The sequence below is a fragment of the Microcebus murinus genome, unplaced genomic scaffold (genome assembly GCF_040939455.1).
Source record: "Microcebus murinus isolate Inina unplaced genomic scaffold, M.murinus_Inina_mat1.0 scaf035_hap2_Mmur4.0, whole genome shotgun sequence".
NCBI classification, from domain to species: domain Eukaryota; kingdom Metazoa; phylum Chordata; class Mammalia; order Primates; family Cheirogaleidae; genus Microcebus; species Microcebus murinus.
The window spans coordinates 64,107-198,566 of NW_027438981.1; the positions used below are offsets into that span (position 1 = coordinate 64,107).

The 134,460-nt window shown below is 62.8% G+C and overlaps 35 non-coding genes across 35 annotated transcripts; all 35 read right to left on the reverse strand.

Moving 5' to 3' along the window:
- Positions 1 to 2,378: 2,378 nt before the first annotated feature.
- LOC142868604 (5S ribosomal RNA) lies at positions 2,379 to 2,497 on the reverse strand. Its single transcript, XR_012917550.1, has one exon. It is a non-coding gene; the product is annotated as a 5S ribosomal RNA (ribosomal RNA).
- A 3,733-nt stretch (positions 2,498 to 6,230) lies between these two features.
- Positions 6,231 to 6,349, reverse strand: LOC142868605 (5S ribosomal RNA). The gene has a single exon (XR_012917551.1). It is a non-coding gene; the product is annotated as a 5S ribosomal RNA (ribosomal RNA).
- A 3,732-nt stretch (positions 6,350 to 10,081) lies between these two features.
- Positions 10,082 to 10,200, reverse strand: LOC142868606 (5S ribosomal RNA). Its single transcript, XR_012917552.1, has one exon. It is a non-coding gene; the product is annotated as a 5S ribosomal RNA (ribosomal RNA).
- A 3,735-nt stretch (positions 10,201 to 13,935) lies between these two features.
- Positions 13,936 to 14,054, reverse strand: LOC142868607 (5S ribosomal RNA). Its single transcript, XR_012917553.1, has one exon. It is a non-coding gene; the product is annotated as a 5S ribosomal RNA (ribosomal RNA).
- Positions 14,055 to 17,786: 3,732 nt separating this feature from the next.
- LOC142868608 (5S ribosomal RNA) lies at positions 17,787 to 17,905 on the reverse strand. Its single transcript, XR_012917554.1, has one exon. It is a non-coding gene; the product is annotated as a 5S ribosomal RNA (ribosomal RNA).
- A 3,723-nt stretch (positions 17,906 to 21,628) lies between these two features.
- LOC142868609 (5S ribosomal RNA) lies at positions 21,629 to 21,747 on the reverse strand. Its single transcript, XR_012917555.1, has one exon. It is a non-coding gene; the product is annotated as a 5S ribosomal RNA (ribosomal RNA).
- Positions 21,748 to 25,478: 3,731 nt separating this feature from the next.
- LOC142868610 (5S ribosomal RNA) lies at positions 25,479 to 25,597 on the reverse strand. Its single transcript, XR_012917556.1, has one exon. It is a non-coding gene; the product is annotated as a 5S ribosomal RNA (ribosomal RNA).
- A 3,732-nt stretch (positions 25,598 to 29,329) lies between these two features.
- Positions 29,330 to 29,448, reverse strand: LOC142868611 (5S ribosomal RNA). The gene has a single exon (XR_012917557.1). It is a non-coding gene; the product is annotated as a 5S ribosomal RNA (ribosomal RNA).
- A 3,733-nt stretch (positions 29,449 to 33,181) lies between these two features.
- LOC142868613 (5S ribosomal RNA) lies at positions 33,182 to 33,300 on the reverse strand. The gene has a single exon (XR_012917559.1). It is a non-coding gene; the product is annotated as a 5S ribosomal RNA (ribosomal RNA).
- Positions 33,301 to 37,032: 3,732 nt separating this feature from the next.
- Positions 37,033 to 37,151, reverse strand: LOC142868614 (5S ribosomal RNA). Its single transcript, XR_012917560.1, has one exon. It is a non-coding gene; the product is annotated as a 5S ribosomal RNA (ribosomal RNA).
- Positions 37,152 to 40,885: 3,734 nt separating this feature from the next.
- Positions 40,886 to 41,004, reverse strand: LOC142868615 (5S ribosomal RNA). Its single transcript, XR_012917561.1, has one exon. It is a non-coding gene; the product is annotated as a 5S ribosomal RNA (ribosomal RNA).
- Positions 41,005 to 44,738: 3,734 nt separating this feature from the next.
- LOC142868616 (5S ribosomal RNA) lies at positions 44,739 to 44,857 on the reverse strand. The gene has a single exon (XR_012917562.1). It is a non-coding gene; the product is annotated as a 5S ribosomal RNA (ribosomal RNA).
- Positions 44,858 to 48,590: 3,733 nt separating this feature from the next.
- Positions 48,591 to 48,709, reverse strand: LOC142868617 (5S ribosomal RNA). Its single transcript, XR_012917563.1, has one exon. It is a non-coding gene; the product is annotated as a 5S ribosomal RNA (ribosomal RNA).
- Positions 48,710 to 52,443: 3,734 nt separating this feature from the next.
- LOC142868618 (5S ribosomal RNA) lies at positions 52,444 to 52,562 on the reverse strand. The gene has a single exon (XR_012917564.1). It is a non-coding gene; the product is annotated as a 5S ribosomal RNA (ribosomal RNA).
- A 3,733-nt stretch (positions 52,563 to 56,295) lies between these two features.
- Positions 56,296 to 56,414, reverse strand: LOC142868619 (5S ribosomal RNA). Its single transcript, XR_012917565.1, has one exon. It is a non-coding gene; the product is annotated as a 5S ribosomal RNA (ribosomal RNA).
- Positions 56,415 to 60,148: 3,734 nt separating this feature from the next.
- On the reverse strand, positions 60,149 to 60,267 carry LOC142868620 (5S ribosomal RNA). Its single transcript, XR_012917566.1, has one exon. It is a non-coding gene; the product is annotated as a 5S ribosomal RNA (ribosomal RNA).
- A 3,734-nt stretch (positions 60,268 to 64,001) lies between these two features.
- LOC142868621 (5S ribosomal RNA) lies at positions 64,002 to 64,120 on the reverse strand. Its single transcript, XR_012917567.1, has one exon. It is a non-coding gene; the product is annotated as a 5S ribosomal RNA (ribosomal RNA).
- Positions 64,121 to 67,854: 3,734 nt separating this feature from the next.
- LOC142868622 (5S ribosomal RNA) lies at positions 67,855 to 67,973 on the reverse strand. Its single transcript, XR_012917568.1, has one exon. It is a non-coding gene; the product is annotated as a 5S ribosomal RNA (ribosomal RNA).
- A 3,737-nt stretch (positions 67,974 to 71,710) lies between these two features.
- LOC142868624 (5S ribosomal RNA) lies at positions 71,711 to 71,829 on the reverse strand. Its single transcript, XR_012917570.1, has one exon. It is a non-coding gene; the product is annotated as a 5S ribosomal RNA (ribosomal RNA).
- A 3,721-nt stretch (positions 71,830 to 75,550) lies between these two features.
- Positions 75,551 to 75,669, reverse strand: LOC142868625 (5S ribosomal RNA). The gene has a single exon (XR_012917571.1). It is a non-coding gene; the product is annotated as a 5S ribosomal RNA (ribosomal RNA).
- A 3,739-nt stretch (positions 75,670 to 79,408) lies between these two features.
- On the reverse strand, positions 79,409 to 79,527 carry LOC142868626 (5S ribosomal RNA). The gene has a single exon (XR_012917572.1). It is a non-coding gene; the product is annotated as a 5S ribosomal RNA (ribosomal RNA).
- A 3,738-nt stretch (positions 79,528 to 83,265) lies between these two features.
- On the reverse strand, positions 83,266 to 83,384 carry LOC142868627 (5S ribosomal RNA). The gene has a single exon (XR_012917573.1). It is a non-coding gene; the product is annotated as a 5S ribosomal RNA (ribosomal RNA).
- A 3,739-nt stretch (positions 83,385 to 87,123) lies between these two features.
- Positions 87,124 to 87,242, reverse strand: LOC142868628 (5S ribosomal RNA). The gene has a single exon (XR_012917574.1). It is a non-coding gene; the product is annotated as a 5S ribosomal RNA (ribosomal RNA).
- Positions 87,243 to 90,982: 3,740 nt separating this feature from the next.
- On the reverse strand, positions 90,983 to 91,101 carry LOC142868629 (5S ribosomal RNA). Its single transcript, XR_012917575.1, has one exon. It is a non-coding gene; the product is annotated as a 5S ribosomal RNA (ribosomal RNA).
- A 3,735-nt stretch (positions 91,102 to 94,836) lies between these two features.
- On the reverse strand, positions 94,837 to 94,955 carry LOC142868630 (5S ribosomal RNA). The gene has a single exon (XR_012917576.1). It is a non-coding gene; the product is annotated as a 5S ribosomal RNA (ribosomal RNA).
- Positions 94,956 to 98,689: 3,734 nt separating this feature from the next.
- LOC142868631 (5S ribosomal RNA) lies at positions 98,690 to 98,808 on the reverse strand. Its single transcript, XR_012917577.1, has one exon. It is a non-coding gene; the product is annotated as a 5S ribosomal RNA (ribosomal RNA).
- A 3,739-nt stretch (positions 98,809 to 102,547) lies between these two features.
- LOC142868632 (5S ribosomal RNA) lies at positions 102,548 to 102,666 on the reverse strand. The gene has a single exon (XR_012917578.1). It is a non-coding gene; the product is annotated as a 5S ribosomal RNA (ribosomal RNA).
- A 3,732-nt stretch (positions 102,667 to 106,398) lies between these two features.
- LOC142868633 (5S ribosomal RNA) lies at positions 106,399 to 106,517 on the reverse strand. The gene has a single exon (XR_012917579.1). It is a non-coding gene; the product is annotated as a 5S ribosomal RNA (ribosomal RNA).
- Positions 106,518 to 110,249: 3,732 nt separating this feature from the next.
- On the reverse strand, positions 110,250 to 110,368 carry LOC142868635 (5S ribosomal RNA). The gene has a single exon (XR_012917581.1). It is a non-coding gene; the product is annotated as a 5S ribosomal RNA (ribosomal RNA).
- A 3,730-nt stretch (positions 110,369 to 114,098) lies between these two features.
- LOC142868636 (5S ribosomal RNA) lies at positions 114,099 to 114,217 on the reverse strand. Its single transcript, XR_012917582.1, has one exon. It is a non-coding gene; the product is annotated as a 5S ribosomal RNA (ribosomal RNA).
- Positions 114,218 to 117,947: 3,730 nt separating this feature from the next.
- LOC142868637 (5S ribosomal RNA) lies at positions 117,948 to 118,066 on the reverse strand. Its single transcript, XR_012917583.1, has one exon. It is a non-coding gene; the product is annotated as a 5S ribosomal RNA (ribosomal RNA).
- A 3,731-nt stretch (positions 118,067 to 121,797) lies between these two features.
- Positions 121,798 to 121,916, reverse strand: LOC142868638 (5S ribosomal RNA). Its single transcript, XR_012917584.1, has one exon. It is a non-coding gene; the product is annotated as a 5S ribosomal RNA (ribosomal RNA).
- Positions 121,917 to 125,648: 3,732 nt separating this feature from the next.
- On the reverse strand, positions 125,649 to 125,767 carry LOC142868639 (5S ribosomal RNA). Its single transcript, XR_012917585.1, has one exon. It is a non-coding gene; the product is annotated as a 5S ribosomal RNA (ribosomal RNA).
- Positions 125,768 to 129,502: 3,735 nt separating this feature from the next.
- LOC142868587 (5S ribosomal RNA) lies at positions 129,503 to 129,621 on the reverse strand. Its single transcript, XR_012917533.1, has one exon. It is a non-coding gene; the product is annotated as a 5S ribosomal RNA (ribosomal RNA).
- Positions 129,622 to 133,355: 3,734 nt separating this feature from the next.
- Positions 133,356 to 133,474, reverse strand: LOC142868588 (5S ribosomal RNA). Its single transcript, XR_012917534.1, has one exon. It is a non-coding gene; the product is annotated as a 5S ribosomal RNA (ribosomal RNA).
- Positions 133,475 to 134,460: the final 986 nt, after the last annotated feature.

Sequence of the window (134,460 nt, forward strand, 5' to 3'; positions counted from 1 at the left end):
AGAATCCTGGTCCCAAAGGAGCCTTCTGGGGGACCGGTGCTGAGAGAGGTTGTGGGCATGGCCCGCTGGGGCTCTGCCCGACCCAGGGCTGAGAGATGCCACCTCCCAGCTCTGGGTCCCTGCAGGAAGTGTTGGCAAGCACAGGGCCGGTCCTCCAAAGGCCCAGGTGCAGGGAGCCCAGGCCAAGCAGCCTGTGGAAGAGGCCACTTGCCGTGCCACCCCGGGAACAGGACTGCAGGCCCCGGCCCTTCCCACCTCCTCCTCCTCCTCCTCCTCCTCCTCCCCCCCGCCCCCCCCACAGGGCACAGGGCTCAGAGACACCTCAGACTCTTGCTACCCGAAGTGCAAAGGGCATCAGTTGCTCCTCCAACCCCCCCCGCCCAGCAGACCACGTTGTCCAGCCAGCCCCCGGGCCTCCCTGGGGTGCCCAGCACAAAAGTGAAGACACCCACCGGACCCTCAATCTCAGTTTTCAGATGTTTTTGCCACTCTAAGGACCCGCAGGCCAGCTGGGCCTTCGGGCAGGACAGAGAGCCCCGGAATCCGACGTGGAGAGCTGCGTGTACGTCCCCATCAGGAGGCGGTCCCCACCTCCGCGGCTCTCCCCTTGCGGGGAGGGGCAGCCCAGCCGGCAGCCAGCCGCAGGGCCTCAGGGAAGACACCAGGCTGGGCCCCCGCGGCACAGCGGGGGCACGTCCCCCGCACTCACGCGACTTAGGGACGGCTGCTGGAGACTGCTGCGGCCACCCTGCTGCCGGGTTTCTGGAGGGCTTCCTGGAAGCAGCGTCCACACCAAGCCCTTGGAAGGCCCAGGCGACGGAGGAGCCGGTCAGGCAGGGGCCGAGGACGGTGAGAGGCCGGGCGGGGAGGAGCCGGTCAGGCGGGGGCCCAGGACAGTGACGGGCCTGGCCGGGGAGGAGTGCGTCAGGCAGGGGCAGTGGAGACGGGCTGGGTAAGGGTTAGGGTGACAGTTAGGGCACAATTCACAATCGCAAAGACGTGGAAGCGACCCGAGTGCCCATCCATCCAGGAGTGCATGAATAAAATGTGGCGCGTGGACACCACGGAGTGCCATTCGGCTGTGAGGAGCAGCGGTGAGAGGGCGCCTCTCGTGTTCTCCTGGCCAGAGCTGGAACCCGTTCCAGTAGGCCAGGTATCCCAAGAATGGACACACGAGCACCACGTGAGCGCGCTCACCAGCAAATTGGTACGAACGGATGGACGCCTAAGTGGACAGAGAGGAATCACCTTCATCGGGTGGGTGTCGGGCGTGTGGGGGGAGGGGAGGGGCATACACATCCATTAGGCATGGGGTGGGTGCGCACCGACTGGGGGATGGGCGCACTTGAAGCTCTGACCCGAGGGGGGAGGCTTGGAGAGGGCAAGGCACCCGACCTTAACATTGGTACCCCCACAATACGCTGGAACAACATGAGAGGTATATGAATAAGAACACAGGGGGGGGCGGGCGCGGTGGCTCACGCCTGTAATCCTAGCTCTCTGGGAGGCCGAGGCGGGCGGATTGCTCCAGGTCAGGAGTTCGAAACCAGCCTGAGCAAGAGCGAGACCCCGTCTCTACTAAAAATAGAAAGAAATTAATTGGCCAACTAATATATATAGAAAAACACAGCCGGGCGTGGTGGTGCATGCCTGTAGTCCCAACTACTCGGGAGGCTGAGGCAGCAGGATTGCTTGAGCCCGGAGATTGAGGTTGCTGTGAGCTAGGCTGACGCCATGGCACTCACTCTAGCCTGGGCAGCAAAACGAGACTCTGTCTCAAAAAAAAAAAAAAAAAGAACACAGGGGGGAGGGGGGCACGGGCAACACATGTCACCTGAATACTTGTACTCCCATCATCTGCTTGAAGAGAGAGAGAAAAGAAAATGCAATCATAGAGGTAAGAGACACTTTTTAAAAATAATGAATCCGAAGAGAAAAGTAAAAGGAGGCCTGTGGAGCAGGTCTGGGTGTGACTCCGGATCCCCCAACATCAGGTGCCACCACCAAAGATTCCTGCGTGTAGCCCATAGAACCCCAAAAGCAACGGGACGAGTTCTGGTCACATACTCCCTCCAAATGACATCCTGGCCTTCTTCTGGAACTCCCTCCCCTCTCAGACTCTCAAGGTTTCCTCCAGCGTGTCGGTTCCCACAGAGCAGACCTTTGGTCTGAGACCTGACAGTCCAGATGCCACGCATGCTGCCGCGTGGCGGCGGTGTCGCGGCTTGGGACAAGAGGAGGCCCCACGGTGCGGGCTGGGGCGCCAGGCACCGCGGGCGGGCGCTGAGGGTGGGGGTGACCCCCACCCCGGGCCGCCGCCGCGCTCCCAGAAAGGGGACACAACAAGAGGCAAAAAAAAAAAAAAAAAAAAAAGCAGCAGCCTGTGGCACCCGGTATTCCCAGGCGGTCTCCCATCCAAGTACTAACCAGGCCCGACCCTGCTTAGCTTCCGAGACCAGACGAGATCGGGGGCGTTCAGGGTGGTGTGGCCCTAGACGGCGGCGGAGGGCGCCCCTGCCCCGCTCAAGAAGCCGAGCCTCTCTGGGCTTCCCCGCCGCCGCCTCCCGCCCCAGGCCCCGCGCCGGGCCGGGCCGGTTGAGTTCTCCGGCCGGGTCCCGCGGGCTCCCAGGGACGGGGTGATGGGCGGGGCGGGGCGGGGGGCTGTCTCTGTATACACACACACACACACTCACACTCACTCACACTCACACAAGATGCGCCTCCACGGCTGGACTCGCCAAGGTGGAGCCCTCCCAGCCCCCCTCGTCTCCTCGCCCGGCCTCCTTCACCTACCCGCTGCCCACCCCCAGCGCGTCGCTGCCTGCCGCTGACTGCGCACGCGCGGGACGCTCGCCCTTTGACCCCAGCCAGGGGCCGCCCTCCCCCACAACCCCTTTCAGCTGCGCCCCCCCCCTCGCCCTGTGGGTGGGCTGCCGCCTATTCCCCCGGGCCAGGGCTGGGGCACAGCCAGTGTATGGGGCGTCTCTCTCTGGGGATGTGTCCCATGGGTGGGGTGGGGTGGCGTGGTTTGGGGGGCGCTGAAGAAATCAGTCCCCTCCATCTCCTACCTCTGGAAAACGCCCAAGCCCGTGGAGAACTGCCGGCACCGCTTCGTGGGGGCCGGGACCCTCCTCCGTGTCCTCCTGTGGCCCAGTCCAAGGGGCCTGGGCCTGGCCGGGGCTGCATTGGACCCCGACCACCCTGGCGTGTGGACTCGCTAAAAATCGGCCATTAGATATTGGATTCCAGCTTCCTGGAGGTCATTTCACTAATGAGTGCACCGGAAAGAGTTTCCTAATCCATCTGTGAGGGTGGCAACTGAAAGAGAATTTGAAAGCTGACAGAATAGGCGAGGGAAGGCATAGGAGATTTCCACACCCAGCAAGGAAGACTTTCCCGAAATGGAAGAAAGAAACGAGCAAACAGAGACACCGGTAGCCCGCCCGGAAAAGAGTCTGCCCCTTAGAGAAAGCACCCTGACCAGGTTCACCCGTGGGTGGGTGGCGAGCTAGCGGCGTTCAGAAGAGCGAGGCCCGCAGTCTGTGCGGAAGACACCTGCGCTCGGGTGTGTGTGGCGGCGCGATTCACAAGCAGCTCCAGACGTTAAACCAAGGAGAAGCCAGGGAGTTCCCAACGCCCCAGGTGTCCTCAGCCCACGACTGGCTGCTGTGGGAATGCGAAGCCCGGCTCCTTGTCTCAGAGCGGGGTTCCCAGGAGGATCAGGCTGAAGCTGGGACTCGGCCTCAAAGTGTCCCCTCGCATGGCCACCCCCTTCCCCTTCCTGCTCCTCTACTCCTGGTGCCCCTCCATCCAGGGGCCAGACCTTAAAGAGTCACCGCAAGAGAATCCTGGTCCCAAAGGAGCCTTCTGGGGGACCGGTGCTGAGAGAGGTTGTGGGCATGGCCCGCTGGGGCTCTGCCCGACCCAGGGCTGAGAGATGCCACCTCCCAGCTCTGGGTCCCTGCAGGAAGTGTTGGCAAGCACAGGGCCGGTCCTCCAAAGGCCCAGGTGCAGGGAGCCCAGGCCAAGCAGCCTGTGGAAGAGGCCACTTGCCGTGCCACCCCGGGAACAGGACTGCAGGCCCCGGCCCTTCCCACCTCCTCCTCCTCCTCCTCCTCCTCCTCCTCCCCCCCGCCCCCCCCCACAGGGCACAGGGCTCAGAGACTCTTGCTCAGACTCTTGCTACCCGAAGTGCAAAGGGCATCAGTTGCTCCTCCAACCCCCCCGCCCAGCAGACCACGTTGTCCAGCCAGCCCCCGGGCCTCCCTGGGGTGCCCAGCACAAAAGTGCAGACACCCACCGGACCCTCAATCTCAGTTTTCGGATGTTTTTGCCACTCTAAGGACCCGCAGGCCAGCTGGGCCTTCGGGCAGGACAGAGAGCCCCGGAATCCGACGTGGAGAGCTGCGTGTACGTCCCCATCAGGAGGCGGTCCCCACCTCCGCGGCTCTCCCCTTGCGGGGAGGGGCAGCCCAGCCGGCAGCCAGCCGCAGGGCCTCAGGGAAGACACCAGGCTGGGCCCCCGCGGCACAGCGGGGGCACGTCCCCCGCACTCACGCGACTTAGGGACGGCTGCTGGAGACTGCTGCGGCCACCCTGCTGCCGGGTTTCTGGAGGGCTTCCTGGAAGCAGCGTCCACACCAAGCCCTTGGAAGGCCCAGGCGACGGAGGAGCCGGTCAGGCAGGGGCCGAGGACGGTGAGAGGCCGGGCGGGGAGGAGCCGGTCAGGCGGGGGCCCAGGACAGTGACGGGCCTGGCCGGGGAGGAGTGCGTCAGGCAGGGGCAGTGGAGACGGGCTGGGTAAGGGTTAGGGTGACAGTTAGGGCACAATTCACAATCGCAAAGACGTGGAAGCGACCCGAGTGCCCATCCATCCAGGAGTGCATGAATAAAATGTGGCGCGTGGACACCACGGAGTGCCATTCGGCTGTGAGGAGCAGCGGTGAGAGGGCGCCTCTCGTGTTCTCCTGGCCAGAGCTGGAACCCGTTCCAGTAGGCCAGGTATCCCAAGAATGGACACACGAGCACCACGTGAGCGCGCTCACCAGCAAATTGGTACGAACGGATGGACGCCTAAGTGGACAGAGAGGAATCACCTTCATCGGGTGGGTGTCGGGCGTGTGGGGGGAGGGGAGGGGCATACACATCCATTAGGCATGGGGTGGGTGCGCACCGACTGGGGGATGGGCGCACTTGAAGCTCTGACCCGAGGGGGGAGGCTTGGAGAGGGCAAGGCACCCGACCTTAACATTGGTACCCCCACAATACGCTGGAACAACATGAGAGGTATATCAATAAGAACACAGGGGGGGGGCGGGCGCGGTGGCTCACGCCTGTAATCCTAGCTCTCTGGGAGGCCGAGGCGGGCGGATTGCTCCAGGTCAGGAGTTCGAAACCAGCCTGAGCAAGAGCGAGACCCCGTCTCTACTAAAAATAGAAAGAAATTAATTGGCCAACTAATATATATAGAAAAACACAGCCGGGCGTGGTGGTGCATGCCTGTAGTCCCAACTACTCGGGAGGCTGAGGCAGCAGGATTGCTTGAGCCCGGAGATTGAGGTTGCTGTGAGCTAGGCTGACGCCATGGCACTCACTCTAGCCTGGGCAGCAAAACGAGACTCTGTCTCAAAAAAAAAAAAAAAAAAGAACACAGGGGGGAGGGGGGCACGGGCAACACATGTCACCTGAATACTTGTACTCCCATCATCTGCTTGAAGAGAGAGAGAAAAGAAAATGCAATCATAGAGGTAAGAGACACTTTTTAAAAATAATGAATCCGAAGAGAAAAGTAAAAGGAGGCCTGTGGAGCAGGTCTGGGTGTGACTCCGGATCCCCCAACATCAGGTGCCACCACCAAAGATTCCTGCGTGTAGCCCATAGAACCCCAAAAGCAACGGGACGAGTTCTGGTCACATACTCCCTCCAAATGACATCCTGGCCTTCTTCTGGAACTCCCTCCCCTCTCAGACTCTCAAGGTTTCCTCCAGCGTGTCGGTTCCCACAGAGCAGACCTTTGGTCTGAGACCTGACAGTCCAGATGCCACGCATGCTGCCGCGTGGCGGCGGTGTCGCGGCTTGGGACAAGAGGAGGCCCCACGGTGCGGGCTGGGGCGCCAGGCACCGCGGGCGGGCGCTGAGGGTGGGGGTGACCCCCACCCCGGGCCGCCGCCGCGCTCCCAGAAAGGGGACACAACAAGAGGCAAAAAAAAAAAAAAAAAAAAAAAAGCAGCAGCCTGTGGCACCCGGTATTCCCAGGCGGTCTCCCATCCAAGTACTAACCAGGCCCGACCCTGCTTAGCTTCCGAGACCAGACGAGATCGGGGGCGTTCAGGGTGGTGTGGCCCTAGACGGCGGCGGAGGGCGCCCCTGCCCCGCTCAAGAAGCCGAGCCTCTCTGGGCTTCCCCGCCGCCGCCTCCCGCCCCAGGCCCCGCGCCGGGCCGGGCCGGTTGAGTTCTCCGGCCGGGTCCCGCGGGCTCCCAGGGACGGGGTGATGGGCGGGGCGGGGCGGGGGGCTGTCTCTGTATACACACACACACACACTCACACTCACTCACACTCACACAAGATGCGCCTCCACGGCTGGACTCGCCAAGGTGGAGCCCTCCCAGCCCCCCTCGTCTCCTCGCCCGGCCTCCTTCACCTACCCGCTGCCCACCCCCAGCGCGTCGCTGCCTGCCGCTGACTGCGCACGCGCGGGACGCTCGCCCTTTGACCCCAGCCAGGGGCCGCCCTCCCCCACAACCCCTTTCAGCTGCGCCCCCCCCCTCGCCCTGTGGGTGGGCTGCCGCCTATTCCCCCGGGCCAGGGCTGGGGCACAGCCAGTGTATGGGGCGTCTCTCTCTGGGGATGTGTCCCATGGGTGGGGTGGGGTGGCGTGGTTTGGGGGGCGCTGAAGAAATCAGTCCCCTCCATCTCCTACCTCTGGAAAACGCCCAAGCCCGTGGAGAACTGCCGGCACCGCTTCGTGGGGGCCGGGACCCTCCTCCGTGTCCTCCTGTGGCCCAGTCCAAGGGGCCTGGGCCTGGCCGGGGCTGCATTGGACCCCGACCACCCTGGCGTGTGGACTCGCTAAAAATCGGCCATTAGATATTGGATTCCAGCTTCCTGGAGGTCATTTCACTAATGAGTGCACCGGAAAGAGTTTCCTAATCCATCTGTGAGGGTGGCAACTGAAAGAGAATTTGAAAGCTGACAGAATAGGCGAGGGAAGGCATAGGAGATTTCCACACCCAGCAAGGAAGACTTTCCCGAAATGGAAGAAAGAAACGAGCAAACAGAGACACCGGTAGCCCGCCCGGAAAAGAGTCTGCCCCTTAGAGAAAGCACCCTGACCAGGTTCACCCGTGGGTGGGTGGCGAGCTAGCGGCGTTCAGAAGAGCGAGGCCCGCAGTCTGTGCGGAAGACACCTGCGCTCGGGTGTGTGTGGCGGCGCGATTCACAAGCAGCTCTAGACGTTAAACCAAGGAGAAGCCAGGGAGTTCCCAACGCCCCAGGTGTCCTCAGCCCACGACTGGCTGCTGTGGGAATGCGAAGCCCGGCTCCTTGTCTCAGAGCGGGGTTCCCAGGAGGATCAGGCTGAAGCTGGGACTCGGCCTCAAAGTGTCCCCTCGCATGGCCACCCCCTTCCCCTTCCTGCTCCTCTACTCCTGGTGCCCCTCCATCCAGGGGCCAGACCTTAAAGAGTCACCGCAAGAGAATCCTGGTCCCAAAGGAGCCTTCTGGGGGACCGGTGCTGAGAGAGGTTGTGGGCATGGCCCGCTGGGGCTCTGCCCGACCCAGGGCTGAGAGATGCCACCTCCCAGCTCTGGGTCCCTGCAGGAAGTGTTGGCAAGCACAGGGCCGGTCCTCCAAAGGCCCAGGTGCAGGGAGCCCAGGCCAAGCAGCCTGTGGAAGAGGCCACTTGCCGTGCCACCCCGGGAACAGGACTGCAGGCCCCGGCCCTTCCCACCTCCTCCTCCTCCTCCTCCTCCTCCTCCTCCCCCCCGCCCCCCCCCACAGGGCACAGGGCTCAGAGACTCTTGCTCAGACTCTTGCTACCCGAAGTGCAAAGGGCATCAGTTGCTCCTCCAACCCCCCCGCCCAGCAGACCACGTTGTCCAGCCAGCCCCCGGGCCTCCCTGGGGTGCCCAGCACAAAAGTGCAGACACCCACCGGACCCTCAATCTCAGTTTTCGGATGTTTTTGCCACTCTAAGGACCCGCAGGCCAGCTGGGCCTTCGGGCAGGACAGAGAGCCCCGGAATCCGACGTGGAGAGCTGCGTGTACGTCCCCATCAGGAGGCGGTCCCCACCTCCGCGGCTCTCCCCTTGCGGGGAGGGGCAGCCCAGCCGGCAGCCAGCCGCAGGGCCTCAGGGAAGACACCAGGCTGGGCCCCCGCGGCACAGCGGGGGCACGTCCCCCGCACTCACGCGACTTAGGGACGGCTGCTGGAGACTGCTGCGGCCACCCTGCTGCCGGGTTTCTGGAGGGCTTCCTGGAAGCAGCGTCCACACCAAGCCCTTGGAAGGCCCAGGCGACGGAGGAGCCGGTCAGGCAGGGGCCGAGGACGGTGAGAGGCCGGGCGGGGAGGAGCCGGTCAGGCGGGGGCCCAGGACAGTGACGGGCCTGGCCGGGGAGGAGTGCGTCAGGCAGGGGCAGTGGAGACGGGCTGGGTAAGGGTTAGGGTGACAGTTAGGGCACAATTCACAATCGCAAAGACGTGGAAGCGACCCGAGTGCCCATCCATCCAGGAGTGCATGAATAAAATGTGGCGCGTGGACACCACGGAGTGCCATTCGGCTGTGAGGAGCAGCGGTGAGAGGGCGCCTCTCGTGTTCTCCTGGCCAGAGCTGGAACCCGTTCCAGTAGGCCAGGTATCCCAAGAATGGACACACGAGCACCACGTGAGCGCGCTCACCAGCAAATTGGTACGAACGGATGGACGCCTAAGTGGACAGAGAGGAATCACCTTCATCGGGTGGGTGTCGGGCGTGTGGGGGGAGGGGAGGGGCATACACATCCATTAGGCATGGGGTGGGTGCGCACCGACTGGGGGATGGGCGCACTTGAAGCTCTGACCCGAGGGGGGAGGCTTGGAGAGGGCAAGGCACCCGACCTTAACATTGGTACCCCCACAATACGCTGGAACAACATGAGAGGTATATCAATAAGAACACAGGGGGGGGCGGGCGCGGTGGCTCACGCCTGTAATCCTAGCTCTCTGGGAGGCCGAGGCGGGCGGATTGCTCCAGGTCAGGAGTTCGAAACCAGCCTGAGCAAGAGCGAGACCCCGTCTCTACTAAAAATAGAAAGAAATTAATTGGCCAACTAATATATATAGAAAAACACAGCCGGGCGTGGTGGTGCATGCCTGTAGTCCCAACTACTCGGGAGGCTGAGGCAGCAGGATTGCTTGAGCCCGGAGATTGAGGTTGCTGTGAGCTAGGCTGACGCCATGGCACTCACTCTAGCCTGGGCAGCAAAACGAGACTCTGTCTCAAAAAAAAAAAAAAAAAAGAACACAGGGGGGAGGGGGGCACGGGCAACACATGTCACCTGAATACTTGTACTCCCATCATCTGCTTGAAGAGAGAGAGAAAAGAAAATGCAATCATAGAGGTAAGAGACACTTTTTAAAAATAATGAATCCGAAGAGAAAAGTAAAAGGAGGCCTGTGGAGCAGGTCTGGGTGTGACTCCGGATCCCCCAACATCAGGTGCCACCACCAAAGATTCCTGCGTGTAGCCCATAGAACCCCAAAAGCAACGGGACGAGTTCTGGTCACATACTCCCTCCAAATGACATCCTGGCCTTCTTCTGGAACTCCCTCCCCTCTCAGACTCTCAAGGTTTCCTCCAGCGTGTCGGTTCCCACAGAGCAGACCTTTGGTCTGAGACCTGACAGTCCAGATGCCACGCATGCTGCCGCGTGGCGGCGGTGTCGCGGCTTGGGACAAGAGGAGGCCCCACGGTGCGGGCTGGGGCGCCAGGCACCGCGGGCGGGCGCTGAGGGTGGGGGTGACCCCCACCCCGGGCCGCCGCCGCGCTCCCAGAAAGGGGACACAACAAGAGGCAAAAAAAAAAAAAAAAAAAAAAAAGCAGCAGCCTGTGGCACCCGGTATTCCCAGGCGGTCTCCCATCCAAGTACTAACCAGGCCCGACCCTGCTTAGCTTCCGAGACCAGACGAGATCGGGGGCGTTCAGGGTGGTGTGGCCCTAGACGGCGGCGGAGGGCGCCCCTGCCCCGCTCAAGAAGCCGAGCCTCTCTGGGCTTCCCCGCCGCCGCCTCCCGCCCCAGGCCCCGCGCCGGGCCGGGCCGGTTGAGTTCTCCGGCCGGGTCCCGCGGGCTCCCAGGGACGGGGTGATGGGCGGGGCGGGGCGGGGGGCTGTCTCTGTATACACACACACACACACTCACACTCACTCACACTCACACAAGATGCGCCTCCACGGCTGGACTCGCCAAGGTGGAGCCCTCCCAGCCCCCCTCGTCTCCTCGCCCGGCCTCCTTCACCTACCCGCTGCCCACCCCCAGCGCGTCGCTGCCTGCCGCTGACTGCGCACGCGCGGGACGCTCGCCCTTTGACCCCAGCCAGGGGCCGCCCTCCCCCACAACCCCTTTCAGCTGCGCCCCCCCCCCTCGCCCTGTGGGTGGGCTGCCGCCTATTCCCCCGGGCCAGGGCTGGGGCACAGCCAGTGTATGGGGCGTCTCTCTCTGGGGATGTGTCCCATGGGTGGGGTGGGGTGGCGTGGTTTGGGGGGCGCTGAAGAAATCAGTCCCCTCCATCTCCTACCTCTGGAAAACGCCCAAGCCCGTGGAGAACTGCCGGCACCGCTTCGTGGGGGCCGGGACCCTCCTCCGTGTCCTCCTGTGGCCCAGTCCAAGGGGCCTGGGCCTGGCCGGGGCTGCATTGGACCCCGACCACCCTGGCGTGTGGACTCGCTAAAAATCGGCCATTAGATATTGGATTCCAGCTTCCTGGAGGTCATTTCACTAATGAGTGCACCGGAAAGAGTTTCCTAATCCATCTGTGAGGGTGGCAACTGAAAGAGAATTTGAAAGCTGACAGAATAGGCGAGGGAAGGCATAGGAGATTTCCACACCCAGCAAGGAAGACTTTCCCGAAATGGAAGAAAGAAACGAGCAAACAGAGACACCGGTAGCCCGCCCGGAAAAGAGTCTGCCCCTTAGAGAAAGCACCCTGACCAGGTTCACCCGTGGGTGGGTGGCGAGCTAGCGGCGTTCAGAAGAGCGAGGCCCGCAGTCTGTGCGGAAGACACCTGCGCTCGGGTGTGTGTGGCGGCGCGATTCACAAGCAGCTCTAGACGTTAAACCAAGGAGAAGCCAGGGAGTTCCCAACGCCCCAGGTGTCCTCAGCCCACGACTGGCTGCTGTGGGAATGCGAAGCCCGGCTCCTTGTCTCAGAGCGGGGTTCCCAGGAGGATCAGGCTGAAGCTGGGACTCGGCCTCAAAGTGTCCCCTCGCATGGCCACCCCCTTCCCCTTCCTGCTCCTCTACTCCTGGTGCCCCTCCATCCAGGGGCCAGACCTTAAAGAGTCACCGCAAGAGAATCCTGGTCCCAAAGGAGCCTTCTGGGGGACCGGTGCTGAGAGAGGTTGTGGGCATGGCCCGCTGGGGCTCTGCCCGACCCAGGGCTGAGAGATGCCACCTCCCAGCTCTGGGTCCCTGCAGGAAGTGTTGGCAAGCACAGGGCCGGTCCTCCAAAGGCCCAGGTGCAGGGAGCCCAGGCCAAGCAGCCTGTGGAAGAGGCCACTTGCCGTGCCACCCCGGGAACAGGACTGCAGGCCCCGGCCCTTCCCACCTCCTCCTCCTCCTCCTCCTCCTCCTCCTCCCCCCCGCCCCCCCCCACAGGGCACAGGGCTCAGAGACTCTTGCTCAGACTCTTGCTACCCGAAGTGCAAAGGGCATCAGTTGCTCCTCCAACCCCCCCGCCCAGCAGACCACGTTGTCCAGCCAGCCCCCGGGCCTCCCTGGGGTGCCCAGCACAAAAGTGCAGACACCCACCGGACCCTCAATCTCAGTTTTCGGATGTTTTTGCCACTCTAAGGACCCGCAGGCCAGCTGGGCCTTCGGGCAGGACAGAGAGCCCCGGAATCCGACGTGGAGAGCTGCGTGTACGTCCCCATCAGGAGGCGGTCCCCACCTCCGCGGCTCTCCCCTTGCGGGGAGGGGCAGCCCAGCCGGCAGCCAGCCGCAGGGCCTCAGGGAAGACACCAGGCTGGGCCCCCGCGGCACAGCGGGGGCACGTCCCCCGCACTCACGCGACTTAGGGACGGCTGCTGGAGACTGCTGCGGCCACCCTGCTGCCGGGTTTCTGGAGGGCTTCCTGGAAGCAGCGTCCACACCAAGCCCTTGGAAGGCCCAGGCGACGGAGGAGCCGGTCAGGCAGGGGCCGAGGACGGTGAGAGGCCGGGCGGGGAGGAGCCGGTCAGGCGGGGGCCCAGGACAGTGACGGGCCTGGCCGGGGAGGAGTGCGTCAGGCAGGGGCAGTGGAGACGGGCTGGGTAAGGGTTAGGGTGACAGTTAGGGCACAATTCACAATCGCAAAGACGTGGAAGCGACCCGAGTGCCCATCCATCCAGGAGTGCATGAATAAAATGTGGCGCGTGGACACCACGGAGTGCCATTCGGCTGTGAGGAGCAGCGGTGAGAGGGCGCCTCTCGTGTTCTCCTGGCCAGAGCTGGAACCCGTTCCAGTAGGCCAGGTATCCCAAGAATGGACACACGAGCACCACGTGAGCGCGCTCACCAGCAAATTGGTACGAACGGATGGACGCCTAAGTGGACAGAGAGGAATCACCTTCATCGGGTGGGTGTCGGGCGTGTGGGGGGAGGGGAGGGGCATACACATCCATTAGGCATGGGGTGGGTGCGCACCGACTGGGGGATGGGCGCACTTGAAGCTCTGACCCGAGGGGGGAGGCTTGGAGAGGGCAAGGCACCCGACCTTAACATTGGTACCCCCACAATACGCTGGAACAACATGAGAGGTATATCAATAAGAACACAGGGGGGGGGCGGGCGCGGTGGCTCACGCCTGTAATCCTAGCTCTCTGGGAGGCCGAGGCGGGCGGATTGCTCCAGGTCAGGAGTTCGAAACCAGCCTGAGCAAGAGCGAGACCCCGTCTCTACTAAAAATAGAAAGAAATTAATTGGCCAACTAATATATATAGAAAAACACAGCCGGGCGTGGTGGTGCATGCCTGTAGTCCCAACTACTCGGGAGGCTGAGGCAGCAGGATTGCTTGAGCCCGGAGATTGAGGTTGCTGTGAGCTAGGCTGACGCCATGGCACTCACTCTAGCCTGGGCAGCAAAACGAGACTCTGTCTCAAAAAAAAAAAAAAAAAAGAACACAGGGGGGAGGGGGGCACGGGCAACACATGTCACCTGAATACTTGTACTCCCATCATCTGCTTGAAGAGAGAGAGAAAAGAAAATGCAATCATAGAGGTAAGAGACACTTTTTAAAAATAATGAATCCGAAGAGAAAAGTAAAAGGAGGCCTGTGGAGCAGGTCTGGGTGTGACTCCGGATCCCCCAACATCAGGTGCCACCACCAAAGATTCCTGCGTGTAGCCCATAGAACCCCAAAAGCAACGGGACGAGTTCTGGTCACATACTCCCTCCAAATGACATCCTGGCCTTCTTCTGGAACTCCCTCCCCTCTCAGACTCTCAAGGTTTCCTCCAGCGTGTCGGTTCCCACAGAGCAGACCTTTGGTCTGAGACCTGACAGTCCAGATGCCACGCATGCTGCCGCGTGGCGGCGGTGTCGCGGCTTGGGACAAGAGGAGGCCCCACGGTGCGGGCTGGGGCGCCAGGCACCGCGGGCGGGCGCTGAGGGTGGGGGTGACCCCCACCCCGGGCCGCCGCCGCGCTCCCAGAAAGGGGACACAACAAGAGGCAAAAAAAAAAAAAAAAAAAAAAAAAGCAGCAGCCTGTGGCACCCGGTATTCCCAGGCGGTCTCCCATCCAAGTACTAACCAGGCCCGACCCTGCTTAGCTTCCGAGACCAGACGAGATCGGGGGCGTTCAGGGTGGTGTGGCCCTAGACGGCGGCGGAGGGCGCCCCTGCCCCGCTCGAGAAGCCGAGCCTCTCTGGGCTTCCCCGCCGCCGCCTCCCGCCCCAGGCCCCGCGCCGGGCCGGGCCGGTTGAGTTCTCCGGCCGGGTCCCGCGGGCTCCCAGGGACGGGGTGATGGGCGGGGCGGGGCGGGGGGCTGTCTCTGTATACACACACACACACACTCACACTCACTCACACTCACACAAGATGCGCCTCCACGGCTGGACTCGCCAAGGTGGAGCCCTCCCAGCCCCCCTCGTCTCCTCGCCCGGCCTCCTTCACCTACCCGCTGCCCACCCCCAGCGCGTCGCTGCCTGCCGCTGACTGCGCACGCGCGGGACGCTCGCCCTTTGACCCCAGCCAGGGGCCGCCCTCCCCCACAACCCCTTTCAGCTGCGCCCCCCCCCCTCGCCCTGTGGGTGGGCTGCCGCCTATTCCCCCGGGCCAGGGCTGGGGCACAGCCAGTGTATGGGGCGTCTCTCTCTGGGGATGTGTCCCATGGGTGGGGTGGGGTGGCGTGGTTTGGGGGGCGCTGAAGAAATCAGTCCCCTCCATCTCCTACCTCTGGAAAACGCCCAAGCCCGTGGAGAACTGCCGGCACCGCTTCGTGGGGGCCGGGACCCTCCTCCGTGTCCTCCTGTGGCCCAGTCCAAGGGGCCTGGGCCTGGCCGGGGCTGCATTGGACCCCGACCACCCTGGCGTGTGGACTCGCTAAAAATCGGCCATTAGATATTGGATTCCAGCTTCCTGGAGGTCATTTCACTAATGAGTGCACCGGAAAGAGTTTCCTAATCCATCTGTGAGGGTGGCAACTGAAAGAGAATTTGAAAGCTGACAGAATAGGCGAGGGAAGGCATAGGAGATTTCCACACCCAGCAAGGAAGACTTTCCCGAAATGGAAGAAAGAAACGAGCAAACAGAGACACCGGTAGCCCGCCCGGAAAAGAGTCTGCCCCTTAGAGAAAGCACCCTGACCAGGTTCACCCGTGGGTGGGTGGCGAGCTAGCGGCGTTCAGAAGAGCGAGGCCCGCAGTCTGTGCGGAAGACACCTGCGCTCGGGTGTGTGTGGCGGCGCGATTCACAAGCAGCTCTAGACGTTAAACCAAGGAGAAGCCAGGGAGTTCCCAACGCCCCAGGTGTCCTCAGCCCACGACTGGCTGCTGTGGGAATGCGAAGCCCGGCTCCTTGTCTCAGAGCGGGGTTCCCAGGAGGATCAGGCTGAAGCTGGGACTCGGCCTCAAAGTGTCCCCTCGCATGGCCACCCCCTTCCCCTTCCTGCTCCTCTACTCCTGGTGCCCCTCCATCCAGGGGCCAGACCTTAAAGAGTCACCGCAAGAGAATCCTGGTCCCAAAGGAGCCTTCTGGGGGACCGGTGCTGAGAGAGGTTGTGGGCATGGCCCGCTGGGGCTCTGCCCGACCCAGGGCTGAGAGATGCCACCTCCCAGCTCTGGGTCCCTGCAGGAAGTGTTGGCAAGCACAGGGCCGGTCCTCCAAAGGCCCAGGTGCAGGGAGCCCAGGCCAAGCAGCCTGTGGAAGAGGCCACTTGCCGTGCCACCCCGGGAACAGGACTGCAGGCCCCGGCCCTTCCCACCTCCTCCTCCTCCTCCTCCTCCTCCTCCTCCCCCCCGCCCCCCCCCACAGGGCACAGGGCTCAGAGACTCTTGCTCAGACTCTTGCTACCCGAAGTGCAAAGGGCATCAGTTGCTCCTCCAACCCCCCCGCCCAGCAGACCACGTTGTCCAGCCAGCCCCCGGGCCTCCCTGGGGTGCCCAGCACAAAAGTGCAGACACCCACCGGACCCTCAATCTCAGTTTTCGGATGTTTTTGCCACTCTAAGGACCCGCAGGCCAGCTGGGCCTTCGGGCAGGACAGAGAGCCCCGGAATCCGACGTGGAGAGCTGCGTGTACGTCCCCATCAGGAGGCGGTCCCCACCTCCGCGGCTCTCCCCTTGCGGGGAGGGGCAGCCCAGCCGGCAGCCAGCCGCAGGGCCTCAGGGAAGACACCAGGCTGGGCCCCCGCGGCACAGCGGGGGCACGTCCCCCGCACTCACGCGACTTAGGGACGGCTGCTGGAGACTGCTGCGGCCACCCTGCTGCCGGGTTTCTGGAGGGCTTCCTGGAAGCAGCGTCCACACCAAGCCCTTGGAAGGCCCAGGCGACGGAGGAGCCGGTCAGGCAGGGGCCGAGGACGGTGAGAGGCCGGGCGGGGAGGAGCCGGTCAGGCGGGGGCCCAGGACAGTGACGGGCCTGGCCGGGGAGGAGTGCGTCAGGCAGGGGCAGTGGAGACGGGCTGGGTAAGGGTTAGGGTGACAGTTAGGGCACAATTCACAATCGCAAAGACGTGGAAGCGACCCGAGTGCCCATCCATCCAGGAGTGCATGAATAAAATGTGGCGCGTGGACACCACGGAGTGCCATTCGGCTGTGAGGAGCAGCGGTGAGAGGGCGCCTCTCGTGTTCTCCTGGCCAGAGCTGGAACCCGTTCCAGTAGGCCAGGTATCCCAAGAATGGACACACGAGCACCACGTGAGCGCGCTCACCAGCAAATTGGTACGAACGGATGGACGCCTAAGTGGACAGAGAGGAATCACCTTCATCGGGTGGGTGTCGGGCGTGTGGGGGGAGGGGAGGGGCATACACATCCATTAGGCATGGGGTGGGTGCGCACCGACTGGGGGATGGGCGCACTTGAAGCTCTGACCCGAGGGGGGAGGCTTGGAGAGGGCAAGGCACCCGACCTTAACATTGGTACCCCCACAATACGCTGGAACAACATGAGAGGTATATGAATAAGAACACAGGGGGGGCCGGGCGCGGTGGCTCACGCCTGTAATCCTAGCTCTCTGGGAGGCCGAGGCGGGCGGATTGCTCCAGGTCAGGAGTTCGAAACCAGCCTGAGCAAGAGCGAGACCCCGTCTCTACTAAAAATAGAAAGAAATTAATTGGCCAACTAATATATATAGAAAAACACAGCCGGGCGTGGTGGTGCATGCCTGTAGTCCCAACTACTCGGGAGGCTGAGGCAGCAGGATTGCTTGAGCCCGGAGATTGAGGTTGCTGTGAGCTAGGCTGACGCCATGGCACTCACTCTAGCCTGGGCAGCAAAACGAGACTCTGTCTCAAAAAAAAAAAAAAAAAAGAACACAGGGGGGAGGGGGGCACGGGCAACACATGTCACCTGAATACTTGTACTCCCATCATCTGCTTGAAGAGAGAGAGAAAAGAAAATGCAATCATAGAGGTAAGAGACACTTTTTAAAAATAATGAATCCGAAGAGAAAAGTAAAAGGAGGCCTGTGGAGCAGGTCTGGGTGTGACTCCGGATCCCCCAACATCAGGTGCCACCACCAAAGATTCCTGCGTGTAGCCCATAGAACCCCAAAAGCAACGGGACGAGTTCTGGTCACATACTCCCTCCAAATGACATCCTGGCCTTCTTCTGGAACTCCCTCCCCTCTCAGACTCTCAAGGTTTCCTCCAGCGTGTCGGTTCCCACAGAGCAGACCTTTGGTCTGAGACCTGACAGTCCAGATGCCACGCATGCTGCCGCGTGGCGGCGGTGTCGCGGCTTGGGACAAGAGGAGGCCCCACGGTGCGGGCTGGGGCGCCAGGCACCGCGGGCGGGCGCTGAGGGTGGGGGTGACCCCCACCCCGGGCCGCCGCCGCGCTCCCAGAAAGGGGACACAACAAGAGGCAAAAAAAAAAAAAAAAAAAAAAAGCAGCAGCCTGTGGCACCCGGTATTCCCAGGCGGTCTCCCATCCAAGTACTAACCAGGCCCGACCCTGCTTAGCTTCCGAGACCAGACGAGATCGGGGGCGTTCAGGGTGGTGTGGCCCTAGACGGCGGCGGAGGGCGCCCCTGCCCCGCTCAAGAAGCCGAGCCTCTCTGGGCTTCCCCGCCGCCGCCTCCCGCCCCAGGCCCCGCGCCGGGCCGGGCCGGTTGAGTTCTCCGGCCGGGTCCCGCGGGCTCCCAGGGACGGGGTGATGGGCGGGGCGGGGCGGGGGGCTGTCTCTGTATACACACACACACACACTCACACTCACTCACACTCACACAAGATGCGCCTCCACGGCTGGACTCGCCAAGGTGGAGCCCTCCCAGCCCCCCTCGTCTCCTCGCCCGGCCTCCTTCACCTACCCGCTGCCCACCCCCAGCGCGTCGCTGCCTGCCGCTGACTGCGCACGCGCGGGACGCTCGCCCTTTGACCCCAGCCAGGGGCCGCCCTCCCCCACAACCCCTTTCAGCTGCGCCCCCCCCCCTCGCCCTGTGGGTGGGCTGCCGCCTATTCCCCCGGGCCAGGGCTGGGGCACAGCCAGTGTATGGGGCGTCTCTCTCTGGGGATGTGTCCCATGGGTGGGGTGGGGTGGCGTGGTTTGGGGGGCGCTGAAGAAATCAGTCCCCTCCATCTCCTACCTCTGGAAAACGCCCAAGCCCGTGGAGAACTGCCGGCACCGCTTCGTGGGGGCCGGGACCCTCCTCCGTGTCCTCCTGTGGCCCAGTCCAAGGGGCCTGGGCCTGGCCGGGGCTGCATTGGACCCCGACCACCCTGGCGTGTGGACTCGCTAAAAATCGGCCATTAGATATTGGATTCCAGCTTCCTGGAGGTCATTTCACTAATGAGTGCACCGGAAAGAGTTTCCTAATCCATCTGTGAGGGTGGCAACTGAAAGAGAATTTGAAAGCTGACAGAATAGGCGAGGGAAGGCATAGGAGATTTCCACACCCAGCAAGGAAGACTTTCCCGAAATGGAAGAAAGAAACGAGCAAACAGAGACACCGGTAGCCCGCCCGGAAAAGAGTCTGCCCCTTAGAGAAAGCACCCTGACCAGGTTCACCCGTGGGTGGGTGGCGAGCTAGCGGCATTCAGAAGAGCGAGGCCCGCAGTCTGTGCGGAAGACACCTGCGCTCGGGTGTGTGTGGCGGCGCGATTCACAAGCAGCTCCAGATGTTAAACCAAGGAGAAGCCAGGGAGTTCCCAACGCCCCAGGTGTCCTCAGCCCACGACTGGCTGCTGTGGGAATGCGAAGCCCGGCTCCTTGTCTCAGAGCGGGGTTCCCAGGAGGATCAGGCTGAAGCTGGGACTCGGCCTCAAAGTGTCCCCTCGCATGGCCACCCCCTTCCCCTTCCTGCTCCTCTACTCCTGGTGCCCCTCCATCCAGGGGCCAGACCTTAAAGAGTCACCGCAAGAGAATCCTGGTCCCAAAGGAGCCTTCTGGGGGACCGGTGCTGAGAGAGGTTGTGGGCATGGCCCGCTGGGGCTCTGCCCGACCCAGGGCTGAGAGATGCCACCTCCCAGCTCTGGGTCCCTGCAGGAAGTGTTGGCAAGCACAGGGCCGGTCCTCCAAAGGCCCAGGTGCAGGGAGCCCAGGCCAAGCAGCCTGTGGAAGAGGCCACTTGCCGTGCCACCCCGGGAACAGGACTGCAGGCCCCGGCCCTTCCCACCTCCTCCTCCTCCTCCTCCTCCTCCTCCCCCCCGCCCCCCCCACAGGGCACAGGGCTCAGAGACACCTCAGACTCTTGCTACCCGAAGTGCAAAGGGCATCAGTTGCTCCTCCAACCCCCCCGCCCAGCAGACCACGTTGTCCAGCCAGCCCCCGGGCCTCCCTGGGGTGCCCAGCACAAAAGTGAAGACACCCACCGGACCCTCAATCTCAGTTTTCGGATGTTTTTGCCACTCTAAGGACCCGCAGGCCAGCTGGGCCTTCGGGCAGGACAGAGAGCCCCGGAATCCGACGTGGAGAGCTGCGTGTACGTCCCCATCAGGAGGCGGTCCCCACCTCCGCGGCTCTCCCCTTGCGGGGAGGGGCAGCCCAGCCGGCAGCCAGCCGCAGGGCCTCAGGGAAGACACCAGGCTGGGCCCCCGCGGCACAGCGGGGGCACGTCCCCCGCACTCACGCGACTTAGGGACGGCTGCTGGAGACTGCTGCGGCCACCCTGCTGCCGGGTTTCTGGAGGGCTTCCTGGAAGCAGCGTCCACACCAAGCCCTTGGAAGGCCCAGGCGACGGAGGAGCCGGTCAGGCAGGGGCCGAGGACGGTGAGAGGCCGGGCGGGGAGGAGCCGGTCAGGCGGGGGCCCAGGACAGTGACGGGCCTGGCCGGGGAGGAGTGCGTCAGGCAGGGGCAGTGGAGACGGGCTGGGTAAGGGTTAGGGTGACAGTTAGGGCACAATTCACAATCGCAAAGACGTGGAAGCGACCCGAGTGCCCATCCATCCAGGAGTGCATGAATAAAATGTGGCGCGTGGACACCACGGAGTGCCATTCGGCTGTGAGGAGCAGCGGTGAGAGGGCGCCTCTCGTGTTCTCCTGGCCAGAGCTGGAACCCGTTCCAGTAGGCCAGGTATCCCAAGAATGGACACACGAGCACCACGTGAGCGCGCTCACCAGCAAATTGGTACGAACGGATGGACGCCTAAGTGGACAGAGAGGAATCACCTTCATCGGGTGGGTGTCGGGCGTGTGGGGGGAGGGGAGGGGCATACACATCCATTAGGCATGGGGTGGGTGCGCACCGACTGGGGGATGGGCGCACTTGAAGCTCTGACCCGAGGGGGGAGGCTTGGAGAGGGCAAGGCACCCGACCTTAACATTGGTACCCCCACAATACGCTGGAACAACATGAGAGGTATATGAATAAGAACACAGGGGGGGCCGGGCGCGGTGGCTCACGCCTGTAATCCTAGCTCTCTGGGAGGCTGAGGCGGGCGGATTGCTCCAGGTCAGGAGTTCGAAACCAGCCTGAGCAAGAGCGAGACCCCGTCTCTACTAAAAATAGAAAGAAATTAATTGGCCAACTAATATATATAGAAAAACACAGCCGGGCGTGGTGGTGCATGCCTGTAGTCCCAACTACTCGGGAGGCTGAGGCAGCAGGATTGCTTGAGCCCGGAGATTGAGGTTGCTGTGAGCTAGGCTGACGCCATGGCACTCACTCTAGCCTGGGCAGCAAAACGAGACTCTGTCTCAAAAAAAAAAAAAAAAAGAACACAGGGGGGAGGGGGGCACGGGCAACACATGTCACCTGAATACTTGTACTCCCATCATCTGCTTGAAGAGAGAGAGAAAAGAAAATGCAATCATAGAGGTAAGAGACACTTTTTAAAAATAATGAATCCGAAGAGAAAAGTAAAAGGAGGCCTGTGGAGCAGGTCTGGGTGTGACTCCGGATCCCCCAACATCAGGTGCCACCACCAAAGATTCCTGCGTGTAGCCCATAGAACCCCAAAAGCAACGGGACGAGTTCTGGTCACATACTCCCTCCAAATGACATCCTGGCCTTCTTCTGGAACTCCCTCCCCTCTCAGACTCTCAAGGTTTCCTCCAGCGTGTCGGTTCCCACAGAGCAGACCTTTGGTCTGAGACCTGACAGTCCAGATGCCACGCATGCTGCCGCGTGGCGGCGGTGTCGCGGCTTGGGACAAGAGGAGGCCCCACGGTGCGGGCTGGGGCGCCAGGCACCGCGGGCGGGCGCTGAGGGTGGGGGTGACCCCCACCCCGGGCCGCCGCCGCGCTCCCAGAAAGGGGACACAACAAGAGGCAAAAAAAAAAAAAAAAAAAAAAGCAGCAGCCTGTGGCACCCGGTATTCCCAGGCGGTCTCCCATCCAAGTACTAACCAGGCCCGACCCTGCTTAGCTTCCGAGACCAGACGAGATCGGGGGCGTTCAGGGTGGTGTGGCCCTAGACGGCGGCGGAGGGCGCCCCTGCCCCGCTCAAGAAGCCGAGCCTCTCTGGGCTTCCCCGCCGCCGCCTCCCGCCCCAGGCCCCGCGCCGGGCCGGGCCGGTTGAGTTCTCCGGCCGGGTCCCGCGGGCTCCCAGGGACGGGGTGATGGGCGGGGCGGGGCGGGGGGCTGTCTCTGTATACACACACACACACACTCACACTCACTCACACTCACACAAGATGCGCCTCCACGGCTGGACTCGCCAAGGTGGAGCCCTCCCAGCCCCCCTCGTCTCCTCGCCCGGCCTCCTTCACCTACCCGCTGCCCACCCCCAGCGCGTCGCTGCCTGCCGCTGACTGCGCACGCGCGGGACGCTCGCCCTTTGACCCCAGCCAGGGGCCGCCCTCCCCCACAACCCCTTTCAGCTGCGCCCCCCCCCTCGCCCTGTGGGTGGGCTGCCGCCTATTCCCCCGGGCCAGGGCTGGGGCACAGCCAGTGTATGGGGCGTCTCTCTCTGGGGATGTGTCCCATGGGTGGGGTGGGGTGGCGTGGTTTGGGGGGCGCTGAAGAAATCAGTCCCCTCCATCTCCTACCTCTGGAAAACGCCCAAGCCCGTGGAGAACTGCCGGCACCGCTTCGTGGGGGCCGGGACCCTCCTCCGTGTCCTCCTGTGGCCCAGTCCAAGGGGCCTGGGCCTGGCCGGGGCTGCATTGGACCCCGACCACCCTGGCGTGTGGACTCGCTAAAAATCGGCCATTAGATATTGGATTCCAGCTTCCTGGAGGTCATTTCACTAATGAGTGCACCGGAAAGAGTTTCCTAATCCATCTGTGAGGGTGGCAACTGAAAGAGAATTTGAAAGCTGACAGAATAGGCGAGGGAAGGCATAGGAGATTTCCACACCCAGCAAGGAAGACTTTCCCGAAATGGAAGAAAGAAACGAGCAAACAGAGACACCGGTAGCCCGCCCGGAAAAGAGTCTGCCCCTTAGAGAAAGCACCCTGACCAGGTTCACCCGTGGGTGGGTGGCGAGCTAGCGGCGTTCAGAAGAGCGAGGCCCGCAGTCTGTGCGGAAGACACCTGCGCTCGGGTGTGTGTGGCGGCGCGATTCACAAGCAGCTCCAGACGTTAAACCAAGGAGAAGCCAGGGAGTTCCCAACGCCCCAGGTGTCCTCAGCCCACGACTGGCTGCTGTGGGAATGCGAAGCCCGGCTCCTTGTCTCAGAGCGGGGTTCCCAGGAGGATCAGGCTGAAGCTGGGACTCGGCCTCAAAGTGTCCCCTCGCATGGCCACCCCCTTCCCCTTCCTGCTCCTCTACTCCTGGTGCCCCTCCATCCAGGGGCCAGACCTTAAAGAGTCACCGCAAGAGAATCCTGGTCCCAAAGGAGCCTTCTGGGGGACCGGTGCTGAGAGAGGTTGTGGGCATGGCCCGCTGGGGCTCTGCCCGACCCAGGGCTGAGAGATGCCACCTCCCAGCTCTGGGTCCCTGCAGGAAGTGTTGGCAAGCACAGGGCCGGTCCTCCAAAGGCCCAGGTGCAGGGAGCCCAGGCCAAGCAGCCTGTGGAAGAGGCCACTTGCCGTGCCACCCCGGGAACAGGACTGCAGGCCCCGGCCCTTCCCACCTCCTCCTCCTCCTCCTCCTCCTCCTCCTCCCCCCCGCCCCCCCCCACAGGGCACAGGGCTCAGAGACTCTTGCTCAGACTCTTGCTACCCGAAGTGCAAAGGGCATCAGTTGCTCCTCCAACCCCCCCGCCCAGCAGACCACGTTGTCCAGCCAGCCCCCGGGCCTCCCTGGGGTGCCCAGCACAAAAGTGCAGACACCCACCGGACCCTCAATCTCAGTTTTCGGATGTTTTTGCCACTCTAAGGACCCGCAGGCCAGCTGGGCCTTCGGGCAGGACAGAGAGCCCCGGAATCCGACGTGGAGAGCTGCGTGTACGTCCCCATCAGGAGGCGGTCCCCACCTCCGCGGCTCTCCCCTTGCGGGGAGGGGCAGCCCAGCCGGCAGCCAGCCGCAGGGCCTCAGGGAAGACACCAGGCTGGGCCCCCGCGGCACAGCGGGGGCACGTCCCCCGCACTCACGCGACTTAGGGACGGCTGCTGGAGACTGCTGCGGCCACCCTGCTGCCGGGTTTCTGGAGGGCTTCCTGGAAGCAGCGTCCACACCAAGCCCTTGGAAGGCCCAGGCGACGGAGGAGCCGGTCAGGCAGGGGCCGAGGACGGTGAGAGGCCGGGCGGGGAGGAGCCGGTCAGGCGGGGGCCCAGGACAGTGACGGGCCTGGCCGGGGAGGAGTGCGTCAGGCAGGGGCAGTGGAGACGGGCTGGGTAAGGGTTAGGGTGACAGTTAGGGCACAATTCACAATCGCAAAGACGTGGAAGCGACCCGAGTGCCCATCCATCCAGGAGTGCATGAATAAAATGTGGCGCGTGGACACCACGGAGTGCCATTCGGCTGTGAGGAGCAGCGGTGAGAGGGCGCCTCTCGTGTTCTCCTGGCCAGAGCTGGAACCCGTTCCAGTAGGCCAGGTATCCCAAGAATGGACACACGAGCACCACGTGAGCGCGCTCACCAGCAAATTGGTACGAACGGATGGACGCCTAAGTGGACAGAGAGGAATCACCTTCATCGGGTGGGTGTCGGGCGTGTGGGGGGAGGGGAGGGGCATACACATCCATTAGGCATGGGGTGGGTGCGCACCGACTGGGGGATGGGCGCACTTGAAGCTCTGACCCGAGGGGGGAGGCTTGGAGAGGGCAAGGCACCCGACCTTAACATTGGTACCCCCACAATACGCTGGAACAACATGAGAGGTATATGAATAAGAACACAGGGGGGGGCGGGCGCGGTGGCTCACGCCTGTAATCCTAGCTCTCTGGGAGGCCGAGGCGGGCGGATTGCTCCAGGTCAGGAGTTCGAAACCAGCCTGAGCAAGAGCGAGACCCCGTCTCTACTAAAAATAGAAAGAAATTAATTGGCCAACTAATATATATAGAAAAACACAGCCGGGCGTGGTGGTGCATGCCTGTAGTCCCAACTACTCGGGAGGCTGAGGCAGCAGGATTGCTTGAGCCCGGAGATTGAGGTTGCTGTGAGCTAGGCTGACGCCATGGCACTCACTCTAGCCTGGGCAGCAAAACGAGACTCTGTCTCAAAAAAAAAAAAAAAAAAGAACACAGGGGGGAGGGGGGCACGGGCAACACATGTCACCTGAATACTTGTACTCCCATCATCTGCTTGAAGAGAGAGAGAAAAGAAAATGCAATCATAGAGGTAAGAGACACTTTTTAAAAATAATGAATCCGAAGAGAAAAGTAAAAGGAGGCCTGTGGAGCAGGTCTGGGTGTGACTCCGGATCCCCCAACATCAGGTGCCACCACCAAAGATTCCTGCGTGTAGCCCATAGAACCCCAAAAGCAACGGGACGAGTTCTGGTCACATACTCCCTCCAAATGACATCCTGGCCTTCTTCTGGAACTCCCTCCCCTCTCAGACTCTCAAGGTTTCCTCCAGCGTGTCGGTTCCCACAGAGCAGACCTTTGGTCTGAGACCTGACAGTCCAGATGCCACGCATGCTGCCGCGTGGCGGCGGTGTCGCGGCTTGGGACAAGAGGAGGCCCCACGGTGCGGGCTGGGGCGCCAGGCACCGCGGGCGGGCGCTGAGGGTGGGGGTGACCCCCACCCCGGGCCGCCGCCGCGCTCCCAGAAAGGGGACACAACAAGAGGCAAAAAAAAAAAAAAAAAAAAAAAGCAGCAGCCTGTGGCACCCGGTATTCCCAGGCGGTCTCCCATCCAAGTACTAACCAGGCCCGACCCTGCTTAGCTTCCGAGACCAGACGAGATCGGGGGCGTTCAGGGTGGTGTGGCCCTAGACGGCGGCGGAGGGCGCCCCTGCCCCGCTCAAGAAGCCGAGCCTCTCTGGGCTTCCCCGCCGCCGCCTCCCGCCCCAGGCCCCGCGCCGGGCCGGGCCGGTTGAGTTCTCCGGCCGGGTCCCGCGGGCTCCCAGGGACGGGGTGATGGGCGGGGCGGGGCGGGGGGCTGTCTCTGTATACACACACACACACACTCACACTCACTCACACTCACACAAGATGCGCCTCCACGGCTGGACTCGCCAAGGTGGAGCCCTCCCAGCCCCCCTCGTCTCCTCGCCCGGCCTCCTTCACCTACCCGCTGCCCACCCCCAGCGCGTCGCTGCCTGCCGCTGACTGCGCACGCGCGGGACGCTCGCCCTTTGACCCCAGCCAGGGGCCGCCCTCCCCCACAACCCCTTTCAGCTGCGCCCCCCCCCCTCGCCCTGTGGGTGGGCTGCCGCCTATTCCCCCGGGCCAGGGCTGGGGCACAGCCAGTGTATGGGGCGTCTCTCTCTGGGGATGTGTCCCATGGGTGGGGTGGGGTGGCGTGGTTTGGGGGGCGCTGAAGAAATCAGTCCCCTCCATCTCCTACCTCTGGAAAACGCCCAAGCCCGTGGAGAACTGCCGGCACCGCTTCGTGGGGGCCGGGACCCTCCTCCGTGTCCTCCTGTGGCCCAGTCCAAGGGGCCTGGGCCTGGCCGGGGCTGCATTGGACCCCGACCACCCTGGCGTGTGGACTCGCTAAAAATCGGCCATTAGATATTGGATTCCAGCTTCCTGGAGGTCATTTCACTAATGAGTGCACCGGAAAGAGTTTCCTAATCCATCTGTGAGGGTGGCAACTGAAAGAGAATTTGAAAGCTGACAGAATAGGCGAGGGAAGGCATAGGAGATTTCCACACCCAGCAAGGAAGACTTTCCCGAAATGGAAGAAAGAAACGAGCAAACAGAGACACCGGTAGCCCGCCCGGAAAAGAGTCTGCCCCTTAGAGAAAGCACCCTGACCAGGTTCACCCGTGGGTGGGTGGCGAGCTAGCGGCGTTCAGAAGAGCGAGGCCCGCAGTCTGTGCGGAAGACACCTGCGCTCGGGTGTGTGTGGCGGCGCGATTCACAAGCAGCTCCAGACGTTAAACCAAGGAGAAGCCAGGGAGTTCCCAACGCCCCAGGTGTCCTCAGCCCACGACTGGCTGCTGTGGGAATGCGAAGCCCGGCTCCTTGTCTCAGAGCGGGGTTCCCAGGAGGATCAGGCTGAAGCTGGGACTCGGCCTCAAAGTGTCCCCTCGCATGGCCACCCCCTTCCCCTTCCTGCTCCTCTACTCCTGGTGCCCCTCCATCCAGGGGCCAGACCTTAAAGAGTCACCGCAAGAGAATCCTGGTCCCAAAGGAGCCTTCTGGGGGACCGGTGCTGAGAGAGGTTGTGGGCATGGCCCGCTGGGGCTCTGCCCGACCCAGGGCTGAGAGATGCCACCTCCCAGCTCTGGGTCCCTGCAGGAAGTGTTGGCAAGCACAGGGCCGGTCCTCCAAAGGCCCAGGTGCAGGGAGCCCAGGCCAAGCAGCCTGTGGAAGAGGCCACTTGCCGTGCCACCCCGGGAACAGGACTGCAGGCCCCGGCCCTTCCCACCTCCTCCTCCTCCTCCTCCTCCTCCTCCTCCCCCCCGCCCCCCCCCACAGGGCACAGGGCTCAGAGACTCTTGCTCAGACTCTTGCTACCCGAAGTGCAAAGGGCATCAGTTGCTCCTCCAACCCCCCCGCCCAGCAGACCACGTTGTCCAGCCAGCCCCCGGGCCTCCCTGGGGTGCCCAGCACAAAAGTGCAGACACCCACCGGACCCTCAATCTCAGTTTTCGGATGTTTTTGCCACTCTAAGGACCCGCAGGCCAGCTGGGCCTTCGGGCAGGACAGAGAGCCCCGGAATCCGACGTGGAGAGCTGCGTGTACGTCCCCATCAGGAGGCGGTCCCCACCTCCGCGGCTCTCCCCTTGCGGGGAGGGGCAGCCCAGCCGGCAGCCAGCCGCAGGGCCTCAGGGAAGACACCAGGCTGGGCCCCCGCGGCACAGCGGGGGCACGTCCCCCGCACTCACGCGACTTAGGGACGGCTGCTGGAGACTGCTGCGGCCACCCTGCTGCCGGGTTTCTGGAGGGCTTCCTGGAAGCAGCGTCCACACCAAGCCCTTGGAAGGCCCAGGCGACGGAGGAGCCGGTCAGGCAGGGGCCGAGGACGGTGAGAGGCCGGGCGGGGAGGAGCCGGTCAGGCGGGGGCCCAGGACAGTGACGGGCCTGGCCGGGGAGGAGTGCGTCAGGCAGGGGCAGTGGAGACGGGCTGGGTAAGGGTTAGGGTGACAGTTAGGGCACAATTCACAATCGCAAAGACGTGGAAGCGACCCGAGTGCCCATCCATCCAGGAGTGCATGAATAAAATGTGGCGCGTGGACACCACGGAGTGCCATTCGGCTGTGAGGAGCAGCGGTGAGAGGGCGCCTCTCGTGTTCTCCTGGCCAGAGCTGGAACCCGTTCCAGTAGGCCAGGTATCCCAAGAATGGACACACGAGCACCACGTGAGCGCGCTCACCAGCAAATTGGTACGAACGGATGGACGCCTAAGTGGACAGAGAGGAATCACCTTCATCGGGTGGGTGTCGGGCGTGTGGGGGGAGGGGAGGGGCATACACATCCATTAGGCATGGGGTGGGTGCGCACCGACTGGGGGATGGGCGCACTTGAAGCTCTGACCCGAGGGGGGAGGCTTGGAGAGGGCAAGGCACCCGACCTTAACATTGGTACCCCCACAATACGCTGGAACAACATGAGAGGTATATGAATAAGAACACAGGGGGGGGCGGGCGCGGTGGCTCACGCCTGTAATCCTAGCTCTCTGGGAGGCCGAGGCGGGCGGATTGCTCCAGGTCAGGAGTTCGAAACCAGCCTGAGCAAGAGCGAGACCCCGTCTCTACTAAAAATAGAAAGAAATTAATTGGCCAACTAATATATATAGAAAAACACAGCCGGGCGTGGTGGTGCATGCCTGTAGTCCCAACTACTCGGGAGGCTGAGGCAGCAGGATTGCTTGAGCCCGGAGATTGAGGTTGCTGTGAGCTAGGCTGACGCCATGGCACTCACTCTAGCCTGGGCAGCAAAACGAGACTCTGTCTCAAAAAAAAAAAAAAAAAAGAACACAGGGGGGAGGGGGGCACGGGCAACACATGTCACCTGAATACTTGTACTCCCATCATCTGCTTGAAGAGAGAGAGAAAAGAAAATGCAATCATAGAGGTAAGAGACACTTTTTAAAAATAATGAATCCGAAGAGAAAAGTAAAAGGAGGCCTGTGGAGCAGGTCTGGGTGTGACTCCGGATCCCCCAACATCAGGTGCCACCACCAAAGATTCCTGCGTGTAGCCCATAGAACCCCAAAAGCAACGGGACGAGTTCTGGTCACATACTCCCTCCAAATGACATCCTGGCCTTCTTCTGGAACTCCCTCCCCTCTCAGACTCTCAAGGTTTCCTCCAGCGTGTCGGTTCCCACAGAGCAGACCTTTGGTCTGAGACCTGACAGTCCAGATGCCACGCATGCTGCCGCGTGGCGGCGGTGTCGCGGCTTGGGACAAGAGGAGGCCCCACGGTGCGGGCTGGGGCGCCAGGCACCGCGGGCGGGCGCTGAGGGTGGGGGTGACCCCCACCCCGGGCCGCCGCCGCGCTCCCAGAAAGGGGACACAACAAGAGGCAAAAAAAAAAAAAAAAAAAAAAAGCAGCAGCCTGTGGCACCCGGTATTCCCAGGCGGTCTCCCATCCAAGTACTAACCAGGCCCGACCCTGCTTAGCTTCCGAGACCAGACGAGATCGGGGGCGTTCAGGGTGGTGTGGCCCTAGACGGCGGCGGAGGGCGCCCCTGCCCCGCTCAAGAAGCCGAGCCTCTCTGGGCTTCCCCGCCGCCGCCTCCCGCCCCAGGCCCCGCGCCGGGCCGGGCCGGTTGAGTTCTCCGGCCGGGTCCCGCGGGCTCCCAGGGACGGGGTGATGGGCGGGGCGGGGCGGGGGGCTGTCTCTGTATACACACACACACACACTCACACTCACTCACACTCACACAAGATGCGCCTCCACGGCTGGACTCGCCAAGGTGGAGCCCTCCCAGCCCCCCTCGTCTCCTCGCCCGGCCTCCTTCACCTACCCGCTGCCCACCCCCAGCGCGTCGCTGCCTGCCGCTGACTGCGCACGCGCGGGACGCTCGCCCTTTGACCCCAGCCAGGGGCCGCCCTCCCCCACAACCCCTTTCAGCTGCGCCCCCCCCCCTCGCCCTGTGGGTGGGCTGCCGCCTATTCCCCCGGGCCAGGGCTGGGGCACAGCCAGTGTATGGGGCGTCTCTCTCTGGGGATGTGTCCCATGGGTGGGGTGGGGTGGCGTGGTTTGGGGGGCGCTGAAGAAATCAGTCCCCTCCATCTCCTACCTCTGGAAAACGCCCAAGCCCGTGGAGAACTGCCGGCACCGCTTCGTGGGGGCCGGGACCCTCCTCCGTGTCCTCCTGTGGCCCAGTCCAAGGGGCCTGGGCCTGGCCGGGGCTGCATTGGACCCCGACCACCCTGGCGTGTGGACTCGCTAAAAATCGGCCATTAGATATTGGATTCCAGCTTCCTGGAGGTCATTTCACTAATGAGTGCACCGGAAAGAGTTTCCTAATCCATCTGTGAGGGTGGCAACTGAAAGAGAATTTGAAAGCTGACAGAATAGGCGAGGGAAGGCATAGGAGATTTCCACACCCAGCAAGGAAGACTTTCCCGAAATGGAAGAAAGAAACGAGCAAACAGAGACACCGGTAGCCCGCCCGGAAAAGAGTCTGCCCCTTAGAGAAAGCACCCTGACCAGGTTCACCCGTGGGTGGGTGGCGAGCTAGCGGCGTTCAGAAGAGCGAGGCCCGCAGTCTGTGCGGAAGACACCTGCGCTCGGGTGTGTGTGGCGGCGCGATTCACAAGCAGCTCCAGACGTTAAACCAAGGAGAAGCCAGGGAGTTCCCAACGCCCCAGGTGTCCTCAGCCCACGACTGGCTGCTGTGGGAATGCGAAGCCCGGCTCCTTGTCTCAGAGCGGGGTTCCCAGGAGGATCAGGCTGAAGCTGGGACTCGGCCTCAAAGTGTCCCCTCGCATGGCCACCCCCTTCCCCTTCCTGCTCCTCTACTCCTGGTGCCCCTCCATCCAGGGGCCAGACCTTAAAGAGTCACCGCAAGAGAATCCTGGTCCCAAAGGAGCCTTCTGGGGGACCGGTGCTGAGAGAGGTTGTGGGCATGGCCCGCTGGGGCTCTGCCCGACCCAGGGCTGAGAGATGCCACCTCCCAGCTCTGGGTCCCTGCAGGAAGTGTTGGCAAGCACAGGGCCGGTCCTCCAAAGGCCCAGGTGCAGGGAGCCCAGGCCAAGCAGCCTGTGGAAGAGGCCACTTGCCGTGCCACCCCGGGAACAGGACTGCAGGCCCCGGCCCTTCCCACCTCCTCCTCCTCCTCCTCCTCCTCCTCCTCCCCCCCGCCCCCCCCCACAGGGCACAGGGCTCAGAGACTCTTGCTCAGACTCTTGCTACCCGAAGTGCAAAGGGCATCAGTTGCTCCTCCAACCCCCCCGCCCAGCAGACCACGTTGTCCAGCCAGCCCCCGGGCCTCCCTGGGGTGCCCAGCACAAAAGTGCAGACACCCACCGGACCCTCAATCTCAGTTTTCGGATGTTTTTGCCACTCTAAGGACCCGCAGGCCAGCTGGGCCTTCGGGCAGGACAGAGAGCCCCGGAATCCGACGTGGAGAGCTGCGTGTACGTCCCCATCAGGAGGCGGTCCCCACCTCCGCGGCTCTCCCCTTGCGGGGAGGGGCAGCCCAGCCGGCAGCCAGCCGCAGGGCCTCAGGGAAGACACCAGGCTGGGCCCCCGCGGCACAGCGGGGGCACGTCCCCCGCACTCACGCGACTTAGGGACGGCTGCTGGAGACTGCTGCGGCCACCCTGCTGCCGGGTTTCTGGAGGGCTTCCTGGAAGCAGCGTCCACACCAAGCCCTTGGAAGGCCCAGGCGACGGAGGAGCCGGTCAGGCAGGGGCCGAGGACGGTGAGAGGCCGGGCGGGGAGGAGCCGGTCAGGCGGGGGCCCAGGACAGTGACGGGCCTGGCCGGGGAGGAGTGCGTCAGGCAGGGGCAGTGGAGACGGGCTGGGTAAGGGTTAGGGTGACAGTTAGGGCACAATTCACAATCGCAAAGACGTGGAAGCGACCCGAGTGCCCATCCATCCAGGAGTGCATGAATAAAATGTGGCGCGTGGACACCACGGAGTGCCATTCGGCTGTGAGGAGCAGCGGTGAGAGGGCGCCTCTCGTGTTCTCCTGGCCAGAGCTGGAACCCGTTCCAGTAGGCCAGGTATCCCAAGAATGGACACACGAGCACCACGTGAGCGCGCTCACCAGCAAATTGGTACGAACGGATGGACGCCTAAGTGGACAGAGAGGAATCACCTTCATCGGGTGGGTGTCGGGCGTGTGGGGGGAGGGGAGGGGCATACACATCCATTAGGCATGGGGTGGGTGCGCACCGACTGGGGGATGGGCGCACTTGAAGCTCTGACCCGAGGGGGGAGGCTTGGAGAGGGCAAGGCACCCGACCTTAACATTGGTACCCCCACAATACGCTGGAACAACATGAGAGGTATATCAATAAGAACACAGGGGGGGGCGGGCGCGGTGGCTCACGCCTGTAATCCTAGCTCTCTGGGAGGCCGAGGCGGGCGGATTGCTCCAGGTCAGGAGTTCGAAACCAGCCTGAGCAAGAGCGAGACCCCGTCTCTACTAAAAATAGAAAGAAATTAATTGGCCAACTAATATATATAGAAAAACACAGCCGGGCGTGGTGGTGCATGCCTGTAGTCCCAACTACTCGGGAGGCTGAGGCAGCAGGATTGCTTGAGCCCGGAGATTGAGGTTGCTGTGAGCTAGGCTGACGCCATGGCACTCACTCTAGCCTGGGCAGCAAAACGAGACTCTGTCTCAAAAAAAAAAAAAAAAAAAGAACACAGGGGGGAGGGGGGCACGGGCAACACATGTCACCTGAATACTTGTACTCCCATCATCTGCTTGAAGAGAGAGAGAAAAGAAAATGCAATCATAGAGGTAAGAGACACTTTTTAAAAATAATGAATCCGAAGAGAAAAGTAAAAGGAGGCCTGTGGAGCAGGTCTGGGTGTGACTCCGGATCCCCCAACATCAGGTGCCACCACCAAAGATTCCTGCGTGTAGCCCATAGAACCCCAAAAGCAACGGGACGAGTTCTGGTCACATACTCCCTCCAAATGACATCCTGGCCTTCTTCTGGAACTCCCTCCCCTCTCAGACTCTCAAGGTTTCCTCCAGCGTGTCGGTTCCCACAGAGCAGACCTTTGGTCTGAGACCTGACAGTCCAGATGCCACGCATGCTGCCGCGTGGCGGCGGTGTCGCGGCTTGGGACAAGAGGAGGCCCCACGGTGCGGGCTGGGGCGCCAGGCACCGCGGGCGGGCGCTGAGGGTGGGGGTGACCCCCACCCCGGGCCGCCGCCGCGCTCCCAGAAAGGGGACACAACAAGAGGCAAAAAAAAAAAAAAAAAAAAAAAGCAGCAGCCTGTGGCACCCGGTATTCCCAGGCGGTCTCCCATCCAAGTACTAACCAGGCCCGACCCTGCTTAGCTTCCGAGACCAGACGAGATCGGGGGCGTTCAGGGTGGTGTGGCCCTAGACGGCGGCGGAGGGCGCCCCTGCCCCGCTCAAGAAGCCGAGCCTCTCTGGGCTTCCCCGCCGCCGCCTCCCGCCCCAGGCCCCGCGCCGGGCCGGGCCGGTTGAGTTCTCCGGCCGGGTCCCGCGGGCTCCCAGGGACGGGGTGATGGGCGGGGCGGGGCGGGGGGCTGTCTCTGTATACACACACACACACACTCACACTCACTCACACTCACACAAGATGCGCCTCCACGGCTGGACTCGCCAAGGTGGAGCCCTCCCAGCCCCCCTCGTCTCCTCGCCCGGCCTCCTTCACCTACCCGCTGCCCACCCCCAGCGCGTCGCTGCCTGCCGCTGACTGCGCACGCGCGGGACGCTCGCCCTTTGACCCCAGCCAGGGGCCGCCCTCCCCCACAACCCCTTTCAGCTGCGCCCCCCCCCCTCGCCCTGTGGGTGGGCTGCCGCCTATTCCCCCGGGCCAGGGCTGGGGCACAGCCAGTGTATGGGGCGTCTCTCTCTGGGGATGTGTCCCATGGGTGGGGTGGGGTGGCGTGGTTTGGGGGGCGCTGAAGAAATCAGTCCCCTCCATCTCCTACCTCTGGAAAACGCCCAAGCCCGTGGAGAACTGCCGGCACCGCTTCGTGGGGGCCGGGACCCTCCTCCGTGTCCTCCTGTGGCCCAGTCCAAGGGGCCTGGGCCTGGCCGGGGCTGCATTGGACCCCGACCACCCTGGCGTGTGGACTCGCTAAAAATCGGCCATTAGATATTGGATTCCAGCTTCCTGGAGGTCATTTCACTAATGAGTGCACCGGAAAGAGTTTCCTAATCCATCTGTGAGGGTGGCAACTGAAAGAGAATTTGAAAGCTGACAGAATAGGCGAGGGAAGGCATAGGAGATTTCCACACCCAGCAAGGAAGACTTTCCCGAAATGGAAGAAAGAAACGAGCAAACAGAGACACCGGTAGCCCGCCCGGAAAAGAGTCTGCCCCTTAGAGAAAGCACCCTGACCAGGTTCACCCGTGGGTGGGTGGCGAGCTAGCGGCGTTCAGAAGAGCGAGGCCCGCAGTCTGTGCGGAAGACACCTGCGCTCGGGTGTGTGTGGCGGCGCGATTCACAAGCAGCTCCAGACGTTAAACCAAGGAGAAGCCAGGGAGTTCCCAACGCCCCAGGTGTCCTCAGCCCACGACTGGCTGCTGTGGGAATGCGAAGCCCGGCTCCTTGTCTCAGAGCGGGGTTCCCAGGAGGATCAGGCTGAAGCTGGGACTCGGCCTCAAAGTGTCCCCTCGCATGGCCACCCCCTTCCCCTTCCTGCTCCTCTACTCCTGGTGCCCCTCCATCCAGGGGCCAGACCTTAAAGAGTCACCGCAAGAGAATCCTGGTCCCAAAGGAGCCTTCTGGGGGACCGGTGCTGAGAGAGGTTGTGGGCATGGCCCGCTGGGGCTCTGCCCGACCCAGGGCTGAGAGATGCCACCTCCCAGCTCTGGGTCCCTGCAGGAAGTGTTGGCAAGCACAGGGCCGGTCCTCCAAAGGCCCAGGTGCAGGGAGCCCAGGCCAAGCAGCCTGTGGAAGAGGCCACTTGCCGTGCCACCCCGGGAACAGGACTGCAGGCCCCGGCCCTTCCCACCTCCTCCTCCTCCTCCTCCTCCTCCTCCTCCCCCCCGCCCCCCCCCACAGGGCACAGGGCTCAGAGACTCTTGCTCAGACTCTTGCTACCCGAAGTGCAAAGGGCATCAGTTGCTCCTCCAACCCCCCCGCCCAGCAGACCACGTTGTCCAGCCAGCCCCCGGGCCTCCCTGGGGTGCCCAGCACAAAAGTGCAGACACCCACCGGACCCTCAATCTCAGTTTTCGGATGTTTTTGCCACTCTAAGGACCCGCAGGCCAGCTGGGCCTTCGGGCAGGACAGAGAGCCCCGGAATCCGACGTGGAGAGCTGCGTGTACGTCCCCATCAGGAGGCGGTCCCCACCTCCGCGGCTCTCCCCTTGCGGGGAGGGGCAGCCCAGCCGGCAGCCAGCCGCAGGGCCTCAGGGAAGACACCAGGCTGGGCCCCCGCGGCACAGCGGGGGCACGTCCCCCGCACTCACGCGACTTAGGGACGGCTGCTGGAGACTGCTGCGGCCACCCTGCTGCCGGGTTTCTGGAGGGCTTCCTGGAAGCAGCGTCCACACCAAGCCCTTGGAAGGCCCAGGCGACGGAGGAGCCGGTCAGGCAGGGGCCGAGGACGGTGAGAGGCCGGGCGGGGAGGAGCCGGTCAGGCGGGGGCCCAGGACAGTGACGGGCCTGGCCGGGGAGGAGTGCGTCAGGCAGGGGCAGTGGAGACGGGCTGGGTAAGGGTTAGGGTGACAGTTAGGGCACAATTCACAATCGCAAAGACGTGGAAGCGACCCGAGTGCCCATCCATCCAGGAGTGCATGAATAAAATGTGGCGCGTGGACACCACGGAGTGCCATTCGGCTGTGAGGAGCAGCGGTGAGAGGGCGCCTCTCGTGTTCTCCTGGCCAGAGCTGGAACCCGTTCCAGTAGGCCAGGTATCCCAAGAATGGACACACGAGCACCACGTGAGCGCGCTCACCAGCAAATTGGTACGAACGGATGGACGCCTAAGTGGACAGAGAGGAATCACCTTCATCGGGTGGGTGTCGGGCGTGTGGGGGGAGGGGAGGGGCATACACATCCATTAGGCATGGGGTGGGTGCGCACCGACTGGGGGATGGGCGCACTTGAAGCTCTGACCCGAGGGGGGAGGCTTGGAGAGGGCAAGGCACCCGACCTTAACATTGGTACCCCCACAATACGCTGGAACAACATGAGAGGTATATCAATAAGAACACAGGGGGGGGCGGGCGCGGTGGCTCACGCCTGTAATCCTAGCTCTCTGGGAGGCCGAGGCGGGCGGATTGCTCCAGGTCAGGAGTTCGAAACCAGCCTGAGCAAGAGCGAGACCCCGTCTCTACTAAAAATAGAAAGAAATTAATTGGCCAACTAATATATATAGAAAAACACAGCCGGGCGTGGTGGTGCATGCCTGTAGTCCCAACTACTCGGGAGGCTGAGGCAGCAGGATTGCTTGAGCCCGGAGATTGAGGTTGCTGTGAGCTAGGCTGACGCCATGGCACTCACTCTAGCCTGGGCAGCAAAACGAGACTCTGTCTCAAAAAAAAAAAAAAAAAAGAACACAGGGGGGAGGGGGGCACGGGCAACACATGTCACCTGAATACTTGTACTCCCATCATCTGCTTGAAGAGAGAGAGAAAAGAAAATGCAATCATAGAGGTAAGAGACACTTTTTAAAAATAATGAATCCGAAGAGAAAAGTAAAAGGAGGCCTGTGGAGCAGGTCTGGGTGTGACTCCGGATCCCCCAACATCAGGTGCCACCACCAAAGATTCCTGCGTGTAGCCCATAGAACCCCAAAAGCAACGGGACGAGTTCTGGTCACATACTCCCTCCAAATGACATCCTGGCCTTCTTCTGGAACTCCCTCCCCTCTCAGACTCTCAAGGTTTCCTCCAGCGTGTCGGTTCCCACAGAGCAGACCTTTGGTCTGAGACCTGACAGTCCAGATGCCACGCATGCTGCCGCGTGGCGGCGGTGTCGCGGCTTGGGACAAGAGGAGGCCCCACGGTGCGGGCTGGGGCGCCAGGCACCGCGGGCGGGCGCTGAGGGTGGGGGTGACCCCCACCCCGGGCCGCCGCCGCGCTCCCAGAAAGGGGACACAACAAGAGGCAAAAAAAAAAAAAAAAAAAAAAAGCAGCAGCCTGTGGCACCCGGTATTCCCAGGCGGTCTCCCATCCAAGTACTAACCAGGCCCGACCCTGCTTAGCTTCCGAGACCAGACGAGATCGGGGGCGTTCAGGGTGGTGTGGCCCTAGACGGCGGCGGAGGGCGCCCCTGCCCCGCTCAAGAAGCCGAGCCTCTCTGGGCTTCCCCGCCGCCGCCTCCCGCCCCAGGCCCCGCGCCGGGCCGGGCCGGTTGAGTTCTCCGGCCGGGTCCCGCGGGCTCCCAGGGACGGGGTGATGGGCGGGGCGGGGCGGGGGGCTGTCTCTGTATACACACACACACACACTCACACTCACTCACACTCACACAAGATGCGCCTCCACGGCTGGACTCGCCAAGGTGGAGCCCTCCCAGCCCCCCTCGTCTCCTCGCCCGGCCTCCTTCACCTACCCGCTGCCCACCCCCAGCGCGTCGCTGCCTGCCGCTGACTGCGCACGCGCGGGACGCTCGCCCTTTGACCCCAGCCAGGGGCCGCCCTCCCCCACAACCCCTTTCAGCTGCGCCCCCCCCCCTCGCCCTGTGGGTGGGCTGCCGCCTATTCCCCCGGGCCAGGGCTGGGGCACAGCCAGTGTATGGGGCGTCTCTCTCTGGGGATGTGTCCCATGGGTGGGGTGGGGTGGCGTGGTTTGGGGGGCGCTGAAGAAATCAGTCCCCTCCATCTCCTACCTCTGGAAAACGCCCAAGCCCGTGGAGAACTGCCGGCACCGCTTCGTGGGGGCCGGGACCCTCCTCCGTGTCCTCCTGTGGCCCAGTCCAAGGGGCCTGGGCCTGGCCGGGGCTGCATTGGACCCCGACCACCCTGGCGTGTGGACTCGCTAAAAATCGGCCATTAGATATTGGATTCCAGCTTCCTGGAGGTCATTTCACTAATGAGTGCACCGGAAAGAGTTTCCTAATCCATCTGTGAGGGTGGCAACTGAAAGAGAATTTGAAAGCTGACAGAATAGGCGAGGGAAGGCATAGGAGATTTCCACACCCAGCAAGGAAGACTTTCCCGAAATGGAAGAAAGAAACGAGCAAACAGAGACACCGGTAGCCCGCCCGGAAAAGAGTCTGCCCCTTAGAGAAAGCACCCTGACCAGGTTCACCCGTGGGTGGGTGGCGAGCTAGCGGCGTTCAGAAGAGCGAGGCCCGCAGTCTGTGCGGAAGACACCTGCGCTCGGGTGTGTGTGGCGGCGCGATTCACAAGCAGCTCTAGACGTTAAACCAAGGAGAAGCCAGGGAGTTCCCAACGCCCCAGGTGTCCTCAGCCCACGACTGGCTGCTGTGGGAATGCGAAGCCCGGCTCCTTGTCTCAGAGCGGGGTTCCCAGGAGGATCAGGCTGAAGCTGGGACTCGGCCTCAAAGTGTCCCCTCGCATGGCCACCCCCTTCCCCTTCCTGCTCCTCTACTCCTGGTGCCCCTCCATCCAGGGGCCAGACCTTAAAGAGTCACCGCAAGAGAATCCTGGTCCCAAAGGAGCCTTCTGGGGGACCGGTGCTGAGAGAGGTTGTGGGCATGGCCCGCTGGGGCTCTGCCCGACCCAGGGCTGAGAGATGCCACCTCCCAGCTCTGGGTCCCTGCAGGAAGTGTTGGCAAGCACAGGGCCGGTCCTCCAAAGGCCCAGGTGCAGGGAGCCCAGGCCAAGCAGCCTGTGGAAGAGGCCACTTGCCGTGCCACCCCGGGAACAGGACTGCAGGCCCCGGCCCTTCCCACCTCCTCCTCCTCCTCCTCCTCCTCCTCCTCCCCCCCGCCCCCCCCCACAGGGCACAGGGCTCAGAGACTCTTGCTCAGACTCTTGCTACCCGAAGTGCAAAGGGCATCAGTTGCTCCTCCAACCCCCCCGCCCAGCAGACCACGTTGTCCAGCCAGCCCCCGGGCCTCCCTGGGGTGCCCAGCACAAAAGTGCAGACACCCACCGGACCCTCAATCTCAGTTTTCGGATGTTTTTGCCACTCTAAGGACCCGCAGGCCAGCTGGGCCTTCGGGCAGGACAGAGAGCCCCGGAATCCGACGTGGAGAGCTGCGTGTACGTCCCCATCAGGAGGCGGTCCCCACCTCCGCGGCTCTCCCCTTGCGGGGAGGGGCAGCCCAGCCGGCAGCCAGCCGCAGGGCCTCAGGGAAGACACCAGGCTGGGCCCCCGCGGCACAGCGGGGGCACGTCCCCCGCACTCACTCGACTTAGGGACGGCTGCTGGAGACTGCTGCGGCCACCCTGCTGCCGGGTTTCTGGAGGGCTTCCTGGAAGCAGCGTCCACACCAAGCCCTTGGAAGGCCCAGGCGACGGAGGAGCCGGTCAGGCAGGGGCCGAGGACGGTGAGAGGCCGGGCGGGGAGGAGCCGGTCAGGCGGGGGCCCAGGACAGTGACGGGCCTGGCCGGGGAGGAGTGCGTCAGGCAGGGGCAGTGGAGACGGGCTGGGTAAGGGTTAGGGTGACAGTTAGGGCACAATTCACAATCGCAAAGACGTGGAAGCGACCCGAGTGCCCATCCATCCAGGAGTGCATGAATAAAATGTGGCGCGTGGACACCACGGAGTGCCATTCGGCTGTGAGGAGCAGCGGTGAGAGGGCGCCTCTCGTGTTCTCCTGGCCAGAGCTGGAACCCGTTCCAGTAGGCCAGGTATCCCAAGAATGGACACACGAGCACCACGTGAGCGCGCTCACCAGCAAATTGGTACGAACGGATGGACGCCTAAGTGGACAGAGAGGAATCACCTTCATCGGGTGGGTGTCGGGCGTGTGGGGGGAGGGGAGGGGCATACACATCCATTAGGCATGGGGTGGGTGCGCACCGACTGGGGGATGGGCGCACTTGAAGCTCTGACCCGAGGGGGGAGGCTTGGAGAGGGCAAGGCACCCGACCTTAACATTGGTACCCCCACAATACGCTGGAACAACATGAGAGGTATATCAATAAGAACACAGGGGGGGGGCGGGCGCGGTGGCTCACGCCTGTAATCCTAGCTCTCTGGGAGGCCGAGGCGGGCGGATTGCTCCAGGTCAGGAGTTCGAAACCAGCCTGAGCAAGAGCGAGACCCCGTCTCTACTAAAAATAGAAAGAAATTAATTGGCCAACTAATATATATAGAAAAACACAGCCGGGCGTGGTGGTGCATGCCTGTAGTCCCAACTACTCGGGAGGCTGAGGCAGCAGGATTGCTTGAGCCCGGAGATTGAGGTTGCTGTGAGCTAGGCTGACGCCATGGCACTCACTCTAGCCTGGGCAGCAAAACGAGACTCTGTCTCAAAAAAAAAAAAAAAAAAGAACACAGGGGGGAGGGGGGCACGGGCAACACATGTCACCTGAATACTTGTACTCCCATCATCTGCTTGAAGAGAGAGAGAAAAGAAAATGCAATCCTAGAGGTAAGAGACACTTTTTAAAAATAATGAATCCGAAGAGAAAAGTAAAAGGAGGCCTGTGGAGCAGGTCTGGGTGTGACTCCGGATCCCCCAACATCAGGTGCCACCACCAAAGATTCCTGCGTGTAGCCCATAGAACCCCAAAAGCAACGGGACGAGTTCTGGTCACATACTCCCTCCAAATGACATCCTGGCCTTCTTCTGGAACTCCCTCCCCTCTCAGACTCTCAAGGTTTCCTCCAGCGTGTCGGTTCCCACAGAGCAGACCTTTGGTCTGAGACCTGACAGTCCAGATGCCACGCATGCTGCCGCGTGGCGGCGGTGTCGCGGCTTGGGACAAGAGGAGGCCCCACGGTGCGGGCTGGGGCGCCAGGCACCGCGGGCGGGCGCTGAGGGTGGGGGTGACCCCCACCCCGGGCCGCCGCCGCGCTCCCAGAAAGGGGACACAACAAGAGGCAAAAAAAAAAAAAAAAAAAAAAAAGCAGCAGCCTGTGGCACCCGGTATTCCCAGGCGGTCTCCCATCCAAGTACTAACCAGGCCCGACCCTGCTTAGCTTCCGAGACCAGACGAGATCGGGGGCGTTCAGGGTGGTGTGGCCCTAGACGGCGGCGGAGGGCGCCCCTGCCCCGCTCAAGAAGCCGAGCCTCTCTGGGCTTCCCCGCCGCCGCCTCCCGCCCCAGGCCCCGCGCCGGGCCGGGCCGGTTGAGTTCTCCGGCCGGGTCCCGCGGGCTCCCAGGGACGGGGTGATGGGCGGGGCGGGGCGGGGGGCTGTCTCTGTATACACACACACACACACTCACACTCACTCACACTCACACAAGATGCGCCTCCACGGCTGGACTCGCCAAGGTGGAGCCCTCCCAGCCCCCCTCGTCTCCTCGCCCGGCCTCCTTCACCTACCCGCTGCCCACCCCCAGCGCGTCGCTGCCTGCCGCTGACTGCGCACGCGCGGGACGCTCGCCCTTTGACCCCAGCCAGGGGCCGCCCTCCCCCACAACCCCTTTCAGCTGCGCCCCCCCCCCTCGCCCTGTGGGTGGGCTGCCGCCTATTCCCCCGGGCCAGGGCTGGGGCACAGCCAGTGTATGGGGCGTCTCTCTCTGGGGATGTGTCCCATGGGTGGGGTGGGGTGGCGTGGTTTGGGGGGCGCTGAAGAAATCAGTCCCCTCCATCTCCTACCTCTGGAAAACGCCCAAGCCCGTGGAGAACTGCCGGCACCGCTTCGTGGGGGCCGGGACCCTCCTCCGTGTCCTCCTGTGGCCCAGTCCAAGGGGCCTGGGCCTGGCCGGGGCTGCATTGGACCCCGACCACCCTGGCGTGTGGACTCGCTAAAAATCGGCCATTAGATATTGGATTCCAGCTTCCTGGAGGTCATTTCACTAATGAGTGCACCGGAAAGAGTTTCCTAATCCATCTGTGAGGGTGGCAACTGAAAGAGAATTTGAAAGCTGACAGAATAGGCGAGGGAAGGCATAGGAGATTTCCACACCCAGCAAGGAAGACTTTCCCGAAATGGAAGAAAGAAACGAGCAAACAGAGACACCGGTAGCCCGCCCGGAAAAGAGTCTGCCCCTTAGAGAAAGCACCCTGACCAGGTTCACCCGTGGGTGGGTGGCGAGCTAGCGGCGTTCAGAAGAGCGAGGCCCGCAGTCTGTGCGGAAGACACCTGCGCTCGGGTGTGTGTGGCGGCGCGATTCACAAGCAGCTCTAGACGTTAAACCAAGGAGAAGCCAGGGAGTTCCCAACGCCCCAGGTGTCCTCAGCCCACGACTGGCTGCTGTGGGAATGCGAAGCCCGGCTCCTTGTCTCAGAGCGGGGTTCCCAGGAGGATCAGGCTGAAGCTGGGACTCGGCCTCAAAGTGTCCCCTCGCATGGCCACCCCCTTCCCCTTCCTGCTCCTCTACTCCTGGTGCCCCTCCATCCAGGGGCCAGACCTTAAAGAGTCACCGCAAGAGAATCCTGGTCCCAAAGGAGCCTTCTGGGGGACCGGTGCTGAGAGAGGTTGTGGGCATGGCCCGCTGGGGCTCTGCCCGACCCAGGGCTGAGAGATGCCACCTCCCAGCTCTGGGTCCCTGCAGGAAGTGTTGGCAAGCACAGGGCCGGTCCTCCAAAGGCCCAGGTGCAGGGAGCCCAGGCCAAGCAGCCTGTGGAAGAGGCCACTTGCCGTGCCACCCCGGGAACAGGACTGCAGGCCCCGGCCCTTCCCACCTCCTCCTCCTCCTCCTCCTCCTCCTCCTCCCCCCCGCCCCCCCCCACAGGGCACAGGGCTCAGAGACTCTTGCTCAGACTCTTGCTACCCGAAGTGCAAAGGGCATCAGTTGCTCCTCCAACCCCCCCGCCCAGCAGACCACGTTGTCCAGCCAGCCCCCGGGCCTCCCTGGGGTGCCCAGCACAAAAGTGCAGACACCCACCGGACCCTCAATCTCAGTTTTCGGATGTTTTTGCCACTCTAAGGACCCGCAGGCCAGCTGGGCCTTCGGGCAGGACAGAGAGCCCCGGAATCCGACGTGGAGAGCTGCGTGTACGTCCCCATCAGGAGGCGGTCCCCACCTCCGCGGCTCTCCCCTTGCGGGGAGGGGCAGCCCAGCCGGCAGCCAGCCGCAGGGCCTCAGGGAAGACACCAGGCTGGGCCCCCGCGGCACAGCGGGGGCACGTCCCCCGCACTCACGCGACTTAGGGACGGCTGCTGGAGACTGCTGCGGCCACCCTGCTGCCGGGTTTCTGGAGGGCTTCCTGGAAGCAGCGTCCACACCAAGCCCTTGGAAGGCCCAGGCGACGGAGGAGCCGGTCAGGCAGGGGCCGAGGACGGTGAGAGGCCGGGCGGGGAGGAGCCGGTCAGGCGGGGGCCCAGGACAGTGACGGGCCTGGCCGGGGAGGAGTGCGTCAGGCAGGGGCAGTGGAGACGGGCTGGGTAAGGGTTAGGGTGACAGTTAGGGCACAATTCACAATCGCAAAGACGTGGAAGCGACCCGAGTGCCCATCCATCCAGGAGTGCATGAATAAAATGTGGCGCGTGGACACCACGGAGTGCCATTCGGCTGTGAGGAGCAGCGGTGAGAGGGCGCCTCTCGTGTTCTCCTGGCCAGAGCTGGAACCCGTTCCAGTAGGCCAGGTATCCCAAGAATGGACACACGAGCACCACGTGAGCGCGCTCACCAGCAAATTGGTACGAACGGATGGACGCCTAAGTGGACAGAGAGGAATCACCTTCATCGGGTGGGTGTCGGGCGTGTGGGGGGAGGGGAGGGGCATACACATCCATTAGGCATGGGGTGGGTGCGCACCGACTGGGGGATGGGCGCACTTGAAGCTCTGACCCGAGGGGGGAGGCTTGGAGAGGGCAAGGCACCCGACCTTAACATTGGTACCCCCACAATACGCTGGAACAACATGAGAGGTATATCAATAAGAACACAGGGGGGGGGCGGGCGCGGTGGCTCACGCCTGTAATCCTAGCTCTCTGGGAGGCCGAGGCGGGCGGATTGCTCCAGGTCAGGAGTTCGAAACCAGCCTGAGCAAGAGCGAGACCCCGTCTCTACTAAAAATAGAAAGAAATTAATTGGCCAACTAATATATATAGAAAAACACAGCCGGGCGTGGTGGTGCATGCCTGTAGTCCCAACTACTCGGGAGGCTGAGGCAGCAGGATTGCTTGAGCCCGGAGATTGAGGTTGCTGTGAGCTAGGCTGACGCCATGGCACTCACTCTAGCCTGGGCAGCAAAACGAGACTCTGTCTCAAAAAAAAAAAAAAAAAAGAACACAGGGGGGAGGGGGGCACGGGCAACACATGTCACCTGAATACTTGTACTCCCATCATCTGCTTGAAGAGAGAGAGAAAAGAAAATGCAATCCTAGAGGTAAGAGACACTTTTTAAAAATAATGAATCCGAAGAGAAAAGTAAAAGGAGGCCTGTGGAGCAGGTCTGGGTGTGACTCCGGATCCCCCAACATCAGGTGCCACCACCAAAGATTCCTGCGTGTAGCCCATAGAACCCCAAAAGCAACGGGACGAGTTCTGGTCACATACTCCCTCCAAATGACATCCTGGCCTTCTTCTGGAACTCCCTCCCCTCTCAGACTCTCAAGGTTTCCTCCAGCGTGTCGGTTCCCACAGAGCAGACCTTTGGTCTGAGACCTGACAGTCCAGATGCCACGCATGCTGCCGCGTGGCGGCGGTGTCGCGGCTTGGGACAAGAGGAGGCCCCACGGTGCGGGCTGGGGCGCCAGGCACCGCGGGCGGGCGCTGAGGGTGGGGGTGACCCCCACCCCGGGCCGCCGCCGCGCTCCCAGAAAGGGGACACAACAAGAGGCAAAAAAAAAAAAAAAAAAAAAAAAGCAGCAGCCTGTGGCACCCGGTATTCCCAGGCGGTCTCCCATCCAAGTACTAACCAGGCCCGACCCTGCTTAGCTTCCGAGACCAGACGAGATCGGGGGCGTTCAGGGTGGTGTGGCCCTAGACGGCGGCGGAGGGCGCCCCTGCCCCGCTCAAGAAGCCGAGCCTCTCTGGGCTTCCCCGCCGCCGCCTCCCGCCCCAGGCCCCGCGCCGGGCCGGGCCGGTTGAGTTCTCCGGCCGGGTCCCGCGGGCTCCCAGGGACGGGGTGATGGGCGGGGCGGGGCGGGGGGCTGTCTCTGTATACACACACACACACACTCACACTCACTCACACTCACACAAGATGCGCCTCCACGGCTGGACTCGCCAAGGTGGAGCCCTCCCAGCCCCCCTCGTCTCCTCGCCCGGCCTCCTTCACCTACCCGCTGCCCACCCCCAGCGCGTCGCTGCCTGCCGCTGACTGCGCACGCGCGGGACGCTCGCCCTTTGACCCCAGCCAGGGGCCGCCCTCCCCCACAACCCCTTTCAGCTGCGCCCCCCCCCCTCGCCCTGTGGGTGGGCTGCCGCCTATTCCCCCGGGCCAGGGCTGGGGCACAGCCAGTGTATGGGGCGTCTCTCTCTGGGGATGTGTCCCATGGGTGGGGTGGGGTGGCGTGGTTTGGGGGGCGCTGAAGAAATCAGTCCCCTCCATCTCCTACCTCTGGAAAACGCCCAAGCCCGTGGAGAACTGCCGGCACCGCTTCGTGGGGGCCGGGACCCTCCTCCGTGTCCTCCTGTGGCCCAGTCCAAGGGGCCTGGGCCTGGCCGGGGCTGCATTGGACCCCGACCACCCTGGCGTGTGGACTCGCTAAAAATCGGCCATTAGATATTGGATTCCAGCTTCCTGGAGGTCATTTCACTAATGAGTGCACCGGAAAGAGTTTCCTAATCCATCTGTGAGGGTGGCAACTGAAAGAGAATTTGAAAGCTGACAGAATAGGCGAGGGAAGGCATAGGAGATTTCCACACCCAGCAAGGAAGACTTTCCCGAAATGGAAGAAAGAAACGAGCAAACAGAGACACCGGTAGCCCGCCCGGAAAAGAGTCTGCCCCTTAGAGAAAGCACCCTGACCAGGTTCACCCGTGGGTGGGTGGCGAGCTAGCGGCGTTCAGAAGAGCGAGGCCCGCAGTCTGTGCGGAAGACACCTGCGCTCGGGTGTGTGTGGCGGCGCGATTCACAAGCAGCTCTAGACGTTAAACCAAGGAGAAGCCAGGGAGTTCCCAACGCCCCAGGTGTCCTCAGCCCACGACTGGCTGCTGTGGGAATGCGAAGCCCGGCTCCTTGTCTCAGAGCGGGGTTCCCAGGAGGATCAGGCTGAAGCTGGGACTCGGCCTCAAAGTGTCCCCTCGCATGGCCACCCCCTTCCCCTTCCTGCTCCTCTACTCCTGGTGCCCCTCCATCCAGGGGCCAGACCTTAAAGAGTCACCGCAAGAGAATCCTGGTCCCAAAGGAGCCTTCTGGGGGACCGGTGCTGAGAGAGGTTGTGGGCATGGCCCGCTGGGGCTCTGCCCGACCCAGGGCTGAGAGATGCCACCTCCCAGCTCTGGGTCCCTGCAGGAAGTGTTGGCAAGCACAGGGCCGGTCCTCCAAAGGCCCAGGTGCAGGGAGCCCAGGCCAAGCAGCCTGTGGAAGAGGCCACTTGCCGTGCCACCCCGGGAACAGGACTGCAGGCCCCGGCCCTTCCCACCTCCTCCTCCTCCTCCTCCTCCTCCTCCTCCCCCCCGCCCCCCCCCACAGGGCACAGGGCTCAGAGACTCTTGCTCAGACTCTTGCTACCCGAAGTGCAAAGGGCATCAGTTGCTCCTCCAACCCCCCCGCCCAGCAGACCACGTTGTCCAGCCAGCCCCCGGGCCTCCCTGGGGTGCCCAGCACAAAAGTGCAGACACCCACCGGACCCTCAATCTCAGTTTTCGGATGTTTTTGCCACTCTAAGGACCCGCAGGCCAGCTGGGCCTTCGGGCAGGACAGAGAGCCCCGGAATCCGACGTGGAGAGCTGCGTGTACGTCCCCATCAGGAGGCGGTCCCCACCTCCGCGGCTCTCCCCTTGCGGGGAGGGGCAGCCCAGCCGGCAGCCAGCCGCAGGGCCTCAGGGAAGACACCAGGCTGGGCCCCCGCGGCACAGCGGGGGCACGTCCCCCGCACTCACGCGACTTAGGGACGGCTGCTGGAGACTGCTGCGGCCACCCTGCTGCCGGGTTTCTGGAGGGCTTCCTGGAAGCAGCGTCCACACCAAGCCCTTGGAAGGCCCAGGCGACGGAGGAGCCGGTCAGGCAGGGGCCGAGGACGGTGAGAGGCCGGGCGGGGAGGAGCCGGTCAGGCGGGGGCCCAGGACAGTGACGGGCCTGGCCGGGGAGGAGTGCGTCAGGCAGGGGCAGTGGAGACGGGCTGGGTAAGGGTTAGGGTGACAGTTAGGGCACAATTCACAATCGCAAAGACGTGGAAGCGACCCGAGTGCCCATCCATCCAGGAGTGCATGAATAAAATGTGGCGCGTGGACACCACGGAGTGCCATTCGGCTGTGAGGAGCAGCGGTGAGAGGGCGCCTCTCGTGTTCTCCTGGCCAGAGCTGGAACCCGTTCCAGTAGGCCAGGTATCCCAAGAATGGACACACGAGCACCACGTGAGCGCGCTCACCAGCAAATTGGTACGAACGGATGGACGCCTAAGTGGACAGAGAGGAATCACCTTCATCGGGTGGGTGTCGGGCGTGTGGGGGGAGGGGAGGGGCATACACATCCATTAGGCATGGGGTGGGTGCGCACCGACTGGGGGATGGGCGCACTTGAAGCTCTGACCCGAGGGGGGAGGCTTGGAGAGGGCAAGGCACCCGACCTTAACATTGGTACCCCCACAATACGCTGGAACAACATGAGAGGTATATGAATAAGAACACAGGGGGGGGCGGGCGCGGTGGCTCACGCCTGTAATCCTAGCTCTCTGGGAGGCCGAGGCGGGCGGATTGCTCCAGGTCAGGAGTTCGAAACCAGCCTGAGCAAGAGCGAGACCCCGTCTCTACTAAAAATAGAAAGAAATTAATTGGCCAACTAATATATATAGAAAAACACAGCCGGGCGTGGTGGTGCATGCCTGTAGTCCCAACTACTCGGGAGGCTGAGGCAGCAGGATTGCTTGAGCCCGGAGATTGAGGTTGCTGTGAGCTAGGCTGACGCCATGGCACTCACTCTAGCCTGGGCAGCAAAACGAGACTCTGTCTCAAAAAAAAAAAAAAAAAAGAACACAGGGGGGAGGGGGGCACGGGCAACACATGTCACCTGAATACTTGTACTCCCATCATCTGCTTGAAGAGAGAGAGAAAAGAAAATGCAATCATAGAGGTAAGAGACACTTTTTAAAAATAATGAATCCGAAGAGAAAAGTAAAAGGAGGCCTGTGGAGCAGGTCTGGGTGTGACTCCGGATCCCCCAACATCAGGTGCCACCACCAAAGATTCCTGCGTGTAGCCCATAGAACCCCAAAAGCAACGGGACGAGTTCTGGTCACATACTCCCTCCAAATGACATCCTGGCCTTCTTCTGGAACTCCCTCCCCTCTCAGACTCTCAAGGTTTCCTCCAGCGTGTCGGTTCCCACAGAGCAGACCTTTGGTCTGAGACCTGACAGTCCAGATGCCACGCATGCTGCCGCGTGGCGGCGGTGTCGCGGCTTGGGACAAGAGGAGGCCCCACGGTGCGGGCTGGGGCGCCAGGCACCGCGGGCGGGCGCTGAGGGTGGGGGTGACCCCCACCCCGGGCCGCCGCCGCGCTCCCAGAAAGGGGACACAACAAGAGGCAAAAAAAAAAAAAAAAAAAAAAAAGCAGCAGCCTGTGGCACCCGGTATTCCCAGGCGGTCTCCCATCCAAGTACTAACCAGGCCCGACCCTGCTTAGCTTCCGAGACCAGACGAGATCGGGGGCGTTCAGGGTGGTGTGGCCCTAGACGGCGGCGGAGGGCGCCCCTGCCCCGCTCAAGAAGCCGAGCCTCTCTGGGCTTCCCCGCCGCCGCCTCCCGCCCCAGGCCCCGCGCCGGGCCGGGCCGGTTGAGTTCTCCGGCCGGGTCCCGCGGGCTCCCAGGGACGGGGTGATGGGCGGGGCGGGGCGGGGGGCTGTCTCTGTATACACACACACACACACTCACACTCACTCACACTCACACAAGATGCGCCTCCACGGCTGGACTCGCCAAGGTGGAGCCCTCCCAGCCCCCCTCGTCTCCTCGCCCGGCCTCCTTCACCTACCCGCTGCCCACCCCCAGCGCGTCGCTGCCTGCCGCTGACTGCGCACGCGCGGGACGCTCGCCCTTTGACCCCAGCCAGGGGCCGCCCTCCCCCACAACCCCTTTCAGCTGCGCCCCCCCCCCTCGCCCTGTGGGTGGGCTGCCGCCTATTCCCCCGGGCCAGGGCTGGGGCACAGCCAGTGTATGGGGCGTCTCTCTCTGGGGATGTGTCCCATGGGTGGGGTGGGGTGGCGTGGTTTGGGGGGCGCTGAAGAAATCAGTCCCCTCCATCTCCTACCTCTGGAAAACGCCCAAGCCCGTGGAGAACTGCCGGCACCGCTTCGTGGGGGCCGGGACCCTCCTCCGTGTCCTCCTGTGGCCCAGTCCAAGGGGCCTGGGCCTGGCCGGGGCTGCATTGGACCCCGACCACCCTGGCGTGTGGACTCGCTAAAAATCGGCCATTAGATATTGGATTCCAGCTTCCTGGAGGTCATTTCACTAATGAGTGCACCGGAAAGAGTTTCCTAATCCATCTGTGAGGGTGGCAACTGAAAGAGAATTTGAAAGCTGACAGAATAGGCGAGGGAAGGCATAGGAGATTTCCACACCCAGCAAGGAAGACTTTCCCGAAATGGAAGAAAGAAACGAGCAAACAGAGACACCGGTAGCCCGCCCGGAAAAGAGTCTGCCCCTTAGAGAAAGCACCCTGACCAGGTTCACCCGTGGGTGGGTGGCGAGCTAGCGGCGTTCAGAAGAGCGAGGCCCGCAGTCTGTGCGGAAGACACCTGCGCTCGGGTGTGTGTGGCGGCGCGATTCACAAGCAGCTCTAGACGTTAAACCAAGGAGAAGCCAGGGAGTTCCCAACGCCCCAGGTGTCCTCAGCCCACGACTGGCTGCTGTGGGAATGCGAAGCCCGGCTCCTTGTCTCAGAGCGGGGTTCCCAGGAGGATCAGGCTGAAGCTGGGACTCGGCCTCAAAGTGTCCCCTCGCATGGCCACCCCCTTCCCCTTCCTGCTCCTCTACTCCTGGTGCCCCTCCATCCAGGGGCCAGACCTTAAAGAGTCACCGCAAGAGAATCCTGGTCCCAAAGGAGCCTTCTGGGGGACCGGTGCTGAGAGAGGTTGTGGGCATGGCCCGCTGGGGCTCTGCCCGACCCAGGGCTGAGAGATGCCACCTCCCAGCTCTGGGTCCCTGCAGGAAGTGTTGGCAAGCACAGGGCCGGTCCTCCAAAGGCCCAGGTGCAGGGAGCCCAGGCCAAGCAGCCTGTGGAAGAGGCCACTTGCCGTGCCACCCCGGGAACAGGACTGCAGGCCCCGGCCCTTCCCACCTCCTCCTCCTCCTCCTCCTCCTCCTCCTCCCCCCCGCCCCCCCCCACAGGGCACAGGGCTCAGAGACTCTTGCTCAGACTCTTGCTACCCGAAGTGCAAAGGGCATCAGTTGCTCCTCCAACCCCCCCGCCCAGCAGACCACGTTGTCCAGCCAGCCCCCGGGCCTCCCTGGGGTGCCCAGCACAAAAGTGCAGACACCCACCGGACCCTCAATCTCAGTTTTCGGATGTTTTTGCCACTCTAAGGACCCGCAGGCCAGCTGGGCCTTCGGGCAGGACAGAGAGCCCCGGAATCCGACGTGGAGAGCTGCGTGTACGTCCCCATCAGGAGGCGGTCCCCACCTCCGCGGCTCTCCCCTTGCGGGGAGGGGCAGCCCAGCCGGCAGCCAGCCGCAGGGCCTCAGGGAAGACACCAGGCTGGGCCCCCGCGGCACAGCGGGGGCACGTCCCCCGCACTCACGCGACTTAGGGACGGCTGCTGGAGACTGCTGCGGCCACCCTGCTGCCGGGTTTCTGGAGGGCTTCCTGGAAGCAGCGTCCACACCAAGCCCTTGGAAGGCCCAGGCGACGGAGGAGCCGGTCAGGCAGGGGCCGAGGACGGTGAGAGGCCGGGCGGGGAGGAGCCGGTCAGGCGGGGGCCCAGGACAGTGACGGGCCTGGCCGGGGAGGAGTGCGTCAGGCAGGGGCAGTGGAGACGGGCTGGGTAAGGGTTAGGGTGACAGTTAGGGCACAATTCACAATCGCAAAGACGTGGAAGCGACCCGAGTGCCCATCCATCCAGGAGTGCATGAATAAAATGTGGCGCGTGGACACCACGGAGTGCCATTCGGCTGTGAGGAGCAGCGGTGAGAGGGCGCCTCTCGTGTTCTCCTGGCCAGAGCTGGAACCCGTTCCAGTAGGCCAGGTATCCCAAGAATGGACACACGAGCACCACGTGAGCGCGCTCACCAGCAAATTGGTACGAACGGATGGACGCCTAAGTGGACAGAGAGGAATCACCTTCATCGGGTGGGTGTCGGGCGTGTGGGGGGAGGGGAGGGGCATACACATCCATTAGGCATGGGGTGGGTGCGCACCGACTGGGGGATGGGCGCACTTGAAGCTCTGACCCGAGGGGGGAGGCTTGGAGAGGGCAAGGCACCCGACCTTAACATTGGTACCCCCACAATACGCTGGAACAACATGAGAGGTATATCAATAAGAACACAGGGGGGGGGCGGGCGCGGTGGCTCACGCCTGTAATCCTAGCTCTCTGGGAGGCCGAGGCGGGCGGATTGCTCCAGGTCAGGAGTTCGAAACCAGCCTGAGCAAGAGCGAGACCCCGTCTCTACTAAAAATAGAAAGAAATTAATTGGCCAACTAATATATATAGAAAAACACAGCCGGGCGTGGTGGTGCATGCCTGTAGTCCCAACTACTCGGGAGGCTGAGGCAGCAGGATTGCTTGAGCCCGGAGATTGAGGTTGCTGTGAGCTAGGCTGACGCCATGGCACTCACTCTAGCCTGGGCAGCAAAACGAGACTCTGTCTCAAAAAAAAAAAAAAAAAAGAACACAGGGGGGAGGGGGGCACGGGCAACACATGTCACCTGAATACTTGTACTCCCATCATCTGCTTGAAGAGAGAGAGAAAAGAAAATGCAATCCTAGAGGTAAGAGACACTTTTTAAAAATAATGAATCCGAAGAGAAAAGTAAAAGGAGGCCTGTGGAGCAGGTCTGGGTGTGACTCCGGATCCCCCAACATCAGGTGCCACCACCAAAGATTCCTGCGTGTAGCCCATAGAACCCCAAAAGCAACGGGACGAGTTCTGGTCACATACTCCCTCCAAATGACATCCTGGCCTTCTTCTGGAACTCCCTCCCCTCTCAGACTCTCAAGGTTTCCTCCAGCGTGTCGGTTCCCACAGAGCAGACCTTTGGTCTGAGACCTGACAGTCCAGATGCCACGCATGCTGCCGCGTGGCGGCGGTGTCGCGGCTTGGGACAAGAGGAGGCCCCACGGTGCGGGCTGGGGCGCCAGGCACCGCGGGCGGGCGCTGAGGGTGGGGGTGACCCCCACCCCGGGCCGCCGCCGCGCTCCCAGAAAGGGGACACAACAAGAGGCAAAAAAAAAAAAAAAAAAAAAAAAGCAGCAGCCTGTGGCACCCGGTATTCCCAGGCGGTCTCCCATCCAAGTACTAACCAGGCCCGACCCTGCTTAGCTTCCGAGACCAGACGAGATCGGGGGCGTTCAGGGTGGTGTGGCCCTAGACGGCGGCGGAGGGCGCCCCTGCCCCGCTCAAGAAGCCGAGCCTCTCTGGGCTTCCCCGCCGCCGCCTCCCGCCCCAGGCCCCGCGCCGGGCCGGGCCGGTTGAGTTCTCCGGCCGGGTCCCGCGGGCTCCCAGGGACGGGGTGATGGGCGGGGCGGGGCGGGGGGCTGTCTCTGTATACACACACACACACACTCACACTCACTCACACTCACACAAGATGCGCCTCCACGGCTGGACTCGCCAAGGTGGAGCCCTCCCAGCCCCCCTCGTCTCCTCGCCCGGCCTCCTTCACCTACCCGCTGCCCACCCCCAGCGCGTCGCTGCCTGCCGCTGACTGCGCACGCGCGGGACGCTCGCCCTTTGACCCCAGCCAGGGGCCGCCCTCCCCCACAACCCCTTTCAGCTGCGCCCCCCCCCCTCGCCCTGTGGGTGGGCTGCCGCCTATTCCCCCGGGCCAGGGCTGGGGCACAGCCAGTGTATGGGGCGTCTCTCTCTGGGGATGTGTCCCATGGGTGGGGTGGGGTGGCGTGGTTTGGGGGGCGCTGAAGAAATCAGTCCCCTCCATCTCCTACCTCTGGAAAACGCCCAAGCCCGTGGAGAACTGCCGGCACCGCTTCGTGGGGGCCGGGACCCTCCTCCGTGTCCTCCTGTGGCCCAGTCCAAGGGGCCTGGGCCTGGCCGGGGCTGCATTGGACCCCGACCACCCTGGCGTGTGGACTCGCTAAAAATCGGCCATTAGATATTGGATTCCAGCTTCCTGGAGGTCATTTCACTAATGAGTGCACCGGAAAGAGTTTCCTAATCCATCTGTGAGGGTGGCAACTGAAAGAGAATTTGAAAGCTGACAGAATAGGCGAGGGAAGGCATAGGAGATTTCCACACCCAGCAAGGAAGACTTTCCCGAAATGGAAGAAAGAAACGAGCAAACAGAGACACCGGTAGCCCGCCCGGAAAAGAGTCTGCCCCTTAGAGAAAGCACCCTGACCAGGTTCACCCGTGGGTGGGTGGCGAGCTAGCGGCGTTCAGAAGAGCGAGGCCCGCAGTCTGTGCGGAAGACACCTGCGCTCGGGTGTGTGTGGCGGCGCGATTCACAAGCAGCTCTAGACGTTAAACCAAGGAGAAGCCAGGGAGTTCCCAACGCCCCAGGTGTCCTCAGCCCACGACTGGCTGCTGTGGGAATGCGAAGCCCGGCTCCTTGTCTCAGAGCGGGGTTCCCAGGAGGATCAGGCTGAAGCTGGGACTCGGCCTCAAAGTGTCCCCTCGCATGGCCACCCCCTTCCCCTTCCTGCTCCTCTACTCCTGGTGCCCCTCCATCCAGGGGCCAGACCTTAAAGAGTCACCGCAAGAGAATCCTGGTCCCAAAGGAGCCTTCTGGGGGACCGGTGCTGAGAGAGGTTGTGGGCATGGCCCGCTGGGGCTCTGCCCGACCCAGGGCTGAGAGATGCCACCTCCCAGCTCTGGGTCCCTGCAGGAAGTGTTGGCAAGCACAGGGCCGGTCCTCCAAAGGCCCAGGTGCAGGGAGCCCAGGCCAAGCAGCCTGTGGAAGAGGCCACTTGCCGTGCCACCCCGGGAACAGGACTGCAGGCCCCGGCCCTTCCCACCTCCTCCTCCTCCTCCTCCTCCTCCTCCTCCCCCCCGCCCCCCCCCACAGGGCACAGGGCTCAGAGACTCTTGCTCAGACTCTTGCTACCCGAAGTGCAAAGGGCATCAGTTGCTCCTCCAACCCCCCCGCCCAGCAGACCACGTTGTCCAGCCAGCCCCCGGGCCTCCCTGGGGTGCCCAGCACAAAAGTGCAGACACCCACCGGACCCTCAATCTCAGTTTTCGGATGTTTTTGCCACTCTAAGGACCCGCAGGCCAGCTGGGCCTTCGGGCAGGACAGAGAGCCCCGGAATCCGACGTGGAGAGCTGCGTGTACGTCCCCATCAGGAGGCGGTCCCCACCTCCGCGGCTCTCCCCTTGCGGGGAGGGGCAGCCCAGCCGGCAGCCAGCCGCAGGGCCTCAGGGAAGACACCAGGCTGGGCCCCCGCGGCACAGCGGGGGCACGTCCCCCGCACTCACGCGACTTAGGGACGGCTGCTGGAGACTGCTGCGGCCACCCTGCTGCCGGGTTTCTGGAGGGCTTCCTGGAAGCAGCGTCCACACCAAGCCCTTGGAAGGCCCAGGCGACGGAGGAGCCGGTCAGGCAGGGGCCGAGGACGGTGAGAGGCCGGGCGGGGAGGAGCCGGTCAGGCGGGGGCCCAGGACAGTGACGGGCCTGGCCGGGGAGGAGTGCGTCAGGCAGGGGCAGTGGAGACGGGCTGGGTAAGGGTTAGGGTGACAGTTAGGGCACAATTCACAATCGCAAAGACGTGGAAGCGACCCGAGTGCCCATCCATCCAGGAGTGCATGAATAAAATGTGGCGCGTGGACACCACGGAGTGCCATTCGGCTGTGAGGAGCAGCGGTGAGAGGGCGCCTCTCGTGTTCTCCTGGCCAGAGCTGGAACCCGTTCCAGTAGGCCAGGTATCCCAAGAATGGACACACGAGCACCACGTGAGCGCGCTCACCAGCAAATTGGTACGAACGGATGGACGCCTAAGTGGACAGAGAGGAATCACCTTCATCGGGTGGGTGTCGGGCGTGTGGGGGGAGGGGAGGGGCATACACATCCATTAGGCATGGGGTGGGTGCGCACCGACTGGGGGATGGGCGCACTTGAAGCTCTGACCCGAGGGGGGAGGCTTGGAGAGGGCAAGGCACCCGACCTTAACATTGGTACCCCCACAATACGCTGGAACAACATGAGAGGTATATGAATAAGAACACAGGGGGGGGCGGGCGCGGTGGCTCACGCCTGTAATCCTAGCTCTCTGGGAGGCCGAGGCGGGCGGATTGCTCCAGGTCAGGAGTTCGAAACCAGCCTGAGCAAGAGCGAGACCCCGTCTCTACTAAAAATAGAAAGAAATTAATTGGCCAACTAATATATATAGAAAAACACAGCCGGGCGTGGTGGTGCATGCCTGTAGTCCCAACTACTCGGGAGGCTGAGGCAGCAGGATTGCTTGAGCCCGGAGATTGAGGTTGCTGTGAGCTAGGCTGACGCCATGGCACTCACTCTAGCCTGGGCAGCAAAACGAGACTCTGTCTCAAAAAAAAAAAAAAAAAAGAACACAGGGGGGAGGGGGGCACGGGCAACACATGTCACCTGAATACTTGTACTCCCATCATCTGCTTGAAGAGAGAGAGAAAAGAAAATGCAATCCTAGAGGTAAGAGACACTTTTTAAAAATAATGAATCCGAAGAGAAAAGTAAAAGGAGGCCTGTGGAGCAGGTCTGGGTGTGACTCCGGATCCCCCAACATCAGGTGCCACCACCAAAGATTCCTGCGTGTAGCCCATAGAACCCCAAAAGCAACGGGACGAGTTCTGGTCACATACTCCCTCCAAATGACATCCTGGCCTTCTTCTGGAACTCCCTCCCCTCTCAGACTCTCAAGGTTTCCTCCAGCGTGTCGGTTCCCACAGAGCAGACCTTTGGTCTGAGACCTGACAGTCCAGATGCCACGCATGCTGCCGCGTGGCGGCGGTGTCGCGGCTTGGGACAAGAGGAGGCCCCACGGTGCGGGCTGGGGCGCCAGGCACCGCGGGCGGGCGCTGAGGGTGGGGGTGACCCCCACCCCGGGCCGCCGCCGCGCTCCCAGAAAGGGGACACAACAAGAGGCAAAAAAAAAAAAAAAAAAAAAAAAGCAGCAGCCTGTGGCACCCGGTATTCCCAGGCGGTCTCCCATCCAAGTACTAACCAGGCCCGACCCTGCTTAGCTTCCGAGACCAGACGAGATCGGGGGCGTTCAGGGTGGTGTGGCCCTAGACGGCGGCGGAGGGCGCCCCTGCCCCGCTCAAGAAGCCGAGCCTCTCTGGGCTTCCCCGCCGCCGCCTCCCGCCCCAGGCCCCGCGCCGGGCCGGGCCGGTTGAGTTCTCCGGCCGGGTCCCGCGGGCTCCCAGGGACGGGGTGATGGGCGGGGCGGGGCGGGGGGCTGTCTCTGTATACACACACACACACACTCACACTCACTCACACTCACACAAGATGCGCCTCCACGGCTGGACTCGCCAAGGTGGAGCCCTCCCAGCCCCCCTCGTCTCCTCGCCCGGCCTCCTTCACCTACCCGCTGCCCACCCCCAGCGCGTCGCTGCCTGCCGCTGACTGCGCACGCGCGGGACGCTCGCCCTTTGACCCCAGCCAGGGGCCGCCCTCCCCCACAACCCCTTTCAGCTGCGCCCCCCCCCCTCGCCCTGTGGGTGGGCTGCCGCCTATTCCCCCGGGCCAGGGCTGGGGCACAGCCAGTGTATGGGGCGTCTCTCTCTGGGGATGTGTCCCATGGGTGGGGTGGGGTGGCGTGGTTTGGGGGGCGCTGAAGAAATCAGTCCCCTCCATCTCCTACCTCTGGAAAACGCCCAAGCCCGTGGAGAACTGCCGGCACCGCTTCGTGGGGGCCGGGACCCTCCTCCGTGTCCTCCTGTGGCCCAGTCCAAGGGGCCTGGGCCTGGCCGGGGCTGCATTGGACCCCGACCACCCTGGCGTGTGGACTCGCTAAAAATCGGCCATTAGATATTGGATTCCAGCTTCCTGGAGGTCATTTCACTAATGAGTGCACCGGAAAGAGTTTCCTAATCCATCTGTGAGGGTGGCAACTGAAAGAGAATTTGAAAGCTGACAGAATAGGCGAGGGAAGGCATAGGAGATTTCCACACCCAGCAAGGAAGACTTTCCCGAAATGGAAGAAAGAAACGAGCAAACAGAGACACCGGTAGCCCGCCCGGAAAAGAGTCTGCCCCTTAGAGAAAGCACCCTGACCAGGTTCACCCGTGGGTGGGTGGCGAGCTAGCGGCGTTCAGAAGAGCGAGGCCCGCAGTCTGTGCGGAAGACACCTGCGCTCGGGTGTGTGTGGCGGCGCGATTCACAAGCAGCTCTAGACGTTAAACCAAGGAGAAGCCAGGGAGTTCCCAACGCCCCAGGTGTCCTCAGCCCACGACTGGCTGCTGTGGGAATGCGAAGCCCGGCTCCTTGTCTCAGAGCGGGGTTCCCAGGAGGATCAGGCTGAAGCTGGGACTCGGCCTCAAAGTGTCCCCTCGCATGGCCACCCCCTTCCCCTTCCTGCTCCTCTACTCCTGGTGCCCCTCCATCCAGGGGCCAGACCTTAAAGAGTCACCGCAAGAGAATCCTGGTCCCAAAGGAGCCTTCTGGGGGACCGGTGCTGAGAGAGGTTGTGGGCATGGCCCGCTGGGGCTCTGCCCGACCCAGGGCTGAGAGATGCCACCTCCCAGCTCTGGGTCCCTGCAGGAAGTGTTGGCAAGCACAGGGCCGGTCCTCCAAAGGCCCAGGTGCAGGGAGCCCAGGCCAAGCAGCCTGTGGAAGAGGCCACTTGCCGTGCCACCCCGGGAACAGGACTGCAGGCCCCGGCCCTTCCCACCTCCTCCTCCTCCTCCTCCTCCTCCTCCTCCCCCCCGCCCCCCCCCACAGGGCACAGGGCTCAGAGACTCTTGCTCAGACTCTTGCTACCCGAAGTGCAAAGGGCATCAGTTGCTCCTCCAACCCCCCCGCCCAGCAGACCACGTTGTCCAGCCAGCCCCCGGGCCTCCCTGGGGTGCCCAGCACAAAAGTGCAGACACCCACCGGACCCTCAATCTCAGTTTTCGGATGTTTTTGCCACTCTAAGGACCCGCAGGCCAGCTGGGCCTTCGGGCAGGACAGAGAGCCCCGGAATCCGACGTGGAGAGCTGCGTGTACGTCCCCATCAGGAGGCGGTCCCCACCTCCGCGGCTCTCCCCTTGCGGGGAGGGGCAGCCCAGCCGGCAGCCAGCCGCAGGGCCTCAGGGAAGACACCAGGCTGGGCCCCCGCGGCACAGCGGGGGCACGTCCCCCGCACTCACGCGACTTAGGGACGGCTGCTGGAGACTGCTGCGGCCACCCTGCTGCCGGGTTTCTGGAGGGCTTCCTGGAAGCAGCGTCCACACCAAGCCCTTGGAAGGCCCAGGCGACGGAGGAGCCGGTCAGGCAGGGGCCGAGGACGGTGAGAGGCCGGGCGGGGAGGAGCCGGTCAGGCGGGGGCCCAGGACAGTGACGGGCCTGGCCGGGGAGGAGTGCGTCAGGCAGGGGCAGTGGAGACGGGCTGGGTAAGGGTTAGGGTGACAGTTAGGGCACAATTCACAATCGCAAAGACGTGGAAGCGACCCGAGTGCCCATCCATCCAGGAGTGCATGAATAAAATGTGGCGCGTGGACACCACGGAGTGCCATTCGGCTGTGAGGAGCAGCGGTGAGAGGGCGCCTCTCGTGTTCTCCTGGCCAGAGCTGGAACCCGTTCCAGTAGGCCAGGTATCCCAAGAATGGACACACGAGCACCACGTGAGCGCGCTCACCAGCAAATTGGTACGAACGGATGGACGCCTAAGTGGACAGAGAGGAATCACCTTCATCGGGTGGGTGTCGGGCGTGTGGGGGGAGGGGAGGGGCATACACATCCATTAGGCATGGGGTGGGTGCGCACCGACTGGGGGATGGGCGCACTTGAAGCTCTGACCCGAGGGGGGAGGCTTGGAGAGGGCAAGGCACCCGACCTTAACATTGGTACCCCCACAATACGCTGGAACAACATGAGAGGTATATCAATAAGAACACAGGGGGGGGGCGGGCGCGGTGGCTCACGCCTGTAATCCTAGCTCTCTGGGAGGCCGAGGCGGGCGGATTGCTCCAGGTCAGGAGTTCGAAACCAGCCTGAGCAAGAGCGAGACCCCGTCTCTACTAAAAATAGAAAGAAATTAATTGGCCAACTAATATATATAGAAAAACACAGCCGGGCGTGGTGGTGCATGCCTGTAGTCCCAACTACTCGGGAGGCTGAGGCAGCAGGATTGCTTGAGCCCGGAGATTGAGGTTGCTGTGAGCTAGGCTGACGCCATGGCACTCACTCTAGCCTGGGCAGCAAAACGAGACTCTGTCTCAAAAAAAAAAAAAAAAAAGAACACAGGGGGGAGGGGGGCACGGGCAACACATGTCACCTGAATACTTGTACTCCCATCATCTGCTTGAAGAGAGAGAGAAAAGAAAATGCAATCCTAGAGGTAAGAGACACTTTTTAAAAATAATGAATCCGAAGAGAAAAGTAAAAGGAGGCCTGTGGAGCAGGTCTGGGTGTGACTCCGGATCCCCCAACATCAGGTGCCACCACCAAAGATTCCTGCGTGTAGCCCATAGAACCCCAAAAGCAACGGGACGAGTTCTGGTCACATACTCCCTCCAAATGACATCCTGGCCTTCTTCTGGAACTCCCTCCCCTCTCAGACTCTCAAGGTTTCCTCCAGCGTGTCGGTTCCCACAGAGCAGACCTTTGGTCTGAGACCTGACAGTCCAGATGCCACGCATGCTGCCGCGTGGCGGCGGTGTCGCGGCTTGGGACAAGAGGAGGCCCCACGGTGCGGGCTGGGGCGCCAGGCACCGCGGGCGGGCGCTGAGGGTGGGGGTGACCCCCACCCCGGGCCGCCGCCGCGCTCCCAGAAAGGGGACACAACAAGAGGCAAAAAAAAAAAAAAAAAAAAAAAAGCAGCAGCCTGTGGCACCCGGTATTCCCAGGCGGTCTCCCATCCAAGTACTAACCAGGCCCGACCCTGCTTAGCTTCCGAGACCAGACGAGATCGGGGGCGTTCAGGGTGGTGTGGCCCTAGACGGCGGCGGAGGGCGCCCCTGCCCCGCTCGAGAAGCCGAGCCTCTCTGGGCTTCCCCGCCGCCGCCTCCCGCCCCAGGCCCCGCGCCGGGCCGGGCCGGTTGAGTTCTCCGGCCGGGTCCCGCGGGCTCCCAGGGACGGGGTGATGGGCGGGGCGGGGCGGGGGGCTGTCTCTGTATACACACACACACACACTCACACTCACTCACACTCACACAAGATGCGCCTCCACGGCTGGACTCGCCAAGGTGGAGCCCTCCCAGCCCCCCTCGTCTCCTCGCCCGGCCTCCTTCACCTACCCGCTGCCCACCCCCAGCGCGTCGCTGCCTGCCGCTGACTGCGCACGCGCGGGACGCTCGCCCTTTGACCCCAGCCAGGGGCCGCCCTCCCCCACAACCCCTTTCAGCTGCGCCCCCCCCCCTCGCCCTGTGGGTGGGCTGCCGCCTATTCCCCCGGGCCAGGGCTGGGGCACAGCCAGTGTATGGGGCGTCTCTCTCTGGGGATGTGTCCCATGGGTGGGGTGGGGTGGCGTGGTTTGGGGGGCGCTGAAGAAATCAGTCCCCTCCATCTCCTACCTCTGGAAAACGCCCAAGCCCGTGGAGAACTGCCGGCACCGCTTCGTGGGGGCCGGGACCCTCCTCCGTGTCCTCCTGTGGCCCAGTCCAAGGGGCCTGGGCCTGGCCGGGGCTGCATTGGACCCCGACCACCCTGGCGTGTGGACTCGCTAAAAATCGGCCATTAGATATTGGATTCCAGCTTCCTGGAGGTCATTTCACTAATGAGTGCACCGGAAAGAGTTTCCTAATCCATCTGTGAGGGTGGCAACTGAAAGAGAATTTGAAAGCTGACAGAATAGGCGAGGGAAGGCATAGGAGATTTCCACACCCAGCAAGGAAGACTTTCCCGAAATGGAAGAAAGAAACGAGCAAACAGAGACACCGGTAGCCCGCCCGGAAAAGAGTCTGCCCCTTAGAGAAAGCACCCTGACCAGGTTCACCCGTGGGTGGGTGGCGAGCTAGCGGCGTTCAGAAGAGCGAGGCCCGCAGTCTGTGCGGAAGACACCTGCGCTCGGGTGTGTGTGGCGGCGCGATTCACAAGCAGCTCTAGACGTTAAACCAAGGAGAAGCCAGGGAGTTCCCAACGCCCCAGGTGTCCTCAGCCCACGACTGGCTGCTGTGGGAATGCGAAGCCCGGCTCCTTGTCTCAGAGCGGGGTTCCCAGGAGGATCAGGCTGAAGCTGGGACTCGGCCTCAAAGTGTCCCCTCGCATGGCCACCCCCTTCCCCTTCCTGCTCCTCTACTCCTGGTGCCCCTCCATCCAGGGGCCAGACCTTAAAGAGTCACCGCAAGAGAATCCTGGTCCCAAAGGAGCCTTCTGGGGGACCGGTGCTGAGAGAGGTTGTGGGCATGGCCCGCTGGGGCTCTGCCCGACCCAGGGCTGAGAGATGCCACCTCCCAGCTCTGGGTCCCTGCAGGAAGTGTTGGCAAGCACAGGGCCGGTCCTCCAAAGGCCCAGGTGCAGGGAGCCCAGGCCAAGCAGCCTGTGGAAGAGGCCACTTGCCGTGCCACCCCGGGAACAGGACTGCAGGCCCCGGCCCTTCCCACCTCCTCCTCCTCCTCCTCCTCCTCCTCCTCCCCCCCGCCCCCCCCCACAGGGCACAGGGCTCAGAGACTCTTGCTCAGACTCTTGCTACCCGAAGTGCAAAGGGCATCAGTTGCTCCTCCAACCCCCCCGCCCAGCAGACCACGTTGTCCAGCCAGCCCCCGGGCCTCCCTGGGGTGCCCAGCACAAAAGTGCAGACACCCACCGGACCCTCAATCTCAGTTTTCGGATGTTTTTGCCACTCTAAGGACCCGCAGGCCAGCTGGGCCTTCGGGCAGGACAGAGAGCCCCGGAATCCGACGTGGAGAGCTGCGTGTACGTCCCCATCAGGAGGCGGTCCCCACCTCCGCGGCTCTCCCCTTGCGGGGAGGGGCAGCCCAGCCGGCAGCCAGCCGCAGGGCCTCAGGGAAGACACCAGGCTGGGCCCCCGCGGCACAGCGGGGGCACGTCCCCCGCACTCACGCGACTTAGGGACGGCTGCTGGAGACTGCTGCGGCCACCCTGCTGCCGGGTTTCTGGAGGGCTTCCTGGAAGCAGCGTCCACACCAAGCCCTTGGAAGGCCCAGGCGACGGAGGAGCCGGTCAGGCAGGGGCCGAGGACGGTGAGAGGCCGGGCGGGGAGGAGCCGGTCAGGCGGGGGCCCAGGACAGTGACGGGCCTGGCCGGGGAGGAGTGCGTCAGGCAGGGGCAGTGGAGACGGGCTGGGTAAGGGTTAGGGTGACAGTTAGGGCACAATTCACAATCGCAAAGACGTGGAAGCGACCCGAGTGCCCATCCATCCAGGAGTGCATGAATAAAATGTGGCGCGTGGACACCACGGAGTGCCATTCGGCTGTGAGGAGCAGCGGTGAGAGGGCGCCTCTCGTGTTCTCCTGGCCAGAGCTGGAACCCGTTCCAGTAGGCCAGGTATCCCAAGAATGGACACACGAGCACCACGTGAGCGCGCTCACCAGCAAATTGGTACGAACGGATGGACGCCTAAGTGGACAGAGAGGAATCACCTTCATCGGGTGGGTGTCGGGCGTGTGGGGGGAGGGGAGGGGCATACACATCCATTAGGCATGGGGTGGGTGCGCACCGACTGGGGGATGGGCGCACTTGAAGCTCTGACCCGAGGGGGGAGGCTTGGAGAGGGCAAGGCACCCGACCTTAACATTGGTACCCCCACAATACGCTGGAACAACATGAGAGGTATATGAATAAGAACACAGGGGGGGGCGGGCGCGGTGGCTCATGCCTGTAATCCTAGCTCTCTGGGAGGCCGAGGCGGGCGGATTGCTCCAGGTCAGGAGTTCGAAACCAGCCTGAGCAAGAGCGAGACCCCGTCTCTACTAAAAATAGAAAGAAATTAATTGGCCAACTAATATATATAGAAAAACACAGCCGGGCGTGGTGGTGCATGCCTGTAGTCCCAACTACTCGGGAGGCTGAGGCAGCAGGATTGCTTGAGCCCGGAGATTGAGGTTGCTGTGAGCTAGGCTGACGCCATGGCACTCACTCTAGCCTGGGCAGCAAAACGAGACTCTGTCTCAAAAAAAAAAAAAAAAAAAGAACACAGGGGGGAGGGGGGCACGGGCAACACATGTCACCTGAATACTTGTACTCCCATCATCTGCTTGAAGAGAGAGAGAAAAGAAAATGCAATCCTAGAGGTAAGAGACACTTTTTAAAAATAATGAATCCGAAGAGAAAAGTAAAAGGAGGCCTGTGGAGCAGGTCTGGGTGTGACTCCGGATCCCCCAACATCAGGTGCCACCACCAAAGATTCCTGCGTGTAGCCCATAGAACCCCAAAAGCAACGGGACGAGTTCTGGTCACATACTCCCTCCAAATGACATCCTGGCCTTCTTCTGGAACTCCCTCCCCTCTCAGACTCTCAAGGTTTCCTCCAGCGTGTCGGTTCCCACAGAGCAGACCTTTGGTCTGAGACCTGACAGTCCAGATGCCACGCATGCTGCCGCGTGGCGGCGGTGTCGCGGCTTGGGACAAGAGGAGGCCCCACGGTGCGGGCTGGGGCGCCAGGCACCGCGGGCGGGCGCTGAGGGTGGGGGTGACCCCCACCCCGGGCCGCCGCCGCGCTCCCAGAAAGGGGACACAACAAGAGGCAAAAAAAAAAAAAAAAAAAAAAAAGCAGCAGCCTGTGGCACCCGGTATTCCCAGGCGGTCTCCCATCCAAGTACTAACCAGGCCCGACCCTGCTTAGCTTCCGAGACCAGACGAGATCGGGGGCGTTCAGGGTGGTGTGGCCCTAGACGGCGGCGGAGGGCGCCCCTGCCCCGCTCGAGAAGCCGAGCCTCTCTGGGCTTCCCCGCCGCCGCCTCCCGCCCCAGGCCCCGCGCCGGGCCGGGCCGGTTGAGTTCTCCGGCCGGGTCCCGCGGGCTCCCAGGGACGGGGTGATGGGCGGGGCGGGGCGGGGGGCTGTCTCTGTATACACACACACACACACTCACACTCACTCACACTCACACAAGATGCGCCTCCACGGCTGGACTCGCCAAGGTGGAGCCCTCCCAGCCCCCCTCGTCTCCTCGCCCGGCCTCCTTCACCTACCCGCTGCCCACCCCCAGCGCGTCGCTGCCTGCCGCTGACTGCGCACGCGCGGGACGCTCGCCCTTTGACCCCAGCCAGGGGCCGCCCTCCCCCACAACCCCTTTCAGCTGCGCCCCCCCCCCTCGCCCTGTGGGTGGGCTGCCGCCTATTCCCCCGGGCCAGGGCTGGGGCACAGCCAGTGTATGGGGCGTCTCTCTCTGGGGATGTGTCCCATGGGTGGGGTGGGGTGGCGTGGTTTGGGGGGCGCTGAAGAAATCAGTCCCCTCCATCTCCTACCTCTGGAAAATGCCCAAGCCCGTGGAGAACTGCCGGCACCGCTTCGTGGGGGCCGGGACCCTCCTCCGTGTCCTCCTGTGGCCCAGTCCAAGGGGCCTGGGCCTGGCCGGGGCTGCATTGGACCCCGACCACCCTGGCGTGTGGACTCGCTAAAAATCGGCCATTAGATATTGGATTCCAGCTTCCTGGAGGTCATTTCACTAATGAGTGCACCGGAAAGAGTTTCCTAATCCATCTGTGAGGGTGGCAACTGAAAGAGAATTTGAAAGCTGACAGAATAGGCGAGGGAAGGCATAGGAGATTTCCACACCCAGCAAGGAAGACTTTCCCGAAATGGAAGAAAGAAACGAGCAAACAGAGACACCGGTAGCCCGCCCGGAAAAGAGTCTGCCCCTTAGAGAAAGCACCCTGACCAGGTTCACCCGTGGGTGGGTGGCGAGCTAGCGGCGTTCAGAAGAGCGAGGCCCGCAGTCTGTGCGGAAGACACCTGCGCTCGGGTGTGTGTGGCGGCGCGATTCACAAGCAGCTCTAGACGTTAAACCAAGGAGAAGCCAGGGAGTTCCCAACGCCCCAGGTGTCCTCAGCCCACGACTGGCTGCTGTGGGAATGCGAAGCCCGGCTCCTTGTCTCAGAGCGGGGTTCCCAGGAGGATCAGGCTGAAGCTGGGACTCGGCCTCAAAGTGTCCCCTCGCATGGCCACCCCCTTCCCCTTCCTGCTCCTCTACTCCTGGTGCCCCTCCATCCAGGGGCCAGACCTTAAAGAGTCACCGCAAGAGAATCCTGGTCCCAAAGGAGCCTTCTGGGGGACCGGTGCTGAGAGAGGTTGTGGGCATGGCCCGCTGGGGCTCTGCCCGACCCAGGGCTGAGAGATGCCACCTCCCAGCTCTGGGTCCCTGCAGGAAGTGTTGGCAAGCACAGGGCCGGTCCTCCAAAGGCCCAGGTGCAGGGAGCCCAGGCCAAGCAGCCTGTGGAAGAGGCCACTTGCCGTGCCACCCCGGGAACAGGACTGCAGGCCCCGGCCCTTCCCACCTCCTCCTCCTCCTCCTCCTCCTCCTCCTCCCCCCCGCCCCCCCCCACAGGGCACAGGGCTCAGAGACTCTTGCTCAGACTCTTGCTACCCGAAGTGCAAAGGGCATCAGTTGCTCCTCCAACCCCCCCGCCCAGCAGACCACGTTGTCCAGCCAGCCCCCGGGCCTCCCTGGGGTGCCCAGCACAAAAGTGCAGACACCCACCGGACCCTCAATCTCAGTTTTCGGATGTTTTTGCCACTCTAAGGACCCGCAGGCCAGCTGGGCCTTCGGGCAGGACAGAGAGCCCCGGAATCCGACGTGGAGAGCTGCGTGTACGTCCCCATCAGGAGGCGGTCCCCACCTCCGCGGCTCTCCCCTTGCGGGGAGGGGCAGCCCAGCCGGCAGCCAGCCGCAGGGCCTCAGGGAAGACACCAGGCTGGGCCCCCGCGGCACAGCGGGGGCACGTCCCCCGCACTCACGCGACTTAGGGACGGCTGCTGGAGACTGCTGCGGCCACCCTGCTGCCGGGTTTCTGGAGGGCTTCCTGGAAGCAGCGTCCACACCAAGCCCTTGGAAGGCCCAGGCGACGGAGGAGCCGGTCAGGCAGGGGCCGAGGACGGTGAGAGGCCGGGCGGGGAGGAGCCGGTCAGGCGGGGGCCCAGGACAGTGACGGGCCTGGCCGGGGAGGAGTGCGTCAGGCAGGGGCAGTGGAGACGGGCTGGGTAAGGGTTAGGGTGACAGTTAGGGCACAATTCACAATCGCAAAGACGTGGAAGCGACCCGAGTGCCCATCCATCCAGGAGTGCATGAATAAAATGTGGCGCGTGGACACCACGGAGTGCCATTCGGCTGTGAGGAGCAGCGGTGAGAGGGCGCCTCTCGTGTTCTCCTGGCCAGAGCTGGAACCCGTTCCAGTAGGCCAGGTATCCCAAGAATGGACACACGAGCACCACGTGAGCGCGCTCACCAGCAAATTGGTACGAACGGATGGACGCCTAAGTGGACAGAGAGGAATCACCTTCATCGGGTGGGTGTCGGGCGTGTGGGGGGAGGGGAGGGGCATACACATCCATTAGGCATGGGGTGGGTGCGCACCGACTGGGGGATGGGCGCACTTGAAGCTCTGACCCGAGGGGGGAGGCTTGGAGAGGGCAAGGCACCCGACCTTAACATTGGTACCCCCACAATACGCTGGAACAACATGAGAGGTATATGAATAAGAACACAGGGGGGGGGCGGGCGCGGTGGCTCACGCCTGTAATCCTAGCTCTCTGGGAGGCCGAGGCGGGCGGATTGCTCCAGGTCAGGAGTTCGAAACCAGCCTGAGCAAGAGCGAGACCCCGTCTCTACTAAAAATAGAAAGAAATTAATTGGCCAACTAATATATATAGAAAAACACAGCCGGGCGTGGTGGTGCATGCCTGTAGTCCCAACTACTCGGGAGGCTGAGGCAGCAGGATTGCTTGAGCCCGGAGATTGAGGTTGCTGTGAGCTAGGCTGACGCCATGGCACTCACTCTAGCCTGGGCAGCAAAACGAGACTCTGTCTCAAAAAAAAAAAAAAAAAAGAACACAGGGGGGAGGGGGGCACGGGCAACACATGTCACCTGAATACTTGTACTCCCATCATCTGCTTGAAGAGAGAGAGAAAAGAAAATGCAATCATAGAGGTAAGAGACACTTTTTAAAAATAATGAATCCGAAGAGAAAAGTAAAAGGAGGCCTGTGGAGCAGGTCTGGGTGTGACTCCGGATCCCCCAACATCAGGTGCCACCACCAAAGATTCCTGCGTGTAGCCCATAGAACCCCAAAAGCAACGGGACGAGTTCTGGTCACATACTCCCTCCAAATGACATCCTGGCCTTCTTCTGGAACTCCCTCCCCTCTCAGACTCTCAAGGTTTCCTCCAGCGTGTCGGTTCCCACAGAGCAGACCTTTGGTCTGAGACCTGACAGTCCAGATGCCACGCATGCTGCCGCGTGGCGGCGGTGTCGCGGCTTGGGACAAGAGGAGGCCCCACGGTGCGGGCTGGGGCGCCAGGCACCGCGGGCGGGCGCTGAGGGTGGGGGTGACCCCCACCCCGGGCCGCCGCCGCGCTCCCAGAAAGGGGACACAACAAGAGGCAAAAAAAAAAAAAAAAAAAAAAAAGCAGCAGCCTGTGGCACCCGGTATTCCCAGGCGGTCTCCCATCCAAGTACTAACCAGGCCCGACCCTGCTTAGCTTCCGAGACCAGACGAGATCGGGGGCGTTCAGGGTGGTGTGGCCCTAGACGGCGGCGGAGGGCGCCCCTGCCCCGCTCAAGAAGCCGAGCCTCTCTGGGCTTCCCCGCCGCCGCCTCCCGCCCCAGGCCCCGCGCCGGGCCGGGCCGGTTGAGTTCTCCGGCCGGGTCCCGCGGGCTCCCAGGGACGGGGTGATGGGCGGGGCGGGGCGGGGGGCTGTCTCTGTATACACACACACACACACTCACACTCACTCACACTCACACAAGATGCGCCTCCACGGCTGGACTCGCCAAGGTGGAGCCCTCCCAGCCCCCCTCGTCTCCTCGCCCGGCCTCCTTCACCTACCCGCTGCCCACCCCCAGCGCGTCGCTGCCTGCCGCTGACTGCGCACGCGCGGGACGCTCGCCCTTTGACCCCAGCCAGGGGCCGCCCTCCCCCACAACCCCTTTCAGCTGCGCCCCCCCCCCTCGCCCTGTGGGTGGGCTGCCGCCTATTCCCCCGGGCCAGGGCTGGGGCACAGCCAGTGTATGGGGCGTCTCTCTCTGGGGATGTGTCCCATGGGTGGGGTGGGGTGGGGTGGCGTGGTTTGGGGGGCGCTGAAGAAATCAGTCCCCTCCATCTCCTACCTCTGGAAAACGCCCAAGCCCGTGGAGAACTGCCGGCACCGCTTCGTGGGGGCCGGGACCCTCCTCCGTGTCCTCCTGTGGCCCAGTCCAAGGGGCCTGGGCCTGGCCGGGGCTGCATTGGACCCCGACCACCCTGGCGTGTGGACTCGCTAAAAATCGGCCATTAGATATTGGATTCCAGCTTCCTGGAGGTCATTTCACTAATGAGTGCACCGGAAAGAGTTTCCTAATCCATCTGTGAGGGTGGCAACTGAAAGAGAATTTGAAAGCTGACAGAATAGGCGAGGGAAGGCATAGGAGATTTCCACACCCAGCAAGGAAGACTTTCCCGAAATGGAAGAAAGAAACGAGCAAACAGAGACACCGGTAGCCCGCCCGGAAAAGAGTCTGCCCCTTAGAGAAAGCACCCTGACCAGGTTCACCCGTGGGTGGGTGGCGAGCTAGCGGCGTTCAGAAGAGCGAGGCCCGCAGTCTGTGCGGAAGACACCTGCGCTCGGGTGTGTGTGGCGGCGCGATTCACAAGCAGCTCTAGACGTTAAACCAAGGAGAAGCCAGGGAGTTCCCAACGCCCCAGGTGTCCTCAGCCCACGACTGGCTGCTGTGGGAATGCGAAGCCCGGCTCCTTGTCTCAGAGCGGGGTTCCCAGGAGGATCAGGCTGAAGCTGGGACTCGGCCTCAAAGTGTCCCCTCGCATGGCCACCCCCTTCCCCTTCCTGCTCCTCTACTCCTGGTGCCCCTCCATCCAGGGGCCAGACCTTAAAGAGTCACCGCAAGAGAATCCTGGTCCCAAAGGAGCCTTCTGGGGGACCGGTGCTGAGAGAGGTTGTGGGCATGGCCCGCTGGGGCTCTGCCCGACCCAGGGCTGAGAGATGCCACCTCCCAGCTCTGGGTCCCTGCAGGAAGTGTTGGCAAGCACAGGGCCGGTCCTCCAAAGGCCCAGGTGCAGGGAGCCCAGGCCAAGCAGCCTGTGGAAGAGGCCACTTGCCGTGCCACCCCGGGAACAGGACTGCAGGCCCCGGCCCTTCCCACCTCCTCCTCCTCCTCCTCCTCCTCCTCCTCCCCCCCGCCCCCCCCCACAGGGCACAGGGCTCAGAGACTCTTGCTCAGACTCTTGCTACCCGAAGTGCAAAGGGCATCAGTTGCTCCTCCAACCCCCCCGCCCAGCAGACCACGTTGTCCAGCCAGCCCCCGGGCCTCCCTGGGGTGCCCAGCACAAAAGTGCAGACACCCACCGGACCCTCAATCTCAGTTTTCGGATGTTTTTGCCACTCTAAGGACCCGCAGGCCAGCTGGGCCTTCGGGCAGGACAGAGAGCCCCGGAATCCGACGTGGAGAGCTGCGTGTACGTCCCCATCAGGAGGCGGTCCCCACCTCCGCGGCTCTCCCCTTGCGGGGAGGGGCAGCCCAGCCGGCAGCCAGCCGCAGGGCCTCAGGGAAGACACCAGGCTGGGCCCCCGCGGCACAGCGGGGGCACGTCCCCCGCACTCACGCGACTTAGGGACGGCTGCTGGAGACTGCTGCGGCCACCCTGCTGCCGGGTTTCTGGAGGGCTTCCTGGAAGCAGCGTCCACACCAAGCCCTTGGAAGGCCCAGGCGACGGAGGAGCCGGTCAGGCAGGGGCCGAGGACGGTGAGAGGCCGGGCGGGGAGGAGCCGGTCAGGCGGGGGCCCAGGACAGTGACGGGCCTGGCCGGGGAGGAGTGCGTCAGGCAGGGGCAGTGGAGACGGGCTGGGTAAGGGTTAGGGTGACAGTTAGGGCACAATTCACAATCGCAAAGACGTGGAAGCGACCCGAGTGCCCATCCATCCAGGAGTGCATGAATAAAATGTGGCGCGTGGACACCACGGAGTGCCATTCGGCTGTGAGGAGCAGCGGTGAGAGGGCGCCTCTCGTGTTCTCCTGGCCAGAGCTGGAACCCGTTCCAGTAGGCCAGGTATCCCAAGAATGGACACACGAGCACCACGTGAGCGCGCTCACCAGCAAATTGGTACGAACGGATGGACGCCTAAGTGGACAGAGAGGAATCACCTTCATCGGGTGGGTGTCGGGCGTGTGGGGGGAGGGGAGGGGCATACACATCCATTAGGCATGGGGTGGGTGCGCACCGACTGGGGGATGGGCGCACTTGAAGCTCTGACCCGAGGGGGGAGGCTTGGAGAGGGCAAGGCACCCGACCTTAACATTGGTACCCCCACAATACGCTGGAACAACATGAGAGGTATATGAATAAGAACACAGGGGGGGCCGGGCGCGGTGGCTCACGCCTGTAATCCTAGCTCTCTGGGAGGCCGAGGCGGGCGGATTGCTCCAGGTCAGGAGTTCGAAACCAGCCTGAGCAAGAGCGAGACCCCGTCTCTACTAAAAATAGAAAGAAATTAATTGGCCAACTAATATATATAGAAAAACACAGCCGGGCGTGGTGGTGCATGCCTGTAGTCCCAACTACTCGGGAGGCTGAGGCAGCAGGATTGCTTGAGCCCGGAGATTGAGGTTGCTGTGAGCTAGGCTGACGCCATGGCACTCACTCTAGCCTGGGCAGCAAAACGAGACTCTGTCTCAAAAAAAAAAAAAAAAAAGAACACAGGGGGGAGGGGGGCACGGGCAACACATGTCACCTGAATACTTGTACTCCCATCATCTGCTTGAAGAGAGAGAGAAAAGAAAATGCAATCATAGAGGTAAGAGACACTTTTTAAAAATAATGAATCCGAAGAGAAAAGTAAAAGGAGGCCTGTGGAGCAGGTCTGGGTGTGACTCCGGATCCCCCAACATCAGGTGCCACCACCAAAGATTCCTGCGTGTAGCCCATAGAACCCCAAAAGCAACGGGACGAGTTCTGGTCACATACTCCCTCCAAATGACATCCTGGCCTTCTTCTGGAACTCCCTCCCCTCTCAGACTCTCAAGGTTTCCTCCAGCGTGTCGGTTCCCACAGAGCAGACCTTTGGTCTGAGACCTGACAGTCCAGATGCCACGCATGCTGCCGCGTGGCGGCGGTGTCGCGGCTTGGGACAAGAGGAGGCCCCACGGTGCGGGCTGGGGCGCCAGGCACCGCGGGCGGGCGCTGAGGGTGGGGGTGACCCCCACCCCGGGCCGCCGCCGCGCTCCCAGAAAGGGGACACAACAAGAGGCAAAAAAAAAAAAAAAAAAAAAAAGCAGCAGCCTGTGGCACCCGGTATTCCCAGGCGGTCTCCCATCCAAGTACTAACCAGGCCCGACCCTGCTTAGCTTCCGAGACCAGACGAGATCGGGGGCGTTCAGGGTGGTGTGGCCCTAGACGGCGGCGGAGGGCGCCCCTGCCCCGCTCAAGAAGCCGAGCCTCTCTGGGCTTCCCCGCCGCCGCCTCCCGCCCCAGGCCCCGCGCCGGGCCGGGCCGGTTGAGTTCTCCGGCCGGGTCCCGCGGGCTCCCAGGGACGGGGTGATGGGCGGGGCGGGGCGGGGGGCTGTCTCTGTATACACACACACACACACTCACACTCACTCACACTCACACAAGATGCGCCTCCACGGCTGGACTCGCCAAGGTGGAGCCCTCCCAGCCCCCCTCGTCTCCTCGCCCGGCCTCCTTCACCTACCCGCTGCCCACCCCCAGCGCGTCGCTGCCTGCCGCTGACTGCGCACGCGCGGGACGCTCGCCCTTTGACCCCAGCCAGGGGCCGCCCTCCCCCACAACCCCTTTCAGCTGCGCCCCCCCCTCGCCCTGTGGGTGGGCTGCCGCCTATTCCCCCGGGCCAGGGCTGGGGCACAGCCAGTGTATGGGGCGTCTCTCTCTGGGGATGTGTCCCATGGGTGGGGTGGGGTGGCGTGGTTTGGGGGGCGCTGAAGAAATCAGTCCCCTCCATCTCCTACCTCTGGAAAACGCCCAAGCCCGTGGAGAACTGCCGGCACCGCTTCGTGGGGGCCGGGACCCTCCTCCGTGTCCTCCTGTGGCCCAGTCCAAGGGGCCTGGGCCTGGCCGGGGCTGCATTGGACCCCGACCACCCTGGCGTGTGGACTCGCTAAAAATCGGCCATTAGATATTGGATTCCAGCTTCCTGGAGGTCATTTCACTAATGAGTGCACCGGAAAGAGTTTCCTAATCCATCTGTGAGGGTGGCAACTGAAAGAGAATTTGAAAGCTGACAGAATAGGCGAGGGAAGGCATAGGAGATTTCCACACCCAGCAAGGAAGACTTTCCCGAAATGGAAGAAAGAAACGAGCAAACAGAGACACCGGTAGCCCGCCCGGAAAAGAGTCTGCCCCTTAGAGAAAGCACCCTGACCAGGTTCACCCGTGGGTGGGTGGCGAGCTAGCGGCATTCAGAAGAGCGAGGCCCGCAGTCTGTGCGGAAGACACCTGCGCTCGGGTGTGTGTGGCGGCGCGATTCACAAGCAGCTCCAGATGTTAAACCAAGGAGAAGCCAGGGAGTTCCCAACGCCCCAGGTGTCCTCAGCCCACGACTGGCTGCTGTGGGAATGCGAAGCCCGGCTCCTTGTCTCAGAGCGGGGTTCCCAGGAGGATCAGGCTGAAGCTGGGACTCGGCCTCAAAGTGTCCCCTCGCATGGCCACCCCCTTCCCCTTCCTGCTCCTCTACTCCTGGTGCCCCTCCATCCAGGGGCCAGACCTTAAAGAGTCACCGCAAGAGAATCCTGGTCCCAAAGGAGCCTTCTGGGGGACCGGTGCTGAGAGAGGTTGTGGGCATGGCCCGCTGGGGCTCTGCCCGACCCAGGGCTGAGAGATGCCACCTCCCAGCTCTGGGTCCCTGCAGGAAGTGTTGGCAAGCACAGGGCCGGTCCTCCAAAGGCCCAGGTGCAGGGAGCCCAGGCCAAGCAGCCTGTGGAAGAGGCCACTTGCCGTGCCACCCCGGGAACAGGACTGCAGGCCCCGGCCCTTCCCACCTCCTCCTCCTCCTCCTCCTCCTCCTCCCCCCCGCCCCCCCCACAGGGCACAGGGCTCAGAGACACCTCAGACTCTTGCTACCCGAAGTGCAAAGGGCATCAGTTGCTCCTCCAACCCCCCCGCCCAGCAGACCACGTTGTCCAGCCAGCCCCCGGGCCTCCCTGGGGTGCCCAGCACAAAAGTGAAGACACCCACCGGACCCTCAATCTCAGTTTTCAGATGTTTTTGCCACTCTAAGGACCCGCAGGCCAGCTGGGCCTTCGGGCAGGACAGAGAGCCCCGGAATCCGACGTGGAGAGCTGCGTGTACGTCCCCATCAGGAGGCGGTCCCCACCTCCGCGGCTCTCCCCTTGCGGGGAGGGGCAGCCCAGCCGGCAGCCAGCCGCAGGGCCTCAGGGAAGACACCAGGCTGGGCCCCCGCGGCACAGCGGGGGCACGTCCCCCGCACTCACGCGACTTAGGGACGGCTGCTGGAGACTGCTGCGGCCACCCTGCTGCCGGGTTTCTGGAGGGCTTCCTGGAAGCAGCGTCCACACCAAGCCCTTGGAAGGCCCAGGCGACGGAGGAGCCGGTCAGGCAGGGGCCGAGGACGGTGAGAGGCCGGGCGGGGAGGAGCCGGTCAGGCGGGGGCCCAGGACAGTGACGGGCCTGGCCGGGGAGGAGTGCGTCAGGCAGGGGCAGTGGAGACGGGCTGGGTAAGGGTTAGGGTGACAGTTAGGGCACAATTCACAATCGCAAAGACGTGGAAGCGACCCGAGTGCCCATCCATCCAGGAGTGCATGAATAAAATGTGGCGCGTGGACACCACGGAGTGCCATTCGGCTGTGAGGAGCAGCGGTGAGAGGGCGCCTCTCGTGTTCTCCTGGCCAGAGCTGGAACCCGTTCCAGTAGGCCAGGTATCCCAAGAATGGACACACGAGCACCACGTGAGCGCGCTCACCAGCAAATTGGTACGAACGGATGGACGCCTAAGTGGACAGAGAGGAATCACCTTCATCGGGTGGGTGTCGGGCGTGTGGGGGGAGGGGAGGGGCATACACATCCATTAGGCATGGGGTGGGTGCGCACCGACTGGGGGATGGGCGCACTTGAAGCTCTGACCCGAGGGGGGAGGCTTGGAGAGGGCAAGGCACCCGACCTTAACATTGGTACCCCCACAATACGCTGGAACAACATGAGAGGTATATGAATAAGAACACAGGGGGGGGCGGGCGCGGTGGCTCACGCCTGTAATCCTAGCTCTCTGGGAGGCCGAGGCGGGCGGATTGCTCCAGGTCAGGAGTTCGAAACCAGCCTGAGCAAGAGCGAGACCCCGTCTCTACTAAAAATAGAAAGAAATTAATTGGCCAACTAATATATATAGAAAAACACAGCCGGGCGTGGTGGTGCATGCCTGTAGTCCCAACTACTCGGGAGGCTGAGGCAGCAGGATTGCTTGAGCCCGGAGATTGAGGTTGCTGTGAGCTAGGCTGACGCCATGGCACTCACTCTAGCCTGGGCAGCAAAACGAGACTCTGTCTCAAAAAAAAAAAAAAAAAGAACACAGGGGGGAGGGGGGCACGGGCAACACATGTCACCTGAATACTTGTACTCCCATCATCTGCTTGAAGAGAGAGAGAAAAGAAAATGCAATCATAGAGGTAAGAGACACTTTTTAAAAATAATGAATCCGAAGAGAAAAGTAAAAGGAGGCCTGTGGAGCAGGTCTGGGTGTGACTCCGGATCCCCCAACATCAGGTGCCACCACCAAAGATTCCTGCGTGTAGCCCATAGAACCCCAAAAGCAACGGGACGAGTTCTGGTCACATACTCCCTCCAAATGACATCCTGGCCTTCTTCTGGAACTCCCTCCCCTCTCAGACTCTCAAGGTTTCCTCCAGCGTGTCGGTTCCCACAGAGCAGACCTTTGGTCTGAGACCTGACAGTCCAGATGCCACGCATGCTGCCGCGTGGCGGCGGTGTCGCGGCTTGGGACAAGAGGAGGCCCCACGGTGCGGGCTGGGGCGCCAGGCACCGCGGGCGGGCGCTGAGGGTGGGGGTGACCCCCACCCCGGGCCGCCGCCGCGCTCCCAGAAAGGGGACACAACAAGAGGCAAAAAAAAAAAAAAAAAAAAAAGCAGCAGCCTGTGGCACCCGGTATTCCCAGGCGGTCTCCCATCCAAGTACTAACCAGGCCCGACCCTGCTTAGCTTCCGAGACCAGACGAGATCGGGGGCGTTCAGGGTGGTGTGGCCCTAGACGGCGGCGGAGGGCGCCCCTGCCCCGCTCAAGAAGCCGAGCCTCTCTGGGCTTCCCCGCCGCCGCCTCCCGCCCCAGGCCCCGCGCCGGGCCGGGCCGGTTGAGTTCTCCGGCCGGGTCCCGCGGGCTCCCAGGGACGGGGTGATGGGCGGGGCGGGGCGGGGGGCTGTCTCTGTATACACACACACACACACTCACACTCACTCACACTCACACAAGATGCGCCTCCACGGCTGGACTCGCCAAGGTGGAGCCCTCCCAGCCCCCCTCGTCTCCTCGCCCGGCCTCCTTCACCTACCCGCTGCCCACCCCCAGCGCGTCGCTGCCTGCCGCTGACTGCGCACGCGCGGGACGCTCGCCCTTTGACCCCAGCCAGGGGCCGCCCTCCCCCACAACCCCTTTCAGCTGCGCCCCCCCCCCTCGCCCTGTGGGTGGGCTGCCGCCTATTCCCCCGGGCCAGGGCTGGGGCACAGCCAGTGTATGGGGCGTCTCTCTCTGGGGATGTGTCCCATGGGTGGGGTGGGGTGGGGTGGCGTGGTTTGGGGGGCGCTGAAGAAATCAGTCCCCTCCATCTCCTACCTCTGGAAAACGCCCAAGCCCGTGGAGAACTGCCGGCACCGCTTCGTGGGGGCCGGGACCCTCCTCCGTGTCCTCCTGTGGCCCAGTCCAAGGGGCCTGGGCCTGGCCGGGGCTGCATTGGACCCCGACCACCCTGGCGTGTGGACTCGCTAAAAATCGGCCATTAGATATTGGATTCCAGCTTCCTGGAGGTCATTTCACTAATGAGTGCACCGGAAAGAGTTTCCTAATCCATCTGTGAGGGTGGCAACTGAAAGAGAATTTGAAAGCTGACAGAATAGGCGAGGGAAGGCATAGGAGATTTCCACACCCAGCAAGGAAGACTTTCCCGAAATGGAAGAAAGAAACGAGCAAACAGAGACACCGGTAGCCCGCCCGGAAAAGAGTCTGCCCCTTAGAGAAAGCACCCTGACCAGGTTCACCCGTGGGTGGGTGGCGAGCTAGCGGCGTTCAGAAGAGCGAGGCCCGCAGTCTGTGCGGAAGACACCTGCGCTCGGGTGTGTGTGGCGGCGCGATTCACAAGCAGCTCTAGACGTTAAACCAAGGAGAAGCCAGGGAGTTCCCAACGCCCCAGGTGTCCTCAGCCCACGACTGGCTGCTGTGGGAATGCGAAGCCCGGCTCCTTGTCTCAGAGCGGGGTTCCCAGGAGGATCAGGCTGAAGCTGGGACTCGGCCTCAAAGTGTCCCCTCGCATGGCCACCCCCTTCCCCTTCCTGCTCCTCTACTCCTGGTGCCCCTCCATCCAGGGGCCAGACCTTAAAGAGTCACCGCAAGAGAATCCTGGTCCCAAAGGAGCCTTCTGGGGGACCGGTGCTGAGAGAGGTTGTGGGCATGGCCCGCTGGGGCTCTGCCCGACCCAGGGCTGAGAGATGCCACCTCCCAGCTCTGGGTCCCTGCAGGAAGTGTTGGCAAGCACAGGGCCGGTCCTCCAAAGGCCCAGGTGCAGGGAGCCCAGGCCAAGCAGCCTGTGGAAGAGGCCACTTGCCGTGCCACCCCGGGAACAGGACTGCAGGCCCCGGCCCTTCCCACCTCCTCCTCCTCCTCCTCCTCCTCCTCCTCCCCCCCGCCCCCCCCCACAGGGCACAGGGCTCAGAGACTCTTGCTCAGACTCTTGCTACCCGAAGTGCAAAGGGCATCAGTTGCTCCTCCAACCCCCCCGCCCAGCAGACCACGTTGTCCAGCCAGCCCCCGGGCCTCCCTGGGGTGCCCAGCACAAAAGTGCAGACACCCACCGGACCCTCAATCTCAGTTTTCGGATGTTTTTGCCACTCTAAGGACCCGCAGGCCAGCTGGGCCTTCGGGCAGGACAGAGAGCCCCGGAATCCGACGTGGAGAGCTGCGTGTACGTCCCCATCAGGAGGCGGTCCCCACCTCCGCGGCTCTCCCCTTGCGGGGAGGGGCAGCCCAGCCGGCAGCCAGCCGCAGGGCCTCAGGGAAGACACCAGGCTGGGCCCCCGCGGCACAGCGGGGGCACGTCCCCCGCACTCACGCGACTTAGGGACGGCTGCTGGAGACTGCTGCGGCCACCCTGCTGCCGGGTTTCTGGAGGGCTTCCTGGAAGCAGCGTCCACACCAAGCCCTTGGAAGGCCCAGGCGACGGAGGAGCCGGTCAGGCAGGGGCCGAGGACGGTGAGAGGCCGGGCGGGGAGGAGCCGGTCAGGCGGGGGCCCAGGACAGTGACGGGCCTGGCCGGGGAGGAGTGCGTCAGGCAGGGGCAGTGGAGACGGGCTGGGTAAGGGTTAGGGTGACAGTTAGGGCACAATTCACAATCGCAAAGACGTGGAAGCGACCCGAGTGCCCATCCATCCAGGAGTGCATGAATAAAATGTGGCGCGTGGACACCACGGAGTGCCATTCGGCTGTGAGGAGCAGCGGTGAGAGGGCGCCTCTCGTGTTCTCCTGGCCAGAGCTGGAACCCGTTCCAGTAGGCCAGGTATCCCAAGAATGGACACACGAGCACCACGTGAGCGCGCTCACCAGCAAATTGGTACGAACGGATGGACGCCTAAGTGGACAGAGAGGAATCACCTTCATCGGGTGGGTGTCGGGCGTGTGGGGGGAGGGGAGGGGCATACACATCCATTAGGCATGGGGTGGGTGCGCACCGACTGGGGGATGGGCGCACTTGAAGCTCTGACCCGAGGGGGGAGGCTTGGAGAGGGCAAGGCACCCGACCTTAACATTGGTACCCCCACAATACGCTGGAACAACATGAGAGGTATATGAATAAGAACACAGGGGGGGGGCGGGCGCGGTGGCTCACGCCTGTAATCCTAGCTCTCTGGGAGGCCGAGGCGGGCGGATTGCTCCAGGTCAGGAGTTCGAAACCAGCCTGAGCAAGAGCGAGACCCCGTCTCTACTAAAAATAGAAAGAAATTAATTGGCCAACTAATATATATAGAAAAACACAGCCGGGCGTGGTGGTGCATGCCTGTAGTCCCAACTACTCGGGAGGCTGAGGCAGCAGGATTGCTTGAGCCCGGAGATTGAGGTTGCTGTGAGCTAGGCTGACGCCATGGCACTCACTCTAGCCTGGGCAGCAAAACGAGACTCTGTCTCAAAAAAAAAAAAAAAAAAGAACACAGGGGGGAGGGGGGCACGGGCAACACATGTCACCTGAATACTTGTACTCCCATCATCTGCTTGAAGAGAGAGAGAAAAGAAAATGCAATCATAGAGGTAAGAGACACTTTTTAAAAATAATGAATCCGAAGAGAAAAGTAAAAGGAGGCCTGTGGAGCAGGTCTGGGTGTGACTCCGGATCCCCCAACATCAGGTGCCACCACCAAAGATTCCTGCGTGTAGCCCATAGAACCCCAAAAGCAACGGGACGAGTTCTGGTCACATACTCCCTCCAAATGACATCCTGGCCTTCTTCTGGAACTCCCTCCCCTCTCAGACTCTCAAGGTTTCCTCCAGCGTGTCGGTTCCCACAGAGCAGACCTTTGGTCTGAGACCTGACAGTCCAGATGCCACGCATGCTGCCGCGTGGCGGCGGTGTCGCGGCTTGGGACAAGAGGAGGCCCCACGGTGCGGGCTGGGGCGCCAGGCACCGCGGGCGGGCGCTGAGGGTGGGGGTGACCCCCACCCCGGGCCGCCGCCGCGCTCCCAGAAAGGGGACACAACAAGAGGCAAAAAAAAAAAAAAAAAAAAAAAAGCAGCAGCCTGTGGCACCCGGTATTCCCAGGCGGTCTCCCATCCAAGTACTAACCAGGCCCGACCCTGCTTAGCTTCCGAGACCAGACGAGATCGGGGGCGTTCAGGGTGGTGTGGCCCTAGACGGCGGCGGAGGGCGCCCCTGCCCCGCTCAAGAAGCCGAGCCTCTCTGGGCTTCCCCGCCGCCGCCTCCCGCCCCAGGCCCCGCGCCGGGCCGGGCCGGTTGAGTTCTCCGGCCGGGTCCCGCGGGCTCCCAGGGACGGGGTGATGGGCGGGGCGGGGCGGGGGGCTGTCTCTGTATACACACACACACACACTCACACTCACTCACACTCACACAAGATGCGCCTCCACGGCTGGACTCGCCAAGGTGGAGCCCTCCCAGCCCCCCTCGTCTCCTCGCCCGGCCTCCTTCACCTACCCGCTGCCCACCCCCAGCGCGTCGCTGCCTGCCGCTGACTGCGCACGCGCGGGACGCTCGCCCTTTGACCCCAGCCAGGGGCCGCCCTCCCCCACAACCCCTTTCAGCTGCGCCCCCCCCCCTCGCCCTGTGGGTGGGCTGCCGCCTATTCCCCCGGGCCAGGGCTGGGGCACAGCCAGTGTATGGGGCGTCTCTCTCTGGGGATGTGTCCCATGGGTGGGGTGGGGTGGGGTGGCGTGGTTTGGGGGGCGCTGAAGAAATCAGTCCCCTCCATCTCCTACCTCTGGAAAACGCCCAAGCCCGTGGAGAACTGCCGGCACCGCTTCGTGGGGGCCGGGACCCTCCTCCGTGTCCTCCTGTGGCCCAGTCCAAGGGGCCTGGGCCTGGCCGGGGCTGCATTGGACCCCGACCACCCTGGCGTGTGGACTCGCTAAAAATCGGCCATTAGATATTGGATTCCAGCTTCCTGGAGGTCATTTCACTAATGAGTGCACCGGAAAGAGTTTCCTAATCCATCTGTGAGGGTGGCAACTGAAAGAGAATTTGAAAGCTGACAGAATAGGCGAGGGAAGGCATAGGAGATTTCCACACCCAGCAAGGAAGACTTTCCCGAAATGGAAGAAAGAAACGAGCAAACAGAGACACCGGTAGCCCGCCCGGAAAAGAGTCTGCCCCTTAGAGAAAGCACCCTGACCAGGTTCACCCGTGGGTGGGTGGCGAGCTAGCGGCGTTCAGAAGAGCGAGGCCCGCAGTCTGTGCGGAAGACACCTGCGCTCGGGTGTGTGTGGCGGCGCGATTCACAAGCAGCTCTAGACGTTAAACCAAGGAGAAGCCAGGGAGTTCCCAACGCCCCAGGTGTCCTCAGCCCACGACTGGCTGCTGTGGGAATGCGAAGCCCGGCTCCTTGTCTCAGAGCGGGGTTCCCAGGAGGATCAGGCTGAAGCTGGGACTCGGCCTCAAAGTGTCCCCTCGCATGGCCACCCCCTTCCCCTTCCTGCTCCTCTACTCCTGGTGCCCCTCCATCCAGGGGCCAGACCTTAAAGAGTCACCGCAAGAGAATCCTGGTCCCAAAGGAGCCTTCTGGGGGACCGGTGCTGAGAGAGGTTGTGGGCATGGCCCGCTGGGGCTCTGCCCGACCCAGGGCTGAGAGATGCCACCTCCCAGCTCTGGGTCCCTGCAGGAAGTGTTGGCAAGCACAGGGCCGGTCCTCCAAAGGCCCAGGTGCAGGGAGCCCAGGCCAAGCAGCCTGTGGAAGAGGCCACTTGCCGTGCCACCCCGGGAACAGGACTGCAGGCCCCGGCCCTTCCCACCTCCTCCTCCTCCTCCTCCTCCTCCTCCTCCCCCCCGCCCCCCCCCACAGGGCACAGGGCTCAGAGACTCTTGCTCAGACTCTTGCTACCCGAAGTGCAAAGGGCATCAGTTGCTCCTCCAACCCCCCCGCCCAGCAGACCACGTTGTCCAGCCAGCCCCCGGGCCTCCCTGGGGTGCCCAGCACAAAAGTGCAGACACCCACCGGACCCTCAATCTCAGTTTTCGGATGTTTTTGCCACTCTAAGGACCCGCAGGCCAGCTGGGCCTTCGGGCAGGACAGAGAGCCCCGGAATCCGACGTGGAGAGCTGCGTGTACGTCCCCATCAGGAGGCGGTCCCCACCTCCGCGGCTCTCCCCTTGCGGGGAGGGGCAGCCCAGCCGGCAGCCAGCCGCAGGGCCTCAGGGAAGACACCAGGCTGGGCCCCCGCGGCACAGCGGGGGCACGTCCCCCGCACTCACGCGACTTAGGGACGGCTGCTGGAGACTGCTGCGGCCACCCTGCTGCCGGGTTTCTGGAGGGCTTCCTGGAAGCAGCGTCCACACCAAGCCCTTGGAAGGCCCAGGCGACGGAGGAGCCGGTCAGGCAGGGGCCGAGGACGGTGAGAGGCCGGGCGGGGAGGAGCCGGTCAGGCGGGGGCCCAGGACAGTGACGGGCCTGGCCGGGGAGGAGTGCGTCAGGCAGGGGCAGTGGAGACGGGCTGGGTAAGGGTTAGGGTGACAGTTAGGGCACAATTCACAATCGCAAAGACGTGGAAGCGACCCGAGTGCCCATCCATCCAGGAGTGCATGAATAAAATGTGGCGCGTGGACACCACGGAGTGCCATTCGGCTGTGAGGAGCAGCGGTGAGAGGGCGCCTCTCGTGTTCTCCTGGCCAGAGCTGGAACCCGTTCCAGTAGGCCAGGTATCCCAAGAATGGACACACGAGCACCACGTGAGCGCGCTCACCAGCAAATTGGTACGAACGGATGGACGCCTAAGTGGACAGAGAGGAATCACCTTCATCGGGTGGGTGTCGGGCGTGTGGGGGGAGGGGAGGGGCATACACATCCATTAGGCATGGGGTGGGTGCGCACCGACTGGGGGATGGGCGCACTTGAAGCTCTGACCCGAGGGGGGAGGCTTGGAGAGGGCAAGGCACCCGACCTTAACATTGGTACCCCCACAATACGCTGGAACAACATGAGAGGTATATCAATAAGAACACAGGGGGGGGGCGGGCGCGGTGGCTCACGCCTGTAATCCTAGCTCTCTGGGAGGCCGAGGCGGGCGGATTGCTCCAGGTCAGGAGTTCGAAACCAGCCTGAGCAAGAGCGAGACCCCGTCTCTACTAAAAATAGAAAGAAATTAATTGGCCAACTAATATATATAGAAAAACACAGCCGGGCGTGGTGGTGCATGCCTGTAGTCCCAACTACTCGGGAGGCTGAGGCAGCAGGATTGCTTGAGCCCGGAGATTGAGGTTGCTGTGAGCTAGGCTGACGCCATGGCACTCACTCTAGCCTGGGCAGCAAAACGAGACTCTGTCTCAAAAAAAAAAAAAAAAAAGAACACAGGGGGGAGGGGGGCACGGGCAACACATGTCACCTGAATACTTGTACTCCCATCATCTGCTTGAAGAGAGAGAGAAAAGAAAATGCAATCATAGAGGTAAGAGACACTTTTTAAAAATAATGAATCCGAAGAGAAAAGTAAAAGGAGGCCTGTGGAGCAGGTCTGGGTGTGACTCCGGATCCCCCAACATCAGGTGCCACCACCAAAGATTCCTGCGTGTAGCCCATAGAACCCCAAAAGCAACGGGACGAGTTCTGGTCACATACTCCCTCCAAATGACATCCTGGCCTTCTTCTGGAACTCCCTCCCCTCTCAGACTCTCAAGGTTTCCTCCAGCGTGTCGGTTCCCACAGAGCAGACCTTTGGTCTGAGACCTGACAGTCCAGATGCCACGCATGCTGCCGCGTGGCGGCGGTGTCGCGGCTTGGGACAAGAGGAGGCCCCACGGTGCGGGCTGGGGCGCCAGGCACCGCGGGCGGGCGCTGAGGGTGGGGGTGACCCCCACCCCGGGCCGCCGCCGCGCTCCCAGAAAGGGGACACAACAAGAGGCAAAAAAAAAAAAAAAAAAAAAAAGCAGCAGCCTGTGGCACCCGGTATTCCCAGGCGGTCTCCCATCCAAGTACTAACCAGGCCCGACCCTGCTTAGCTTCCGAGACCAGACGAGATCGGGGGCGTTCAGGGTGGTGTGGCCCTAGACGGCGGCGGAGGGCGCCCCTGCCCCGCTCAAGAAGCCGAGCCTCTCTGGGCTTCCCCGCCGCCGCCTCCCGCCCCAGGCCCCGCGCCGGGCCGGGCCGGTTGAGTTCTCCGGCCGGGTCCCGCGGGCTCCCAGGGACGGGGTGATGGGCGGGGCGGGGCGGGGGGCTGTCTCTGTATACACACACACACACACTCACACTCACTCACACTCACACAAGATGCGCCTCCACGGCTGGACTCGCCAAGGTGGAGCCCTCCCAGCCCCCCTCGTCTCCTCGCCCGGCCTCCTTCACCTACCCGCTGCCCACCCCCAGCGCGTCGCTGCCTGCCGCTGACTGCGCACGCGCGGGACGCTCGCCCTTTGACCCCAGCCAGGGGCCGCCCTCCCCCACAACCCCTTTCAGCTGCGCCCCCCCCCCTCGCCCTGTGGGTGGGCTGCCGCCTATTCCCCCGGGCCAGGGCTGGGGCACAGCCAGTGTATGGGGCGTCTCTCTCTGGGGATGTGTCCCATGGGTGGGGTGGGGTGGGGTGGCGTGGTTTGGGGGGCGCTGAAGAAATCAGTCCCCTCCATCTCCTACCTCTGGAAAACGCCCAAGCCCGTGGAGAACTGCCGGCACCGCTTCGTGGGGGCCGGGACCCTCCTCCGTGTCCTCCTGTGGCCCAGTCCAAGGGGCCTGGGCCTGGCCGGGGCTGCATTGGACCCCGACCACCCTGGCGTGTGGACTCGCTAAAAATCGGCCATTAGATATTGGATTCCAGCTTCCTGGAGGTCATTTCACTAATGAGTGCACCGGAAAGAGTTTCCTAATCCATCTGTGAGGGTGGCAACTGAAAGAGAATTTGAAAGCTGACAGAATAGGCGAGGGAAGGCATAGGAGATTTCCACACCCAGCAAGGAAGACTTTCCCGAAATGGAAGAAAGAAACGAGCAAACAGAGACACCGGTAGCCCGCCCGGAAAAGAGTCTGCCCCTTAGAGAAAGCACCCTGACCAGGTTCACCCGTGGGTGGGTGGCGAGCTAGCGGCGTTCAGAAGAGCGAGGCCCGCAGTCTGTGCGGAAGACACCTGCGCTCGGGTGTGTGTGGCGGCGCGATTCACAAGCAGCTCTAGACGTTAAACCAAGGAGAAGCCAGGGAGTTCCCAACGCCCCAGGTGTCCTCAGCCCACGACTGGCTGCTGTGGGAATGCGAAGCCCGGCTCCTTGTCTCAGAGCGGGGTTCCCAGGAGGATCAGGCTGAAGCTGGGACTCGGCCTCAAAGTGTCCCCTCGCATGGCCACCCCCTTCCCCTTCCTGCTCCTCTACTCCTGGTGCCCCTCCATCCAGGGGCCAGACCTTAAAGAGTCACCGCAAGAGAATCCTGGTCCCAAAGGAGCCTTCTGGGGGACCGGTGCTGAGAGAGGTTGTGGGCATGGCCCGCTGGGGCTCTGCCCGACCCAGGGCTGAGAGATGCCACCTCCCAGCTCTGGGTCCCTGCAGGAAGTGTTGGCAAGCACAGGGCCGGTCCTCCAAAGGCCCAGGTGCAGGGAGCCCAGGCCAAGCAGCCTGTGGAAGAGGCCACTTGCCGTGCCACCCCGGGAACAGGACTGCAGGCCCCGGCCCTTCCCACCTCCTCCTCCTCCTCCTCCTCCTCCTCCTCCCCCCCGCCCCCCCCCACAGGGCACAGGGCTCAGAGACTCTTGCTCAGACTCTTGCTACCCGAAGTGCAAAGGGCATCAGTTGCTCCTCCAACCCCCCCGCCCAGCAGACCACGTTGTCCAGCCAGCCCCCGGGCCTCCCTGGGGTGCCCAGCACAAAAGTGCAGACACCCACCGGACCCTCAATCTCAGTTTTCGGATGTTTTTGCCACTCTAAGGACCCGCAGGCCAGCTGGGCCTTCGGGCAGGACAGAGAGCCCCGGAATCCGACGTGGAGAGCTGCGTGTACGTCCCCATCAGGAGGCGGTCCCCACCTCCGCGGCTCTCCCCTTGCGGGGAGGGGCAGCCCAGCCGGCAGCCAGCCGCAGGGCCTCAGGGAAGACACCAGGCTGGGCCCCCGCGGCACAGCGGGGGCACGTCCCCCGCACTCACGCGACTTAGGGACGGCTGCTGGAGACTGCTGCGGCCACCCTGCTGCCGGGTTTCTGGAGGGCTTCCTGGAAGCAGCGTCCACACCAAGCCCTTGGAAGGCCCAGGCGACGGAGGAGCCGGTCAGGCAGGGGCCGAGGACGGTGAGAGGCCGGGCGGGGAGGAGCCGGTCAGGCGGGGGCCCAGGACAGTGACGGGCCTGGCCGGGGAGGAGTGCGTCAGGCAGGGGCAGTGGAGACGGGCTGGGTAAGGGTTAGGGTGACAGTTAGGGCACAATTCACAATCGCAAAGACGTGGAAGCGACCCGAGTGCCCATCCATCCAGGAGTGCATGAATAAAATGTGGCGCGTGGACACCACGGAGTGCCATTCGGCTGTGAGGAGCAGCGGTGAGAGGGCGCCTCTCGTGTTCTCCTGGCCAGAGCTGGAACCCGTTCCAGTAGGCCAGGTATCCCAAGAATGGACACACGAGCACCACGTGAGCGCGCTCACCAGCAAATTGGTACGAACGGATGGACGCCTAAGTGGACAGAGAGGAATCACCTTCATCGGGTGGGTGTCGGGCGTGTGGGGGGAGGGGAGGGGCATACACATCCATTAGGCATGGGGTGGGTGCGCACCGACTGGGGGATGGGCGCACTTGAAGCTCTGACCCGAGGGGGGAGGCTTGGAGAGGGCAAGGCACCCGACCTTAACATTGGTACCCCCACAATACGCTGGAACAACATGAGAGGTATATGAATAAGAACACAGGGGGGGGGCGGGCGCGGTGGCTCACGCCTGTAATCCTAGCTCTCTGGGAGGCCGAGGCGGGCGGATTGCTCCAGGTCAGGAGTTCGAAACCAGCCTGAGCAAGAGCGAGACCCCGTCTCTACTAAAAATAGAAAGAAATTAATTGGCCAACTAATATATATAGAAAAACACAGCCGGGCGTGGTGGTGCATGCCTGTAGTCCCAACTACTCGGGAGGCTGAGGCAGCAGGATTGCTTGAGCCCGGAGATTGAGGTTGCTGTGAGCTAGGCTGACGCCATGGCACTCACTCTAGCCTGGGCAGCAAAACGAGACTCTGTCTCAAAAAAAAAAAAAAAAAAGAACACAGGGGGGAGGGGGGCACGGGCAACACATGTCACCTGAATACTTGTACTCCCATCATCTGCTTGAAGAGAGAGAGAAAAGAAAATGCAATCATAGAGGTAAGAGACACTTTTTAAAAATAATGAATCCGAAGAGAAAAGTAAAAGGAGGCCTGTGGAGCAGGTCTGGGTGTGACTCCGGATCCCCCAACATCAGGTGCCACCACCAAAGATTCCTGCGTGTAGCCCATAGAACCCCAAAAGCAACGGGACGAGTTCTGGTCACATACTCCCTCCAAATGACATCCTGGCCTTCTTCTGGAACTCCCTCCCCTCTCAGACTCTCAAGGTTTCCTCCAGCGTGTCGGTTCCCACAGAGCAGACCTTTGGTCTGAGACCTGACAGTCCAGATGCCACGCATGCTGCCGCGTGGCGGCGGTGTCGCGGCTTGGGACAAGAGGAGGCCCCACGGTGCGGGCTGGGGCGCCAGGCACCGCGGGCGGGCGCTGAGGGTGGGGGTGACCCCCACCCCGGGCCGCCGCCGCGCTCCCAGAAAGGGGACACAACAAGAGGCAAAAAAAAAAAAAAAAAAAAAAAAGCAGCAGCCTGTGGCACCCGGTATTCCCAGGCGGTCTCCCATCCAAGTACTAACCAGGCCCGACCCTGCTTAGCTTCCGAGACCAGACGAGATCGGGGGCGTTCAGGGTGGTGTGGCCCTAGACGGCGGCGGAGGGCGCCCCTGCCCCGCTCAAGAAGCCGAGCCTCTCTGGGCTTCCCCGCCGCCGCCTCCCGCCCCAGGCCCCGCGCCGGGCCGGGCCGGTTGAGTTCTCCGGCCGGGTCCCGCGGGCTCCCAGGGACGGGGTGATGGGCGGGGCGGGGCGGGGGGCTGTCTCTGTATACACACACACACACACTCACACTCACTCACACTCACACAAGATGCGCCTCCACGGCTGGACTCGCCAAGGTGGAGCCCTCCCAGCCCCCCTCGTCTCCTCGCCCGGCCTCCTTCACCTACCCGCTGCCCACCCCCAGCGCGTCGCTGCCTGCCGCTGACTGCGCACGCGCGGGACGCTCGCCCTTTGACCCCAGCCAGGGGCCGCCCTCCCCCACAACCCCTTTCAGCTGCGCCCCCCCCCCTCGCCCTGTGGGTGGGCTGCCGCCTATTCCCCCGGGCCAGGGCTGGGGCACAGCCAGTGTATGGGGCGTCTCTCTCTGGGGATGTGTCCCATGGGTGGGGTGGGGTGGCGTGGTTTGGGGGGCGCTGAAGAAATCAGTCCCCTCCATCTCCTACCTCTGGAAAACGCCCAAGCCCGTGGAGAACTGCCGGCACCGCTTCGTGGGGGCCGGGACCCTCCTCCGTGTCCTCCTGTGGCCCAGTCCAAGGGGCCTGGGCCTGGCCGGGGCTGCATTGGACCCCGACCACCCTGGCGTGTGGACTCGCTAAAAATCGGCCATTAGATATTGGATTCCAGCTTCCTGGAGGTCATTTCACTAATGAGTGCACCGGAAAGAGTTTCCTAATCCATCTGTGAGGGTGGCAACTGAAAGAGAATTTGAAAGCTGACAGAATAGGCGAGGGAAGGCATAGGAGATTTCCACACCCAGCAAGGAAGACTTTCCCGAAATGGAAGAAAGAAACGAGCAAACAGAGACACCGGTAGCCCGCCCGGAAAAGAGTCTGCCCCTTAGAGAAAGCACCCTGACCAGGTTCACCCGTGGGTGGGTGGCGAGCTAGCGGCGTTCAGAAGAGCGAGGCCCGCAGTCTGTGCGGAAGACACCTGCGCTCGGGTGTGTGTGGCGGCGCGATTCACAAGCAGCTCTAGACGTTAAACCAAGGAGAAGCCAGGGAGTTCCCAACGCCCCAGGTGTCCTCAGCCCACGACTGGCTGCTGTGGGAATGCGAAGCCCGGCTCCTTGTCTCAGAGCGGGGTTCCCAGGAGGATCAGGCTGAAGCTGGGACTCGGCCTCAAAGTGTCCCCTCGCATGGCCACCCCCTTCCCCTTCCTGCTCCTCTACTCCTGGTGCCCCTCCATCCAGGGGCCAGACCTTAAAGAGTCACCGCAAGAGAATCCTGGTCCCAAAGGAGCCTTCTGGGGGACCGGTGCTGAGAGAGGTTGTGGGCATGGCCCGCTGGGGCTCTGCCCGACCCAGGGCTGAGAGATGCCACCTCCCAGCTCTGGGTCCCTGCAGGAAGTGTTGGCAAGCACAGGGCCGGTCCTCCAAAGGCCCAGGTGCAGGGAGCCCAGGCCAAGCAGCCTGTGGAAGAGGCCACTTGCCGTGCCACCCCGGGAACAGGACTGCAGGCCCCGGCCCTTCCCACCTCCTCCTCCTCCTCCTCCTCCTCCTCCTCCCCCCCGCCCCCCCCCCACAGGGCACAGGGCTCAGAGACTCTTGCTCAGACTCTTGCTACCCGAAGTGCAAAGGGCATCAGTTGCTCCTCCAACCCCCCCGCCCAGCAGACCACGTTGTCCAGCCAGCCCCCGGGCCTCCCTGGGGTGCCCAGCACAAAAGTGCAGACACCCACCGGACCCTCAATCTCAGTTTTCGGATGTTTTTGCCACTCTAAGGACCCGCAGGCCAGCTGGGCCTTCGGGCAGGACAGAGAGCCCCGGAATCCGACGTGGAGAGCTGCGTGTACGTCCCCATCAGGAGGCGGTCCCCACCTCCGCGGCTCTCCCCTTGCGGGGAGGGGCAGCCCAGCCGGCAGCCAGCCGCAGGGCCTCAGGGAAGACACCAGGCTGGGCCCCCGCGGCACAGCGGGGGCACGTCCCCCGCACTCACGCGACTTAGGGACGGCTGCTGGAGACTGCTGCGGCCACCCTGCTGCCGGGTTTCTGGAGGGCTTCCTGGAAGCAGCGTCCACACCAAGCCCTTGGAAGGCCCAGGCGACGGAGGAGCCGGTCAGGCAGGGGCCGAGGACGGTGAGAGGCCGGGCGGGGAGGAGCCGGTCAGGCGGGGGCCCAGGACAGTGACGGGCCTGGCCGGGGAGGAGTGCGTCAGGCAGGGGCAGTGGAGACGGGCTGGGTAAGGGTTAGGGTGACAGTTAGGGCACAATTCACAATCGCAAAGACGTGGAAGCGACCCGAGTGCCCATCCATCCAGGAGTGCATGAATAAAATGTGGCGCGTGGACACCACGGAGTGCCATTCGGCTGTGAGGAGCAGCGGTGAGAGGGCGCCTCTCGTGTTCTCCTGGCCAGAGCTGGAACCCGTTCCAGTAGGCCAGGTATCCCAAGAATGGACACACGAGCACCACGTGAGCGCGCTCACCAGCAAATTGGTACGAACGGATGGACGCCTAAGTGGACAGAGAGGAATCACCTTCATCGGGTGGGTGTCGGGCGTGTGGGGGGAGGGGAGGGGCATACACATCCATTAGGCATGGGGTGGGTGCGCACCGACTGGGGGATGGGCGCACTTGAAGCTCTGACCCGAGGGGGGAGGCTTGGAGAGGGCAAGGCACCCGACCTTAACATTGGTACCCCCACAATACGCTGGAACAACATGAGAGGTATATCAATAAGAACACAGGGGGGGGGCGGGCGCGGTGGCTCACGCCTGTAATCCTAGCTCTCTGGGAGGCCGAGGCGGGCGGATTGCTCCAGGTCAGGAGTTCGAAACCAGCCTGAGCAAGAGCGAGACCCCGTCTCTACTAAAAATAGAAAGAAATTAATTGGCCAACTAATATATATAGAAAAACACAGCCGGGCGTGGTGGTGCATGCCTGTAGTCCCAACTACTCGGGAGGCTGAGGCAGCAGGATTGCTTGAGCCCGGAGATTGAGGTTGCTGTGAGCTAGGCTGACGCCATGGCACTCACTCTAGCCTGGGCAGCAAAACGAGACTCTGTCTCAAAAAAAAAAAAAAAAAAGAACACAGGGGGGAGGGGGGCACGGGCAACACATGTCACCTGAATACTTGTACTCCCATCATCTGCTTGAAGAGAGAGAGAAAAGAAAATGCAATCATAGAGGTAAGAGACACTTTTTAAAAATAATGAATCCGAAGAGAAAAGTAAAAGGAGGCCTGTGGAGCAGGTCTGGGTGTGACTCCGGATCGGATCCCCCAACATCAGGTGCCACCACCAAAGATTCCTGCGTGTAGCCCATAGAACCCCAAAAGCAACGGGACGAGTTCTGGTCACATACTCCCTCCAAATGACATCCTGGCCTTCTTCTGGAACTCCCTCCCCTCTCAGACTCTCAAGGTTTCCTCCAGCGTGTCGGTTCCCACAGAGCAGACCTTTGGTCTGAGACCTGACAGTCCAGATGCCACGCATGCTGCCGCGTGGCGGCGGTGTCGCGGCTTGGGACAAGAGGAGGCCCCACGGTGCGGGCTGGGGCGCCAGGCACCGCGGGCGGGCGCTGAGGGTGGGGGTGACCCCCACCCCGGGCCGCCGCCGCGCTCCCAGAAAGGGGACACAACAAGAGGCAAAAAAAAAAAAAAAAAAAAAAAAGCAGCAGCCTGTGGCACCCGGTATTCCCAGGCGGTCTCCCATCCAAGTACTAACCAGGCCCGACCCTGCTTAGCTTCCGAGACCAGACGAGATCGGGGGCGTTCAGGGTGGTGTGGCCCTAGACGGCGGCGGAGGGCGCCCCTGCCCCGCTCAAGAAGCCGAGCCTCTCTGGGCTTCCCCGCCGCCGCCTCCCGCCCCAGGCCCCGCGCCGGGCCGGGCCGGTTGAGTTCTCCGGCCGGGTCCCGCGGGCTCCCAGGGACGGGGTGATGGGCGGGGCGGGGCGGGGGGCTGTCTCTGTATACACACACACACACACTCACACTCACTCACACTCACACAAGATGCGCCTCCACGGCTGGACTCGCCAAGGTGGAGCCCTCCCAGCCCCCCTCGTCTCCTCGCCCGGCCTCCTTCACCTACCCGCTGCCCACCCCCAGCGCGTCGCTGCCTGCCGCTGACTGCGCACGCGCGGGACGCTCGCCCTTTGACCCCAGCCAGGGGCCGCCCTCCCCCACAACCCCTTTCAGCTGCGCCCCCCCCCCTCGCCCTGTGGGTGGGCTGCCGCCTATTCCCCCGGGCCAGGGCTGGGGCACAGCCAGTGTATGGGGCGTCTCTCTCTGGGGATGTGTCCCATGGGTGGGGTGGGGTGGCGTGGTTTGGGGGGCGCTGAAGAAATCAGTCCCCTCCATCTCCTACCTCTGGAAAACGCCCAAGCCCGTGGAGAACTGCCGGCACCGCTTCGTGGGGGCCGGGACCCTCCTCCGTGTCCTCCTGTGGCCCAGTCCAAGGGGCCTGGGCCTGGCCGGGGCTGCATTGGACCCCGACCACCCTGGCGTGTGGACTCGCTAAAAATCGGCCATTAGATATTGGATTCCAGCTTCCTGGAGGTCATTTCACTAATGAGTGCACCGGAAAGAGTTTCCTAATCCATCTGTGAGGGTGGCAACTGAAAGAGAATTTGAAAGCTGACAGAATAGGCGAGGGAAGGCATAGGAGATTTCCACACCCAGCAAGGAAGACTTTCCCGAAATGGAAGAAAGAAACGAGCAAACAGAGACACCGGTAGCCCGCCCGGAAAAGAGTCTGCCCCTTAGAGAAAGCACCCTGACCAGGTTCACCCGTGGGTGGGTGGCGAGCTAGCGGCGTTCAGAAGAGCGAGGCCCGCAGTCTGTGCGGAAGACACCTGCGCTCGGGTGTGTGTGGCGGCGCGATTCACAAGCAGCTCTAGACGTTAAACCAAGGAGAAGCCAGGGAGTTCCCAACGCCCCAGGTGTCCTCAGCCCACGACTGGCTGCTGTGGGAATGCGAAGCCCGGCTCCTTGTCTCAGAGCGGGGTTCCCAGGAGGATCAGGCTGAAGCTGGGACTCGGCCTCAAAGTGTCCCCTCGCATGGCCACCCCCTTCCCCTTCCTGCTCCTCTACTCCTGGTGCCCCTCCATCCAGGGGCCAGACCTTAAAGAGTCACCGCAAGAGAATCCTGGTCCCAAAGGAGCCTTCTGGGGGACCGGTGCTGAGAGAGGTTGTGGGCATGGCCCGCTGGGGCTCTGCCCGACCCAGGGCTGAGAGATGCCACCTCCCAGCTCTGGGTCCCTGCAGGAAGTGTTGGCAAGCACAGGGCCGGTCCTCCAAAGGCCCAGGTGCAGGGAGCCCAGGCCAAGCAGCCTGTGGAAGAGGCCACTTGCCGTGCCACCCCGGGAACAGGACTGCAGGCCCCGGCCCTTCCCACCTCCTCCTCCTCCTCCTCCTCCTCCTCCTCCCCCCCGCCCCCCCCCCACAGGGCACAGGGCTCAGAGACTCTTGCTCAGACTCTTGCTACCCGAAGTGCAAAGGGCATCAGTTGCTCCTCCAACCCCCCCGCCCAGCAGACCACGTTGTCCAGCCAGCCCCCGGGCCTCCCTGGGGTGCCCAGCACAAAAGTGCAGACACCCACCGGACCCTCAATCTCAGTTTTCGGATGTTTTTGCCACTCTAAGGACCCGCAGGCCAGCTGGGCCTTCGGGCAGGACAGAGAGCCCCGGAATCCGACGTGGAGAGCTGCGTGTACGTCCCCATCAGGAGGCGGTCCCCACCTCCGCGGCTCTCCCCTTGCGGGGAGGGGCAGCCCAGCCGGCAGCCAGCCGCAGGGCCTCAGGGAAGACACCAGGCTGGGCCCCCGCGGCACAGCGGGGGCACGTCCCCCGCACTCACGCGACTTAGGGACGGCTGCTGGAGACTGCTGCGGCCACCCTGCTGCCGGGTTTCTGGAGGGCTTCCTGGAAGCAGCGTCCACACCAAGCCCTTGGAAGGCCCAGGCGACGGAGGAGCCGGTCAGGCAGGGGCCGAGGACGGTGAGAGGCCGGGCGGGGAGGAGCCGGTCAGGCGGGGGCCCAGGACAGTGACGGGCCTGGCCGGGGAGGAGTGCGTCAGGCAGGGGCAGTGGAGACGGGCTGGGTAAGGGTTAGGGTGACAGTTAGGGCACAATTCACAATCGCAAAGACGTGGAAGCGACCCGAGTGCCCATCCATCCAGGAGTGCATGAATAAAATGTGGCGCGTGGACACCACGGAGTGCCATTCGGCTGTGAGGAGCAGCGGTGAGAGGGCGCCTCTCGTGTTCTCCTGGCCAGAGCTGGAACCCGTTCCAGTAGGCCAGGTATCCCAAGAATGGACACACGAGCACCACGTGAGCGCGCTCACCAGCAAATTGGTACGAACGGATGGACGCCTAAGTGGACAGAGAGGAATCACCTTCATCGGGTGGGTGTCGGGCGTGTGGGGGGAGGGGAGGGGCATACACATCCATTAGGCATGGGGTGGGTGCGCACCGACTGGGGGATGGGCGCACTTGAAGCTCTGACCCGAGGGGGGAGGCTTGGAGAGGGCAAGGCACCCGACCTTAACATTGGTACCCCCACAATACGCTGGAACAACATGAGAGGTATATGAATAAGAACACAGGGGGGGGGCGGGCGCGGTGGCTCACGCCTGTAATCCTAGCTCTCTGGGAGGCCGAGGCGGGCGGATTGCTCCAGGTCAGGAGTTCGAAACCAGCCTGAGCAAGAGCGAGACCCCGTCTCTACTAAAAATAGAAAGAAATTAATTGGCCAACTAATATATATAGAAAAACACAGCCGGGCGTGGTGGTGCATGCCTGTAGTCCCAACTACTCGGGAGGCTGAGGCAGCAGGATTGCTTGAGCCCGGAGATTGAGGTTGCTGTGAGCTAGGCTGACGCCATGGCACTCACTCTAGCCTGGGCAGCAAAACGAGACTCTGTCTCAAAAAAAAAAAAAAAAAAGAACACAGGGGGGAGGGGGGCACGGGCAACACATGTCACCTGAATACTTGTACTCCCATCATCTGCTTGAAGAGAGAGAGAAAAGAAAATGCAATCATAGAGGTAAGAGACACTTTTTAAAAATAATGAATCCGAAGAGAAAAGTAAAAGGAGGCCTGTGGAGCAGGTCTGGGTGTGACTCCGGATCCCCCAACATCAGGTGCCACCACCAAAGATTCCTGCGTGTAGCCCATAGAACCCCAAAAGCAACGGGACGAGTTCTGGTCACATACTCCCTCCAAATGACATCCTGGCCTTCTTCTGGAACTCCCTCCCCTCTCAGACTCTCAAGGTTTCCTCCAGCGTGTCGGTTCCCACAGAGCAGACCTTTGGTCTGAGACCTGACAGTCCAGATGCCACGCATGCTGCCGCGTGGCGGCGGTGTCGCGGCTTGGGACAAGAGGAGGCCCCACGGTGCGGGCTGGGGCGCCAGGCACCGCGGGCGGGCGCTGAGGGTGGGGGTGACCCCCACCCCGGGCCGCCGCCGCGCTCCCAGAAAGGGGACACAACAAGAGGCAAAAAAAAAAAAAAAAAAAAAAAAGCAGCAGCCTGTGGCACCCGGTATTCCCAGGCGGTCTCCCATCCAAGTACTAACCAGGCCCGACCCTGCTTAGCTTCCGAGACCAGACGAGATCGGGGGCGTTCAGGGTGGTGTGGCCCTAGACGGCGGCGGAGGGCGCCCCTGCCCCGCTCAAGAAGCCGAGCCTCTCTGGGCTTCCCCGCCGCCGCCTCCCGCCCCAGGCCCCGCGCCGGGCCGGGCCGGTTGAGTTCTCCGGCCGGGTCCCGCGGGCTCCCAGGGACGGGGTGATGGGCGGGGCGGGGCGGGGGGCTGTCTCTGTATACACACACACACACACTCACACTCACTCACACTCACACAAGATGCGCCTCCACGGCTGGACTCGCCAAGGTGGAGCCCTCCCAGCCCCCCTCGTCTCCTCGCCCGGCCTCCTTCACCTACCCGCTGCCCACCCCCAGCGCGTCGCTGCCTGCCGCTGACTGCGCACGCGCGGGACGCTCGCCCTTTGACCCCAGCCAGGGGCCGCCCTCCCCCACAACCCCTTTCAGCTGCGCCCCCCCCCCTCGCCCTGTGGGTGGGCTGCCGCCTATTCCCCCGGGCCAGGGCTGGGGCACAGCCAGTGTATGGGGCGTCTCTCTCTGGGGATGTGTCCCATGGGTGGGGTGGGGTGGCGTGGTTTGGGGGGCGCTGAAGAAATCAGTCCCCTCCATCTCCTACCTCTGGAAAACGCCCAAGCCCGTGGAGAACTGCCGGCACCGCTTCGTGGGGGCCGGGACCCTCCTCCGTGTCCTCCTGTGGCCCAGTCCAAGGGGCCTGGGCCTGGCCGGGGCTGCATTGGACCCCGACCACCCTGGCGTGTGGACTCGCTAAAAATCGGCCATTAGATATTGGATTCCAGCTTCCTGGAGGTCATTTCACTAATGAGTGCACCGGAAAGAGTTTCCTAATCCATCTGTGAGGGTGGCAACTGAAAGAGAATTTGAAAGCTGACAGAATAGGCGAGGGAAGGCATAGGAGATTTCCACACCCAGCAAGGAAGACTTTCCCGAAATGGAAGAAAGAAACGAGCAAACAGAGACACCGGTAGCCCGCCCGGAAAAGAGTCTGCCCCTTAGAGAAAGCACCCTGACCAGGTTCACCCGTGGGTGGGTGGCGAGCTAGCGGCGTTCAGAAGAGCGAGGCCCGCAGTCTGTGCGGAAGACACCTGCGCTCGGGTGTGTGTGGCGGCGCGATTCACAAGCAGCTCTAGACGTTAAACCAAGGAGAAGCCAGGGAGTTCCCAACGCCCCAGGTGTCCTCAGCCCACGACTGGCTGCTGTGGGAATGCGAAGCCCGGCTCCTTGTCTCAGAGCGGGGTTCCCAGGAGGATCAGGCTGAAGCTGGGACTCGGCCTCAAAGTGTCCCCTCGCATGGCCACCCCCTTCCCCTTCCTGCTCCTCTACTCCTGGTGCCCCTCCATCCAGGGGCCAGACCTTAAAGAGTCACCGCAAGAGAATCCTGGTCCCAAAGGAGCCTTCTGGGGGACCGGTGCTGAGAGAGGTTGTGGGCATGGCCCGCTGGGGCTCTGCCCGACCCAGGGCTGAGAGATGCCACCTCCCAGCTCTGGGTCCCTGCAGGAAGTGTTGGCAAGCACAGGGCCGGTCCTCCAAAGGCCCAGGTGCAGGGAGCCCAGGCCAAGCAGCCTGTGGAAGAGGCCACTTGCCGTGCCACCCCGGGAACAGGACTGCAGGCCCCGGCCCTTCCCACCTCCTCCTCCTCCTCCTCCTCCTCCTCCTCCCCCCCGCCCCCCCCCACAGGGCACAGGGCTCAGAGACTCTTGCTCAGACTCTTGCTACCCGAAGTGCAAAGGGCATCAGTTGCTCCTCCAACCCCCCCGCCCAGCAGACCACGTTGTCCAGCCAGCCCCCGGGCCTCCCTGGGGTGCCCAGCACAAAAGTGCAGACACCCACCGGACCCTCAATCTCAGTTTTCGGATGTTTTTGCCACTCTAAGGACCCGCAGGCCAGCTGGGCCTTCGGGCAGGACAGAGAGCCCCGGAATCCGACGTGGAGAGCTGCGTGTACGTCCCCATCAGGAGGCGGTCCCCACCTCCGCGGCTCTCCCCTTGCGGGGAGGGGCAGCCCAGCCGGCAGCCAGCCGCAGGGCCTCAGGGAAGACACCAGGCTGGGCCCCCGCGGCACAGCGGGGGCACGTCCCCCGCACTCACGCGACTTAGGGACGGCTGCTGGAGACTGCTGCGGCCACCCTGCTGCCGGGTTTCTGGAGGGCTTCCTGGAAGCAGCGTCCACACCAAGCCCTTGGAAGGCCCAGGCGACGGAGGAGCCGGTCAGGCAGGGGCCGAGGACGGTGAGAGGCCGGGCGGGGAGGAGCCGGTCAGGCGGGGGCCCAGGACAGTGACGGGCCTGGCCGGGGAGGAGTGCGTCAGGCAGGGGCAGTGGAGACGGGCTGGGTAAGGGTTAGGGTGACAGTTAGGGCACAATTCACAATCGCAAAGACGTGGAAGCGACCCGAGTGCCCATCCATCCAGGAGTGCATGAATAAAATGTGGCGCGTGGACACCACGGAGTGCCATTCGGCTGTGAGGAGCAGCGGTGAGAGGGCGCCTCTCGTGTTCTCCTGGCCAGAGCTGGAACCCGTTCCAGTAGGCCAGGTATCCCAAGAATGGACACACGAGCACCACGTGAGCGCGCTCACCAGCAAATTGGTACGAACGGATGGACGCCTAAGTGGACAGAGAGGAATCACCTTCATCGGGTGGGTGTCGGGCGTGTGGGGGGAGGGGAGGGGCATACACATCCATTAGGCATGGGGTGGGTGCGCACCGACTGGGGGATGGGCGCACTTGAAGCTCTGACCCGAGGGGGGAGGCTTGGAGAGGGCAAGGCACCCGACCTTAACATTGGTACCCCCACAATACGCTGGAACAACATGAGAGGTATATCAATAAGAACACAGGGGGGGGGCGGGCGCGGTGGCTCACGCCTGTAATCCTAGCTCTCTGGGAGGCCGAGGCGGGCGGATTGCTCCAGGTCAGGAGTTCGAAACCAGCCTGAGCAAGAGCGAGACCCCGTCTCTACTAAAAATAGAAAGAAATTAATTGGCCAACTAATATATATAGAAAAACACAGCCGGGCGTGGTGGTGCATGCCTGTAGTCCCAACTACTCGGGAGGCTGAGGCAGCAGGATTGCTTGAGCCCGGAGATTGAGGTTGCTGTGAGCTAGGCTGACGCCATGGCACTCACTCTAGCCTGGGCAGCAAAACGAGACTCTGTCTCAAAAAAAAAAAAAAAAAAGAACACAGGGGGGAGGGGGGCACGGGCAACACATGTCACCTGAATACTTGTACTCCCATCATCTGCTTGAAGAGAGAGAGAAAAGAAAATGCAATCATAGAGGTAAGAGACACTTTTTAAAAATAATGAATCCGAAGAGAAAAGTAAAAGGAGGCCTGTGGAGCAGGTCTGGGTGTGACTCCGGATCCCCCAACATCAGGTGCCACCACCAAAGATTCCTGCGTGTAGCCCATAGAACCCCAAAAGCAACGGGACGAGTTCTGGTCACATACTCCCTCCAAATGACATCCTGGCCTTCTTCTGGAACTCCCTCCCCTCTCAGACTCTCAAGGTTTCCTCCAGCGTGTCGGTTCCCACAGAGCAGACCTTTGGTCTGAGACCTGACAGTCCAGATGCCACGCATGCTGCCGCGTGGCGGCGGTGTCGCGGCTTGGGACAAGAGGAGGCCCCACGGTGCGGGCTGGGGCGCCAGGCACCGCGGGCGGGCGCTGAGGGTGGGGGTGACCCCCACCCCGGGCCGCCGCCGCGCTCCCAGAAAGGGGACACAACAAGAGGCAAAAAAAAAAAAAAAAAAAAAAAAGCAGCAGCCTGTGGCACCCGGTATTCCCAGGCGGTCTCCCATCCAAGTACTAACCAGGCCCGACCCTGCTTAGCTTCCGAGACCAGACGAGATCGGGGGCGTTCAGGGTGGTGTGGCCCTAGACGGCGGCGGAGGGCGCCCCTGCCCCGCTCAAGAAGCCGAGCCTCTCTGGGCTTCCCCGCCGCCGCCTCCCGCCCCAGGCCCCGCGCCGGGCCGGGCCGGTTGAGTTCTCCGGCCGGGTCCCGCGGGCTCCCAGGGACGGGGTGATGGGCGGGGCGGGGCGGGGGGCTGTCTCTGTATACACACACACACACACTCACACTCACTCACACTCACACAAGATGCGCCTCCACGGCTGGACTCGCCAAGGTGGAGCCCTCCCAGCCCCCCTCGTCTCCTCGCCCGGCCTCCTTCACCTACCCGCTGCCCACCCCCAGCGCGTCGCTGCCTGCCGCTGACTGCGCACGCGCGGGACGCTCGCCCTTTGACCCCAGCCAGGGGCCGCCCTCCCCCACAACCCCTTTCAGCTGCGCCCCCCCCCCTCGCCCTGTGGGTGGGCTGCCGCCTATTCCCCCGGGCCAGGGCTGGGGCACAGCCAGTGTATGGGGCGTCTCTCTCTGGGGATGTGTCCCATGGGTGGGGTGGGGTGGGGTGGCGTGGTTTGGGGGGCGCTGAAGAAATCAGTCCCCTCCATCTCCTACCTCTGGAAAACGCCCAAGCCCGTGGAGAACTGCCGGCACCGCTTCGTGGGGGCCGGGACCCTCCTCCGTGTCCTCCTGTGGCCCAGTCCAAGGGGCCTGGGCCTGGCCGGGGCTGCATTGGACCCCGACCACCCTGGCGTGTGGACTCGCTAAAAATCGGCCATTAGATATTGGATTCCAGCTTCCTGGAGGTCATTTCACTAATGAGTGCACCGGAAAGAGTTTCCTAATCCATCTGTGAGGGTGGCAACTGAAAGAGAATTTGAAAGCTGACAGAATAGGCGAGGGAAGGCATAGGAGATTTCCACACCCAGCAAGGAAGACTTTCCCGAAATGGAAGAAAGAAACGAGCAAACAGAGACACCGGTAGCCCGCCCGGAAAAGAGTCTGCCCCTTAGAGAAAGCACCCTGACCAGGTTCACCCGTGGGTGGGTGGCGAGCTAGCGGCGTTCAGAAGAGCGAGGCCCGCAGTCTGTGCGGAAGACACCTGCGCTCGGGTGTGTGTGGCGGCGCGATTCACAAGCAGCTCTAGACGTTAAACCAAGGAGAAGCCAGGGAGTTCCCAACGCCCCAGGTGTCCTCAGCCCACGACTGGCTGCTGTGGGAATGCGAAGCCCGGCTCCTTGTCTCAGAGCGGGGTTCCCAGGAGGATCAGGCTGAAGCTGGGACTCGGCCTCAAAGTGTCCCCTCGCATGGCCACCCCCTTCCCCTTCCTGCTCCTCTACTCCTGGTGCCCCTCCATCCAGGGGCCAGACCTTAAAGAGTCACCGCAAGAGAATCCTGGTCCCAAAGGAGCCTTCTGGGGGACCGGTGCTGAGAGAGGTTGTGGGCATGGCCCGCTGGGGCTCTGCCCGACCCAGGGCTGAGAGATGCCACCTCCCAGCTCTGGGTCCCTGCAGGAAGTGTTGGCAAGCACAGGGCCGGTCCTCCAAAGGCCCAGGTGCAGGGAGCCCAGGCCAAGCAGCCTGTGGAAGAGGCCACTTGCCGTGCCACCCCGGGAACAGGACTGCAGGCCCCGGCCCTTCCCACCTCCTCCTCCTCCTCCTCCTCCTCCTCCTCCCCCCCGCCCCCCCCCACAGGGCACAGGGCTCAGAGACTCTTGCTCAGACTCTTGCTACCCGAAGTGCAAAGGGCATCAGTTGCTCCTCCAACCCCCCCGCCCAGCAGACCACGTTGTCCAGCCAGCCCCCGGGCCTCCCTGGGGTGCCCAGCACAAAAGTGCAGACACCCACCGGACCCTCAATCTCAGTTTTCGGATGTTTTTGCCACTCTAAGGACCCGCAGGCCAGCTGGGCCTTCGGGCAGGACAGAGAGCCCCGGAATCCGACGTGGAGAGCTGCGTGTACGTCCCCATCAGGAGGCGGTCCCCACCTCCGCGGCTCTCCCCTTGCGGGGAGGGGCAGCCCAGCCGGCAGCCAGCCGCAGGGCCTCAGGGAAGACACCAGGCTGGGCCCCCGCGGCACAGCGGGGGCACGTCCCCCGCACTCACGCGACTTAGGGACGGCTGCTGGAGACTGCTGCGGCCACCCTGCTGCCGGGTTTCTGGAGGGCTTCCTGGAAGCAGCGTCCACACCAAGCCCTTGGAAGGCCCAGGCGACGGAGGAGCCGGTCAGGCAGGGGCCGAGGACGGTGAGAGGCCGGGCGGGGAGGAGCCGGTCAGGCGGGGGCCCAGGACAGTGACGGGCCTGGCCGGGGAGGAGTGCGTCAGGCAGGGGCAGTGGAGACGGGCTGGGTAAGGGTTAGGGTGACAGTTAGGGCACAATTCACAATCGCAAAGACGTGGAAGCGACCCGAGTGCCCATCCATCCAGGAGTGCATGAATAAAATGTGGCGCGTGGACACCACGGAGTGCCATTCGGCTGTGAGGAGCAGCGGTGAGAGGGCGCCTCTCGTGTTCTCCTGGCCAGAGCTGGAACCCGTTCCAGTAGGCCAGGTATCCCAAGAATGGACACACGAGCACCACGTGAGCGCGCTCACCAGCAAATTGGTACGAACGGATGGACGCCTAAGTGGACAGAGAGGAATCACCTTCATCGGGTGGGTGTCGGGCGTGTGGGGGGAGGGGAGGGGCATACACATCCATTAGGCATGGGGTGGGTGCGCACCGACTGGGGGATGGGCGCACTTGAAGCTCTGACCCGAGGGGGGAGGCTTGGAGAGGGCAAGGCACCCGACCTTAACATTGGTACCCCCACAATACGCTGGAACAACATGAGAGGTATATCAATAAGAACACAGGGGGGGGGCGGGCGCGGTGGCTCACGCCTGTAATCCTAGCTCTCTGGGAGGCCGAGGCGGGCGGATTGCTCCAGGTCAGGAGTTCGAAACCAGCCTGAGCAAGAGCGAGACCCCGTCTCTACTAAAAATAGAAAGAAATTAATTGGCCAACTAATATATATAGAAAAACACAGCCGGGCGTGGTGGTGCATGCCTGTAGTCCCAACTACTCGGGAGGCTGAGGCAGCAGGATTGCTTGAGCCCGGAGATTGAGGTTGCTGTGAGCTAGGCTGACGCCATGGCACTCACTCTAGCCTGGGCAGCAAAACGAGACTCTGTCTCAAAAAAAAAAAAAAAAAAGAACACAGGGGGGAGGGGGGCACGGGCAACACATGTCACCTGAATACTTGTACTCCCATCATCTGCTTGAAGAGAGAGAGAAAAGAAAATGCAATCATAGAGGTAAGAGACACTTTTTAAAAATAATGAATCCGAAGAGAAAAGTAAAAGGAGGCCTGTGGAGCAGGTCTGGGTGTGACTCCGGATCCCCCAACATCAGGTGCCACCACCAAAGATTCCTGCGTGTAGCCCATAGAACCCCAAAAGCAACGGGACGAGTTCTGGTCACATACTCCCTCCAAATGACATCCTGGCCTTCTTCTGGAACTCCCTCCCCTCTCAGACTCTCAAGGTTTCCTCCAGCGTGTCGGTTCCCACAGAGCAGACCTTTGGTCTGAGACCTGACAGTCCAGATGCCACGCATGCTGCCGCGTGGCGGCGGTGTCGCGGCTTGGGACAAGAGGAGGCCCCACGGTGCGGGCTGGGGCGCCAGGCACCGCGGGCGGGCGCTGAGGGTGGGGGTGACCCCCACCCCGGGCCGCCGCCGCGCTCCCAGAAAGGGGACACAACAAGAGGCAAAAAAAAAAAAAAAAAAAAAAAAGCAGCAGCCTGTGGCACCCGGTATTCCCAGGCGGTCTCCCATCCAAGTACTAACCAGGCCCGACCCTGCTTAGCTTCCGAGACCAGACGAGATCGGGGGCGTTCAGGGTGGTGTGGCCCTAGACGGCGGCGGAGGGCGCCCCTGCCCCGCTCAAGAAGCCGAGCCTCTCTGGGCTTCCCCGCCGCCGCCTCCCGCCCCAGGCCCCGCGCCGGGCCGGGCCGGTTGAGTTCTCCGGCCGGGTCCCGCGGGCTCCCAGGGACGGGGTGATGGGCGGGGCGGGGCGGGGGGCTGTCTCTGTATACACACACACACACACTCACACTCACTCACACTCACACAAGATGCGCCTCCACGGCTGGACTCGCCAAGGTGGAGCCCTCCCAGCCCCCCTCGTCTCCTCGCCCGGCCTCCTTCACCTACCCGCTGCCCACCCCCAGCGCGTCGCTGCCTGCCGCTGACTGCGCACGCGCGGGACGCTCGCCCTTTGACCCCAGCCAGGGGCCGCCCTCCCCCACAACCCCTTTCAGCTGCGCCCCCCCCCTCGCCCTGTGGGTGGGCTGCCGCCTATTCCCCCGGGCCAGGGCTGGGGCACAGCCAGTGTATGGGGCGTCTCTCTCTGGGGATGTGTCCCATGGGTGGGGTGGGGTGGCGTGGTTTGGGGGGCGCTGAAGAAATCAGTCCCCTCCATCTCCTACCTCTGGAAAACGCCCAAGCCCGTGGAGAACTGCCGGCACCGCTTCGTGGGGGCCGGGACCCTCCTCCGTGTCCTCCTGTGGCCCAGTCCAAGGGGCCTGGGCCTGGCCGGGGCTGCATTGGACCCCGACCACCCTGGCGTGTGGACTCGCTAAAAATCGGCCATTAGATATTGGATTCCAGCTTCCTGGAGGTCATTTCACTAATGAGTGCACCGGAAAGAGTTTCCTAATCCATCTGTGAGGGTGGCAACTGAAAGAGAATTTGAAAGCTGACAGAATAGGCGAGGGAAGGCATAGGAGATTTCCACACCCAGCAAGGAAGACTTTCCCGAAATGGAAGAAAGAAACGAGCAAACAGAGACACCGGTAGCCCGCCCGGAAAAGAGTCTGCCCCTTAGAGAAAGCACCCTGACCAGGTTCACCCGTGGGTGGGTGGCGAGCTAGCGGCGTTCAGAAGAGCGAGGCCCGCAGTCTGTGCGGAAGACACCTGCGCTCGGGTGTGTGTGGCGGCGCGATTCACAAGCAGCTCTAGACGTTAAACCAAGGAGAAGCCAGGGAGTTCCCAACGCCCCAGGTGTCCTCAGCCCACGACTGGCTGCTGTGGGAATGCGAAGCCCGGCTCCTTGTCTCAGAGCGGGGTTCCCAGGAGGATCAGGCTGAAGCTGGGACTCGGCCTCAAAGTGTCCCCTCGCATGGCCACCCCCTTCCCCTTCCTGCTCCTCTACTCCTGGTGCCCCTCCATCCAGGGGCCAGACCTTAAAGAGTCACCGCAAGAGAATCCTGGTCCCAAAGGAGCCTTCTGGGGGACCGGTGCTGAGAGAGGTTGTGGGCATGGCCCGCTGGGGCTCTGCCCGACCCAGGGCTGAGAGATGCCACCTCCCAGCTCTGGGTCCCTGCAGGAAGTGTTGGCAAGCACAGGGCCGGTCCTCCAAAGGCCCAGGTGCAGGGAGCCCAGGCCAAGCAGCCTGTGGAAGAGGCCACTTGCCGTGCCACCCCGGGAACAGGACTGCAGGCCCCGGCCCTTCCCACCTCCTCCTCCTCCTCCTCCTCCTCCTCCTCCCCCCCGCCCCCCCCCACAGGGCACAGGGCTCAGAGACTCTTGCTCAGACTCTTGCTACCCGAAGTGCAAAGGGCATCAGTTGCTCCTCCAACCCCCCCGCCCAGCAGACCACGTTGTCCAGCCAGCCCCCGGGCCTCCCTGGGGTGCCCAGCACAAAAGTGCAGACACCCACCGGACCCTCAATCTCAGTTTTCGGATGTTTTTGCCACTCTAAGGACCCGCAGGCCAGCTGGGCCTTCGGGCAGGACAGAGAGCCCCGGAATCCGACGTGGAGAGCTGCGTGTACGTCCCCATCAGGAGGCGGTCCCCACCTCCGCGGCTCTCCCCTTGCGGGGAGGGGCAGCCCAGCCGGCAGCCAGCCGCAGGGCCTCAGGGAAGACACCAGGCTGGGCCCCCGCGGCACAGCGGGGGCACGTCCCCCGCACTCACGCGACTTAGGGACGGCTGCTGGAGACTGCTGCGGCCACCCTGCTGCCGGGTTTCTGGAGGGCTTCCTGGAAGCAGCGTCCACACCAAGCCCTTGGAAGGCCCAGGCGACGGAGGAGCCGGTCAGGCAGGGGCCGAGGACGGTGAGAGGCCGGGCGGGGAGGAGCCGGTCAGGCGGGGGCCCAGGACAGTGACGGGCCTGGCCGGGGAGGAGTGCGTCAGGCAGGGGCAGTGGAGACGGGCTGGGTAAGGGTTAGGGTGACAGTTAGGGCACAATTCACAATCGCAAAGACGTGGAAGCGACCCGAGTGCCCATCCATCCAGGAGTGCATGAATAAAATGTGGCGCGTGGACACCACGGAGTGCCATTCGGCTGTGAGGAGCAGCGGTGAGAGGGCGCCTCTCGTGTTCTCCTGGCCAGAGCTGGAACCCGTTCCAGTAGGCCAGGTATCCCAAGAATGGACACACGAGCACCACGTGAGCGCGCTCACCAGCAAATTGGTACGAACGGATGGACGCCTAAGTGGACAGAGAGGAATCACCTTCATCGGGTGGGTGTCGGGCGTGTGGGGGGAGGGGAGGGGCATACACATCCATTAGGCATGGGGTGGGTGCGCACCGACTGGGGGATGGGCGCACTTGAAGCTCTGACCCGAGGGGGGAGGCTTGGAGAGGGCAAGGCACCCGACCTTAACATTGGTACCCCCACAATACGCTGGAACAACATGAGAGGTATATGAATAAGAACACAGGGGGGGGCGGGCGCGGTGGCTCACGCCTGTAATCCTAGCTCTCTGGGAGGCCGAGGCGGGCGGATTGCTCCAGGTCAGGAGTTCGAAACCAGCCTGAGCAAGAGCGAGACCCCGTCTCTACTAAAAATAGAAAGAAATTAATTGGCCAACTAATATATATAGAAAAACACAGCCGGGCGTGGTGGTGCATGCCTGTAGTCCCAACTACTCGGGAGGCTGAGGCAGCAGGATTGCTTGAGCCCGGAGATTGAGGTTGCTGTGAGCTAGGCTGACGCCATGGCACTCACTCTAGCCTGGGCAGCAAAACGAGACTCTGTCTCAAAAAAAAAAAAAAAAAAGAACACAGGGGGGAGGGGGGCACGGGCAACACATGTCACCTGAATACTTGTACTCCCATCATCTGCTTGAAGAGAGAGAGAAAAGAAAATGCAATCATAGAGGTAAGAGACACTTTTTAAAAATAATGAATCCGAAGAGAAAAGTAAAAGGAGGCCTGTGGAGCAGGTCTGGGTGTGACTCCGGATCCCCCAACATCAGGTGCCACCACCAAAGATTCCTGCGTGTAGCCCATAGAACCCCAAAAGCAACGGGACGAGTTCTGGTCACATACTCCCTCCAAATGACATCCTGGCCTTCTTCTGGAACTCCCTCCCCTCTCAGACTCTCAAGGTTTCCTCCAGCGTGTCGGTTCCCACAGAGCAGACCTTTGGTCTGAGACCTGACAGTCCAGATGCCACGCATGCTGCCGCGTGGCGGCGGTGTCGCGGCTTGGGACAAGAGGAGGCCCCACGGTGCGGGCTGGGGCGCCAGGCACCGCGGGCGGGCGCTGAGGGTGGGGGTGACCCCCACCCCGGGCCGCCGCCGCGCTCCCAGAAAGGGGACACAACAAGAGGCAAAAAAAAAAAAAAAAAAAAAAAAGCAGCAGCCTGTGGCACCCGGTATTCCCAGGCGGTCTCCCATCCAAGTACTAACCAGGCCCGACCCTGCTTAGCTTCCGAGACCAGACGAGATCGGGGGCGTTCAGGGTGGTGTGGCCCTAGACGGCGGCGGAGGGCGCCCCTGCCCCGCTCAAGAAGCCGAGCCTCTCTGGGCTTCCCCGCCGCCGCCTCCCGCCCCAGGCCCCGCGCCGGGCCGGGCCGGTTGAGTTCTCCGGCCGGGTCCCGCGGGCTCCCAGGGACGGGGTGATGGGCGGGGCGGGGCGGGGGGCTGTCTCTGTATACACACACACACACACTCACACTCACTCACACTCACACAAGATGCGCCTCCACGGCTGGACTCGCCAAGGTGGAGCCCTCCCAGCCCCCCTCGTCTCCTCGCCCGGCCTCCTTCACCTACCCGCTGCCCACCCCCAGCGCGTCGCTGCCTGCCGCTGACTGCGCACGCGCGGGACGCTCGCCCTTTGACCCCAGCCAGGGGCCGCCCTCCCCCACAACCCCTTTCAGCTGCGCCCCCCCCCTCGCCCTGTGGGTGGGCTGCCGCCTATTCCCCCGGGCCAGGGCTGGGGCACAGCCAGTGTATGGGGCGTCTCTCTCTGGGGATGTGTCCCATGGGTGGGGTGGGGTGGCGTGGTTTGGGGGGCGCTGAAGAAATCAGTCCCCTCCATCTCCTACCTCTGGAAAACGCCCAAGCCCGTGGAGAACTGCCGGCACCGCTTCGTGGGGGCCGGGACCCTCCTCCGTGTCCTCCTGTGGCCCAGTCCAAGGGGCCTGGGCCTGGCCGGGGCTGCATTGGACCCCGACCACCCTGGCGTGTGGACTCGCTAAAAATCGGCCATTAGATATTGGATTCCAGCTTCCTGGAGGTCATTTCACTAATGAGTGCACCGGAAAGAGTTTCCTAATCCATCTGTGAGGGTGGCAACTGAAAGAGAATTTGAAAGCTGACAGAATAGGCGAGGGAAGGCATAGGAGATTTCCACACCCAGCAAGGAAGACTTTCCCGAAATGGAAGAAAGAAACGAGCAAACAGAGACACCGGTAGCCCGCCCGGAAAAGAGTCTGCCCCTTAGAGAAAGCACCCTGACCAGGTTCACCCGTGGGTGGGTGGCGAGCTAGCGGCGTTCAGAAGAGCGAGGCCCGCAGTCTGTGCGGAAGACACCTGCGCTCGGGTGTGTGTGGCGGCGCGATTCACAAGCAGCTCTAGACGTTAAACCAAGGAGAAGCCAGGGAGTTCCCAACGCCCCAGGTGTCCTCAGCCCACGACTGGCTGCTGTGGGAATGCGAAGCCCGGCTCCTTGTCTCAGAGCGGGGTTCCCAGGAGGATCAGGCTGAAGCTGGGACTCGGCCTCAAAGTGTCCCCTCGCATGGCCACCCCCTTCCCCTTCCTGCTCCTCTACTCCTGGTGCCCCTCCATCCAGGGGCCAGACCTTAAAGAGTCACCGCAAGAGAATCCTGGTCCCAAAGGAGCCTTCTGGGGGACCGGTGCTGAGAGAGGTTGTGGGCATGGCCCGCTGGGGCTCTGCCCGACCCAGGGCTGAGAGATGCCACCTCCCAGCTCTGGGTCCCTGCAGGAAGTGTTGGCAAGCACAGGGCCGGTCCTCCAAAGGCCCAGGTGCAGGGAGCCCAGGCCAAGCAGCCTGTGGAAGAGGCCACTTGCCGTGCCACCCCGGGAACAGGACTGCAGGCCCCGGCCCTTCCCACCTCCTCCTCCTCCTCCTCCTCCTCCTCCTCCCCCCCGCCCCCCCCCACAGGGCACAGGGCTCAGAGACTCTTGCTCAGACTCTTGCTACCCGAAGTGCAAAGGGCATCAGTTGCTCCTCCAACCCCCCCGCCCAGCAGACCACGTTGTCCAGCCAGCCCCCGGGCCTCCCTGGGGTGCCCAGCACAAAAGTGCAGACACCCACCGGACCCTCAATCTCAGTTTTCGGATGTTTTTGCCACTCTAAGGACCCGCAGGCCAGCTGGGCCTTCGGGCAGGACAGAGAGCCCCGGAATCCGACGTGGAGAGCTGCGTGTACGTCCCCATCAGGAGGCGGTCCCCACCTCCGCGGCTCTCCCCTTGCGGGGAGGGGCAGCCCAGCCGGCAGCCAGCCGCAGGGCCTCAGGGAAGACACCAGGCTGGGCCCCCGCGGCACAGCGGGGGCACGTCCCCCGCACTCACGCGACTTAGGGACGGCTGCTGGAGACTGCTGCGGCCACCCTGCTGCCGGGTTTCTGGAGGGCTTCCTGGAAGCAGCGTCCACACCAAGCCCTTGGAAGGCCCAGGCGACGGAGGAGCCGGTCAGGCAGGGGCCGAGGACGGTGAGAGGCCGGGCGGGGAGGAGCCGGTCAGGCGGGGGCCCAGGACAGTGACGGGCCTGGCCGGGGAGGAGTGCGTCAGGCAGGGGCAGTGGAGACGGGCTGGGTAAGGGTTAGGGTGACAGTTAGGGCACAATTCACAATCGCAAAGACGTGGAAGCGACCCGAGTGCCCATCCATCCAGGAGTGCATGAATAAAATGTGGCGCGTGGACACCACGGAGTGCCATTCGGCTGTGAGGAGCAGCGGTGAGAGGGCGCCTCTCGTGTTCTCCTGGCCAGAGCTGGAACCCGTTCCAGTAGGCCAGGTATCCCAAGAATGGACACACGAGCACCACGTGAGCGCGCTCACCAGCAAATTGGTACGAACGGATGGACGCCTAAGTGGACAGAGAGGAATCACCTTCATCGGGTGGGTGTCGGGCGTGTGGGGGGAGGGGAGGGGCATACACATCCATTAGGCATGGGGTGGGTGCGCACCGACTGGGGGATGGGCGCACTTGAAGCTCTGACCCGAGGGGGGAGGCTTGGAGAGGGCAAGGCACCCGACCTTAACATTGGTACCCCCACAATACGCTGGAACAACATGAGAGGTATATGAATAAGAACACAGGGGGGGGCGGGCGCGGTGGCTCACGCCTGTAATCCTAGCTCTCTGGGAGGCCGAGGCGGGCGGATTGCTCCAGGTCAGGAGTTCGAAACCAGCCTGAGCAAGAGCGAGACCCCGTCTCTACTAAAAATAGAAAGAAATTAATTGGCCAACTAATATATATAGAAAAACACAGCCGGGCGTGGTGGTGCATGCCTGTAGTCCCAACTACTCGGGAGGCTGAGGCAGCAGGATTGCTTGAGCCCGGAGATTGAGGTTGCTGTGAGCTAGGCTGACGCCATGGCACTCACTCTAGCCTGGGCAGCAAAACGAGACTCTGTCTCAAAAAAAAAAAAAAAAAAGAACACAGGGGGGAGGGGGGCACGGGCAACACATGTCACCTGAATACTTGTACTCCCATCATCTGCTTGAAGAGAGAGAGAAAAGAAAATGCAATCATAGAGGTAAGAGACACTTTTTAAAAATAATGAATCCGAAGAGAAAAGTAAAAGGAGGCCTGTGGAGCAGGTCTGGGTGTGACTCCGGATCCCCCAACATCAGGTGCCACCACCAAAGATTCCTGCGTGTAGCCCATAGAACCCCAAAAGCAACGGGACGAGTTCTGGTCACATACTCCCTCCAAATGACATCCTGGCCTTCTTCTGGAACTCCCTCCCCTCTCAGACTCTCAAGGTTTCCTCCAGCGTGTCGGTTCCCACAGAGCAGACCTTTGGTCTGAGACCTGACAGTCCAGATGCCACGCATGCTGCCGCGTGGCGGCGGTGTCGCGGCTTGGGACAAGAGGAGGCCCCACGGTGCGGGCTGGGGCGCCAGGCACCGCGGGCGGGCGCTGAGGGTGGGGGTGACCCCCACCCCGGGCCGCCGCCGCGCTCCCAGAAAGGGGACACAACAAGAGGCAAAAAAAAAAAAAAAAAAAAAAAAGCAGCAGCCTGTGGCACCCGGTATTCCCAGGCGGTCTCCCATCCAAGTACTAACCAGGCCCGACCCTGCTTAGCTTCCGAGACCAGACGAGATCGGGGGCGTTCAGGGTGGTGTGGCCCTAGACGGCGGCGGAGGGCGCCCCTGCCCCGCTCAAGAAGCCGAGCCTCTCTGGGCTTCCCCGCCGCCGCCTCCCGCCCCAGGCCCCGCGCCGGGCCGGGCCGGTTGAGTTCTCCGGCCGGGTCCCGCGGGCTCCCAGGGACGGGGTGATGGGCGGGGCGGGGCGGGGGGCTGTCTCTGTATACACACACACACACACTCACACTCACTCACACTCACACAAGATGCGCCTCCACGGCTGGACTCGCCAAGGTGGAGCCCTCCCAGCCCCCCTCGTCTCCTCGCCCGGCCTCCTTCACCTACCCGCTGCCCACCCCCAGCGCGTCGCTGCCTGCCGCTGACTGCGCACGCGCGGGACGCTCGCCCTTTGACCCCAGCCAGGGGCCGCCCTCCCCCACAACCCCTTTCAGCTGCGCCCCCCCCCCTCGCCCTGTGGGTGGGCTGCCGCCTATTCCCCCGGGCCAGGGCTGGGGCACAGCCAGTGTATGGGGCGTCTCTCTCTGGGGATGTGTCCCATGGGTGGGGTGGGGTGGCGTGGTTTGGGGGGCGCTGAAGAAATCAGTCCCCTCCATCTCCTACCTCTGGAAAACGCCCAAGCCCGTGGAGAACTGCCGGCACCGCTTCGTGGGGGCCGGGACCCTCCTCCGTGTCCTCCTGTGGCCCAGTCCAAGGGGCCTGGGCCTGGCCGGGGCTGCATTGGACCCCGACCACCCTGGCGTGTGGACTCGCTAAAAATCGGCCATTAGATATTGGATTCCAGCTTCCTGGAGGTCATTTCACTAATGAGTGCACCGGAAAGAGTTTCCTAATCCATCTGTGAGGGTGGCAACTGAAAGAGAATTTGAAAGCTGACAGAATAGGCGAGGGAAGGCATAGGAGATTTCCACACCCAGCAAGGAAGACTTTCCCGAAATGGAAGAAAGAAACGAGCAAACAGAGACACCGGTAGCCCGCCCGGAAAAGAGTCTGCCCCTTAGAGAAAGCACCCTGACCAGGTTCACCCGTGGGTGGGTGGCGAGCTAGCGGCGTTCAGAAGAGCGAGGCCCGCAGTCTGTGCGGAAGACACCTGCGCTCGGGTGTGTGTGGCGGCGCGATTCACAAGCAGCTCTAGACGTTAAACCAAGGAGAAGCCAGGGAGTTCCCAACGCCCCAGGTGTCCTCAGCCCACGACTGGCTGCTGTGGGAATGCGAAGCCCGGCTCCTTGTCTCAGAGCGGGGTTCCCAGGAGGATCAGGCTGAAGCTGGGACTCGGCCTCAAAGTGTCCCCTCGCATGGCCACCCCCTTCCCCTTCCTGCTCCTCTACTCCTGGTGCCCCTCCATCCAGGGGCCAGACCTTAAAGAGTCACCGCAAGAGAATCCTGGTCCCAAAGGAGCCTTCTGGGGGACCGGTGCTGAGAGAGGTTGTGGGCATGGCCCGCTGGGGCTCTGCCCGACCCAGGGCTGAGAGATGCCACCTCCCAGCTCTGGGTCCCTGCAGGAAGTGTTGGCAAGCACAGGGCCGGTCCTCCAAAGGCCCAGGTGCAGGGAGCCCAGGCCAAGCAGCCTGTGGAAGAGGCCACTTGCCGTGCCACCCCGGGAACAGGACTGCAGGCCCCGGCCCTTCCCACCTCCTCCTCCTCCTCCTCCTCCTCCTCCTCCCCCCCGCCCCCCCCCACAGGGCACAGGGCTCAGAGACTCTTGCTCAGACTCTTGCTACCCGAAGTGCAAAGGGCATCAGTTGCTCCTCCAACCCCCCCGCCCAGCAGACCACGTTGTCCAGCCAGCCCCCGGGCCTCCCTGGGGTGCCCAGCACAAAAGTGCAGACACCCACCGGACCCTCAATCTCAGTTTTCGGATGTTTTTGCCACTCTAAGGACCCGCAGGCCAGCTGGGCCTTCGGGCAGGACAGAGAGCCCCGGAATCCGACGTGGAGAGCTGCGTGTACGTCCCCATCAGGAGGCGGTCCCCACCTCCGCGGCTCTCCCCTTGCGGGGAGGGGCAGCCCAGCCGGCAGCCAGCCGCAGGGCCTCAGGGAAGACACCAGGCTGGGCCCCCGCGGCACAGCGGGGGCACGTCCCCCGCACTCACGCGACTTAGGGACGGCTGCTGGAGACTGCTGCGGCCACCCTGCTGCCGGGTTTCTGGAGGGCTTCCTGGAAGCAGCGTCCACACCAAGCCCTTGGAAGGCCCAGGCGACGGAGGAGCCGGTCAGGCAGGGGCCGAGGACGGTGAGAGGCCGGGCGGGGAGGAGCCGGTCAGGCGGGGGCCCAGGACAGTGACGGGCCTGGCCGGGGAGGAGTGCGTCAGGCAGGGGCAGTGGAGACGGGCTGGGTAAGGGTTAGGGTGACAGTTAGGGCACAATTCACAATCGCAAAGACGTGGAAGCGACCCGAGTGCCCATCCATCCAGGAGTGCATGAATAAAATGTGGCGCGTGGACACCACGGAGTGCCATTCGGCTGTGAGGAGCAGCGGTGAGAGGGCGCCTCTCGTGTTCTCCTGGCCAGAGCTGGAACCCGTTCCAGTAGGCCAGGTATCCCAAGAATGGACACACGAGCACCACGTGAGCGCGCTCACCAGCAAATTGGTACGAACGGATGGACGCCTAAGTGGACAGAGAGGAATCACCTTCATCGGGTGGGTGTCGGGCGTGTGGGGGGAGGGGAGGGGCATACACATCCATTAGGCATGGGGTGGGTGCGCACCGACTGGGGGATGGGCGCACTTGAAGCTCTGACCCGAGGGGGGAGGCTTGGAGAGGGCAAGGCACCCGACCTTAACATTGGTACCCCCACAATACGCTGGAACAACATGAGAGGTATATGAATAAGAACACAGGGGGGGCCGGGCGCGGTGGCTCACGCCTGTAATCCTAGCTCTCTGGGAGGCTGAGGCGGGCGGATTGCTCCAGGTCAGGAGTTCGAAACCAGCCTGAGCAAGAGCGAGACCCCGTCTCTACTAAAAATAGAAAGAAATTAATTGGCCAACTAATATATATAGAAAAACACAGCCGGGCGTGGTGGTGCATGCCTGTAGTCCCAACTACTCGGGAGGCTGAGGCAGCAGGATTGCTTGAGCCCGGAGATTGAGGTTGCTGTGAGCTAGGCTGACGCCATGGCACTCACTCTAGCCTGGGCAGCAAAACGAGACTCTGTCTCAAAAAAAAAAAAAAAAAGAACACAGGGGGGAGGGGGGCACGGGCAACACATGTCACCTGAATACTTGTACTCCCATCATCTGCTTGAAGAGAGAGAGAAAAGAAAATGCAATCATAGAGGTAAGAGACACTTTTTAAAAATAATGAATCCGAAGAGAAAAGTAAAAGGAGGCCTGTGGAGCAGGTCTGGGTGTGACTCCGGATCCCCCAACATCAGGTGCCACCACCAAAGATTCCTGCGTGTAGCCCATAGAACCCCAAAAGCAACGGGACGAGTTCTGGTCACATACTCCCTCCAAATGACATCCTGGCCTTCTTCTGGAACTCCCTCCCCTCTCAGACTCTCAAGGTTTCCTCCAGCGTGTCGGTTCCCACAGAGCAGACCTTTGGTCTGAGACCTGACAGTCCAGATGCCACGCATGCTGCCGCGTGGCGGCGGTGTCGCGGCTTGGGACAAGAGGAGGCCCCACGGTGCGGGCTGGGGCGCCAGGCACCGCGGGCGGGCGCTGAGGGTGGGGGTGACCCCCACCCCGGGCCGCCGCCGCGCTCCCAGAAAGGGGACACAACAAGAGGCAAAAAAAAAAAAAAAAAAAAAAGCAGCAGCCTGTGGCACCCGGTATTCCCAGGCGGTCTCCCATCCAAGTACTAACCAGGCCCGACCCTGCTTAGCTTCCGAGACCAGACGAGATCGGGGGCGTTCAGGGTGGTGTGGCCCTAGACGGCGGCGGAGGGCGCCCCTGCCCCGCTCAAGAAGCCGAGCCTCTCTGGGCTTCCCCGCCGCCGCCTCCCGCCCCAGGCCCCGCGCCGGGCCGGGCCGGTTGAGTTCTCCGGCCGGGTCCCGCGGGCTCCCAGGGACGGGGTGATGGGCGGGGCGGGGCGGGGGGCTGTCTCTGTATACACACACACACACACTCACACTCACTCACACTCACACAAGATGCGCCTCCACGGCTGGACTCGCCAAGGTGGAGCCCTCCCAGCCCCCCTCGTCTCCTCGCCCGGCCTCCTTCACCTACCCGCTGCCCACCCCCAGCGCGTCGCTGCCTGCCGCTGACTGCGCACGCGCGGGACGCTCGCCCTTTGACCCCAGCCAGGGGCCGCCCTCCCCCACAACCCCTTTCAGCTGCGCCCCCCCCCTCGCCCTGTGGGTGGGCTGCCGCCTATTCCCCCGGGCCAGGGCTGGGGCACAGCCAGTGTATGGGGCGTCTCTCTCTGGGGATGTGTCCCATGGGTGGGGTGGGGTGGCGTGGTTTGGGGGGCGCTGAAGAAATCAGTCCCCTCCATCTCCTACCTCTGGAAAACGCCCAAGCCCGTGGAGAACTGCCGGCACCGCTTCGTGGGGGCCGGGACCCTCCTCCGTGTCCTCCTGTGGCCCAGTCCAAGGGGCCTGGGCCTGGCCGGGGCTGCATTGGACCCCGACCACCCTGGCGTGTGGACTCGCTAAAAATCGGCCATTAGATATTGGATTCCAGCTTCCTGGAGGTCATTTCACTAATGAGTGCACCGGAAAGAGTTTCCTAATCCATCTGTGAGGGTGGCAACTGAAAGAGAATTTGAAAGCTGACAGAATAGGCGAGGGAAGGCATAGGAGATTTCCACACCCAGCAAGGAAGACTTTCCCGAAATGGAAGAAAGAAACGAGCAAACAGAGACACCGGTAGCCCGCCCGGAAAAGAGTCTGCCCCTTAGAGAAAGCACCCTGACCAGGTTCACCCGTGGGTGGGTGGCGAGCTAGCGGCGTTCAGAAGAGCGAGGCCCGCAGTCTGTGCGGAAGACACCTGCGCTCGGGTGTGTGTGGCGGCGCGATTCACAAGCAGCTCCAGACGTTAAACCAAGGAGAAGCCAGGGAGTTCCCAACGCCCCAGGTGTCCTCAGCCCACGACTGGCTGCTGTGGGAATGCGAAGCCCGGCTCCTTGTCTCAGAGCGGGGTTCCCAGGAGGATCAGGCTGAAGCTGGGACTCGGCCTCAAAGTGTCCCCTCGCATGGCCACCCCCTTCCCCTTCCTGCTCCTCTACTCCTGGTGCCCCTCCATCCAGGGGCCAGACCTTAAAGAGTCACCGCAAGAGAATCCTGGTCCCAAAGGAGCCTTCTGGGGGACCGGTGCTGAGAGAGGTTGTGGGCATGGCCCGCTGGGGCTCTGCCCGACCCAGGGCTGAGAGATGCCACCTCCCAGCTCTGGGTCCCTGCAGGAAGTGTTGGCAAGCACAGGGCCGGTCCTCCAAAGGCCCAGGTGCAGGGAGCCCAGGCCAAGCAGCCTGTGGAAGAGGCCACTTGCCGTGCCACCCCGGGAACAGGACTGCAGGCCCCGGCCCTTCCCACCTCCTCCTCCTCCTCCTCCTCCTCCTCCTCCCCCCCGCCCCCCCCCACAGGGCACAGGGCTCAGAGACTCTTGCTCAGACTCTTGCTACCCGAAGTGCAAAGGGCATCAGTTGCTCCTCCAACCCCCCCGCCCAGCAGACCACGTTGTCCAGCCAGCCCCCGGGCCTCCCTGGGGTGCCCAGCACAAAAGTGCAGACACCCACCGGACCCTCAATCTCAGTTTTCGGATGTTTTTGCCACTCTAAGGACCCGCAGGCCAGCTGGGCCTTCGGGCAGGACAGAGAGCCCCGGAATCCGACGTGGAGAGCTGCGTGTACGTCCCCATCAGGAGGCGGTCCCCACCTCCGCGGCTCTCCCCTTGCGGGGAGGGGCAGCCCAGCCGGCAGCCAGCCGCAGGGCCTCAGGGAAGACACCAGGCTGGGCCCCCGCGGCACAGCGGGGGCACGTCCCCCGCACTCACGCGACTTAGGGACGGCTGCTGGAGACTGCTGCGGCCACCCTGCTGCCGGGTTTCTGGAGGGCTTCCTGGAAGCAGCGTCCACACCAAGCCCTTGGAAGGCCCAGGCGACGGAGGAGCCGGTCAGGCAGGGGCCGAGGACGGTGAGAGGCCGGGCGGGGAGGAGCCGGTCAGGCGGGGGCCCAGGACAGTGACGGGCCTGGCCGGGGAGGAGTGCGTCAGGCAGGGGCAGTGGAGACGGGCTGGGTAAGGGTTAGGGTGACAGTTAGGGCACAATTCACAATCGCAAAGACGTGGAAGCGACCCGAGTGCCCATCCATCCAGGAGTGCATGAATAAAATGTGGCGCGTGGACACCACGGAGTGCCATTCGGCTGTGAGGAGCAGCGGTGAGAGGGCGCCTCTCGTGTTCTCCTGGCCAGAGCTGGAACCCGTTCCAGTAGGCCAGGTATCCCAAGAATGGACACACGAGCACCACGTGAGCGCGCTCACCAGCAAATTGGTACGAACGGATGGACGCCTAAGTGGACAGAGAGGAATCACCTTCATCGGGTGGGTGTCGGGCGTGTGGGGGGAGGGGAGGGGCATACACATCCATTAGGCATGGGGTGGGTGCGCACCGACTGGGGGATGGGCGCACTTGAAGCTCTGACCCGAGGGGGGAGGCTTGGAGAGGGCAAGGCACCCGACCTTAACATTGGTACCCCCACAATACGCTGGAACAACATGAGAGGTATATGAATAAGAACACAGGGGGGGCCGGGCGCGGTGGCTCACGCCTGTAATCCTAGCTCTCTGGGAGGCTGAGGCGGGCGGATTGCTCCAGGTCAGGAGTTCGAAACCAGCCTGAGCAAGAGCGAGACCCCGTCTCTACTAAAAATAGAAAGAAATTAATTGGCCAACTAATATATATAGAAAAACACAGCCGGGCGTGGTGGTGCATGCCTGTAGTCCCAACTACTCGGGAGGCTGAGGCAGCAGGATTGCTTGAGCCCGGAGATTGAGGTTGCTGTGAGCTAGGCTGACGCCATGGCACTCACTCTAGCCTGGGCAGCAAAACGAGACTCTGTCTCAAAAAAAAAAAAAAAAAGAACACAGGGGGGAGGGGGGCACGGGCAACACATGTCACCTGAATACTTGTACTCCCATCATCTGCTTGAAGAGAGAGAGAAAAGAAAATGCAATCATAGAGGTAAGAGACACTTTTTAAAAATAATGAATCCGAAGAGAAAAGTAAAAGGAGGCCTGTGGAGCAGGTCTGGGTGTGACTCCGGATCCCCCAACATCAGGTGCCACCACCAAAGATTCCTGCGTGTAGCCCATAGAACCCCAAAAGCAACGGGACGAGTTCTGGTCACATACTCCCTCCAAATGACATCCTGGCCTTCTTCTGGAACTCCCTCCCCTCTCAGACTCTCAAGGTTTCCTCCAGCGTGTCGGTTCCCACAGAGCAGACCTTTGGTCTGAGACCTGACAGTCCAGATGCCACGCATGCTGCCGCGTGGCGGCGGTGTCGCGGCTTGGGACAAGAGGAGGCCCCACGGTGCGGGCTGGGGCGCCAGGCACCGCGGGCGGGCGCTGAGGGTGGGGGTGACCCCCACCCCGGGCCGCCGCCGCGCTCCCAGAAAGGGGACACAACAAGAGGCAAAAAAAAAAAAAAAAAAAAAAAGCAGCAGCCTGTGGCACCCGGTATTCCCAGGCGGTCTCCCATCCAAGTACTAACCAGGCCCGACCCTGCTTAGCTTCCGAGACCAGACGAGATCGGGGGCGTTCAGGGTGGTGTGGCCCTAGACGGCGGCGGAGGGCGCCCCTGCCCCGCTCAAGAAGCCGAGCCTCTCTGGGCTTCCCCGCCGCCGCCTCCCGCCCCAGGCCCCGCGCCGGGCCGGGCCGGTTGAGTTCTCCGGCCGGGTCCCGCGGGCTCCCAGGGACGGGGTGATGGGCGGGGCGGGGCGGGGGGCTGTCTCTGTATACACACACACACACACTCACACTCACTCACACTCACACAAGATGCGCCTCCACGGCTGGACTCGCCAAGGTGGAGCCCTCCCAGCCCCCCTCGTCTCCTCGCCCGGCCTCCTTCACCTACCCGCTGCCCACCCCCAGCGCGTCGCTGCCTGCCGCTGACTGCGCACGCGCGGGACGCTCGCCCTTTGACCCCAGCCAGGGGCCGCCCTCCCCCACAACCCCTTTCAGCTGCGCCCCCCCCCTCGCCCTGTGGGTGGGCTGCCGCCTATTCCCCCGGGCCAGGGCTGGGGCACAGCCAGTGTATGGGGCGTCTCTCTCTGGGGATGTGTCCCATGGGTGGGGTGGGGTGGCGTGGTTTGGGGGGCGCTGAAGAAATCAGTCCCCTCCATCTCCTACCTCTGGAAAACGCCCAAGCCCGTGGAGAACTGCCGGCACCGCTTCGTGGGGGCCGGGACCCTCCTCCGTGTCCTCCTGTGGCCCAGTCCAAGGGGCCTGGGCCTGGCCGGGGCTGCATTGGACCCCGACCACCCTGGCGTGTGGACTCGCTAAAAATCGGCCATTAGATATTGGATTCCAGCTTCCTGGAGGTCATTTCACTAATGAGTGCACCGGAAAGAGTTTCCTAATCCATCTGTGAGGGTGGCAACTGAAAGAGAATTTGAAAGCTGACAGAATAGGCGAGGGAAGGCATAGGAGATTTCCACACCCAGCAAGGAAGACTTTCCCGAAATGGAAGAAAGAAACGAGCAAACAGAGACACCGGTAGCCCGCCCGGAAAAGAGTCTGCCCCTTAGAGAAAGCACCCTGACCAGGTTCACCCGTGGGTGGGTGGCGAGCTAGCGGCGTTCAGAAGAGCGAGGCCCGCAGTCTGTGCGGAAGACACCTGCGCTCGGGTGTGTGTGGCGGCGCGATTCACAAGCAGCTCCAGACGTTAAACCAAGGAGAAGCCAGGGAGTTCCCAACGCCCCAGGTGTCCTCAGCCCACGACTGGCTGCTGTGGGAATGCGAAGCCCGGCTCCTTGTCTCAGAGCGGGGTTCCCAGGAGGATCAGGCTGAAGCTGGGACTCGGCCTCAAAGTGTCCCCTCGCATGGCCACCCCCTTCCCCTTCCTGCTCCTCTACTCCTGGTGCCCCTCCATCCAGGGGCCAGACCTTAAAGAGTCACCGCAAGAGAATCCTGGTCCCAAAGGAGCCTTCTGGGGGACCGGTGCTGAGAGAGGTTGTGGGCATGGCCCGCTGGGGCTCTGCCCGACCCAGGGCTGAGAGATGCCACCTCCCAGCTCTGGGTCCCTGCAGGAAGTGTTGGCAAGCACAGGGCCGGTCCTCCAAAGGCCCAGGTGCAGGGAGCCCAGGCCAAGCAGCCTGTGGAAGAGGCCACTTGCCGTGCCACCCCGGGAACAGGACTGCAGGCCCCGGCCCTTCCCACCTCCTCCTCCTCCTCCTCCTCCTCCTCCTCCCCCCCGCCCCCCCCCACAGGGCACAGGGCTCAGAGACTCTTGCTCAGACTCTTGCTACCCGAAGTGCAAAGGGCATCAGTTGCTCCTCCAACCCCCCCGCCCAGCAGACCACGTTGTCCAGCCAGCCCCCGGGCCTCCCTGGGGTGCCCAGCACAAAAGTGCAGACACCCACCGGACCCTCAATCTCAGTTTTCGGATGTTTTTGCCACTCTAAGGACCCGCAGGCCAGCTGGGCCTTCGGGCAGGACAGAGAGCCCCGGAATCCGACGTGGAGAGCTGCGTGTACGTCCCCATCAGGAGGCGGTCCCCACCTCCGCGGCTCTCCCCTTGCGGGGAGGGGCAGCCCAGCCGGCAGCCAGCCGCAGGGCCTCAGGGAAGACACCAGGCTGGGCCCCCGCGGCACAGCGGGGGCACGTCCCCCGCACTCACGCGACTTAGGGACGGCTGCTGGAGACTGCTGCGGCCACCCTGCTGCCGGGTTTCTGGAGGGCTTCCTGGAAGCAGCGTCCACACCAAGCCCTTGGAAGGCCCAGGCGACGGAGGAGCCGGTCAGGCAGGGGCCGAGGACGGTGAGAGGCCGGGCGGGGAGGAGCCGGTCAGGCGGGGGCCCAGGACAGTGACGGGCCTGGCCGGGGAGGAGTGCGTCAGGCAGGGGCAGTGGAGACGGGCTGGGTAAGGGTTAGGGTGACAGTTAGGGCACAATTCACAATCGCAAAGACGTGGAAGCGACCCGAGTGCCCATCCATCCAGGAGTGCATGAATAAAATGTGGCGCGTGGACACCACGGAGTGCCATTCGGCTGTGAGGAGCAGCGGTGAGAGGGCGCCTCTCGTGTTCTCCTGGCCAGAGCTGGAACCCGTTCCAGTAGGCCAGGTATCCCAAGAATGGACACACGAGCACCACGTGAGCGCGCTCACCAGCAAATTGGTACGAACGGATGGACGCCTAAGTGGACAGAGAGGAATCACCTTCATCGGGTGGGTGTCGGGCGTGTGGGGGGAGGGGAGGGGCATACACATCCATTAGGCATGGGGTGGGTGCGCACCGACTGGGGGATGGGCGCACTTGAAGCTCTGACCCGAGGGGGGAGGCTTGGAGAGGGCAAGGCACCCGACCTTAACATTGGTACCCCCACAATACGCTGGAACAACATGAGAGGTATATGAATAAGAACACAGGGGGGGGCGGGCGCGGTGGCTCACGCCTGTAATCCTAGCTCTCTGGGAGGCCGAGGCGGGCGGATTGCTCCAGGTCAGGAGTTCGAAACCAGCCTGAGCAAGAGCGAGACCCCGTCTCTACTAAAAATAGAAAGAAATTAATTGGCCAACTAATATATATAGAAAAACACAGCCGGGCGTGGTGGTGCATGCCTGTAGTCCCAACTACTCGGGAGGCTGAGGCAGCAGGATTGCTTGAGCCCGGAGATTGAGGTTGCTGTGAGCTAGGCTGACGCCATGGCACTCACTCTAGCCTGGGCAGCAAAACGAGACTCTGTCTCAAAAAAAAAAAAAAAAAAGAACACAGGGGGGAGGGGGGCACGGGCAACACATGTCACCTGAATACTTGTACTCCCATCATCTGCTTGAAGAGAGAGAGAAAAGAAAATGCAATCATAGAGGTAAGAGACACTTTTTAAAAATAATGAATCCGAAGAGAAAAGTAAAAGGAGGCCTGTGGAGCAGGTCTGGGTGTGACTCCGGATCCCCCAACATCAGGTGCCACCACCAAAGATTCCTGCGTGTAGCCCATAGAACCCCAAAAGCAACGGGACGAGTTCTGGTCACATACTCCCTCCAAATGACATCCTGGCCTTCTTCTGGAACTCCCTCCCCTCTCAGACTCTCAAGGTTTCCTCCAGCGTGTCGGTTCCCACAGAGCAGACCTTTGGTCTGAGACCTGACAGTCCAGATGCCACGCATGCTGCCGCGTGGCGGCGGTGTCGCGGCTTGGGACAAGAGGAGGCCCCACGGTGCGGGCTGGGGCGCCAGGCACCGCGGGCGGGCGCTGAGGGTGGGGGTGACCCCCACCCCGGGCCGCCGCCGCGCTCCCAGAAAGGGGACACAACAAGAGGCAAAAAAAAAAAAAAAAAAAAAAAGCAGCAGCCTGTGGCACCCGGTATTCCCAGGCGGTCTCCCATCCAAGTACTAACCAGGCCCGACCCTGCTTAGCTTCCGAGACCAGACGAGATCGGGGGCGTTCAGGGTGGTGTGGCCCTAGACGGCGGCGGAGGGCGCCCCTGCCCCGCTCAAGAAGCCGAGCCTCTCTGGGCTTCCCCGCCGCCGCCTCCCGCCCCAGGCCCCGCGCCGGGCCGGGCCGGTTGAGTTCTCCGGCCGGGTCCCGCGGGCTCCCAGGGACGGGGTGATGGGCGGGGCGGGGCGGGGGGCTGTCTCTGTATACACACACACACACACTCACACTCACTCACACTCACACAAGATGCGCCTCCACGGCTGGACTCGCCAAGGTGGAGCCCTCCCAGCCCCCCTCGTCTCCTCGCCCGGCCTCCTTCACCTACCCGCTGCCCACCCCCAGCGCGTCGCTGCCTGCCGCTGACTGCGCACGCGCGGGACGCTCGCCCTTTGACCCCAGCCAGGGGCCGCCCTCCCCCACAACCCCTTTCAGCTGCGCCCCCCCCCCTCGCCCTGTGGGTGGGCTGCCGCCTATTCCCCCGGGCCAGGGCTGGGGCACAGCCAGTGTATGGGGCGTCTCTCTCTGGGGATGTGTCCCATGGGTGGGGTGGGGTGGCGTGGTTTGGGGGGCGCTGAAGAAATCAGTCCCCTCCATCTCCTACCTCTGGAAAACGCCCAAGCCCGTGGAGAACTGCCGGCACCGCTTCGTGGGGGCCGGGACCCTCCTCCGTGTCCTCCTGTGGCCCAGTCCAAGGGGCCTGGGCCTGGCCGGGGCTGCATTGGACCCCGACCACCCTGGCGTGTGGACTCGCTAAAAATCGGCCATTAGATATTGGATTCCAGCTTCCTGGAGGTCATTTCACTAATGAGTGCACCGGAAAGAGTTTCCTAATCCATCTGTGAGGGTGGCAACTGAAAGAGAATTTGAAAGCTGACAGAATAGGCGAGGGAAGGCATAGGAGATTTCCACACCCAGCAAGGAAGACTTTCCCGAAATGGAAGAAAGAAACGAGCAAACAGAGACACCGGTAGCCCGCCCGGAAAAGAGTCTGCCCCTTAGAGAAAGCACCCTGACCAGGTTCACCCGTGGGTGGGTGGCGAGCTAGCGGCGTTCAGAAGAGCGAGGCCCGCAGTCTGTGCGGAAGACACCTGCGCTCGGGTGTGTGTGGCGGCGCGATTCACAAGCAGCTCTAGACGTTAAACCAAGGAGAAGCCAGGGAGTTCCCAACGCCCCAGGTGTCCTCAGCCCACGACTGGCTGCTGTGGGAATGCGAAGCCCGGCTCCTTGTCTCAGAGCGGGGTTCCCAGGAGGATCAGGCTGAAGCTGGGACTCGGCCTCAAAGTGTCCCCTCGCATGGCCACCCCCTTCCCCTTCCTGCTCCTCTACTCCTGGTGCCCCTCCATCCAGGGGCCAGACCTTAAAGAGTCACCGCAAGAGAATCCTGGTCCCAAAGGAGCCTTCTGGGGGACCGGTGCTGAGAGAGGTTGTGGGCATGGCCCGCTGGGGCTCTGCCCGACCCAGGGCTGAGAGATGCCACCTCCCAGCTCTGGGTCCCTGCAGGAAGTGTTGGCAAGCACAGGGCCGGTCCTCCAAAGGCCCAGGTGCAGGGAGCCCAGGCCAAGCAGCCTGTGGAAGAGGCCACTTGCCGTGCCACCCCGGGAACAGGACTGCAGGCCCCGGCCCTTCCCACCTCCTCCTCCTCCTCCTCCTCCTCCTCCTCCCCCCCGCCCCCCCCCACAGGGCACAGGGCTCAGAGACTCTTGCTCAGACTCTTGCTACCCGAAGTGCAAAGGGCATCAGTTGCTCCTCCAACCCCCCCGCCCAGCAGACCACGTTGTCCAGCCAGCCCCCGGGCCTCCCTGGGGTGCCCAGCACAAAAGTGCAGACACCCACCGGACCCTCAATCTCAGTTTTCGGATGTTTTTGCCACTCTAAGGACCCGCAGGCCAGCTGGGCCTTCGGGCAGGACAGAGAGCCCCGGAATCCGACGTGGAGAGCTGCGTGTACGTCCCCATCAGGAGGCGGTCCCCACCTCCGCGGCTCTCCCCTTGCGGGGAGGGGCAGCCCAGCCGGCAGCCAGCCGCAGGGCCTCAGGGAAGACACCAGGCTGGGCCCCCGCGGCACAGCGGGGGCACGTCCCCCGCACTCACGCGACTTAGGGACGGCTGCTGGAGACTGCTGCGGCCACCCTGCTGCCGGGTTTCTGGAGGGCTTCCTGGAAGCAGCGTCCACACCAAGCCCTTGGAAGGCCCAGGCGACGGAGGAGCCGGTCAGGCAGGGGCCGAGGACGGTGAGAGGCCGGGCGGGGAGGAGCCGGTCAGGCGGGGGCCCAGGACAGTGACGGGCCTGGCCGGGGAGGAGTGCGTCAGGCAGGGGCAGTGGAGACGGGCTGGGTAAGGGTTAGGGTGACAGTTAGGGCACAATTCACAATCGCAAAGACGTGGAAGCGACCCGAGTGCCCATCCATCCAGGAGTGCATGAATAAAATGTGGCGCGTGGACACCACGGAGTGCCATTCGGCTGTGAGGAGCAGCGGTGAGAGGGCGCCTCTCGTGTTCTCCTGGCCAGAGCTGGAACCCGTTCCAGTAGGCCAGGTATCCCAAGAATGGACACACGAGCACCACGTGAGCGCGCTCACCAGCAAATTGGTACGAACGGATGGACGCCTAAGTGGACAGAGAGGAATCACCTTCATCGGGTGGGTGTCGGGCGTGTGGGGGGAGGGGAGGGGCATACACATCCATTAGGCATGGGGTGGGTGCGCACCGACTGGGGGATGGGCGCACTTGAAGCTCTGACCCGAGGGGGGAGGCTTGGAGAGGGCAAGGCACCCGACCTTAACATTGGTACCCCCACAATACGCTGGAACAACATGAGAGGTATATGAATAAGAACACAGGGGGGGGCGGGCGCGGTGGCTCACGCCTGTAATCCTAGCTCTCTGGGAGGCCGAGGCGGGCGGATTGCTCCAGGTCAGGAGTTCGAAACCAGCCTGAGCAAGAGCGAGACCCCGTCTCTACTAAAAATAGAAAGAAATTAATTGGCCAACTAATATATATAGAAAAACACAGCCGGGCGTGGTGGTGCATGCCTGTAGTCCCAACTACTCGGGAGGCTGAGGCAGCAGGATTGCTTGAGCCCGGAGATTGAGGTTGCTGTGAGCTAGGCTGACGCCATGGCACTCACTCTAGCCTGGGCAGCAAAACGAGACTCTGTCTCAAAAAAAAAAAAAAAAAAGAACACAGGGGGGAGGGGGGCACGGGCAACACATGTCACCTGAATACTTGTACTCCCATCATCTGCTTGAAGAGAGAGAGAAAAGAAAATGCAATCCTAGAGGTAAGAGACACTTTTTAAAAATAATGAATCCGAAGAGAAAAGTAAAAGGAGGCCTGTGGAGCAGGTCTGGGTGTGACTCCGGATCCCCCAACATCAGGTGCCACCACCAAAGATTCCTGCGTGTAGCCCATAGAACCCCAAAAGCAACGGGACGAGTTCTGGTCACATACTCCCTCCAAATGACATCCTGGCCTTCTTCTGGAACTCCCTCCCCTCTCAGACTCTCAAGGTTTCCTCCAGCGTGTCGGTTCCCACAGAGCAGACCTTTGGTCTGAGACCTGACAGTCCAGATGCCACGCATGCTGCCGCGTGGCGGCGGTGTCGCGGCTTGGGACAAGAGGAGGCCCCACGGTGCGGGCTGGGGCGCCAGGCACCGCGGGCGGGCGCTGAGGGTGGGGGTGACCCCCACCCCGGGCCGCCGCCGCGCTCCCAGAAAGGGGACACAACAAGAGGCAAAAAAAAAAAAAAAAAAAAAAAGCAGCAGCCTGTGGCACCCGGTATTCCCAGGCGGTCTCCCATCCAAGTACTAACCAGGCCCGACCCTGCTTAGCTTCCGAGACCAGACGAGATCGGGGGCGTTCAGGGTGGTGTGGCCCTAGACGGCGGCGGAGGGCGCCCCTGCCCCGCTCAAGAAGCCGAGCCTCTCTGGGCTTCCCCGCCGCCGCCTCCCGCCCCAGGCCCCGCGCCGGGCCGGGCCGGTTGAGTTCTCCGGCCGGGTCCCGCGGGCTCCCAGGGACGGGGTGATGGGCGGGGCGGGGCGGGGGGCTGTCTCTGTATACACACACACACACACTCACACTCACTCACACTCACACAAGATGCGCCTCCACGGCTGGACTCGCCAAGGTGGAGCCCTCCCAGCCCCCCTCGTCTCCTCGCCCGGCCTCCTTCACCTACCCGCTGCCCACCCCCAGCGCGTCGCTGCCTGCCGCTGACTGCGCACGCGCGGGACGCTCGCCCTTTGACCCCAGCCAGGGGCCGCCCTCCCCCACAACCCCTTTCAGCTGCGCCCCCCCCCCTCGCCCTGTGGGTGGGCTGCCGCCTATTCCCCCGGGCCAGGGCTGGGGCACAGCCAGTGTATGGGGCGTCTCTCTCTGGGGATGTGTCCCATGGGTGGGGTGGGGTGGCGTGGTTTGGGGGGCGCTGAAGAAATCAGTCCCCTCCATCTCCTACCTCTGGAAAACGCCCAAGCCCGTGGAGAACTGCCGGCACCGCTTCGTGGGGGCCGGGACCCTCCTCCGTGTCCTCCTGTGGCCCAGTCCAAGGGGCCTGGGCCTGGCCGGGGCTGCATTGGACCCCGACCACCCTGGCGTGTGGACTCGCTAAAAATCGGCCATTAGATATTGGATTCCAGCTTCCTGGAGGTCATTTCACTAATGAGTGCACCGGAAAGAGTTTCCTAATCCATCTGTGAGGGTGGCAACTGAAAGAGAATTTGAAAGCTGACAGAATAGGCGAGGGAAGGCATAGGAGATTTCCACACCCAGCAAGGAAGACTTTCCCGAAATGGAAGAAAGAAACGAGCAAACAGAGACACCGGTAGCCCGCCCGGAAAAGAGTCTGCCCCTTAGAGAAAGCACCCTGACCAGGTTCACCCGTGGGTGGGTGGCGAGCTAGCGGCGTTCAGAAGAGCGAGGCCCGCAGTCTGTGCGGAAGACACCTGCGCTCGGGTGTGTGTGGCGGCGCGATTCACAAGCAGCTCTAGACGTTAAACCAAGGAGAAGCCAGGGAGTTCCCAACGCCCCAGGTGTCCTCAGCCCACGACTGGCTGCTGTGGGAATGCGAAGCCCGGCTCCTTGTCTCAGAGCGGGGTTCCCAGGAGGATCAGGCTGAAGCTGGGACTCGGCCTCAAAGTGTCCCCTCGCATGGCCACCCCCTTCCCCTTCCTGCTCCTCTACTCCTGGTGCCCCTCCATCCAGGGGCCAGACCTTAAAGAGTCACCGCAAGAGAATCCTGGTCCCAAAGGAGCCTTCTGGGGGACCGGTGCTGAGAGAGGTTGTGGGCATGGCCCGCTGGGGCTCTGCCCGACCCAGGGCTGAGAGATGCCACCTCCCAGCTCTGGGTCCCTGCAGGAAGTGTTGGCAAGCACAGGGCCGGTCCTCCAAAGGCCCAGGTGCAGGGAGCCCAGGCCAAGCAGCCTGTGGAAGAGGCCACTTGCCGTGCCACCCCGGGAACAGGACTGCAGGCCCCGGCCCTTCCCACCTCCTCCTCCTCCTCCTCCTCCTCCTCCTCCCCCCCGCCCCCCCCCACAGGGCACAGGGCTCAGAGACTCTTGCTCAGACTCTTGCTACCCGAAGTGCAAAGGGCATCAGTTGCTCCTCCAACCCCCCCGCCCAGCAGACCACGTTGTCCAGCCAGCCCCCGGGCCTCCCTGGGGTGCCCAGCACAAAAGTGCAGACACCCACCGGACCCTCAATCTCAGTTTTCGGATGTTTTTGCCACTCTAAGGACCCGCAGGCCAGCTGGGCCTTCGGGCAGGACAGAGAGCCCCGGAATCCGACGTGGAGAGCTGCGTGTACGTCCCCATCAGGAGGCGGTCCCCACCTCCGCGGCTCTCCCCTTGCGGGGAGGGGCAGCCCAGCCGGCAGCCAGCCGCAGGGCCTCAGGGAAGACACCAGGCTGGGCCCCCGCGGCACAGCGGGGGCACGTCCCCCGCACTCACGCGACTTAGGGACGGCTGCTGGAGACTGCTGCGGCCACCCTGCTGCCGGGTTTCTGGAGGGCTTCCTGGAAGCAGCGTCCACACCAAGCCCTTGGAAGGCCCAGGCGACGGAGGAGCCGGTCAGGCAGGGGCCGAGGACGGTGAGAGGCCGGGCGGGGAGGAGCCGGTCAGGCGGGGGCCCAGGACAGTGACGGGCCTGGCCGGGGAGGAGTGCGTCAGGCAGGGGCAGTGGAGACGGGCTGGGTAAGGGTTAGGGTGACAGTTAGGGCACAATTCACAATCGCAAAGACGTGGAAGCGACCCGAGTGCCCATCCATCCAGGAGTGCATGAATAAAATGTGGCGCGTGGACACCACGGAGTGCCATTCGGCTGTGAGGAGCAGCGGTGAGAGGGCGCCTCTCGTGTTCTCCTGGCCAGAGCTGGAACCCGTTCCAGTAGGCCAGGTATCCCAAGAATGGACACACGAGCACCACGTGAGCGCGCTCACCAGCAAATTGGTACGAACGGATGGACGCCTAAGTGGACAGAGAGGAATCACCTTCATCGGGTGGGTGTCGGGCGTGTGGGGGGAGGGGAGGGGCATACACATCCATTAGGCATGGGGTGGGTGCGCACCGACTGGGGGATGGGCGCACTTGAAGCTCTGACCCGAGGGGGGAGGCTTGGAGAGGGCAAGGCACCCGACCTTAACATTGGTACCCCCACAATACGCTGGAACAACATGAGAGGTATATCAATAAGAACACAGGGGGGGGGCGGGCGCGGTGGCTCACGCCTGTAATCCTAGCTCTCTGGGAGGCCGAGGCGGGCGGATTGCTCCAGGTCAGGAGTTCGAAACCAGCCTGAGCAAGAGCGAGACCCCGTCTCTACTAAAAATAGAAAGAAATTAATTGGCCAACTAATATATATAGAAAAACACAGCCGGGCGTGGTGGTGCATGCCTGTAGTCCCAACTACTCGGGAGGCTGAGGCAGCAGGATTGCTTGAGCCCGGAGATTGAGGTTGCTGTGAGCTAGGCTGACGCCATGGCACTCACTCTAGCCTGGGCAGCAAAACGAGACTCTGTCTCAAAAAAAAAAAAAAAAAAGAACACAGGGGGGAGGGGGGCACGGGCAACACATGTCACCTGAATACTTGTACTCCCATCATCTGCTTGAAGAGAGAGAGAAAAGAAAATGCAATCATAGAGGTAAGAGACACTTTTTAAAAATAATGAATCCGAAGAGAAAAGTAAAAGGAGGCCTGTGGAGCAGGTCTGGGTGTGACTCCGGATCCCCCAACATCAGGTGCCACCACCAAAGATTCCTGCGTGTAGCCCATAGAACCCCAAAAGCAACGGGACGAGTTCTGGTCACATACTCCCTCCAAATGACATCCTGGCCTTCTTCTGGAACTCCCTCCCCTCTCAGACTCTCAAGGTTTCCTCCAGCGTGTCGGTTCCCACAGAGCAGACCTTTGGTCTGAGACCTGACAGTCCAGATGCCACGCATGCTGCCGCGTGGCGGCGGTGTCGCGGCTTGGGACAAGAGGAGGCCCCACGGTGCGGGCTGGGGCGCCAGGCACCGCGGGCGGGCGCTGAGGGTGGGGGTGACCCCCACCCCGGGCCGCCGCCGCGCTCCCAGAAAGGGGACACAACAAGAGGCAAAAAAAAAAAAAAAAAAAAAAAAAGCAGCAGCCTGTGGCACCCGGTATTCCCAGGCGGTCTCCCATCCAAGTACTAACCAGGCCCGACCCTGCTTAGCTTCCGAGACCAGACGAGATCGGGGGCGTTCAGGGTGGTGTGGCCCTAGACGGCGGCGGAGGGCGCCCCTGCCCCGCTCAAGAAGCCGAGCCTCTCTGGGCTTCCCCGCCGCCGCCTCCCGCCCCAGGCCCCGCGCCGGGCCGGGCCGGTTGAGTTCTCCGGCCGGGTCCCGCGGGCTCCCAGGGACGGGGTGATGGGCGGGGCGGGGCGGGGGGCTGTCTCTGTATACACACACACACACACTCACACTCACTCACACTCACACAAGATGCGCCTCCACGGCTGGACTCGCCAAGGTGGAGCCCTCCCAGCCCCCCTCGTCTCCTCGCCCGGCCTCCTTCACCTACCCGCTGCCCACCCCCAGCGCGTCGCTGCCTGCCGCTGACTGCGCACGCGCGGGACGCTCGCCCTTTGACCCCAGCCAGGGGCCGCCCTCCCCCACAACCCCTTTCAGCTGCGCCCCCCCCCCTCGCCCTGTGGGTGGGCTGCCGCCTATTCCCCCGGGCCAGGGCTGGGGCACAGCCAGTGTATGGGGCGTCTCTCTCTGGGGATGTGTCCCATGGGTGGGGTGGGGTGGCGTGGTTTGGGGGGCGCTGAAGAAATCAGTCCCCTCCATCTCCTACCTCTGGAAAACGCCCAAGCCCGTGGAGAACTGCCGGCACCGCTTCGTGGGGGCCGGGACCCTCCTCCGTGTCCTCCTGTGGCCCAGTCCAAGGGGCCTGGGCCTGGCCGGGGCTGCATTGGACCCCGACCACCCTGGCGTGTGGACTCGCTAAAAATCGGCCATTAGATATTGGATTCCAGCTTCCTGGAGGTCATTTCACTAATGAGTGCACCGGAAAGAGTTTCCTAATCCATCTGTGAGGGTGGCAACTGAAAGAGAATTTGAAAGCTGACAGAATAGGCGAGGGAAGGCATAGGAGATTTCCACACCCAGCAAGGAAGACTTTCCCGAAATGGAAGAAAGAAACGAGCAAACAGAGACACCGGTAGCCCGCCCGGAAAAGAGTCTGCCCCTTAGAGAAAGCACCCTGACCAGGTTCACCCGTGGGTGGGTGGCGAGCTAGCGGCGTTCAGAAGAGCGAGGCCCGCAGTCTGTGCGGAAGACACCTGCGCTCGGGTGTGTGTGGCGGCGCGATTCACAAGCAGCTCTAGACGTTAAACCAAGGAGAAGCCAGGGAGTTCCCAACGCCCCAGGTGTCCTCAGCCCACGACTGGCTGCTGTGGGAATGCGAAGCCCGGCTCCTTGTCTCAGAGCGGGGTTCCCAGGAGGATCAGGCTGAAGCTGGGACTCGGCCTCAAAGTGTCCCCTCGCATGGCCACCCCCTTCCCCTTCCTGCTCCTCTACTCCTGGTGCCCCTCCATCCAGGGGCCAGACCTTAAAGAGTCACCGCAAGAGAATCCTGGTCCCAAAGGAGCCTTCTGGGGGACCGGTGCTGAGAGAGGTTGTGGGCATGGCCCGCTGGGGCTCTGCCCGACCCAGGGCTGAGAGATGCCACCTCCCAGCTCTGGGTCCCTGCAGGAAGTGTTGGCAAGCACAGGGCCGGTCCTCCAAAGGCCCAGGTGCAGGGAGCCCAGGCCAAGCAGCCTGTGGAAGAGGCCACTTGCCGTGCCACCCCGGGAACAGGACTGCAGGCCCCGGCCCTTCCCACCTCCTCCTCCTCCTCCTCCTCCTCCTCCTCCCCCCCGCCCCCCCCCACAGGGCACAGGGCTCAGAGACTCTTGCTCAGACTCTTGCTACCCGAAGTGCAAAGGGCATCAGTTGCTCCTCCAACCCCCCCGCCCAGCAGACCACGTTGTCCAGCCAGCCCCCGGGCCTCCCTGGGGTGCCCAGCACAAAAGTGCAGACACCCACCGGACCCTCAATCTCAGTTTTCGGATGTTTTTGCCACTCTAAGGACCCGCAGGCCAGCTGGGCCTTCGGGCAGGACAGAGAGCCCCGGAATCCGACGTGGAGAGCTGCGTGTACGTCCCCATCAGGAGGCGGTCCCCACCTCCGCGGCTCTCCCCTTGCGGGGAGGGGCAGCCCAGCCGGCAGCCAGCCGCAGGGCCTCAGGGAAGACACCAGGCTGGGCCCCCGCGGCACAGCGGGGGCACGTCCCCCGCACTCACGCGACTTAGGGACGGCTGCTGGAGACTGCTGCGGCCACCCTGCTGCCGGGTTTCTGGAGGGCTTCCTGGAAGCAGCGTCCACACCAAGCCCTTGGAAGGCCCAGGCGACGGAGGAGCCGGTCAGGCAGGGGCCGAGGACGGTGAGAGGCCGGGCGGGGAGGAGCCGGTCAGGCGGGGGCCCAGGACAGTGACGGGCCTGGCCGGGGAGGAGTGCGTCAGGCAGGGGCAGTGGAGACGGGCTGGGTAAGGGTTAGGGTGACAGTTAGGGCACAATTCACAATCGCAAAGACGTGGAAGCGACCCGAGTGCCCATCCATCCAGGAGTGCATGAATAAAATGTGGCGCGTGGACACCACGGAGTGCCATTCGGCTGTGAGGAGCAGCGGTGAGAGGGCGCCTCTCGTGTTCTCCTGGCCAGAGCTGGAACCCGTTCCAGTAGGCCAGGTATCCCAAGAATGGACACACGAGCACCACGTGAGCGCGCTCACCAGCAAATTGGTACGAACGGATGGACGCCTAAGTGGACAGAGAGGAATCACCTTCATCGGGTGGGTGTCGGGCGTGTGGGGGGAGGGGAGGGGCATACACATCCATTAGGCATGGGGTGGGTGCGCACCGACTGGGGGATGGGCGCACTTGAAGCTCTGACCCGAGGGGGGAGGCTTGGAGAGGGCAAGGCACCCGACCTTAACATTGGTACCCCCACAATACGCTGGAACAACATGAGAGGTATATCAATAAGAACACAGGGGGGGGGCGGGCGCGGTGGCTCACGCCTGTAATCCTAGCTCTCTGGGAGGCCGAGGCGGGCGGATTGCTCCAGGTCAGGAGTTCGAAACCAGCCTGAGCAAGAGCGAGACCCCGTCTCTACTAAAAATAGAAAGAAATTAATTGGCCAACTAATATATATAGAAAAACACAGCCGGGCGTGGTGGTGCATGCCTGTAGTCCCAACTACTCGGGAGGCTGAGGCAGCAGGATTGCTTGAGCCCGGAGATTGAGGTTGCTGTGAGCTAGGCTGACGCCATGGCACTCACTCTAGCCTGGGCAGCAAAACGAGACTCTGTCTCAAAAAAAAAAAAAAAAAAGAACACAGGGGGGAGGGGGGCACGGGCAACACATGTCACCTGAATACTTGTACTCCCATCATCTGCTTGAAGAGAGAGAGAAAAGAAAATGCAATCCTAGAGGTAAGAGACACTTTTTAAAAATAATGAATCCGAAGAGAAAAGTAAAAGGAGGCCTGTGGAGCAGGTCTGGGTGTGACTCCGGATCCCCCAACATCAGGTGCCACCACCAAAGATTCCTGCGTGTAGCCCATAGAACCCCAAAAGCAACGGGACGAGTTCTGGTCACATACTCCCTCCAAATGACATCCTGGCCTTCTTCTGGAACTCCCTCCCCTCTCAGACTCTCAAGGTTTCCTCCAGCGTGTCGGTTCCCACAGAGCAGACCTTTGGTCTGAGACCTGACAGTCCAGATGCCACGCATGCTGCCGCGTGGCGGCGGTGTCGCGGCTTGGGACAAGAGGAGGCCCCACGGTGCGGGCTGGGGCGCCAGGCACCGCGGGCGGGCGCTGAGGGTGGGGGTGACCCCCACCCCGGGCCGCCGCCGCGCTCCCAGAAAGGGGACACAACAAGAGGCAAAAAAAAAAAAAAAAAAAAAAAAGCAGCAGCCTGTGGCACCCGGTATTCCCAGGCGGTCTCCCATCCAAGTACTAACCAGGCCCGACCCTGCTTAGCTTCCGAGACCAGACGAGATCGGGGGCGTTCAGGGTGGTGTGGCCCTAGACGGCGGCGGAGGGCGCCCCTGCCCCGCTCAAGAAGCCGAGCCTCTCTGGGCTTCCCCGCCGCCGCCTCCCGCCCCAGGCCCCGCGCCGGGCCGGGCCGGTTGAGTTCTCCGGCCGGGTCCCGCGGGCTCCCAGGGACGGGGTGATGGGCGGGGCGGGGCGGGGGGCTGTCTCTGTATACACACACACACACACTCACACTCACTCACACTCACACAAGATGCGCCTCCACGGCTGGACTCGCCAAGGTGGAGCCCTCCCAGCCCCCCTCGTCTCCTCGCCCGGCCTCCTTCACCTACCCGCTGCCCACCCCCAGCGCGTCGCTGCCTGCCGCTGACTGCGCACGCGCGGGACGCTCGCCCTTTGACCCCAGCCAGGGGCCGCCCTCCCCCACAACCCCTTTCAGCTGCGCCCCCCCCCCTCGCCCTGTGGGTGGGCTGCCGCCTATTCCCCCGGGCCAGGGCTGGGGCACAGCCAGTGTATGGGGCGTCTCTCTCTGGGGATGTGTCCCATGGGTGGGGTGGGGTGGCGTGGTTTGGGGGGCGCTGAAGAAATCAGTCCCCTCCATCTCCTACCTCTGGAAAACGCCCAAGCCCGTGGAGAACTGCCGGCACCGCTTCGTGGGGGCCGGGACCCTCCTCCGTGTCCTCCTGTGGCCCAGTCCAAGGGGCCTGGGCCTGGCCGGGGCTGCATTGGACCCCGACCACCCTGGCGTGTGGACTCGCTAAAAATCGGCCATTAGATATTGGATTCCAGCTTCCTGGAGGTCATTTCACTAATGAGTGCACCGGAAAGAGTTTCCTAATCCATCTGTGAGGGTGGCAACTGAAAGAGAATTTGAAAGCTGACAGAATAGGCGAGGGAAGGCATAGGAGATTTCCACACCCAGCAAGGAAGACTTTCCCGAAATGGAAGAAAGAAACGAGCAAACAGAGACACCGGTAGCCCGCCCGGAAAAGAGTCTGCCCCTTAGAGAAAGCACCCTGACC